Raw genomic sequence first — 144,179 nt, forward strand, 5'->3', positions numbered from 1 at the left:
ACAGTGCGCGACCACATGTTGCTGCACGAACACGTGGCTTCTTGGTGTCACAGGATGTCGGCCTTTTACCCTGGACCGCCAGATCACCAGACTTGCCGCCAATCAAAAATATGTGAGATATGGGGAAACGACTCTTGCAGCTCTGTGATCCAATGCCAACCACCACAGATGAACTTTGGAACGAGGTGAACACAGCATGGATGGCTATACCATAGGACACCATTCGCGTCTTATACGCTTCGATGGCTCACACATGGAACAAGTTATCAGGGCCCACGGCGGACCATATGCCCGCTAAGCAACAGGACACATGCTGAAACGAGCTGACTGAAATGCCAATCATCACTGCTGAATACACTAATGCATAGGTCATGTGAATATGAACCTCCTATCTCTAGTGGTTCAAGGTTCTCTGTTTAAATTTGTAGATGACAAGCTACCAGTATACGATAAGCTACCAGTATACGATAATTTGCAGAGTCCTGCATAACCCTACCCAGCATACCCTATAACGTACAATTAAGGTTTAAAAGAAGAAAATCCACTTAGGATAGAACAAAAGTGCTGAAACATGTTTGGGTCTACAAGAAAAACCACTGTTTTGGATAATAGGCGAACCTGTTACCCAGCAATTTTTATCTGCAAACACGGGCAATACAAGAGCAGCAACGCGTAATCATTAACAGGATGTTTTGGTTCACCTAACAATATGTATAACAAAATGAAAAAGAAAACAATGGACTAGCACTGTATTACACACAACGTCAAGAACGAGGTTTCAGAAACTCATGTCGGTCGAAACTTCCTATGCGAAACGAAATTTGGAGCAATGAGAGAAAAAGGCAACAAGAACGCAGGTATTTTATGAATTATAGAGCGCAGCAATCAGTCGTCTTCTTTTTTTTTTGCTGGTTTTATTTGGCAAATCCAGATTTCGGCTAGCGCCTAGCCATTATCAATTAACTATTTACTAGTCTCAATGCATGGCAGTTCCCTGTTGTTCTGGCGTCAGTCCAAGTTCTTCGAATACTCAAATAATGAAATATATTGTGCGTCATTCCAACTTGGATCTGATGATCAGCGAATTTCGTGATGCAAATAGGTCTTATATGCAGATAAACGACCACAGTTCGCGTATTATTTGACTTACTGCCATTTCACTCACCAGGCTCGAGCGTCTTCAGATACTCCGCTCGGCACCACAGTTAACATAAAATAGCTATACACACTAGTATTTACGTAATTATACTGGTATTCAGTATTTAGAATAAAACAAAGAAGGAGTCCGTCTATTTGTTTATTCCATCTCGTTTGGAAGTTCTATTGCCGATTTAACATTCTTCTATGATGTGTAACTGTGAATATTTTATAAAGAGAAACAGCTACTCAGAAAGTTAGTGTTCATGTATTATTTAAACATCCGACAAATCACTTATAACGACCACACGACATAACGTGAAGACGAAAGTATGTTACTATTGCTGAAATGAAATGATCGTATGGGCCGCGCGGGATTAGCCGAGCGGTCTAGGGCGCTGCAGTCATGGACTGTGCGGCTGGTCCTGGCGGAGGGGCGAGTCCTCCCTTGAGCGCGTGTGTGTGTGTGTGTGTGTGTGTGTGTGTGTGTGTGTGTGTGTGTGTGTGTGTGTGTGTGTGTGTGTCCTTAGGATAATTTAGGTTAAGTAGTGTGTAAGCCTAGGGACTGATGACCTCAGCAGTTAAGTCCCATAAGATTTCACACACATTTGAACATTTGAAATGATCGTATCGCATTTATTGGCCGGGATATCCCCTTCAGGATTCGGCCGCCGTATTGCAAGTCTTTTTACTTGACGCCACTTCGGCGACTTGCGTGTCAGTGATGATGAAAATAATGGACACACAGCACCCAGTCTCCTGCCGGGCCCCCTTGCGTGGTAAGCGGTAACGCTACCGCTGTGCTATGGAGGCGGACATTAGTATTATTATTATTATTGTATCATCATCATCATCATCATCATCATCATCATCATCATCATCTTTGAGATATGATCCATTTATGCAACTAAATAAAAGGCTGTTTTTGTGCAATACGCGTTTCGCTACCTTTTGCTTATGATGTATGGTTCAAAATGGCTCGAAGCACTATGCGCCTAATATCTGAGGTCATCAGTCCCCTAAACTTAAAACTGCTTAAACCTAACTAACCTAAGGGCATCACACACATCCATGTCCGAGGCAGGATACGAACCTGCGACCGTAGCAGCAGTGCGGTTTCGGACTGAAGCGCCTACAACCGCTTGGTCACAGCGGCCGGCTATGATGTATGGTCAGTGGTGATTTTGTCATCGTATGTGAGATGATTATTCCGTATGTGTCGCCCAGGAATCATGCCTAGTTGTCCTCACTTCCAAAAATATAATATAGAGGCAACTAAGGAACAACCAAAAAGATAAAAAATGATGGAAGTATGACAGTTGTCAAGGTTTACAATGACTAACGTAACTTCTTTAGAGCAAAGAGCTATACGCGAAAGACAGCTTGCTTTCTTGTTATTTAAAGGCCACCTGTTTCCGTCGCGTGACACGTCCTGCCTGTACACGCCAGCAGCTGCGAGGCGGTTCGTGAGCCGCTTTATGCAACACAGAACTTAGCAAACAAGCAAACATTCCGCTTCAGCAGCAAGAACTCTTCGCACATACAGACGTGTCAGCATTTCGTGGCTACTCCTAACCAAACAGAAATAACGATTACTGCTTCTCCGCTTCACACATTAGGCTAAGCAGTCTGTTGCTAACTTCTGCTTCTACTGATGGTGATGAACTTTCCGTTTCTTCTTTGACAATTGTAGTGATTTTCGACTTGTTTGCTGGTAGATGTATACCATTTACGGAATAGGAGTAAACTCTATAAGATTTACTGATTTATCCGTTTTGTTCTGTAATTATACTTTGTGATTCTAACTCCGCTATTACTTTTGTGTTCCTTTCCTGTCTCTTCTTGTGCAATCAGCCGCCCCTCTTCAAAATGTCGTTCACGCTGTCTGCAGTCTACTTTCTTTTAGTAATCCATACTCTCCTGTCTTACAGTAAAGCACGAATGACCACAGTTTTATTTAATTTCATCACAATCCCACTTCTTTATTTTTTTAAACTTCTCTGGTGCGATTTGGCTTCCTATGTAATTTGTAGTATCTAAATGAATTGATATATCCTTTGAAATTAAATTAATAAACGCTTTCTACTGGTTTATTGTCAATGATAAATGTAAATGTCGTGTGACTAGGGCCTTCCGTCCGGTAGACCGTTCGCCGGGTACAAGTCTTCCGATTTGACACCACTTCGGCGATATGCGCGTCGATGGGGTTGAAATGATGATGATGATTAGGGTAACACAACACCCAGTCCCTGAGAGGAGAAACTCTCCGACCCAGCCGGGAATCGAACCCGGGCCCTTAGGGTTGCTTGACATTCTGTCGCGCTGACCACTCAGCTATCGGGGGGGGGGGGGAGAGGGAGGGGGGGGGGGCGGACATTGTCAATGATTATATTAAAACTCATAAGCTGTACTCCTGAAATCTCTATGCTTTTAGTATCGTAAGCCGAGATACGAATATTATGTAATGATGTAACTCATAAACGGGTCTTTGTAAAGAAAACACACTGTCAGATATTTTCATAATTTTATAAGCGAATAAAACAGTGATCACATATTTATAATGATATAAGTTTTGCATGTAGTAGTTGTGTTTTCTATATATTGTCCTAATAGTCCAATATTCAAATTAAAATGTTTTGGGGACATAGTGCACGGTTGTTCTATGCCTGAACCTAATTCCTTCTAGGAATATTCGTTTCCATCCAAAGGCTAGATAGGATTTTCTGTACGTGGTTTCAGACCAAATTTTTATCAGGTGTAACTGAAGGCATTTTTCTTTCAGAATGATCGATAATTTTCAGCCAACTACTGTAGCTTTAGCTTGATGATATTTTGTGTCCGTTGTCAGAGTATTTCCCTCTACGTGCGAAATTGAAACATTTTTCGTATTTGTGTAAATGAGTATTTTTTTTACAGAGAATATGTATTTGGTTTGCTGCGGCGTGTAATGTGCCAAATACTGAAACTTTCTTGCTGTTACAGCAGCTTCACTTGAGGGGAAGGAAGACGAGAGCTTAACGTCTTGTGCCGGCGACCTTATTAAGGGCGGAGCAGAAACTCGTATCTAGAGAAAAAAAACGGCCGTCCTATTTCAAAGGAACCATACGGTATTTTGCCTTTAACGGTTTAGGAAACCCACGGAAAACCTAAACGTCGTTACACGAAGAAATGCATCCCGGTCCTTCCAACTGCAAGTTATTTGTAATTGCCGCGCGTGGTAGCCGCACGATCTCAGGCGTCTTGTCACGGTCCGCGCGGCTTCCCCCGTCGGAGTTTCGAGTCCTCCCTCGGACGTGTGTGTGTGTGTGTGTGTGTGTGTGTGTGTGTGTGTGTGTGTGTCGTCCTTAGCGTAAGTTAGTTTAAGATAGGTTAAATAGCGTGATAGCTTAGGGACCGATGACCTCAGCAGTTTGGTCCCATAAGATCTTACGACAAATTTCCAAATTTATCTGTACTTGAGTTTAATCACAGTGAAGCAAAAAAACAATTTTTTATATTTATTATTGTACAGCTTTCCGGTAGGCTTATACTGAACAGGTCACTAACATTCTACGATTATTTCTTTGACTATTGGTTAATGTATAACTCATCTAGGTTGTGATCAAGTGTTCCAGAAAAAACGCATTCACCTTATAATGACAACTACGCGGAAAAGCCGCGACAGTATAAATAAACACCGTCAACGGGGTAGCGTATAAAAATATGATGGATGGTCTTTGTCGACAGACTCGAAGCGAAAATCACAGTTTCGTGGTTTGTAAACGTGAAAAGAACTTTTCGCTGGATCGAGGAAATAAGAATTTATAAAGGTGTAGATTACAAATGTATCCATGGGCGCGAAAGAGGCTCAGCCTAGAACGTGACACATCGGCATAATGCCATAGTTAAGACCTCGTACGTTTATGCAGTACCAGCCGAACCTGTGACATGGTTCTCTTTTTTCTCGTCCATTCTCTTAAACACTGAGCTGAAAGATGGGATGCTTCCTATATGAGGGCCACAGCCGACATCCTTCCACTTCCTTGTCTGAGATTCACCTCTAACGACTGTGACGTCCAAATTGCACTTCAGGAGAAAAAAGACCAGTACATACTTTTAGTGGATACCAGTTCACTCAAGATTTATTGTTGCAATAGTGCAAATGGAGTGCGTGAAATGATTATATGTACAAATAGTAGCACAAGCACTTATGAGGTAACAGTTATCGATCCATCCTGAAACACCCATTTTAGTTCATGGAGTAGCCTCCATGGGCGGCAACGCAGGCGCTGACTCTGGCATCCAGTCGATCGTACAGATGGCGAAAACTGTCGTGGGATGCGTTATGCAACGCCCGCTGGACCTGTTCACGTTGTTCTGTAAGAGCTGTTGGCTGACGAGTCGCCCGAGTCACTTCAAGTCGCATCATATCCCACAAGTACTCGATTGGAGACAGGGCGGGAGATGGTGTTCGCCAGGGAGGTTGCTGCACGTCTTGCAGAGCACTTTGAGTTTTAGGGGCAGTGAGAGGACGAGCACCATCCTGTAGGAACAACACATCACGTTGTTGTGGTAAGAACGGGAAAAGAACGGGTCTAACAATATTCTGCACATACCGGGTGCTGGCTAGCGTCCCCTGCAGAAACACATTAGATGTACGTGACTTATAGATTAATCGCACCATAAACGACCACCGCTTGCGTGGAGACAGAATCGTGTTTCATCGCTGTATACCACAGTGCGCCGTTCCATCTTCCGAGTGGTCCTCTGACGGCTCCAGTCGAGCAGTGCACGTGAACGATGTGGTACGTGGAAGTCAAGCTATAGCTGTGCGTGCCTATGTCCCACTGGTAATAGCCTGTTCGCAACAGTTCCTGTCGACACATCAGCGTTCATAAGCCCTCTTACCTGTGCTGCGGTAGCTGTACGATTTGCTACTGCTGCCCTTACAGTACACCGATCTTGGCGGTCGTTTGTGCTGTGTGGGCCTCCAGAATCTCTTCTACAGTTGAGAGAATGTTCACGTGACCACTGATACCAGCATCGTCTCTCAGGTGACGCAGCACGTCCAACCTGTGTGGCAGTTTGCCGGAAGGATCATTCCGCCCACACCAAGGCCACAATTTGATCCTTTTCAAACTCACTCTGTTGGCTGTAGGAAGCACTAATGCGACTCCGTGGCTTGCTTCACACGTTTGTACCACATTGATCTTTCAGGCCGTGAACATTCCCTATTAAAGGGTAGGCACAGATGGCACGCTATCTGTTGGCAGATGACGTTGAGACCATTACCAGCACATCTACTATCTCCCGGGTGTCACGCGTCGTCACCGGATCAAAATCGACGTCGTCTTTCCAGGTGTACTAATTTTTTCCAGCTGTCCATTTTTTATGAGATCTATTCCATACTTAATTGCCTTTCCTGGGCCACACGCTGCGTAAATTGTACCCTACCCAACAAAAAAATTGAAGCAGGCTGAAGGAGATGGAGGAACTACGAAACTTCACTATTCAGAAGGTACGTGATTTTATGCAACTGATTACCAACTCGGACGAAATTTACAAAGAACTTGGCAGTATGAGCCTGCTTATCAGTACGACGTTGCACCCCCCCTGACCAGGATGTATGCACTGACTAGGTTGGGAGGGTGTCAAAGCTGCTGTATGCTCTCCTGAGACAAGCTGACCCACAACTGTTGTAGTTAGTTATTTAGTTAGTTTTTTACGTGTCCCATAGACGATTTGAACGAATATTTTATTGAAATATGTCGAACGAGTCCTAGATATCATGGATACTGTGACGAAGACGACACTGGGGCTGCTTCCACACATCTTATATCGGTACAGATATGGGGATCTTGTAGATCACAGGAGTACAACATTAAGTAGGCAGTTCATAGGCACACGTGCCATCTGTGGACGAGCAGTGTCTTGTTGAAAAATAGCACCGTCGCATATAGGACGCAGGATGTTCGTGACGTATCTCTGCACAATCGACGTTCGTGATCTGAAGCCATAGCCGATGGCTTCTCTCACCATGACGTCAGAAGTAACACCGCTGTGCTTAACCAAAACATTGCAAAAAATGGTTCAAATGGCTCTGAGCACTATGGGACTTGACATCAGAGGTCATCAGTCCCCTAGAACTGAGAAGTACCTAAACCTAACTAACCTAAGGACATCACACACATCCATGCCCGAGGCAGGATTCGAACTTGCGACCGTAGCGGTCGCGAGGTTCCAGACTGAAGCGCCTACAACCGCTCTGTCACACCGGCCGGCCCAAACATTGCAAGAATGGGGTCTTTCCCCAGTTGGCCACCATACTCGCCAACAATGATCAGCCGGGGTTGATCAGAACTTCGATTCATCGCAGAATACAATGTGAAGCCATTCATAAGCAAAGAAAATTTTCGACTATAATAATAATGTAGCCTTCTCCAGAAATGTCACAATATGAAATTAAAATTAAAACATGCCAAATATTGGCCTTGTCAAACTTAAAATGTTTGTACTACAGTACATAGTCATAACACTGGGTCACTTCTACTAATGCTTTGCTGATAGGCCACACAAGCAGGCCAGACAGATGGGCAGCGGGTGCTGAGTCGTAACTCAGCGGCTCACCTGTCTGGCCTATTTGTGTGGCCTATCATCAAAACATTAGTAGAAGTGCCGCAGTCTTATGACTATGTACTGTAGTACTAACATTTTAAGTTTGACAAGGCCAATATCTGGCGTGTTTTAATTTTAATTGCATATTGTGACATTTCTGAAGATGGCTACATTATTATAGCCGAAACCTAGGTAACGTTTCTTTGCTTTTGCAACTGGAGGCTGAAAGTTAACATAATCACATTTTACAGTTGCTGACTCTGCTGCACCATGCTAAAAATATTCCATTCATAAGCAGTCCATGCTTTGTGGTTACGTCACCGCTCCAAGTGCAGCGGTTTGTGTTGTGGTGTTAATGGCGGCCTACATATAGAACGGGAATTTCCTTAGACCGGTTGTTGGTGTTCCCCCACCAATGGTGCGAGATGAAGCAGAATGCTACAGGGAGTCCACTTCTTGCATTCGGGTAGCAGGCGCAGATGTGAAGTAGTTACGATGTGCTCGGTACACAGTGCGGCGATCATCGCTTGCTCTGGTCAGCTGTGGTCCAACAGACCCTTGACGACGAGTATGCTTGCTCTCACATTCCCGTGCAGTGCAACGTCGTGCCTTTGTTACATCGGAATGCGCTACAAATCCGGATATCACTCGGTTCGACCTGTTGGCCAAACGGAGACCCACGATGAAGCCCTCCGTCAAGTACTGATAAAAGTGTCTCACAAGAGTCAGTGGCATCTTCATGACCTACACAGTGATCGCTCAACGTCTGATGCTGTTGAGACCCCTCATAAACGCTGAAGAAAAAAATGCCACACTTGGAGGTCAGAATGCGATTCGAGGATCTAGATTCAAGACAAAAGTTTATCTAGCAAAATTAGATCCGGCTCATTTTGAAAAATTTACGAAAACGGGGATCTGGCAACAGTGTCACTTCGTGCAGCGTATCAGAATGTACAGAGGAAAGTATGTGCCCGCACTAACTTACCAGCTGTCGTAGCTCCCTGAGCAGACTATGAGGACCTCAGACCAACTCTACCATTGAGTTATGGTTCGAATACTTGTCAGATTCCTTTTTTATTTTTTAGATGTCCATTCTGTAGTTCTCGTCGTTTATATGCAGGACATCAGTTTGTCACATGTCAATAGCCTATTACGTGGCATTGGGATTTATTAAACTGCATGTACGTGTCTACTAATCGCGCTGTGCACATCAGTAACTGGTCCTGTCACGTTCATGTTGGGTGGCTTCCGATGGAGTACGCAAACGATGAATACATCGATCAGCTTTTGCTGCTGGGTGCTTCCGATAACCAAGCTGCTGCTGCTGCTGCTGCTGCTGCTGCTGCTGTTCGTGTGTACCCTCAAAAGCTCCATCACGATAAGATTGGTTTCCTCTGCCTGGTGCAACGCCTTAGGACAACAGGTAATCTTCGTCTACAAGTAATAGATGGAGGTCGTCCATGGACTAGACGTACTCCACAAACAGAGGATGCAATTGTTGAAACCATTCATCAGTCACTTCGGCGAAGTATCTGTGATATTGCAAGGCAGTTGCAGATATATCCAGACTGGTTGTTGAAGCGTTGCATGATTAAGAACTGCATCCTTTTCATTACATGTTAGTTAAACACCAGCGGCCAGATTCACATTCGACGAGTTCTGTTTTGTGAATGGCTTTTGCATCATGTAGAACATAACGAATATTTTATAAATAACATGATGTGGACTGGCGAATCGAGCTTCACTCGTGAAGCTATCTTCAACCTACACAACAGCCATCATTGGTCGGAACGCAACCCACATGTCACCGGTGAACGTGGCTTTCAGGCAAGCTTTTGCCGAAACTTGTGACCTGGAATCGTGGGAGGAGTGCTTTTGGGTGCTTAACTACTGCTGGATAAGTTGAATGAGCCCCTGTATCGTACGTTTCTTTGCAGTTCTTTGCCTGACGTATTAGAAAATGTTCCACTTGGTGTTCGGCGACAGCTATGTTTTCTGCATTATGTTTCACCGTCACCCTTTTGTATGAATGTGTGTAACTATTTAAATGAAGCGCTTCCAGGAAAACGGATCGGTCATGGAGATCCAATGTCCTAGCCTCCACATACCCCGGACCTTAATCCACTAGACGTATTTGCGGGGACACTTAAACAATCAAGTTTATAGTACTCTACCCATGGATGTACACAACCTAACACTTCGCGTGCATGCTGCTTCGGCAATGGTGGAGGCAGGTGTGTTCCGTAGGGTTCAGCAAAATATAATCCAGCGGGTGGAGAAGTATTTGCAAATAAGAGGTGGTCGCTTTGAACATCTTCACAAAAGTGAACGTTGCTCGTACGAGTACGCACCGGTTCTGTAAAGACTACCTTACACGTCTTTCTTTTCTTTTCCGTGTCCAGATCAAATTTTATTTTTCCAGTAGTTAGCCACCGCTACGGCTTTGTCGTTGGCTTGTAGCAGGTCACTAAAACTGCAGGGCTCCGGCAGTAGTCGGCACATGAGCAGATGTGCCTCGTCTTGTACCTCTCCGCATCCGCAAAGAACGTCGTCGTCGTTAGTCAGCAGTCCCCACTTGCAGAGATTAGTTTTGCATCTGGGTACACCAGCCCTCAGCCTATTTAGTGTTCTACACACTGTGTAAGGAAGTTTGTTTCCAGGTGCCATTTGCTCTTTTGGTATTATCTGCAGTGCGGTTTGTTCATTCTCCCATTTACGGACTCTATTATCTTCCTGTGAACCGTCAAGGATCTTGGTTCTTGCAATAAAGCTATTTCTAGACTTAAGCCTCCGAGCCTGAGTGACGTGCCCATTCAGTGGGTGTCGAGAATCTGTTTCTTTCTTTGTTCTCTCAGCGTCTGCTGCCACCTGCCTTCTGATCTTGGGTGGGGCAATTCCAGCAAGTAGGTACAAATTACCCGTTGGTGTGGGTCTGAGGCAGCCTGTAACAATTCGCATTGTCTCATTTACACTTACATCAACCTGTTTAGCATGTGCAGATTCTTCCCACACTGGCGCTGCATAGTCTGCTGCAGAAACACACAGAGCAAGTGCTGATGTTCTCAGTACTGGTGGTTGAGCTCCCCATTCATAGTTTGTCAGCCTGCGGATGATGTTATTCCTGGAGCAGACTTTAGCCTTGGTGTTTTAGCAATGCTGCTTGAAGGAAAGCGTTCTGTCAAGTACAACCCCAAGGTATTTAGGTGTTGGACAGTGGTTTAGCTTCTTACCTTGCCATGTAACGTCGAGCTCAACTCCAGCATCTCTATTGCGCAGATGGAAAGCACATACTTGGGTTTTGTCGGGGTTTGGCTTGAGGTGATTGGTGTCGTAGTATTGAGCCAGTTCTTCAAGCGCTCTAGAGAGATTTCCAGATGTTGCATCAAAATTGGACCCCTGGACCACCACAGCTGTGTCATCAGCATATACGAACAGTCTTGCATCTTGAGGTATAGGTTGGTCATTAGTGTACACATTATAAAGGATGGGAGAAAGTACACTTCCTTGTGGTAAGCCATTCTTCTGCAGTCGCCATCTACTGTTCTTACAATTTATGGAGACATAAAATCTTCGATTCTGCAGAAGACTACCAATAACCATCGTCAACCTACAGTCCCCTGTGAGGTGATATAATTTGCGCAATAGCTTTCTGTGGTTTACCGTGTCGTATGCAGCAGTAAGATCTATGAAAGCTGCTCCAGTTATTAATTTTTTTTCAAACCCATCTTCTATATGTTGCGTCAGATTAGGTATTTGCCCACAACAAGATCTTCCTGGTCTGAAACCGGCTTGTTCCTTTATGAGCTTTCCATCTATAGTTTCTGCCACCCGGTTGAGAATCATCCGCTCCAGTATCTTATAGAGATGGTATGGTATAGGGGTACAAAGAAGGAGCCTCCTAGAAGATTGTGAGCCTAAAGACTGAAGACAGGCACAATCGGGCGTACCCTGGAAACGGTGAAAAATTTCACCAGCTTATCCTTCTAACACCAGATCAAGTTAAAGTCCAGAACCAAATTAACATCAAGATGCAACGGCTTTTATCAAGACCACCCCTTGTGACGATCTCGATAAATATTGAGGGATTCTCTAGTCATAAGAGTGTTTTATTAGCAGACATGTGCCATAAGCATATATGCGACGTATTGTTGGTGCAGGAAACACACCGGGGAGCCACCAGCCACAGACCTAACATAGCAGGAATGGATTTGGCCATTGAAAGACCTCACGACAAGTATGGGAGTGCGATTTTCATCAGACCCGGGCTCAACGTAACATCAGCCGCAATGACAGAAGTAAACAACATTGAAGTACTTACCATTCGCGCTCAGAAGTTCTCTGTGACGTCTGTGTACAAACCACCAGATATGGACTTTGTTTTCCATGAACCAAACAATTTTACATATGACCATAATAATTTTGTCATGGGCGATTTCAACTGCCGTGGTGAAGCATGGGGATATAATGAGACTGACGAGAATGGTGTACAGCTTGAATCCTGGGCTGACACTAATGACCTACAACTCATTCATGACCCAAAACAGCCAGCATCGTTTAACAGCAGAAGATGGAGAAGGGGATATAATCCTGACAACATCTTTGTGAGTAGAAAGTTGGCAGCACAGTGCATGAAGCTTGTTGAAGAACATATCCCAAGTACACAACACAGACCCGTCATTTGTGTTGTGAATGCCATGGTTAAACCAGAGCAGGTGCCTTTCCGAAGACGGTTTAATTTCAAAAAGGCAGACTGGCAGAAATTTAAAGAGCAATTGGATGAAGAGATTGAGAAAATCCCTCCTCGACCAGATGAGTATGGTAGATTTATCGATCTTGTGAAAAGGATCAAGGAAAAACATCCCAAGGGGTTGCCGTACCCAGTAAATCCAGGGTCTGACCGGGAGCAGCAAGGTCTTACTTGACAGGTACAAAAAGCTTTTCACTCAGGACCCCTTCAGCGAAGATACGATGGAGGCTGGGGAGGAACTAATGCAGGCTATTGCTGAGGACAAGAGATCGCGGTGGTGCAAACTAGTCGAGAATCTTGACATGAAACAAAACAGCAGACGTGCATGGAAATTACTGAAAACCTTAAGTGGAGATCTAACTGACCACCAGCAGAAGAACAATGGGGTAACAGCAAATCAGATTGCTAGCCAACTTCTGAAGAATGGGAAAACCAAAGGGAAAAGAGAAAGGGAAAGAGTTATACCCCAAGAACAAAAAGATTACGGACTCCTGAATGCTTCATTCACAGCAACCGAACTGGAAGATGCCATTCAGAGTATGAAACTGAATAAGGCCGCTGGAACTGATGACCTTAGAACGGAGCAGATAAAACAGTTTGGGCCCAGAGTTCGAAACTGGGTACTACAAATGATGAACACCTGTATTAAAGAGCTGAATATTCCAATACTATGGCGACAGGCGAGAGTGGTGGCTTTACTAAAACCTGGCAAAGAGATAAAGGACCCCAAAAGTTACAGACCTTACACGTCAAACAAACATGATGGAATTATTGTGTGTAGCACGATGTGCAGTCTAGTGAAGCCTACCTATTGTGTTTTCTGTACCTCATGGGATACAGACGATGTTATTGTGAAAGTTTACCTCTTATCTCCTTGCCTAGGGACGCCAGATGAAAGTTGATGTCGTCAAGCCCTGAATCAAAATAGCGCAACTGATAACTGGGGAGAGGAGCTTGAGAGCGCTACCTAGAGAGCGTGTCTTTTCTGTACGATACTAGGCAAGGGACTGGAGGGCTCACACGCTGATGTGTGGGTTCCTGCATTCTATAGCTTTTATTTTGAATAAATTCCTTAAACTTGACTTCTTTGTGATTTTTAAGATATGTTAAAGATTGATGACAGTTGATTTTCTATTTATTTTAAACATTATCACTCGACTTTACAGCGATAGCAGCAATTGTTTCAGTTTACAGATATTACAATTTTACAACTTACAGCTCGGGTATATTATATACTAATCTGCACGCACATTTCTACGAGTAAGACGGAATTGCGTTGGCAAAATGTATACCACCAAAGTCTCCCAATATTTTACATAGGACATTCACAATGTGAGGAGGATAACGGGCAAACTGGGGACCAGATACATTCACACGGAGTCAAATTTCCGGAATTAAACAAGCACATTCATTACCTTACACAATCAGAAGCTTGAAATAAAAGAATTAGTACAAATATTCAAATACCTCTCTTCCATGCGTGAACATTGAGACAGACGCACTGAGGACATGTCTGCTCACTTACCCGTCTTCTGTAACACTCCTAGAATATGGCGGGCACCCGGAGGTCTTCCTGGGCCCCGGTGGAGGGGGTGGTCGAACCACTTGGCCGTGACCAACCTCTCCACCCCAAATCTTGTGACACTGGAAAGTCTTTGACTTTTACCTGCCTGTGCTGTCTCTCTGATCCCCTAGCCAGGAGTAAGGTTGGCACTACTATACTACAGAACTACTTCCCAACAAAGATTTGGCTACGCTTTACGGAAAGGTGTGAGGAGGATTAGGAAAGGTCATGTGCAGATTCACATCCACGTACAAGAAATGCATAATACACGACACGTATAAATACGTATTATGAAGCCTGACACATTTCTTTCCACCCGTCCACATGGGTTCTGTTGCGCCCGCGGCAGGCCGCGTCGTGTAATAAAATTGGCTGCGGAGCCGCCTCTGTTTCTATTTCCCGGTGCGAGCGAGCAGCGAAACGTGCTGCTTATAGAACGGAAACTACTGTACCGTTTCAATTGTATCAATTATTATTTCCTGTCGGCTTTATCTGTCTCATGGACGAAACAAACTGGTCGTTTACGTCTGTAAGATGTTTGTGTTATGCCTTAATGGACAGAAAGAAATACACAAGTTACCGCACTTTGAAGATGTAAATTGGATACAATTTGAAGCCTTAACTGAAAAAAAAATTGCCCCGAACACGACTCGAACATAGGCAAGTTTGCATGTCAGTTCTCCATGGTGCTGCCTCGTCTCACTTTTTCTTCTCATTTTGTTCGTTATTGTTCGTGGTATTTCGGTTTACCGGACGTCAGATGACATCCGTTGGAGTTTGTTGGTGATGCCTTCACTGGGTTTATTTTATTTATTTATTTTAATTACAGACAGCTGCCAGTTCTCTGACCGAACACGCTGAGCTACCGTGCCGGCGCCTCAGTTAGCTGATGGGACAGCTCCAGCGTAATGTAGAGTTCATGCTACCTGTTCTTGGCCACGTTGCACGCAGTTACAGTGTTGCCAGAGCCACGTTTTTTAAATAGCATTTCTATTAAACATATTGGTGGTACTATGTTCTGCTAGATACACATTTACCTAGAATTTGGATGAGGAGTCGCATGTCGACCGCCAAGTGCGTCATTTTTTCTTCATCCTGTATACATAACCAGGCATGATAACAACTGTAAACATGAATAACACTAATGTACTGCGGTGCCCACTGTACCAGTCCCACAGAATTAGAACTCTAAATTATTTGCATATTTGCCAATAGCGCGTGTGTGCGTGTGTACGAAGTTTCAGTAACATTCGACCGTGTTCCCTGGTTGCTTTACTTTTTCTGTCCAGCTGTATATGTCCCAAAAACCAGGAGTGGATGTTATAGAACATGTTATGTGTTACCTATGTTAGAAGGGAAGAAAGCTTAAAATAAAACTACATCTGCACTCTGCAATTAAAAAAATTGCGCACCGGAAAATGATTACCAACAGTAATTCATATTAAGACACACAGGAATTTCAGAAATTGGCTGCGAGTGTGCAGTGATTAAATCAATGGGGAAAGTTGGAAAAAATGTACCATACCGGGATTCGAACCCTGGTCTCCTACTTAATAGGCAGATGGGGTGATCACTGCTCCATCCCGACACAGAGGTCATCGCAGTCGCACGGACTACTCTAGCGCGCCTCCCGTCAGACCCGAATTCTCAATATATCCATACACTATTGTTGTAGTGCTCCTGCCCACTATTCTCGTTACTCGCGGCATTTCGCCGATTCCCGTAAGAGTTCGAATTTTGTTTGCATCTGCACTGAAGATGTCATTGACCGTCCACGCCTTAATTATATATGTGTAGTGTCTGTTCTTACCGTCATACCTGAAAGGACACCATATATACTGTATATACTATGTAATTCATATCTTTGACGAAGGCAGTCCCTAATATTTGAAAAAGTTCTGTAGTGTTTAAAGTCTGACACAGAACAGCGTCAACTTACAAGTTGTGCTATTAGAGCAGAGCGCCTATCTGTCTACATCTGCGTCCAAATCCTTCAAACAACTGTGGAGGTATAGCATAAAATATTTCCCATCGTACTTGTTTTTGTAGCCTTCCCCATTCCATTCACGTGTCGTACAATTAGTGATGAAACGCCTCTGTGAGAGCTGCAATTAGCGTAATCTTGTCTTAGTGATCATTTTGGGATCATACTTTCGATAACAAGCACAGTTGTGGGATGAGACAATTGTTTTTCGGAAGTCAAGCACCGACCTGACTGCCTTGATACATGACTTTCAGTATTTCATGCGAGGAAAGTGCGAGTTCGGTTTCACATGATCGATGTTCTCGGACTTCATGCTGGTTGGCATGAATGTCATTGTTCGTGGAGGTATGCACCGTCTACGCAACTAATTGAAGGCAGTTTGTTTATTTCCATACGCGTTTCGCTTCTTTTATTTGGGAAGCATCGATTTCCAGCGCTGGTAACTCATGTGTGTGGTCCTGGAGATACATTCGTTAGTTTCTATACTCCAGCTGACCGATTTCTGGCGTTCTTACACGCACATTCGTCACATCACATATATCACTTGCAGTTTCCATTTTGTGATCATCATATGTTTACAGTCCTGGAAATTGCCACTGATGATGCTTCTCAAATAAAATAAGCGAAACGCGTATGGAATAGACAAACTGCCTTCAATTAGTTGCATAGACGGTACATACCTACACGAATTTAGAGCAACTAACGGAAAGACGAGAAAAAAAAGTCATAGTGTAGGATATATCTCACTACGCTTGAATTCATAATATTTTCTAAGATTCTACAATAAATATGTCAGAGGCATTGCACGGTAGTTTTGAGAATCACTTTTGCTACCCTTCCTATAGACGGGTGTGTCGTTCTCCCAATTAGTGGACGCCGTTTTCAGTTCGAGAGACCTTTGGTTTTGCCAATTGAAGTGTACCGGCTATAAAATTTCATCTTGTCCACAGGCAGTAGAGAGTGTCATTATTTTATGTTTTTCGTTACTGATAATGTTCCGCATCTGTTAGGCATCAACTTCTCCACACATTCTGTTTCTGCTAGGATGGACCACTCTTCTGTATCTACGCAACTGTGTCACTGTATAATTATGGGTCCTCAGGGACCACCGTCATCACATACATATGGAGATTCTCAGAATATAGGACAGCACATGCATACCACCAGCGCTAATAATAGGAACCATTTATTATAAAAATTTTTCATATATAAATTGATTTTTATAATAAATGGTTCCTATTGGTTAGGTTAGGTTAGGTTAGGTTAGGTTAGGTTAAATTTTTGAATTAGTTGTCTGCGCGAGTTGACAAAGCATCAGCTGTTTGTCGATTTACTATTTCGTCCTCTGAGGCATATAACACTCTGATGAGAACGAAATGAAATTAAAAGGCGTCCGGCTGCTGTGGCCTATAATTATGTTGACACCCTTTACAGAGTTCTATAGATTGGTATAATGTGGACTAATTAGATGTGTCTTCTAATTAGAGGCAGCCCGAAGCGTAAAGAGGAGCTCCACGTTTCAAAATGCAATGCTAGTTTCACATTGATAAGGTCAGATTCATTTTGTCTGAAACTTAAACGACAGAAAAAAAGTTTAATTTTAAGTCCTGTTGAAGTATGTGGATGGTGTGCATAGCGCCGGAAGGAGTTTCTGACAAGGAAAGATTGCTAGAGAAAACCGAGTAAAAACGGCGTGAGCGTAAAGGCTCTGTGGCACTTTCGAAACTAAAAGCAAACGTAATAGCTCTGTATACACAATTGTTACAGAGTTTTTCAATTTAGTGGGCATGCTATTCTCATAGTGCACAAAACAAGAGAGACGTCTTCCTGCTAGAAATATTTTTTTTAGATTTTTAGGTGCTCAAGGACATCGACATACATAGATGTGATGCTGCACAGTTGGTGCTGAAACCGCACCAACCAACAGGCGATATGTGCAGTGTCCAACTTTGGCAGCACATTACGAACGAACACTGGGATGCAGTCGAACGAGACGGAAGGAAATAAGGTCCTAATAAATGACCTCATGCACTTGCACCCAAAAAGTTGACAAAGAATCGTCGCTGATGAGCAAAAAATGTAGGTAGTGAAAGGATTTTTACCAGTACGTATGTAATTATCGCCGTCTTTGAAAACGCTATGTGGGAGAGAGTGCCACATCCGAAAAAACACAAACTTCAGGAAACTGGGTAAAGTATTACAACGCCGATGCCTGTATGTATCGTCTGAGGTGAGACCTAACATCATCATCACGCATTATCCTTAGAGAATACTTCTCAATGTAAAATTTACCAACACTTATTGATACGGTTTTTCCCACACAATCCAACACCTGTGAATTTTTAGGATTTCTGGGTATTAAATATTGTTACATCTTTCATTAAATGTAATGCAAAATCTTCGCTAACCAGTCTTAAACAGTAAACAGTGATACCATGAACTCACCAAAGGAGATTATGTACTGCTTTGCGAGCTAACGGCGCTAAATACGATGAAGTAGGGGGGGGGGGGCTATTTTCTGTGACAAAAAAAGAAATTTGCATACATATTCCCTATACATATTAGTCATTCGAGTAATCGTGGTAGCTTAGACATGCAATCAGATTTCAAAATACTCAATTTAGAGTCATTTGCTACCTGTTTAATTTCGGCCCTCGTGCTATTGAAGAGACACTCCATACGAAACGGTTTTATAACAGTATGTGGCCTTCACATCTGAAAACTTTAAAAGTCTCCGATCTATTTTGCTAACTAACTGAATGAACTAACATGAAAATCGCATTATGACGTTCTTTCTGAACGTGGCCAGTCGTTGTGTCAGCTGAGCAACAGTATTACAGAGGATGCTATAGGCTGTCGTAATCCTTTTACTAATTTCTTTCTTTGTTTTGAAATACATTCGAGTCAGTATGTTTAAGGATCTCCGACATTCATGAAAAAACATTACACCCTGCAGTACGGTCTGTTGTGGGACAACACACAAACACGTGACGTACGGGTGTCTCCAAACGTTCGTTGATAGGTTATGACGAGCACCAGGGAAAGTAGTTTCTTGTGGAACGCTTGAATATTTAGATGAGACTCCCTAGACAGCGTGTAAGGTTACATTTTGATAATATTATTAAAAATAAGTATTTCAGCCCGTCGGAACTGTTAACCAATACTCCTGCGTGAAAAGGCAGTAAAATTTCCTCAAACAACCGCTTTATGTTTTCGTAATCGTGATGGCAGCGAAAAGTGCTTCTGTTTCATCCGCTTAAATCCAGACATGTTATTATTAAAAGTTGACAGAAGTAGTAAGTGTACCGTTTCCTTTATACGAGGGCGTGCTAAACAGTAGTATCTCCGAATTTTTTGTGTGATAACTCTTTAAGCTTTTTAAATAAAAATGGTTCAAATGGCTCTGAGCACTATGGGACTTAACATCTGAGGTCATCAGTCCCCCAGAACTTAGAACTACTTAAACCTAACTAACCTAAGGACATCACACACATCCATGCCCGAGGCAGGACTCGAACCTGCGACCGTAGCGGTCGCGCGGTTCCAGACTGTAACGCCTATAACCGCTCGGCCACTCCGGCCAGCTTTAAATAAAACAAACATAATTAATATCCTACATCTTTATTCTTCGTGTCTTCATATTTGCAGCCTTTGGGCGCTAGAGGGCTCCGAATTGTAGCGTGTAACATGGCGGAGTGTAATGCAACTGTTCCTGAGCTTGAGAAACAGCGTGCTGTAATCCAGTTTCGCATCCGAAGAGTTCGCCAACACATAGAGAACCCTCTACTTAAGTATGTGAACTACACTCCTGGAAATGGAAAAAAGAACACATTGACACCGGTGTGCCAGACCCACCATACTTGCTCCGGACACTGCGAGAGGGCTGTACAAGCAATGATCACACGCACGGCACAGCGGACACACCAGGAACCGCGGTGTTGGCCGTCGAATGGCGCTAGCTGCGCAGCATTTGTGCACCGCCGCCGTCAGTGTCAGCCAGTTTGCCGTGGCATACGGAGCTCCATCGCAGTCTTTAACACTGGTAGCATGCCGCGACAGCGTGGACGTGAACCGTATGTGCAGTTGACGGACTTTGAGCGAGGGCGTATAGTGGGCATGAGGGAGGCCGGGTGGACGTACCGCCGAATTGCTCAACACGTGGGGCACGAGGTCTCCACAGTACATCGATGTTGTCGCCAGTGGTCGGCGGAAGGTGCATGTGCCCGTCGACCTGGGACCGGACCGCAGCGACGCACGGATGCACGCCAAGACCGTAGGATCCTACGCAGTGCCGTAGGGGACCGCACCGCCACTTCCCAGCAAATTAGGGACACTGTTGCTCCTGGGGTATCGGCGAGGACCATTCGCAACCGTCTCCATGAAGCTGGGCTACGGTCCCGCACACCGTTAGGTCGTCTTCCGCTCACGCCCCAACATCGTGCAGCCCGCCTCCAGTGGTGTTGCGACAGGCGTGAATGGAGGGACGAATGGAGACGTGTCGTCTTCAGCGATGAGAGTCGCTTCTGCCTTGGTGCCAATGATTGTCGTATGCGTGTTTGGCGCCGTGCAGGTGAGCGCCACAATCAGGACTGCATACGACCGAGGCACACAGGGCCAACACCCGGCATCATGGTGTGGGGAGCGATCTCCTACACTGGCCGTACACCACTGGTGATCGTCGAGGGGACACTGAATAGTGCACGGTACATCCAAACCGTCATCGAACCCATCGTTCTACCATTCCTAGACCGGCAAGGGAACTTGCTGTTCCAACAGGACAATGCACGTCCGCATGTATCCCGTGCCACCCAACGTGCTCTAGAAGGTGTAAGTCAACTACCCTGGCCAGCAAGATCTCCGGATCTGTCCCCCATTGAGCATGTTTGGGACTGGATGAAGCGTCGTCTCACGTGGTCTGCACGTCCAGCACGAACGCTGGTCCAACTGAGGCGCCAGGTGGAAATGGCATGGCAAGCCGTTCCACAGGACTACATCCAGCATCTCTACGATCGTCTCCATGGGAGAATAGCAGCCTGCATTGCTGCGAAAGGTGGATATACACTGTATTAGTGCCGACATTGTGCATGCTCTGTTGCCTGTGTCTATGTGCCTGTGGTTCTGTCAGTGTGATCATGTGATGTATCTGACCCCAGGAATGTGTCAATAAAGTTTCCCCTTCCTGGGACAATGAATTCACGGTGTTCTTATTTCAATTTCCAGGAGTGTATATGATCTTGCAGTTCTCCAGTTCTCGATGAATGAAATTACAATGAAATCCAGACCGTTAGCTGCTTACAGGCGTTGATAAATATCAACGGGTACAGTAATGAGTATAGTGGACAGAGACACTACAAATGTAGTGTGTGGACAGTAAGTTGGAAATGTGGGTCTCACGGGGATCGTACCAGAAATAAGTCCCTGCAGTCACACTATCCTCTGTGTCCCCGATGGCTCAGTAGGATAGTGTGTCTGCCATGTAAGCAGCAGATCCCGGGTTCGAGTTCTGGTCGAGGCACACATTTTCAACTGTCACACCGAGCGAGGTGGCGCAGTGGTTAGCACACTGGACTCGCATTCGGGAGGACGACGGTTCAATCCCGTCTCCGGCCATCCTGATTTAGGTTTTCCGTGATTTCCCTAAATCGCTTCAGGCAAATGCCGGGATGGTTCCTTTGAAAGGGCACGGCCGATTTCCTTCCCCATCCTTACCTCACCTGAGCTTGTGCTCCGTCTCTAATGACCTCGTTGTCGACGGGACGTTAAACACTGATCTCCTCCTCCTCCTCTCAACTGTCACCGTTGATATTTATTAACGCCTGTAAGCAGCTGATGGTCTGCACTTCATTGTAATTTCCTTCCTCTACTTAAGCATGACAATGCCAGGCCACAGACAAGCACTGCGTCATCTGCATCAATCCATCGCCTTGGATTCACTGTCATCAATCATTCTCCATTCTGTCCCAACTTGGCACCATACGATTTTCATCTGTTTCCAGAACTAAAAGAACATCTTCGAGGGCTTCACTTTGATAGTGATTGAGCCGTGTCGGCTCGGCTCGTTGCGATTTCTCTTCCAGGCAATTTAACTCTGCTTGGTTCACTCTTCTGGTCGTCCGGTGGCGCTGCATCCGCGCCGTGGCCGGTGGGCTGAATTTTCGCCGCGTGCGAGGCTCGTTTGGACAGCGCTGGAAGATGGGACTCCGAGCTGAAGCGGTCGGGACGACTGTTGGCCGAATATACGGGTGGGGGGGGGGGGGGGGGGGGGGAAGGTGACGAAAGGGTCCGTCCCACAAGCGGCTGACGGTTGTCGGTTTTCCATCGAAAGTGTGTTGTCGCCGCCACCCATTGTGTTGCCGTCCGTCAAAGTGACCTCTTGGTAACAAATCGTCAATTGGCGATTCACTGGCAAACTTGTCTCTTTTCTGTGATTTCATCGGGAACAATCACTGGTGGATCGGGCAGTCATCTCAGCAGACGACGTGTATTGGGTCTTTTGGCCACTTCTGGTTTCTGTGTGTCTCTGATTACTTGCAGTTCGTCCCTGTTGCTTAGTATTGTTTGAGTGGCTTGTGTGTGTGTGTGTGTGTGTGTGTGTGTGTGTGTGTGTTACCTGTGAAGAGGTCCAACTAATAGCCAGGCCAATTACTGCGCCGATTTGTTAAACTCTTCTTAACTGTGTTTTCGAATTACACTGGCCATCCGATGGCGTGTCCATTAGCCCTAGCAACACAGGAAGACGGCTGTCATGTAGCGGACACTGTGGACTGTTGTAAGGTGCAGTATTTGTATCTAGCGAAATTTTTGAATGAGCAGTAAAACAGTCAATCTTAACGCTATCCGAGTACTGGATTTGCAGTTATTGTAGTTTCATTATCTCTTGGGCACTTAAATGCGCCATTTTTTAAAAAAAAGGAAACAAATTTGCAGAAGATTCAAGTGGTGAATTACTCTTGTGTTTTACGTGGTTGCTGTCTAAGTTGATCTAACACTAGTATTAAGTTGTCAGTTCGATGGGCTTGGGCTAGTTATAATATACACTGACCCAGCACCTGGTTGTCTGACCGGCCAATAAATTGTCCCGACGTCTCTCACCAGCCTGGAGATGTGTCACTTGACGACGGGGATGGAAGGGGGCGCGGTTCTGGGCGGAGACTGGTACGATAACCTCACTGGGACAGCTGCTCCGTGCCGAGTTGCGGTTGTGGGTCGTCGGTCTCTTAATTTCTCATGCTTTTTGCGACGCTATGTCCTCGTTAAATTTGCCCTTGCCTGTCTTCCCCTCCCGTAATCAAGCTTCACAATTGTGCAAATAGGAAGGTTTCAAGCCACCACACAGTTACTAAATTTCAAATGTCATCAAGTTAAACTCTATTGCAAGTTTAGTTCACCATATTATGTCAATTTACCAAACGTTTAAGCCCGTGCAGGCCTGCTTGCTGCCACTATTTTTACTTTTTACATTTATTGTATTCCTGGCAGTGAACAACGTGGCCTAGATGTTTTGAAGCAGGGCATTTACTCTTAAATTGTTTTGGAAGAATTGTAGAATGACTTGATCTATTTCCGTTGAATTTTTTTTTTTTAAAAAAAAGAAGGGAATATTTCTAAGTGTTCTGAGCCCCTGTATTGATCTTCATACTGCTGTAATACTCAAAACTTTCAAGGCATGGCACTTGGTGATTATTGATTTTGATCTTGTCGTAATTTTTTTTTTCAGGGAGAATTTTAAAGCAAAGCCTTCTGGCGCTCCGTGATTATTGATATTGATCATGTTTTAATTTTTTTTTAAATAGGAAGGGATAAATTTCGAAGCAAATTTTGGAGCCCTTCTGGAACTCTGATTATTTGATGTTGTTGACTAGCTTTTCGCTTCATTCCATTGTAAAGGAATACTTTTTTTTACGAAATAGATTTAGATGTTCTGAACCACAAGTGACGAACCTGGGGCTTGGCCGTTCCATGAATTCGTACCGCCACCAGTGAAACACCATTACAGTGATGAAGCAGCGCAAGCCGAGGTAAGGTTGTAGCCCCGTCAATAACATCGAATATTCTACAGCGACGATATCAACAAACTGGCCTCTAGTAGAGAGGAGTGGTTTTTCGCCAACTTAAACTGCGATGGGAAGTAAATATATAGACTTGAAGAATAAAGATGTAGAATGTTAATAATGTTTCTTTCATTTTAAAAGCTTTAGGAGTTTTTACGTAAGAAATTCGGAGGTATTACTTTTCAGCACGCCCTCGTAGCTTAAAGCTGTTTTCTTCATAGTAAGGAGCAACTGCTTGAACTAATTCTGGAAGTATTTCCTGAGAAAATGTTTCACAGGAATTCTCCACTCCCCCCCCCCCCCTCCCTCTCGCACGATATCATCTCTCTGTCTTTGTCTGCGTGCGTGCGTGTGCAGGTCCAAATAACGATCGATAAACTGAATCCACCTGCCATTAATACCTTATCAGTGACTTTAAAATGCAGCTGAAGTGCTTGCGTCTGAGCACCTGTTCAGAATTGCCGACTTAGTACAAGATCAGTTTCAAGAATGTGGAATTTTGGGGTTTGCGTTGCATATAGTAAACCGTTAATAGTAAATTTTAGCGTCACAGTGCATGATAATGTTGCGAATGGCTAATTGTATTATGAAACATATAGTGCAAAATTTCACTTTATATGTCAAGAAGAAACTACTGGAATACCTCTACATACGATTAGTAACACAGAACATTGAAAATAGTCATTTCTCAATTTATCTTTCTACGTTTTCTCAGCATTTAAAACTTGACTGACGATGGTAAGAAGTCGCACAGACTAAATTGTTCAAGATAAAAGTCTTTTGCATCAAGTTGGATCAACAAAGCTCATTTGTTTTCTGAGGAGTCGAACCTACCCACAGAACAGCAAGAGATTTCAGTAATCGGAACTTAATTAAAAATGAAAAGGGTCACCTTTTCTGTCCGTAGACAGTATTGCAAAATAAACGAAGGGATCTTGTACCTCTAAAAACAAGATAAAAGTGTTAGCCATTTCACTGATGATACAAGACAGGTCATACACAACAACGGCTTGTAATATTGTGATAGTAGAAAAAATGGGATATTTAGATTCACAGTGGAAGAAGCATTCAGTGAAATATAGCTTGTCTATTACTTTTATTTTCTGTGTAAAGGCTAAAGAACAGAAAAATACTGCAGTAAACTATCGTAATTCGTTACAAGCTAGTTTACTGTACGTGTACGGTCCTTGCCTCGTGGTTGCAGCGTCTTAAAGCGCTAGAGAGTCAATTGCCAAAGGAGGTGAATCACACTGTAATGTAAGCTGAGGGCAGCTGCACCCGACGCTCGTTAACAGGTCTGGCTGGAGTGAGCCGGCGCAGCGCTACGCACGCAGTCCAGTGGCCAGGTACATTCTATCTCACAAAATGACCCCATTTTAAAACTTTTAGTATGTTATATAGAGCCTCATGCTCATAAATTAAGAATAATCGCAGAATGTGGTGCCACACAACGTGGCACTGCACAAAACTGGCACTAATAGCATAGGCGCATAGGGAACACACACGACATAAACCCGTAAGTCCACGATATTGTTGATAAGTTGAGAAAACCATCCCGAAACACATGTGCTACAAAACGCCACTGTTTCCTGCGCATGTACCCTGACATCAATATGGGATATGATACCATGCACACGTACACAGGCCGCACAATGGGTTGGCCTACTCTGGATCAGATGGTCGAGCAGCTGCTGGGGTATAGCCTCCGAATCTTGAACCAGTGCCTGTCGGAGCTCCTGAAGTGTCGTAGGGGTTTGAAGACGTGCAGCGATACGTCGACCGAGAGCATTCCAGACCTGCTCGATGGGTTTTAGGTCTGGAGAACAGGCAGGCCACTCCATTCTCCTGATATCTTCTGTTTCAAGGTAGTCCTCCACGATGGCAGTTCGGTGGGGCCGTGCGTTATCATCCAGGAGGAGGAAGATGGGACCCACTGAACCCATGAAAACGTGGACATATTGGTGCAAAATGACGGCCCGATACATCTGACCTGCTACAGTTCCTCTGTCAAAGACATGCAGGAGTGTACGAGCACAAATCATAATCCCACCCCACACTATCAAACCACGACCTCCATACAGGTCCCTTTCAAGGACATCAAGAGGCTCCGGAACGCCCTATACTTGCAATGTTAAAATAACGCTTATAAATTACATCTTTCCTCACAAAGTATTTGAGGTAGGAAGTTGAACTTTTTACAGATTATTTATTGGAATATGGGCTACAACTTAACACAGGGATTTTACAAAATTATAGTTCAGTTATTAAAGATGATTTTTTTTCAATTGTAATGAAAATTCACAACATTTTATTGCAATTTTTTATTTATATATTCAAAAATATACAGTTTTTTGGAAAAAGGCTGTGTTAAATTATGCAGAAGGTACTGTGTAACATTTACTGAAAGTTTGAAACAAACATGTTTGGAAGATCCTTAGAAAACATGTAATTAGTATGAGAAAATAAAAGTTTTGGGAATCGAGCGACAAAGATTGGATTAACTTTTTAGTGCATTCCAGGTCCATAGGATGAATTATCTTCATCCTCTACAAACTCCTCCTCCAGCTTCCTCTTGTTCCTCCCCCTGTTTACTCTTGCTTGTATTTCTAGACTCTTTACAGCCCTGTCTGCAGCCCGAAGGCGTTCCTTGTCTAAAGCAATCATCGCTCGTACCATGTTAGAACCTATCTTCATTCCCATATTTCTAAATACCTTGCACCTTACAATGTTGCCATCATTGAAAGTCGCAACAGCATCATACACACCAAAGTGAAGTGTTTCTATTCCAACAAATACAGTCTTAGGGATTCTCGACCATATAACACTATTTACACTTTCATTGGGGTTTTGAGTTTTTCCGTGAATACACTTTTTCAACAGTTCAGGTGCTGCTAAGTCTCTGAAAATAGGTTAGCCACAACACATACTTTATCTCACATCACTAAAATGTACCTGATGAACACGGACGTTAATAATAACACCATTTGACAGCAGTTTAACAGCGCCACAGTGGGTCACGCCCATGTAGAACACATTTCAAAAAAAATTTAAAAATAGTTGTAGTCTTCGGAATTGAATAAATTATATATCTATTAAAAGGTAATAGTCTGCAGATTCAGAAAACGCAAAAAAGTAAAAATTGAACTTTTCATGATTTTGAGCCTTTCCGGAGCCCCTTAAAGAGTTGGTATCTGGTTCCTGGTTCACGCCAGATGAAAACCCGGCAAGAATCACTGTTCAGACTATACCTGGACTCTTCTGTGAACATAGCTTGGGACCACTGTCCCAATGACCATGTACTGTATTCTTGACACCAGGCTTTACAGGCTCTTCTGTGGCAAGGGGTCAGTGGAATGCATCTTGCAGGTCTCCGGGCGAATAAACCATGTGTGTTCAGTCATCTGTAGACTGTGTGTCTGGAGACAACTGTTCCTGTGGCTGCGGTAAGCTCCCGAGCAAGGCTACCTACAGTACTCCGTGGTCGTTTGCGGGCACTGATGGTGAGATATCGGTCTTCGTGTGGTGTTGTAAACTGTGGACGACCCGTACTGTAGCGCCTGGACACGTTTCTTGTCTGCTGCAATCGTTGCCATAATCTTGAGATCACACTTTGAGGCACACGGAGGGCCCGTGCAGTGCTTGACCAGCCTCCAGTCGCCCTAGTATTCTACTCCTCATAATGTCATCAATATGCGTTCTTTGAGCCATTTTCAACACAGTCACCATTGGCACGTCTGAAAACGTCTGCACACTTCCTCGCTGCTCCGTACTCTGACATGCACCAACACACCTCTGCGCCACCGTGCGACTACCGCAAGTCAAATGCACCGCATGGTCATACCCCGAGGTGATTTAAACCCGCAAACTGCCCACCAGAGCGTTGTTTCACCATGTATCAGCATTAGCCTTAATTTATGAGCATGAGTGTAGCTTGTATGTGTGTAGAGTGCCAGTTGTCGACCTCGAGAACACTGTGCCACCACAGGGACAGCAGAAAAAGCGTGAAATTTTCACTTTTTCAGTTTTTTCCCTACAACGCTTTTCTCTTGCGTCAATGCGTCAATACAGATCATTCTTGTAGAACTTCTATAGTTTGTACTGATTAAACGGATTTTTACTCCACACCGTTAGCGAGATGCAGGAAGCGTGAAAGCCCACAAATCATAAAACAAAACTACAAAAAGTGCAGCTTTAAGCATTTTAAGTCTTTTTAAAAGAATAATGATAGGTTCCTCTGACGGTCAACGCTTAACGTCAAGATACCCTCCCTTCTATCGTCAGTGCGATGCTCATTTCTGCTGAGGCTGCGTAAAAATAGCAAAAACGTATGTTTTTCGTGGCAGGTGCTTCTAACTGTCAGTGTTTAACAACGGCAAGAACCCCTCCCCTTCCTGTCATCAACAAGTAATTCATTCACTTAAAGTATATAATCGCATAGGAAAATTTTTTTATCTGTACAACGTATATTGTCAAAAACTTCCCATTTATACTAATGCAGTGTTATTTATTACAAACTATATGTATATTTAGGAAATTAAAATGACTACAAATGAAAAATATAAGTAACAGAACACAGAATAACGCAATAAAGTTAACCACTTGACCTCTTTAGTCGATATGGCAAAACAAATTATACTTCAGCTTCTTCTCCTCAACTACGACGTCTTCGGTTAGGGATTTATCGTCGATATCTCCCTTCGGTATTCTCCTCGCTGAAGTCCCGCTCGGGCGAATTTTCGCATGCTTGATGGTGACAATTTTTGCAAATGCCAGAGCTCCATAGTGCAGCCTGTTTTGAAGCTGCAGGCCCCTGTGTTACCCCATTTCGTGGATTTGTAAAAAAAAAATTGTGGTAAATTCCTATGGGACCAAACCGCTTAGGTCATGGGTCCCTAGGCTTACACACTACTTAACCTTAAACTAACTTGCGCTAAGGACAACACATACACCAATACCCAAGGGAGGACTCGAACCTCCGACGTGGGGAGCCACGCGAGTGGATTTGTAAGAAACAACTTTCAGTAAGTAGACAGGCGCTGTCTGTTTCGTTGTTGTTGTGGAATCACTCCTCGTGCCTGCAAACTTACGTAATCTGTTCACCAGCCAATCACGGTTATACTTGCAGGTACACACTAACAAAACGTCCCCTTAGAACAATTATACAGGACTGAGCTTAAACTGACACACAATATTTTTAGCGCAACGCAATCTGACTTTCAAAAATTCCTACAAAAGAATGGCCCTGACTAACATTAACCTATACCTGTCACAAATCACTTACCTCACAAAAATCTTCATTACTCGAACTACTGCAGTACAGCGAGCGCCACTACTGCCAGCTAAATAAAAGATTCAAACTGCGGAAGGCACTAACTACTGATAGGCATAGTTAGCAAATGAAAGATTTTAATAGAGAATAAACAATGTATTTACCTTAATAATCATAATATATATAGCAGTTCATGCCATCCAATATTACAAATTTCAAAACTCCGCCATCTCTCTCCCCACATCCACCAATGCTGGCGGCTCACCTCCAACTGCGCAACGCTACGCGCTGTTCACATCCAGCTGGCCAACACTACAATGGCAGACAACAATGCAAACTAGCCACAGACTGCACACAGCACAGCCAGTGATTTTCATACAGAGCGCTACGTGGCGTTACCAATATGAAAACCTAAGCAGCCTACTTACAGGTGGCGTCCCGACTAGGTGGCCGTTTCACAAGTTGCATTTGGGAACTCGTTGCCTCCGCTTTACAGCATTATCAGTGGCAAAGATGCCTGTTCGTGTCTCCAGCGCACAGTTTCACGCCAAAGCTTTTCTCTGCTGCAGAAATGTGGCATGATATTGCGTCAGCCTATATCAAAATATACAGAAGAATTTTTGTCGTAGATGGCGATGACTTTCTTTTTCCCTTGTCCGGGATTTGAAGTAGCGTCACACCTGCTTGCTGCGAGGACGGAGACAAGCCTGTGCACTGAATTTGTACGACGTTAATTACTTCAGAAAGCTTGCGAAATTATCTTTTCGAAATTTCAGGAAATGGGTGCTGCTTTGACAGGAAACTGATGCTTTCGACCACATGCATGATGAATTTGAGAACTCTTCCTTGGCAAAATATTGGTCCACGGGTGTGTATACAACAATGACCCCGCAAGGATGTTTCCAAACCAGAACAGAGCCCATATCTTATTGCGACATTCTCAGGATGCTAAAGGCAAACTCAGCGACCTGCATGCAAGAAAAGTTGGTCAATATACCGCAATCCAGTTTAGAAGAGCTCGTAGTAGTCGTTGATTTAATTGGTTCATTTCAGGATGGTGCAAAAGCCGGAATGAAAAATGTACGAAGATAGTCGACAGCTAGAAACAATAACCGCAACAGGTCACAGACTATTCGGACTTCAGCCGCAGCGCAATCCACGCGAGTGACGAGACAATGTGCTGGGTGAAGATCGCAACAATAACGAACGCAACAATTTTCGTAAGTGTAGACAGTCACGAGCTACGATACCAGATATACTCACATGAGCAATAACCAGACTCAATGGCAAACTAGACAACAAAACTCTGAAACCGACTAGAATAGGCGCAATCAAACCCCTGAGAGAATGTATAGGATGAAAATAATTCCCATTCACCTCTGGACAGGCAAACTAGTTGCGACTTCTCTCTGTCTCAAGATGACAGTCTCTGAGTGCAGCAGGGGCTGCGACAGACCATTTCATTTAATTCGCTACAATAACGGGATTGACGTTACAGATGAGCCTCATTATGACGCGAATCAGCGTAGCAATCGACATTCCACAGCATCACAATCGGCGATTACTGCACACGTACGCCGTATTCCGGTCGCCAGAATTTTAGATACTGGTTCTGCAGTAACGCGGTCTCCACTGATCTGTTCCACAGAGTGTGTGAAAATATGAAAATACCTGCCGTAGCCGTCACTAGCTGGCAGATTCTGTAAGTTTTAGGCATTAGATCTCGACATATATAAATACAGGTCCGCGTGCCTATCGAACTGTGAAATGCAGCTATAGAATGTACCTTTCTAGATATTGTCTGTTAAGTCGTGAACTGTGTACTATAAATGGAATTCCTACAGAAAAGAGACACAAATATGAATATTTCTTCCCGGAATGCAGATTTCTAGTTGACGTGTTGAAGTAGTTGTGGATTTGTTAAAAAAAATTTCCAGGGCAGAAAATTAAAGTTTATCATAAGTGATAGTGACAGGATAAATAAGCAGCAACCTAACTTAATTGCTGTTCCCTGTACTGAGGAACACATCATGAATAAAGTAACAGAGTCTTCGTACACTCCTGGAAATGGAAAAAAGAACACATTGACACCGGTGTGTCAGACCCACCATACTTGCTCCGGACACTGCGAGAGGGCTGTACAAGCAATGATCACACGCACGGCACAGCGGACACACCAGGAACCGCGGTGTTGGCCGTCGAATGGCGCTAGCTGCGCAGCATTTGTGCACCGCCGCCGTCAGTGTCAGCCAGTTTGCCGTGGCATACGGAGCTCCATCGCAGTCTTTAACACTGGTAGCATGCCGCGACAGCGTGGACGTGAACCGTATGTGCAGTTGACGGACTTTGAGCGAGGGCGTATAGTGGGCATGCGGGAGGCCGGGTGGACGTACCGCCGAATTGCTCAACACGTGGGGCGTGAGGTCTCCACAGTACATCGATGTTGTCGCCAGTGGTCGGCGGAAGGTGCACGTGCCCGTCGACCTGGGACCGGACCGCAGCGACGCACGGATGCACGCCAAGACCGTAGGATCCTACGCAGTGCCGTAGGGGACCGCACCGCCACTTCCCAGCAAATTAGGGACACTGTTGCTCCTGGGGTATCGGCGAGGACCATTCGCAACCGTCTCCATGAAGCTGGGCTACAGTCCCGCACACCGTTAGGCCGTCTTCCGCTCACGCCCCAACATCGTGCAGCCCGCCTCCAGTGGTGTCGCGACAGGCGTGAATGGAGGGACGAATGGAGACGTGTCGTCTTCAGCGATGAGAGTCGCTTCTGCCTTGGTGCCAATGATGGTCGTATGCGTGTTTGGCGCCGTGCAGGTGAGCGCCACAATCAGGACTGCATACGACCGAGGCACACAGGGCCAACACCCGGCATCATGGTGTGGGGAGCGATCTCCTACACTGGCCGTACACCACTGGTGATCGTCGAGGGGACACTGAATAGTGCACGGTACATCCAAACCGTCATCGAACCCATCGTTCTACCATTCCTAGACCGGCAAGGGAACTTGCTGTTCCAACAGGACAATGCACGTCCGCATGTATCCCGTGCCACCCAACGTGCTCTAGAAGGTGTAAGTCAACTACCCTGGCCAGCAAGATCTCCGGATCTGTCCCCCATTGAGCATGTTTGGGACTGGATGAAGCGTCGTCTCACGCGGTCTGCACGTCCAGCACGAACGCTGGTCCAACTGAGGCGCCAGGTGGAAATGGCATGGCAAGCCGTTCCACAGGACTACATCCAGCATCTCTACGATCGTCTCCATGGGAGAATAGCAGCCTGCATTGCTGCGAAAGGTGGATATACACTGTACTAGTGCCGACATTGTGCATGCTCTGTTGCCTGTGTCTATGTGCCTGTGGTTCTGTCAGTGTGATCATGTGATGTATCTGACCCCAGGAATGTGTCAATAAAGTTTCCCCTTCCTGGGACAATGAATTCACGGTGTTCTTATTTCAATTTCCAGGAGTGTATTTGATCCTTAACCGGGATTTTGTTAAAATATTCACACGATTTCAAAGAAAAATCGGTGTAGTCTGAGGCTTTGAGTGCTGACTTGATGTCATCCCTTGCAAAACTTACTGTTACAATTCTAACTTAGTTCCCTGTGAAAAAAGACCGGCAATCACCAAGAAAATTCATGAAATGCTGGACTGGAATATAATACTACCATGCAAGAGCCATTCTTGTAGTCCGATACTTGCAGTGGCAAAACCGGGATGAAACGTCAGACTTGTTTTAGATGCCGCAGCTATTAACAAAATCATTGTACCTGTCGAAACTAGACGAGAAAATACTGAAGAGGAGATTTAAAAAATCCATGATGTTAAATTTCTAACAAGTATAGATCTACAAGTCGCCCTGTGGCGGATACTTCTAGCTGAGGAGTCATGGAAATACACAGTTTTCATGTATGCAAGAAGAAACTATCAGTTTAAGTGTTGCTCTTCGATCTGAACGTTAGTTGGAGTGTGTTTATTGCAGCTTTCTGTTCTGTACTAGTATGTGAGTTGCTTGATAGGGTAACCCTGTTTGTGAATTACATTAATTGCGACACAAACATAGAAAAATCATATCAACCTCGAGATAGTGTTACCCAGACTTTTGGAAGCTGGCGTTACTGCCGACCTACAAAAATCAAAGTTTGGACACGAGCAGGTAAAATTCCTGGGACATTTGATTACATCTCATGGTACACGTCTGGACAGAGCAAAAAAAGAAAAAAATTACGGCTCCTTGGATAAATTACACGACAGTCCAAGACATGAATAATAATTTACAGCTTAAATCAGCCAACTGTACACTAAACGAATTACTGCTCAATATAATCTAAACACATAATCATAAAGCGTATGAAGTGTTCCTCATAAGAGTCATTAGGCGCATTTTTTCTGATGTTCCGGCAGATATCATCAATTTTTCTTCTGCAATGCGTGAATGGAGTTAGCCCGAACAACTACTGCTCATCAGGTCTCTCATGTGACGCTCATTGTCGTTTTTTTTCCATTACGAACAAAATTATATTTAAAGCGGAATTTTACGTCCACATTCGATAGCAACTGAAGACGAACTCTGTAAATGAGATGGCGATCATGTTGTGGGACTTTATTTGTTTAAGGTCCTTCCTGAGCATATAAATTTTTATAATCCACTATTACCGGTTACAATAAACGAAAGTGAAATTTGGATTTCAAACGAAAGATAGCACTTGTTCTAGGCTTCGCCACAAAGTTGGCAACAATAGCAACAAATATTTAGGATCTAGTGTGTAACAGTTGTGTTACTAAATGTGACACTTCTGTCACTCAATGTAACTGGGTTTTCTCTTTTGATGCTGTCAATTGCCAGGATGAGCATTCTAAAGCATTCTGTCAGGGTGAAAATATTAAATAAATTAACTTTTCTCTCTTAACAACATGTGGGCAGGGTGGGTTCTTTCTTGGCTCGGGTATGAGGTCGAATGAAACATTTTTACATAAGATAACTTTTATTGAAGATTTGTACAACTGTATCTTACGAGATGTTCTGGTTCGGAGAGCGGCAGCTGTGTCGTTTACGTAGCCTTCTGCTGCGGCAGCGGCGGCGGCGGCGGCGGCGGCGGCGTCTGATTACGCGTAGCGGTGTGTATCTCGTGTCGCCGTCTCGCCCAGCTGACCGGAGACGCGCAGCGCGAGGTGGCCCGTTTAATTATTGCGAGCGACGTCGTGCATCGGATGGTGATATTTGAATGTGGCGTCCCAGTGTTTCTCTTCTCTAAGCGGCCGCGTGTGTTGTGCGTCGGCCAGCAGAGCGGCGCGGCGGGGGAAGGCCAGTGTCCCGCACTCGAACCACGGACTCCCGCTTGCCAGTCTTCGGCTGTCAGGTCTTCATCCCAGCTCACAGGTGACTGCTGAAGTGAGGCCGTCTCCTTCCCGTCCTCACGAGTCACCCGGGTACGTAAAGATCAGACTTCAAATACCTTTTAACTTCTGTCTTCTGGCGCCGAGGCTGCTGCTTGCTATTCCATTACAGCGGCGGACTTGGTGCGTCTGTGCATGATGTAGTCTCTTCTTGCATGACGGTCTTCAGCACCGAAACTAACTTAAAACAACTGCTACGCTTCTTCACTTCTTCGTCTTCTTCGTCGCTCGTCTCCGTCTTCGTCTCCGTCTTCGCCTTCGTCTTCCTCTCGTCTTCATCTGTCGGGCCCACTGCGTCTCGCGTATTTATTCACTTCAGTTTACTGGAGGTGAACGACTTCACGGCCATTGCCTCTTCTGTCACGTTGAAAAGATTCTCGAAGGTTCTTCTTAACGTCGGTCATTGGCTCTTGGAATGTAGGCGAGGGCCTTTGCTCACATGCGACAACTGAGAAACACGTGAGCCGGTCGGGCGATGCCCTGACGGCTGAATCGACAGCGCCCGCTTATGTGGAACTTGCTGACTTCACGGTCATTGTCTCTGCTGTTCGGCCCGCTGAATGCCAGTATGTAACTCTCTAAACTAACCCAAGTTTTTCATTTATATTCTAATTTCTACTTCACTTTGATTTCACTAATTTATTTACTTAAATACCACTCAACATTCCTCCACCCTTCGGTGAAATTCGCCCTCGAATTTACCACTCAACATTCCTCCACTCTTCACACGGCAAAAGCACTAACACAAGTAATGAAAACTCTCGACTTAGAAGATCACACACGCTTCACATTAAGTATGCTGAAAATACTTGATCACTTTACAAAAACACTGTACGCTCATGAATCACGTAGTTCACACATAAATGGTTATAATAAGTGTAACAAATCTTGATGAGAATGAATAAACAGAAATAGATTTTTCACTTAGAAAATTACATAGCAACAGCTGTTTAATCTACCCTATACTACAATAAACAAAATTAATACACTAATGCTCAAAAGTAACTACTGAAGTACACCAGTTAAGAGTGTGGTATCCAGTTAACAGGGATTTGATGAAGAGGTATATTATTATTTGGCTTATTTTTTCGTCTTAAATAAAAGAGAACTGTACAAAGCAGAAACACCAACACAAAGGTTCCAGATATACCCGTTCCTAGCATTATAATTTTAGTTTTGTGTTCACCTTTTAATTTTAAGACATGTTGCATTATAACATTGGCATCAATTTTGCCTTGCTGCGAATTTATGAACATATCGAATGACTTCAGAAGGGAACTGTCAAGGGAGTCATTGAGGTAGGATAGGTTTCGTGTAGGAAATGCTTTGCATGGCGTTTTCTGAAAAAAGCAAACAACATGGTTATGGACGTACGAACCTAGTAAAAACAAAAATAAAGAAAAGAGGAAATACATTGTTAACTACAAGATCTACATCAATCTACATTCAACCTTTTTTGTCTAAAAAAATAAACCATTATCATTTATTAATTATTTACTTTTGTATATTATCCACAGTCTACTGAGATTCCACTAGGACATTCGCACTCTTGGTCGAAGATTGTATGGTGCCATGTCTGTATGTTGTGCTGGCGTGGCCACTCTTTTTCCTTTGCGGGTACTTCCTCCACCCTTCGGAAAAGCAGACACTATTGTTGAAGGAATTACATCTGGAGCGCCCTTAAAAGGTTTTAAACGACTTGCATGCACAATGGTCGTTCGGGTGGGCAGTTGCAATTTAACGTTGACTGGTGACGTGATCTCAATTATTTGATAAGGACCTCTATAGTTTGTTACAAATTTCTTCGTTTTTCCTTTCGCTATGTAAGGAATTGAAAGCATAACCCACTGACCGATTTTGTAATTTGGATATTTAGCTTGGGTATTACCTAATCTTTCCTGTCGTTCCAAAGCCTTTGTATTAGATTTTTGAATCTTTTTCCATACATCCTTCATCATTCGACTGAAATCTCTTACTGTTTCTCCGACTTTTCTGTTTTTCTGCCTGATTACATCAAAAGGGGACGGCATTTTTCTCCCATAGACCACTTCATAAGGTGACATGCCAGTTGCTTCATGCGTTTTGGCGTTGTATACCGACACGATTATTGGTAAATACGTATCCCAATTAGAATGTTGTTCGTTAATATAATAACTAAGCATCTTGGCAATTGTCCGATGTACTCTTTCTGTGCGTCCGTTGCACTGAGGGTGTAACGGAGTGGTGCGTAATTTACGTATTTTTAGTAAGTGGCATAGCTGTTTCATTAGTTCAGACATAAAATTAGATCCCTGATCTGTGATAATAGCTTCAGGTACGCCAAATTTAAGTATCCAGTTGTTAACTAAAGCTTGGGCAACTGTATTTGCTTGCTGATCTGGGAGACTCACCATAGCTATATAGCGTGAAAAGTGATCTATAATCGTAAGAACATATTTATTACCAGCAGGTGTTTTATGAAATGGCCCGTAGAGATCCAGTCCACAGATTTGAAATGGACATGAAGCCTCGGGGAGCCTCTGTAAGGGTATTTTTGAACGAGAAAGTTCAGCTCGTTGTGCGCACGCAATGCAATTACGAACGTACTGCGCAACATCCTGCTTTCTGGTTTGCCACCAAAATCGCTCTGCTACACGTCTTTCGGTTGTCCACTGTCCACCGTGTCCTGCAAGGATATGATCGTGGGCCTCTGCCATTATTTCTTGTCTAAGGTGTTGGGGAACAACAATTCGCGGTCCAAGTTTTGTTTTACGGCATAATACACCATCTTCAAAGCAAAATTGTTTTTGAGTTGCGTATTTTTTGCATTCTGTATCCTCATTTTGTGCCTTTCTCCAGTCCTCAGTATCTCGGCCTGTTGCTTCCAAAAGTGCTATTTTCCGACTTAGACAATCTGCATTCGTGTGTTTTTTGCCTGGTTTATGGATAACTTCGAAATCCATTTCGGAAAGACATAGGGACCAACGGGTAAGACGACTAGATGGACCCTTTAACCCAAGCAACCATTTTAAAGCTGCGTGGTCTGTAATGACCTTGAATTTCCTACCATACAAGTAGCATTTAAAGTATTTGATGCCATAAAAAACACTTAACAATTCTTTCTCTGTTGTGGAATAATTTCTTTCTGCTGTTGTTAGTTGTCTCGAAGCGTAGGCTATGGGGTGTTCCGCGCCATTAATATTCTGACTCAAAATAACTCCTACTGAATGACCACTTGCGTCACAGGATAAAATAAATTCTTTATTATAATCTGGGTAGGCTAATACTGGACTGTGTGTTAACTTATCTTTAAGGGTTTGAAATGCTGATTCACAATCTTCAGACCAATGAAATTTTGCACCCTTTTTCAATAATTGGGTTAAGGGTCGGGCAATTTCAGCAAAATTTTGAACATATTTTCGGCAATACGATGCGAGACCAATGAAACTTTGTACTTCCTTAACGCGTTGTGGTGTTGGGAAGTCCTTAACTGCCGAAATTAATCGAGGATCTGTTCTAATTCCTTTTTCACTAATGACATGCCCTAGGTATGTAACCTCTGTCAATGCAAAACTACATTTTTCCATATTTAATGTTAATTTAGCTTTTCTAAGTCTCTGAAAAACATTACGCAGACGCACAGCATGTTCATTAATGTCTTTGGAGAATACAATAATATCGTCTAGATATACACAACATTGCTGAGTTTTTAGTCCTCGCAATACTCCATCGAGTAGTCTTTGAAAAGTTGCTGGTGCATTTTTCAAACCGAAAGGCATTCTTTTAAATTGCCAGTGGCTTCCAGGGGTAGAAAATGCTGTTTTATGTCTATCTTCTGGTGCAACTTCCAATTGATGATATCCGCTACGTAAATCGATTGTTGAAAAGTATTTACTGTTACCCAAACTGTCAATGATATCTGTAATGTTTGGAAGAGGATAAACATCTGAGATAGTTTGTTTGTTAAGGTGTCTGTAGTCACAACAAAATCTATATCGTTTCGTACCTTCGGGAGACTTCTTTGGAATAATTACAATATTTGAATTATAAGGCGAATCAGAATATTCTATGATTCCATCTTTTAGATGCTGTTCTAAAAATTCATCCAGTACTGGCTGTAAGTGATGCGCAACTCTATAAGGCTTTCTGTAAACTAGGGGGCTATTTCCTGTTGGGATCCTATGCTGTGTGATATCTGTTGCTGGCAGTGGACCTTCTGCATTAAATAAATCTTGGAACTCAACTAAAACTGCTTCTATCGTGTCTCTATCCTTTCCTTTCAAATGCTCAATCTTCTGGCGCAATGCGGTTTTATAGGCGTCTGGTTTCTGACCATCATTAATATCTGACCAAATAAAATCTTCTTCTTCAAAAGTACTGACTGTAGCTACTAATATTCCCTTATGCAACTCTTTGTCCTCCACTCCGAAATTGTCAATATGTACCGGTACTTTTCTTTCTCCCTCAACGTCTTGAACCCGTACAACACTTCTTCGTACAAAACAATGTGATACATCTAATTCCTCATTTTCCTCTAATGGCTCTATTAGACATACTGTATTTGTAGGTACCTCGGGGTCAACGGTCATCCAGAAAAGTTTTCCTGAGCCAGATGGTATCTGATCCCGCGAATCAACCTTCAAGGACGTTGCACGCAGTGTAGTTGATTTCGCCTTCCGGTTAGGGAAATCTTGCGGCAGAGGGCCCTTTGCAGCGGTGTCACCTAGCTGAAATACTATTCCGCTAAGTTCTACAGTTTGCTGTCTGAGGTCAATTTTAGCGTGATGTTTATTCAGGAAATCCAACCCTAGGATCGCGTCGTACCCGTCAGTTATCTTTGTTACCACTTCTACATCTTCTTGAAGTTGTACACCGTGAATATAGAAAATCAATGATGTACATCCTAATGACTTCACTGTACCTCCTCCTACTCCACTCAATCTATACCTTGGAGGGTCATATTTCTTTTCTCCAATACATTCATTACTCACTATTGATACGTTTGCGCCTGTATCCACCAGTATCCTTGCCTCTTTATCCCGTATGGTAGCAGATAACCAGCATTCCGCCTTCACATTCGCCTTAATGGCATGAAATTTTATTGGGAATGCCTGGCGGCGGCTCCGACATTCCCGTTTGAGTTTAACTGATTTCTATTTCCAAAAACTTTCTTAGACCTGCATTCCTTGAATGTGTGACCCATTCTTTGACAATTAGTGCATTGAGGTTGTCTGCAGTTTTTTGCTATATGGCCCTGTCGATCGCACCTAAAACATCGTACTCCTGCTGAAAATACATTTCGCTTCTCCTTGTATCTGGTGGCAATGTCTATTTCTTCGAAAGCCGTCGCCACAGATACAGCTTCTGCTAAATTTTTAGGAAACTCTGCCGTGACACGACGGGACGTTTCAGGAGGTAACCCACGTAAAAATGTATCCAGAGCTCTATTTTCTGCCTCTTGTAAAATAACTTTATTTGCTTCATCACTAGTTGTCAACTGATAGGTGTTAATATTAACTTTTCTAATCCTATCTACAAAGCTTTCTAATGACTCGTTCTGCCTCTGAGTGATAGTGTTTAACTGTTCCCTATAAAATCTACAGCTGTTCTCAGTAAACATAGGTCCGTAGAAGAATCGTTTACTAAATAAGTGTGAGTGCGATTGCCGTCCACTACTGGCTTGATTCTATGTAAGCGTCTTCCCAGCAACGCGAAGGTAAAACACTGTGCAACATTAATAATAAAAGTTGTTTGAGATACTTTGGTAGAAGTGCATACGTTTTGAACGACCACGAGAAGAGTTACATGACTGTACACGTGGTTAAAGGAGGTATTCAAAGTTCGTCCTTGTACCCGGATGCAGGCCTGTACTAGACGCTGCAATGAGTTTCGAACCTTTCAAATACGTCTGGATCATTTCAAAATTCTTGACTACTATTGACAAGCCTCTGCTCCAATTACTCAACCATGTTAACCGAAGTGGCATGCACTACACCTTTAAAGTGGCCCCAAACACAGGAGTCCTTTGGGTTCAGATTATGTGATCGTGGAGGCCACTGTGCAGACCCTCTTCGCCCAGTCCATCTCTGACCGTATCGGAGCGTTAACTGTCGTGTCACTGTAGCAGCAAAATGTCCAGTGTTCCATTATGCGTGTACCACATCCACTGGCGTTACTTTGAAGGAGTAATTATCCAAGATGATGCTGCAGAAACCGAAGGTAATTCTGTCCACTGATTTTGTTTGGTAACATGTACGGCTTAATAACACGATCGCCTGGTACCTCTAACCGTACATTGAGCGAGAAATGTCGCCGAGATGGAGACTCATGCACAGCATGTCGCTTTGAACATACATAACTCCAAAGGTGAGAACTGTGATAAACGCCCCATCACCATCTGTGATGGAATCCTGCTTCATCTGTAAATAAAATGTTGTTAAACGTAGGGCTGTCCACAGCTTGGTGTTGCATCCACTGACAGAACGTTTAGGACTAATGTCCGCCTCACTTACACACTAAACCCGTCCACTACGTGGGTCATTCCAGAATTTTTGCGGCAGGCCTCCTTGACGAGTTTCCTGGAGATGTTCGATTCTTCCAAGCAGCATATCTTCAATCACAAGCGTAATTCGTGCAGGCCTGCCTGCTTACTGCAACATGTGCGAAGCTCCCAGTTCCTTGGAGGCACTGATGCTGCTTGTCAACGTTTGACTCTCGTGGAGCCTTCTTTGTAAAAGCATGGTCTCCCGTGCAATGCTGTAAGGCCTACCATACATGAAACTCATATCCGCAGTCTCCTTGTTACTGTAATGTTCGACGTTACCTGAGACACTCGAACAAGATAGCTGACGCTCCGCAGACAGCTATCATAAACGGCACTCTCACCGTACACTGTACTGTTGTATCCATTTTGTTCACAACCCTCCGCCTCGAAAACAAAAAAGATTACACCACAGACCGCCATGCGGTGTTCACACAGAATCACGTCAGTAGTGCCTGTTAACAACAAAGTCGCAATTATCTTACAAACGGTTCGATTGCGGACCTGTGTTTACTCAGACTTTCAAAAATGGCTCTGAGCACTATTAAACTTAACTTCTGAGGTCATCAGTCCCCTAGAATTTAGAACTACTTAAACCTAACTAACCTAAGGACATCACACACATCCATGCCCGAGGCAGGATTCGAACCTGCGACCGTAGCGGTCGTGCGGTTCCAGACTAGCGCCAGAACCGCTCGGCCACCATGGCCGGCGTAGGCAGACTTTTTTGCTTCTAGTATCATGTACTTTTAATTAGTATGTATTTAACTGTATCCAATTACGTAATGAATTATGATGCGCCTTCTACATAAAATAGCCATTATTAATATTCTACATCTTTATTCTTCAAGTCGACAGATTTATATTCCAACAGAACCACCCAGAAGACGAACACATTTTTCCCAAAGAGAGACCTGTTCGTTGATACCATCACTGTAGAATGTCTGACACTTGACAGAGTCATAACCTCATCTCTGCTTGCAACTCTTACAATAAAAACGAATTCCTCAAAGGTATTCTTCAAGTTTTGGAAACAGATGAAAACCGAATGTGTCCAAGTTGGCGCTTTATGGAGGATGGTCGATGACAGTGAACCCAAAGCGACGGGTCGTTGCAGATGCCGCAGTACTCGTTTCTGGTTGGCTTTTCCGCGCTGAAGGAGAGGTATCTATCTTTCCCCTAGTGAAATATGCTTCTAAAGCCCTACATTTGTCCTTTAGCCATTCCTGCTTAGCCATTTTGCATTTTCTGTATTCCCTTTCGTCTACTTCATTTGCTGCACTTTAAAATGTTCTCCTTTCATCAGTTAAACTCAATCTCTCTTGTGTTTCCCAATTATTTCTAGTATGCCTCATCTTTTTACCTATTTGATCATCTGTTGCCTTCACAGCCTTCACTATTTCATTTCTTAAAGTTACCCATTTGCCTTCTACTGTATCCCTTCCCCTATTCTAGTCAACCGTTGCCTAATGCTCCGTCTGAAACCCTCAACAACCTCTGGGTCTTTGAATTTATCCTAGTCCCGTTCCCTTAATTTCCTGCCTTTTTCCAATTTTTTTCATCTTTAATCTACATTTCATAACCACTAAATTGTGGTCAGAAACCACATCTGCCCCTGGAAATATCTTACAATTCAAAATCTGGTTTCTGCCTAATCATTATATAAGCACTACTAAACCTTCCGGTGTCTCAAGGACTCTTCCACGTATAAAACCTTCTTTTATGATTCTTAAACCAAGTGTTAGCGATGATTAAATTTCCTCTGTGCAAACTTTTACCAGAAGGCTTCCTCTTTCATGCCTTTCCATCTACTATTTTCTCTCTTCCTTTGTCTTCTAATTCCAGTCCGCAATCATAATTATATTTTCGTCTCCTTTAACTATCTGAGTAATTTCTTTATCTCACCATACATTTCTTCAATCTCTTCATCATCTGCGGCACAAGTTGGCATGTAAACTTTTACTAATATGCTGGTGTGGGCTTCGTGACTATCTTGGCTATGATAATGCGTTCACTTTGCTGTTCATAATAGTTTTCCCGCATCCCTATTTTCTTATTCATTACTAAACCTACTCCTGCATTACCCTGATTTGACTTTGAATTTATAACTGTGTATTCACCTGACGAAAAGTCCTATTCCTCCTGCCAGCGAACTCCGCTAATTCCCAGTATATCCAGCTTCAACCTACCCACTTTCCTTTTTAAATTTTCTAGCCTACCTGCCCGACTAAGGTATGTAACATACCACTCTCAGATCTGTAGGGACCAGTTTTGTTTCTAATGATGACAACATCCTCGTGAGTTGTCCCTGTCCAGAGATCCGAATGGGGGACTATTTTATCTCCGGAATATTTTACCCATACAGTAGAGCTGCTTGTCCTCGAGAAAAATTACAGCTGCAGATTCCCCTTACTTTCAGCCATTAGCAGTACCAGTAAAGAAGACCGTTTTGGTCAATATTACAAAGCCAGATCTATCAACTATCCAGACTGTTACCCCTGCAACTACTGAAAAGGCTGCTGTCCTCTTCAGGAAACACACATGTGTCTGACCTCTTAGCAGATACCACTGATCCTACGATACAGCTATCTATATCGCCGAGAGGGCACGCAAACCACCCCTCCGATGGCAAGGTCCATGGTTCATGGTGGATAATGATAGTACAGACTGTAAATAAGTAATGATGTACAGTGCTCTCTGATAGAGAGCACTGATCTGAACACAAAAGTGTGTGTGTGTGTGTAACTGCCAGGCAAGTTTGCGTCTACGAAATTAAGTTTGCGGTGAAGAGGTGTGATTGACTAGTTAAGATTTAAAGGGTACATGGTTAAGGATTATTTGACGTATTAACAGTACCTAGTTGTCATGTATACTGATTCTGCTTGCTCACCAAGGAGACATTCTAAAAAACAAGCAATATAAACAGTCAAACATTGACTGAGTAAATCACTTGTGGACTGGAAGTAGAATGGAAGCGACAAATAATGAAGCTTCAGCTATGCATGCTTAGAGCCGTGAACAGCCACTTACCTTCTATCAATGAATCTGACAGTGTGTAAACAAAATCCCCATTTGTGTATTATGAGTGCAAAACTATCCACAAACACTAATTTAAATGTTTCATTAAGCACACACTTAAATAGCCCACGAGCGAACACAGGTAAATACCTGTCTCTACACTTTGTAAACGCATTGAAAGCGCCAGTCACACTTGTCGTGGAGGTTCTACTGGTGTAAGCTGTTGCCAGCACTCCAATTGGCAAAGAGGCTGCGAGATCGATAATAGGCACCGGAGCTAGCCTATCAGGAGAGGCCAAAGACAAACTCGCAAGAAAAGCGCTGCCAACGCTCGCTCGAGTGCCAGTATTTAGATCGCCGCCGCGGACCAGAGGGCCAGTCAGTCATCGAGTGAGTCAAACTAGTCGGGTCATCAGTTGCAGCCCAGTGGGAGTCGCAGTCGCAGCTAGTTCAGAGTCGGTCAGCACATAGCGACCAGAGTAGTGTGCGTAGCGGGACGTGTACTTCATCAACAGTGAGGCTAATGTTGACTATTACAGAAGAGCTTGTACCACATGGACTAGCTTGTTTAACTTCTTCTTCTGGTTAATAAAGAACCCTGTTAATATACACGTGCAGTTGCGTTACAGAAAGAGGATACCAGCCACCAAACATCTTCTCCTTTCTTCCCACAGTACAAGCCTACAGTGACAACGAGACGACACAAAAGAGATGAACACCTTCGCTTTGTAAATATGCAGGAGTAAATACATCGATTAATAAGTTGCAACGACGTCTATGGAAGTGCTGTGGGATGTTATGAACAATCCTGAATTATTGGTTACTGAAATTTGACAGCCATAATATGATGGACAGTGAACTGCTTCCAGCAAGATAAAAAATATCCTAGCCACTGTCGAATGAAATTTGATGCAGACTGCTTTTCCCAGATCCGCACGACTGAAGTTTACATTAGGATAAGATGGATTTGTGCCTCCAGCTAAAGAATTTTGAAATTACAGAGCTGACTCCTTTCAAGAAGATACTGCCTTTGGGGATTTCTTGACACTTGTATAAATGTTTCATATACTCCTACCATCTGATATGCTCGATGTTGATTACGAGAGCTGTGCATGCAACCATCCCGAGGGAACTATGTTGATCAAAGACATCACATCCTTGTCTAGGCGTTCAACATGATGTTCCATCGACAACCATATACATGCTGCTAAGTGTCTACACTACGATTTACCTCGTCAGTATCAACTTGTCATCAGAAAGATTTTTCTTGTTGCCATTTAAACAACGTAAATTCACGTCGTACAGTAACCAACTAAAAAGTCAATATTTAAAAAGAAAACATATGAATGAAAAACACTATAAAAATGCAGTTGCCTGCGACAAGAAAACGATAGGTGAACGAAAGACAGTAGTGTTGTAATAAAAACGAAATGTATTCAAAATGAAATGTCACATTAGGTTGTAGGCCGTGTATGTAGTTTTCCACAAGCCAAGACGAATTTTTAATCTAGAGTGAAAAAGTAATCCCACCTCAAATATAAATAAAAGAAAAATAGTATAATTTTACTCATTTCCGGTAAAAAAAATAAATTCTTTATACGAGCAAACCTATGTAATATTCAAGGAAATCTCCAATTATTGGATATCTCCAATTATTATTGTAAACGTATTTTCCTATGTTTTGTGTAGCCTTGCCACAATATGTATTGATTCTTTTTCTAAGCGAACAGTCTTCTGACAGGTTTGATGCGACTCTCCACAAATTCCTCTCCTGCGCTAATCTCTTCATCTCAGTGTATTACTTGTACTTCACGTCCTCTATTTATTGGAAGTATTCGAATCTGCCTTTCCCTACATTTTTTACCCTCTACACTTCCCTCTCTTTCCTTTCTTCCTGTAAGTGTTTTCCATACGTTCCTTCCTTCGCCGATTCACCTGATTATCAGCATTCTTCTGCAGGATCACTCCACAACGCTTCGACTCTTTTTGAGAAATTAAATTCCAGTGTATTCCTATTCATGTCCTATCCTGTCAATAAAAAATCAAAGAGAATGAAAATAATTAAAGGAATGATAAGAAATCAATTTAGCCTGCAGCCAAGATATATATTAATAATGAGGCAAGCAAAAAAAAAAAGACCATAGACATGCTTATTTAGTAAAAATGTCTTCCTCGTTGGCCCTTTGTAATATCACTTGAGCAGAATTCGGGATCTTAGACAGTAATAATAATCTCAGCCGTAGCGATCGAAAGAATCCAAAGGTGCTCTGTGCCCAAGTTTTGAATAATTGTCGTTCTTCTTTTTCCCATGATCTGTTGTGAAAATTATAAAAGAAATTACATTACTGTAAACAGCCTCAACTTGCTATTTCTGTTAGCGCTAGAGTGAATACTTGTATGTCAGTATGCATCGGGGCCCATTTGTGCCATATTGTAATTAATATTCTGATAATTATAACAAACCATTAAGTTTGGCTTGTGCTCTAGTTCATTACTTTACCACTTTTTTTATTTAACTGACCTGACTTAGATCATATTAATCTTTCATTTTTCATGTGAGAGTTAGAAGTATTCTTCTAATGTATAACGTTCGTGTGACTCTATAACATTCATTCCTATAACTATATTTTTGAACCTGAAACTTCGTGAATTTCTTTTTAAATGTGTTTCTTACAACTAACAACGTATTCATGTACACTTCGATTTTATAAGCAGTCGGTTAGTATAGGTTAATATTTATCACAGTACAAACGAATGGAAAGAAGTTATATACAAACGTTGAAACAAGAGGCAATATGTCGCGGTTTTTCGTTACCCCTCAAGCTCTCCATAGCATTCTCGTGGTTGAAAACGTGGTTCTACACTACAAAACACCTACATGCGACACACTAACAGTTCACAAAATTCGGGCCTTTCGTAAGGTACACCCCCCCTCCTCGCCCAATTTCCTGGGTATCAGCCGATTGGACTAATTGGGCTCATACTGGAGAGGAGCGGAGAAGATCGCTGCGCAGCCATACAGACTGGGCGTTTATGTTGTTTCCTAAAAACACATGCTGGAACGGTTCCATAAACAAGCCACAACCGATCAATTATCCCGTTTCTGACCAGTCAGTCATTCCATCTGCTCTAACTCTAATTACCTCGGCTTCACCAGCTGATTAGACTCTGGGAAAGAAGAGAGGAAGACGACGCCAACGACAACGATGTGATGACTATGACGTTATAGATGGAGCAAGAACAAGGATGTGATAGGAGTTTTCAAACAACCATCACTGCGTTCGCCTTAAACGATTTAGCGAAGCCAAGGAAAGTCTAAATCTGGATGGTCGGATGAGGATTTGAGCCGCAATCCTCCAGAATGCGTGTGCAAGAGATAATGACCGCTCACGTCACTCGATATTGTAAAGTAGCAACCGTCGTTCGTTAATACGTTCTTCGTCGGCATTCATGGCGCTTGACACTATTCCGAAGGTGGATTGATAAGTCTGGTAAATTTACATGAAATAATTAAACATTATTTTTGCGCCTTCATTGTTGGTAAACTTGATTATTCCAAAGATTGTATAAAGAATTTGAACGATTTACAGCGTACATTTCATTGTTGACAGTTGGCTGAATTGGTCAGTGTGTCCACCGCGACTGAAAATGGAGAAAACCGAGTTTTGTGCTGTCACTAACCATTTTCATTTCAAGGGGTGGACTGCCGCACAAATGAAAACAGAATTAGATGAAGCTTACTCGGACTATGCGCCATCATTGAAGAACATTTACTTTTGGATTAATGAATTTAAATTCTGTTGGACAAGCAAGGAAGACGAAGCGTGCTCCGGGTGTGCAATTGAGATCATAACAAACGAAAACATTGACAAAATCCATGATATGGTAATGCAAGACCGCCGAATAAAAATTGCTGAGATTTTACGCATCTCAACTGAGAGGGTGCGTTATGTACCGCACGGAGAATTGGTTATGAAGAAGCTGTGTGCAAGGTGGGTGCCGCGATTGCTCGCAATCAAATAAAAACGCATCCAACACAAAATTTCAACACGGTGTGTGGCGGTGTTGAACCGCAACCCGCAAACCTTGTTACGCCGACTCGTTGCAGTTAATGAAACCCGGATCAATCATTACACAGAAGGTCAAAATGACTGTCAAAGTAGTGGACAAAAGCTGATGAAAGTACACCGAAGAAGGCAAAGACCATTTTGTCAGCTGGTAAGGTGATGGCCACTTTATTTGGGATTTTGAAGGCATACTCCTCATAAATCACCTGGAAAAAGGCAGAACCGCAAGTGGAGTCTATTATTATGCTCCATTGTTGGATAGTTTGAAACTTACACTGGCTGAAAAAGACCAACTTTGGCACGCAAAAAGTGTTCTTCATCACAACAATGCACGATCCCACACCTTAGCGATAAGTGGGCTTTGAATTGGTTCCTGATCCACCCTATTCGCCAGACTTGACGCTAAGTGACTTCTTCCTGTTTCCTTACTTGAAACTTTAGCTTTCTGGGAAGTAATTTTTATCAAATGAGGATGTGATAGTCAACGAGTCTTATGCAGAATTTGACAGAACATATTGTTCTCATGCGTTTAAGGAACTGGAGGATCGCTGAACCAAGTGTATATCCTTCAAAAGAGACTAGGCCGAGAAGTAAGGTGAATTATTTACGAAGGAATAATTTTTTCTTTGCTTTTTTACCAGACTTATCAAACCACCCTCGTATCACGGAAAGGGAAACTCCCCATCGTATCCCATCAAATTTAATGGTAAAATGGCCCAGTGGATAGCCCATGAAAAGGTGTACCGAACCGTAGAAAAAGAAGCAAAATAGAAACAGAGGACGGTACAAGGTCTAGATATGCAACAACTAGCGAACTGCCAGAATCACGACGTCGTGGCTGTGTGTTCAGGGTTTTGGACTGCAAAGCAGGAGATCCGTGTTCAGATCTCCCTCGCGCCCCGGTTTACTTTTTCACAAAACTGTGAACTTTCCGTACGGTCATTGACGTGTCAGTTCTCCTTCTATAGTCTTGGCAACTGTCATGCTGTACATTGATTAAACAATATGAATGAGGTAAAAATATACGACCGTCGCAAGTAAATGTGATGAATAGTGAGAGCAGGTGAGAAGTCTCATAGACCTCTCACAGAAATGAAAACAACAAATAAACGGACGCGAACTATGTTACAACGAGGGAATTCAAGAGTCAAAACGTCCAAAACGGAATGCAAGAGTCATAACATGCAGTACATGTGTAGAACAAATAGTTGGTACATACGAAACTTCCTGGCACATTAAAATTGTGTGCCGGACTGAAATTCGAAAGCGGGACTTTCGCCTTTCTCAGGCAAGTGCTCTACCGACTGAGCTACCCAAGCACGAGTCACGACGTGTCCTCACAGCCTTACTTCCTCCAGGACCTCGTCTCCTACCTTCGAAACTTCACAGAAGCTCTCCTACGAAACTTGCTGAACTAGCACTCCTGGAAGAAAGGATATTTCATTCCAGTTGGTACGTGTGTCTGGAGATCTCATTCTTACACCTCGCGCCGGCCGTTGTGACCGAGCGGTTCTAGGCGCATCAGTCCGGTACCGCGCTGCTTCTACGGTCGCAGGTTTGTCGGGCATGGATGTGTGTGATGTCCTTATGCTAGTGAGGTTTAAGTAGTTCTTAGGGGACTGATGACCTCCCATAGTGCCTAGAGCCATTTGAACTTTACACCTCGCTGTTGCGGACGGACGTTACACCACGACACAGACACAAATTTTAATACAGCAAACGGACACATCAATGACCGAACGACCAGTTCATAATTTTGTGAAAAAAAAAATGGGCACGATGGAGGTTCGAACACTGATCTCCCCCTTTGTATTCCAACACCGTGACCATACGACCACGACTCCTTTTTTGTTCACTTCTGCTTAATGTTGTAATTCTTGAGCTTGGACCGTTCACAGTTTCTATTTTCGTTTTTTTCCACTTTTCATTACACCTTCTTCCCGTTTTCATATTTGATATGTGTTCAGTTTTTGACGGGTTATCCACCGGAAAATCTCATCACTAAATCTGAAGGGGGTGCGCTGGAGAGTTTGCCTTGTGAGATAACAACGGCGTCGAGAGATGTGTTGTTCAAGTCACCCTAAGTTTTTGAACGTTGTGCTTGGCAGAATGAAGTGCTCCCATGCTACGAGTAACATCGGATTCGACCTTAACCAGCAGATGCCTCTACAACTGTATGGTGAGCTGGGAGTCAAGGGTACATTTCATCCAATAGGATCACACCTAGTGAAGCACTAGCTGGCCGTGGTGACCGACCGGTTCTAGGCGCTTCAGTCCGGAACCACGCGACTGTTATGGTTCGTATAGTGCCTCGGGCATGGATGTGTGTGATGTCCTTAGGTTAGTTATGTTTAAGTAGTTCTAAGTTCTAGAGGACTGATGGCCTCCGATGCTAAGTCCCATAGTGCTCAGAGCCATTTTTGAAGTACTATGATGGAAAATCTAGGCTCCATGTTTCGGATCCAGTTTTAATTAAATGAATTACCTCCGTACACGATGCAGTTATTCGTGCTAGGGCGGAGTCACTTTCCCCGAAGGCAGCCACTTCGAATCCAACCTGTGAAAGAAATCACCATCTTAAATTTTTAGCCAGCGAGGGCAGGAGCGGTGGTCGAGAAACTGTTCCTAATCACTGTACGCCTGTGTCGTGATTTAAATTCCAGTCCTCTCCGCAGGGTCTTCCGAAGTACGTCCATCAAGCAGAGTGGATATTGATACGGCTGTCGGGAGCGGACGTTAATCTCAGCCGGCGCCCCGATGCTTCTCGAGAGTAGCGGCTACCAGCCAAGATCTGGTATCACGCCTCTCAGTTCTCGCATCTCTGTCGACAGCAACACGCTTTACATGGCGCAGGGAACCAGGGCAGTCGCTGACACTGTACAGTTACGCTTCTGGTAGAGAGCTCACAGACTACCTGAATTTGTTGAACCTAAAGCCTTGCACCAGGTGGCGGCCCACACTGAAGGGTGTGAAACGTCAAAGGACGAAGCTGGAAGCCCTTATAATTGTACCACGTGTTTAGATCTTTTTCCGTTCCACATACACATCATGGGTACTTCAAGACTCCCTGTTCAAAACCACTTTTTCTAAACTTTGCAATTTGACACGAAAACGATGTGTTCCTCCTAGCCCCTAGCAATTCAGATTTCCCAACATTTGTCTAAGATCATACAACCCTTCGACTTTTCGTACCAGTTTTTTTTCTGTACACAAATTACTCCAATCAAATGTATGTCCTGGAAACTCAAGCATTATTCCGCAGTAGTCCTTACAAACGCTTTGTTGACGATTCCTATGAATGAATTCTGCTATTTTCGTTGTCAACCAATGAATCTTTGCTAGCGTTGCTCTTCGACATCTCTGCATTTGCGATATCACTTATTCATGTAGGACTGGCTACAGTAGTGAATCATTGACCTTACAGTCCCAGGTCTCCATTATTTTTATACCTTACTGAAGAATTATTTCTTTAAAGTCGAAGATGTATTAGTAAAACCTTCAAAGTATTGGACAAATCACATAATTCATGCCACTAATTCTTATCGTTTGTACTTCTGTAAGTCACGAAGATATATCTTCCACTTGCACATTTTACATTACATGCTGAACCTAGGAAGACTCAAGATGTTTCATATTTTTGTTTTTTATTATAAAAAATTGGTAAATGAGCTTCTGTTTACAAACGTGAAACTGAACTACATATCGCGTTAACAAAATGTGGAAGGGGTGGAATAGTTAACTCTTGTAAGTTCAAACAATAATATTTAAAGCGTAAACAACGTCTTCGTATTTTTCCCAGTCTGTCGTTGTTGTGGTCTTCAGTCCTGAGACTAGTTTGATGCAGCTCTCCTGTGCAAGCTTCTTCATCTCCCAGTACCTACTGCAGCCTACATCCTTCTGAATCTGCTTAGTGTATTCGCCTCCTGGTGTTCCCCTACGATTTTTACCCTCCACGCTGCCCTCCAGTACTAAATTGGTGATCCCTTGATGCCTCAGAACATGTCCTACCAACCGATCCCTTCTTCTAGTTAAGTTGTTTTCCAAGTCTAAAGGGACAAAATATCGGTACGGCTCATACGATCTGTACATTTTTCGAACACATCACCTTTCGTAGAGGCACAAACGCAGTTAGCATTCCGTTTCCTGATGACTCCTTTAAAGATGACGATCTATAATGTGTGTGTCAATCAGATCTCCGATTAGTAATAAAATCTGCCATGATGTCCTATAAGTAAGTATTTTATCTGTGAGTACTCACGAGTAATTGACTCCCAGAGCTCTTCAAAAGACAGGAAATACTGAATGTACTTTACGTCTTATTTGACTGTCAGACAATCAAGCGCGAAGGTCACACATAAGGTTTCACATATCGTACAATATTTTTCGCGTTCTTCAAAAGGTTAGTGTGGAGAAGACTGTTTTGCTCAAGATAAGAATTAAGAAATTGGAACTAGATTCTTCTACAGAGACATTAGCAGTGCTTGTCAGCAGATCACTGAACTGCCTTAACCCCCTTCTAGTTCCCTGCTTTCTCTCCCCCCCACCCCACCCCCACCCCCCGCACTTCTGAAACTTGTGTTCACATCCATTCATGGTCTACAGATTTCTAAGAGTATATCTATCATTTACCATAACATTGGGATCCAACTAAAATCAGTATTGTCGTTGTCGTTGTCTTCAATCCTAAAATTGATTTGATACAGTTCTCCATCTCCGTAAATCCAGTGAGTAAACTTTGCAACTTACATCTCAAAGCTGCTTGTTTAATCCCCCCTCATCATCCTCCTACAATTATTCTCCCCGCTTCCCCCCTCCCGCTCACACTTCTCCTCGTTTGCAAATTTACTGTTCTTTGATGCCTTTGTACATGTTTTATCAATCGTTCCCTAAGTTGGGTGAAATTGTGACGTAAATCTGGTACAGAACGTAAAAGATTTTCATCAGGCCCATGGGCTTTGATGATTAATTGTATTGGCGCTGATGGTACTGTCGTCACTAATACTTTCAACGGCGTAACTGTTCATCCTATGGTTGAGAGAGATCTCACATTTACAACAATCAACTTCCAATCGCACGGTTTTCTTGACAGTAGCATGCATCTTGTTGGAGCTTCAGAATCTTCAGTAAAGGAACAAAGTGATATTAGCACACACAAAGAGTCCACAAATTAAGTTGATAATATGTTACATACAATAAATTTAGAACACATCCTGATATAAACCACATGTTGTGATCTTCCGTCCAAAGACTGGTTTGATGCAACTCTCCATGCTACTCTGTCCTGTACAAGTCCTGTCATCTCCAAGTAACTACTGCAACTTACATCCTTCTTAATCTGCTTAGTGTATTCACCTCTTGGCCTCCCTCAACAATTTCTTCCCTCCACGCTTCCCTCCAATATGAAATTAGTGAGCCCTTGTTGCCTCAGAATCTCCTACCAACCGATCCCTTCTTCTACTCAAGTTGTGCCACAATTCCTCTTCTCCCCGATTCTTAGTTACGTAATCTACCCACTTAATCCTCAGCATTCTTCTGTAACACCACATTTAAAAAGCTACTATTCGCTTCTTGTCTAAACTATTTATCGTCCATGTTTCACATCCATACCTGGCTACACTCCATACAAATACTTTCAGAAAAGACTTCCTGACACTTAAATCTATACTCGATGTTAACAAATTTCTCTTCTTCAGAAACACTTTCCTTGCCATTCGACTATCATCAGTTATTTTGCTCCCCAAATAGCAAAACTCCTTTACTACTTTAAAAGTCTCATTTCCCAATCAAATTCCCCAGCATCACCTGATTTAATTCGACCACATTCCATTATCCTCGTTTTGCTTTTGTTGATGTTCATCTTATATCCTCCTTTGAAGACACTGCCCATTCCGTTCGTCTGCTCTTCCAAATCCTTTGCTTTCTCTGACAGAATTACAAAGCCATAGGCAAACCTCAAAGTTTCTATTTCTTCTCGCTGGGCTTTAATTCCTACTCCAAAGTTTTCTTTGGTTTCCTTTACTGCTTGGCGAATACAAAGACTGAATAACATCGAGGATAGGGTACAACTCTGTCTCACTTCCTTCAAACCACTGCTTCCCTTTCGAGACCCTCGACTATTATAACTGCCACCTGGTATCTGTACGCATTGTAAATAGTCTTTCACTCCCTGTATTTTATCCCTACCACCTTCAGAATTTGAAAGAGCATACCAGTCAGTATTGTCAAAAACTTTCTCTAAGTCTACAAATGCTATAAACGTAGGTTTGCCTTTCCTTTACCTATCTTCTGTAAGAAGTCGTAGGGTTAGTATTGCCTCGCGTGTTCCTACATTTCTCCGGAATCCAAACTGATCTTTCCCAAGGTCAGCTTCTACCAGTTTTTCCATTCGTCTGTAAAGAGTTCGTGTTAGTATTTTACAACCGTAACTTATTAAAGTGATAATTTGTTAATTTTCACACCCGTCAGCAAATTACTTGTTTTGAAGTGAATAATTATATTCTTATTGATATCTGAGGGTATTTCGACTGTCTCATACATTTTGCTCAACAGATGGAAGAGTTTCGTCATGGCTGGCTCTGCAAGGGTATCAGTAGTTCTAACGGAATGTTGTCCACTCCGGGAGCCTTGTTTCGACTTTAGTCATTCTGTGCTCTGTCAAATTCTCTCTCTCCCATCTCCTCTTCATTTACATCCTCTCCCATTTCCGTATATATTGCCCTCAAGTACAGCGCCCTTGCAAGACTCTCTATGTACACCTCCCACCTTTCTGCTTCCCTTCTTTGCTTAGGACTGGTTTTGCAACTGAGCTCTTTATATTCATACCTTCATTAACAACATATGTACAGTAAATGTTCAAAGCGTTTAAATTGTTTCCGTAGTGAAACCCACTGTTGTGGAGCGGTGATAAATCAGTTACGAGTGTTATTGACAAATTGGCCAATGGTCAACGGCATGTTGCTTGAATAAACAGCGCCGATAATAAATCACGTAGCGATATTCTCATTGTGTTCCGATACGCGTATGTGTAATTTGAAATGTAACATACTCGCAGGAGAGACAGATATTAGGGAATTTTTATCTATGCAAAGGCTGTGAGCCACGATTCAACTGAAACAGAAGAACTACGTTCCGTTTCTTATGTGCAAACTTATTTGCAGTTTCCATTTTAAGGTAAATGCAGCAAGAAATAAGATGCGTCATGGTGAAATTGTGGAAAATACTACAGTGAAGCGCCGCCATTTCAGAACACAAGCAGAGAACGCCTTTTCAACGACAAATTTGTCATTTCAGTACTAATTAAATGAAGTATAACATAACAAGAAGTCAAGGATTGAGTAGGAAGGAATGAAATTATGGACCACATAATAAATTTTACACACATATATCGAGCAGTCCATTAACTATTGCGTGATGGCAAATATTGAATAGTTCCCGTGCTATTCCATTTGTGCAAGGAGCGAGGCAAAATGATTGTATGCCCCCATACGTGTCCTACTCGTTCTTATCTTCTTCTTCACTCGTGCTGCTCTAAAAATGACCCAACATGCGAGAGCAATGTGATCTCCCGTCCAGTGTTTCCCTTTTCAATTTCCTGGACAGACCTGTTCCCCTTTCGTGTTGACTGGACCGTTATACTCCCAGCACCACCTTTCTGAATTCTATCGGTGATTTCCTTCAGGCCTAATTGGTATCTTAAAACAAAATAAAGAAAAAAAGATAATGGAGCATTACTCAAGAGCAGGTAGCATTAGGGTATTGTGTGCAATTTTAACATCTACTGGGCCGCGCGTTATTAGCCGAGCGGTCTTAGGCGCTGCAGTCACGGACTGTGCGGCTGGTCCTGGCGGAGGTTCGAGTCCTCCCTCGGGCATGGATGTGTGTGTTTGTCCTTAGGATTATTTAGGTTAAGTAGGATGTAAGCTTAGGGACTGATGACCTTAGCAGTTAAGTCCCATAAGATTTCACACACATTTGAACATTTTTGAACAGCTGTTGGTGAATCTTCCGGGTCGTATGGTTGTGCCAAACCTCAAGACTCATCGGAAACAGGACTACCTATGAAGATGGCTAGCGGAGATCTGACGAAACGCTAGAAACGGAAGAGTTTCATGGACCACGGCCATACAACCCGGATAATTCACCACTATCTAAGACGTCCGGTCGTGAAAGCCTTCATGTATTTCCCAGAATTCTCCCAACAAATCTAAATGTTCGAGTTACTTTCCCCAGTACTAATTCCAAGGGTTTCCCATTTTACATGCTTAGCAGTAGTATTCCCTGGTATTTACAGGACATTACAATTATACTACTCTTTCTACAGTCAACCAGAAATGCTGTTTCTCTAAATTTTCTCATAAGTATTTCGCAGAAAGAACGTTGACTTGCCCGCAGGGATTCTCATTCGGGTTCACGAAGCATCTCCTTCATACTCGAGCGTTGATCGAACCTACCGGTAATAAATCTGTCAACACCCGCTTCTGAATTGCTTCTCGAAGTCGATAATTATTCGCCTTCATTGGTACCGACCTTACGTCCTTGTTTCATTTCGTATCACTTTTGAACGTTACACCTACATATTTGACCATCGTGACTGCCTCAGACAGCACATTAATTTCATTTCACTTCGTTTAGTTCATATTTAACGACCTGTTAACTGGTGTTTTAAATTACAGTACATTTTGCAGTAGATGTTGTGGTCTTCAGTCCTGAGACTGGTTTGATGCAGCTCTCCACACTACTCTATCCTGTGCAAGCTTCTTCATCTCCCAGTACCTACTGCAACCTACATCCTTCTGAATCTGCTTAGTGTATTCATCTCTTTGTCTCCATCTACGATTTTTACCCTCCACGCTGCCCTCCAATACTAAACTGGTGATCCCTTGATGCCTCAGAACATGTCCTACCAACCAATCCCTTATTCTAGTCAAATTGTGCCACAAACTTCTCTTCTCCCCAATCCCAGTCCTATTCGATACTTCCTCATTAGTTATGTGATCTACCCATCTAATCTTCAGAATTCTTCCGTAGCACTACATTTCGAAAGCTTCTATTCTGTTCTTGTCCAAACTATTTATCGTCCATGTTTCACTTCCATACATGGCTACACTCCATACAAATACTTTCAGAAGCGACTTCCTGACACTTAAACCTATACTCGATGTTAAAAAATTTCTCTTCTTCAGAAATGCTTTCCTTGCCAATGCCAGTCCACATTTTACATCCTCTCTACTTCGACCATCATCAGTTATTTTGCTCCCCACATAGCAAAACTCCTTTACTACTTTAAGTGTCTGATTTCCTAATCTAATTCCCTCAGCATCACCCGACTTAATTCGACTACATTCCATTATCCTTGTTTTGCTTTTGTTGATGTTCATCTTATATGCTCTTTTCAAGACATTTTACAGTTATCATCGCATAATAATATATTTTTCCATTATACAAGCAAATATTGTTTTAAGCAAAGAAAAATCAAATTAATAATAATGAGTTACAAAGAAAATTAAACAAAATGAAATCTGCAAATTAGGTGAAGGAAACAGAGTGTTAAGTAAAAATATTAGTAATTTAGGAGTATAGATAGTATGGTTGCCTGCAACCGACAATGACCGGAAGGGAAAGATTCCTAATTGCAACTAGCGTTTTTAGTTCGATTTGACATTACAAGTTATACATACACTGAAGATCCAAAGAAATTGCTGCACCTGCCTAATATCGTGTAGGACCCCAGCGAGCACGCAGAAGGGCCATAACACGACTAATTTCTGAAGTGGTGCAGGAGGTGACCGACACCATGAATCCTACAGGGCTGTCCATAAATCCGTAAGACTGAGGGGTTAGAGATCTCTTCTGAATAGCACATTGCAAGGCATCCCAGATATGCTCAATAATGTTCATGTCTGGGGAGGTTGGTGGGCAGCGAAAGTGTTTAAACTCAGAAGAGTGTTTCTGCAGCCACTCTGGACCTGTTGGGTGTCGCAGTGTCCTGCTGGAATTGCCCAAGTTCATCGGAATGCACAATGGACATGAATGGATGCAGGTGATCAGACAGGATGCTTATGTGTACGTGTCACCTGTCAGAGTCGTATGTAGACGTATCAGGGGTCCCATACCGCTCCAACTGCACACGCCCCACACTATTACAGAACCTGCACCAGCTTGAAGAGTCCCTTGATGACATGCAGGGTCCATGGATTCATGAGGTTGTCTCCATACCCGTACACGTCCATCCAAGCGATACAATTTAAACGAGACTCGACCGACCAGGCAACATGTTTCCAGTCGTCAACAGTCCAATGTCGGTGTCGACGGCCCCAGGCGAGGCGTATAGCTTTGTGTCGTGCGGTCATCAATCAAGGGTACACGAGTGGGCCTTCAGCTCCGAAAGTCCACAGCGATGTTTTATTGAATGGTTCACACGATGACACTTGTTGATGACCTTGCATTGAAATATGCAGCAATTTGGGAAGATTGCACATCTGTCACGTTGAACGATTCCCTTCAATCGTCGTTGATTCCATTCTTGCAGGATCTTTTTCCGGCTGCAACGTTATCGGAGATTTGATGTTTTACCGGATTCCTGATATTCACGGTACACTCTTGAAACAGTCGTACGTGAAAATCCCCACTTCAACGCTACCTCGGAGATGCTGTGTTCCATCTCTCTTGCGCCGACTACAACACCACGTTCAAACTCACTTCAGTCTTGATAACCTGCCATTGTAGCAGGAGTAATCGATCTAACAACCGTATCAGACACTTGTTGCCTTATATACGCGTTGCCGACCGCAGCGCTGTATTCTGCCTGTTTACATGTCTTTGTATTTGTATACGCCTGCCTATAGCAGTGTCTTTGGCGCTTCAGTGAATTTTTTTTTTAAGTCTTCAATTTTTCTGTCCCTTTGGACAGACGTGCTGAGCGAGTGCACGAGAGATGCAACAGATGTGAACATCATTTCGTTGAGGGCTTTTTTTAATTTTTATTTAATTTTATTTATTTATTTGCAACGCTGGGCAGTGTTATAGATCTAAATCGAGTAATAGGAGGGTAGGAAAATATTAAGAAGTGTTCTTGCGTGAATAACTCATGGTCAACGAATGTCAGCCAGCCTGTATGCTGATTAAGTTTTCACATCGTGAATTTTTTGTATGGTAGCAGAGTAGACATAGCTATGTAATATTTGATTTTATTAAGCGTTTCAGCTTCTTCTCCTGGCAACTGTTTCGGTGTTTCATAGCCTCATAAAACAGAAATGTTTACGAGGTAAATCCAGGCGTTTGCTTACAAATGGCTCGTTCTTTTTACGACACGTAAGCCAACAAGCCAGAGTAGCTAATTCAGTCTCAAAAGGCTCATCCTCTAACAAAGGGCCTGTCGACCCTGACAAAATATTTACACGGGAACGATGCAAGCACGTGGCGGAAATACCGTCGGTAATACACAGTCTTTCCAGGTTTGACGTTGAATTCTCACCAGACAGCAGTGATTACCTAAGTTCCCGATTGATTAAGCGACGTAACTGCAACTGCACCCACCAAAGATGTGCATCCCTGGCCGAGGTTATTAGCACACCCACGTGCGACGATAAGTATGTAGGCAGCAAAAGGAGGAGGGGAGTTGTCAAACAGTTTGACATCGCCATACTATGAACAAATACTCTAGATTTAATCCCAAACTTCTCGTGTGGAATGACAAACATATCGGTCAGGCTCCATCCATTTGATTTAGAGAGTAAGCTGGACTGCCTCTTCATCAGTATTTGAGAGGAGTTGGCTGTGTGTCAGAAAGTGTTCTTGGCGTCTCCATTTCCTTCATTTCAATAATCTCAGTAACAACACAGACGCAGCATTACACTGCACAAGTCACAGACCACAAAGTGGTTGGCGAACCACGAGTGTGGCTGACGTACTACGCTGAGAAAAGAAGAAGTCCACACCTCTGTTTATCAGCTCGGATTTGGAAGGATAGGAAGGAAATCAGCTCTTTACGCTTCAGTGCTACCACACCGATTAAACGATTTAGGCAAATTAGAAAATGATGTACACAGCATTAATGTTCCACAATATTTATTTTATATTCGTTGTCAACCGTTGTGTGATGATGGCCTAGAAAGCTGAAAGCCAGTTCAAGTCGAAATATAAAATAAATACTGTGGAACATCAATCCTGTGCATTTCAGTATTTAATATGTCTATGTTCCTCGAAGTACTGACGGAATATTTCATAATAGATCCAGGAAACCTTAAAAAAAACATGAATTTGCCTGGGTGTACAGGGATCTGCCCTGCAGTCGTTCGCAACGTGATTCCAGAGAGTTGCCTAAATGGAAAAAAGAACACATTGACACCGGTGTGTCAGACCTACCATACTTGCTCCGGACACTGCGAGAGGGCTGTACAAGCAATGATCACACGCACGGCACAGCGGACACACCAGGAACCGCGGTGTTGGCCGTCGAATGGCGCTAGCTGCGCAGCATTTGTGCACCGCCGCCGTCAGTGTCAGCCAGTTTGCCGTGGCATACGGAGCTCCATCGCAGTCTTTAACACTGGTAGCATGCCGCGACAGCGTGGACGTGAACCGTATGTGCAGTTGACGGACTTTGAGCGAGGGCGTATAGTGGGCATGCGGGAGGCCGGGTGGACGTACCGCCGAATTGCTCAACACGTGGGGCGTGAGGTCTCCACAGTACATCGATGTTGTCGCCAGTGGTCGGCGGAAGGTGCACGTGCCCGTCGACCTGGGACCGGACCGCAGCGACGCACGGATGCACGCCAAGACCGTAGGATCCTACGCAGTGCCGTAGGGGACCGCACCGCCACTTCCCAACAGATTAGGGACACTGTTGCTCCTGGGGTATCGGCGAGGACCATTCGCAACCGTCTCCATGAAGCTGGGCTACGGTCCCGCACACCGTTAGGCCGTCTTCCGCTCACGCCCCAACATCGTGCAGCCCGCCTCCAGTGGTGTCGCGACAGGCGTGAATGGAGGGACGAATGGAGACGTGTCGTCTTCAGCGATGAGAGTCGCTTCTGCCTTGGTGCCAATGATGGTCGTATGCGTGTTTGGCGCCGTGCAGGTGAGCGCCACAATCAGGACTGCATACGACCGAGGCACACAGGGCCAACACCCGGCATCATGGTGTGGGGAGCGATCTCCTACACTGGCCGTACACCACTGGTGATCGTCGAGGGGACACTGAATAGTGCACGGTACATCCAAACCGTCATCGAACCCATCGTTCTACCATTCCTAGACCGGCAAGGGAACTTGCTGTTCCAACAGGACAATGCACGTCCGCATGTATCACGTGCCACCCAACGTGCTCTAGAAGGTGTAAGTCAACTACCCTGGCCAGCAAGATCTCCGGATCTGTCCCCCATTGAGCATGTTTGGGACTGGATGAAGCGTCGTCTCACGCGGTCTGCACGTCCAGTACGAACGCTGGTCCAACTGAGGCGCCAGGTGGAAATGGCATGGCAAGCCGTTCCACAGGACTACATCCAGCATCTCTACGATCGTCTCCATGGGAGAATAGCAGCCTGCATTGCTGCGAAAGGTGGATATACACTGTACTAGTGCCGACATTGTGCATGCTCTGTTGCCTGTGTCTATGTGCCTGTGGTTCTGTCAGTGTGATCATGTGATGTATCTGACCCCAGGAATGTGTCAATAAAGTTTCCCCTTCCTGGGACAATGAATTCACGGTGTTTTTATTTCAATTTCCAGGAGTGTATATGATAAAGTAAACAAACGTGTTTATTAATTTTCCAATTAGGTAACATTAAAACTCACCTGTGATGATTGAGGTTGCATCGGACGTAATAGAGAAAATATAATTACGGTGACTGGAAATAATGTGTTGTCAGCAATGGCTTAAATATAATAATTAAATGTCTCATTATGATCACTGCTGAATACATTTCTGAATTGTCCGAGTGTCCGAGTGAACAAAAGCGAAAAAGTGTCTGACTCGCATTTTCCTTCAGTTTACGGACTACTTCGTCGAAGCGAAAAATAAATCTTTATACCAGTAATGTGTCTGTGCAGGAGTAGCCTTGTCTTCAGCAAACACTGACAGTCCACGCGAGCATCTCTGAGCGTTTACGTAGTTACGGCTCCGAAGGACTAGACTTGTTCCGCTCTGCAAGTCGGCAGTGATACTGCGAAATCTAGGAAAGACTCCGAAGACCTTACAAACAACACAGCGCGATGGAACACAGTGTTTGCATGTTGTCGCAGCGATATCAGGAAACTCAGCCCGTAATGCTTTTAAAATGAACATTTTTGACACGTGTGGAGCTTTTTTTTTTTTTGTAGGGGAAAAAGGGCGTTAATCACAAGCAACTGAATCTGCTACAGCTTACAGCATATTTTTTCAGAACGCCAGGAAGGCGGGGGGGGGGGGGGGGTAGGAGACTTACATGCACTATATGATTAAAAGCATGTGAAGTGTGGAACTGATCACTAGATGTCACGAGAGACAGACTCGCCGGTATAAAAGGGGGCGGGGAGTACTGTGTTGAGGGCAGAGAAGCAGTAACAGCAGAGTGGGTCGGTCAGGAGAATTCAGTGAATTCGAACGTGTACCAGTCACTGGATGAAACCTGAGTAACAAATCCGTGACGACAGCACGGCCGCCCAAGTCGGTTGTGAAGTGTGGAAACGAGAAGTGACAACTATAGCTAATACCAGGCAGACCTCATGTACTAACGAACTGGGATCATCGAGCATTGCGGAAAGTGGTTATTAAAAAAAATCGCATGAAATCAGCGGAAAAAAATCACGTTATTTGGAGTGATGAATCGTGTGATACCGGGGGCAATCCGATGGAAAGGTTTGGATTTGGTGAATGCCTTGAGAACGTTACCTGCCGTCATGTGTAGCACCAAGAATGAAGTACGGAAGAGGTTATGTTATGGTACGGTACGGGAGTGATTTTCGCGATTAGGATGTGCTTCACTTCTTGGTCTTAAGAAAATGATAAATGCGGAGGGATTCGAACACATGTTACAGCATTGTGTATTGCGTACAGTACAGGAACAGTCCGGAGACGATGGCTGTATCAGAATGACAATGAACCCCGTCATTAAACAGCACCTTATCTACATCTACATCCATACTCCGCAAGCCACCTGACGGTGTGTGGCGGAGGGTACCTTGAGTACCTCTATCGGTTCTCCCTTCTATTCCAGTCTCGTATTGTTCGTGGAAAGAAGGATTGTCGGTATGCTTCTGTGTGGGCTCTAATCTCTCTGATTTTATCCTCATGGTCTCTTCGCGAGATATACGTAGGAGGGAGCAATATACTGCTTGACTCTTCGGTGAAGGTATGTTCTCGAAACTTCAACAAAAGCCCGTACCGAGCTACTGAGCGTCTCGCCTGCAGGGTCTTCCACTGGAGTTTATCTATCATCTCCGTAACGCTTTCGCGATTACTAAATGATCCTGTAACGAAGCGCGATGCTCTCCGTTGGATCTTCTCTATCTCTTCTATCAACCCTGTCTGGTACGGATCCCACACTGCTGAGCAGTATTCAAGCAGTGGGCGAACAAGGCAACTGTTCATGGAGAAATGGACTGGCCTGCCCAGGTCCCTACCTGAACTTCACTCCAGACCCCAGCGTCCAAGATCATTACCTGCTCTGGTTTCGGCTCCTCACTGGACGTGTGTCCAGCAGAGTTCAAGCCGTCATGAATTTGAGGGGTGGACACAACCCATTTTAATGTCCAAATAGGTTTTTCGGTACTTTTGATCGGGCAGTGTACCAGTATCCTTGTTGCTGGACACTTTGCTCCTACGCCTTATACGAGGCACTTGAATGTTGTTGAAAGATCGCTCAGGAGTTCAGTTAGAACAAGGGAAGACGGAAGATTGTGGTTTATCGTGCTGTGTCGACGATGAGGTCCCATGTCACGCACAGTATCAGGTTGGGGACGCATGGGGAAGGAAATCTGCCATTTACTTTTCAGAGAACCCGTCCTCTCATTTACGTTACGCGAATTACAGGAACCACAGAAAATTTACATCAGAATGATAATACTGGGCACCCAACTGCCGTCCTGGCGAATGTGAGACCCGTATCTTAATCACTGCGCCATTTGCCACCTTCAGTTAAAGTCAAAGCTGCTAACGCTTGGTCCGGTCCAGTTGTAGTAAAAACCACACATACAACAAGTTTTTTTATGTCCATGTTCCTGACTGATGGCCTCCCGGGACATTGGCCGTTCACTTACGTACTACCTGCTGCCGTCGTTTTGATCTTATTTTATGATATTGCAAGCACGTTCGGTGACTCAATACACCATATTCAGCCCTTAACTGACGCTGAAAGGGTGAACTCTAAGAGCATACATGACACCATCAGTGGGCAAGATTTATGAACTGGCTTCTGCAGAATACTGTAACATCGGTGTTGTGCCTGCAACGATCAACTACCAACTCAGTACAGTTGATAGTTGAAAATTAGGTGAACTGATAACGTAAGAAATGAGGTGGTTTTCTGCAGGACCGGCGAGGAAAAGAAGACTGGATGGGGCGGTTAAAACTGTTTTGGAAAATATATGGGAAACTACACATCGGACTGCAAAAAGGGCTATATTAACAGTTGTTCGTCTCGAAGGAGGGCATCATATGACACTACACTAACCCCCTACCTCACCCCCAGAGGATAGGATGCTGGTAAACTTTGAAATTTTCAGTAGGAACCACAATTTTTATTGTAGATTCCTGTTCAATATTTCGAAGTTAACACCCCTCTCAAACTCTGAGGAGGGGCAGGGGGTCGAGTTTAGTGTTACTGGACTTCCCCTTATACCGATGTCTTTTCTTTTCTTGTTTCTTGATCCAGGATTCTTGACATCTCTTCTGAAGAGTCACGATAAAAGTTTAGTGGTGGCGTGGGACAATCTGTTGTGGGTGAATTCGTTTCCGACTAATAATCTGTCCAATTAATGTGAAATAATGCTGTATGATAGAAGTGTTCATATAAACCTTATTACACTTCCACAAGATTTTAATCCTAGAATTGGAAGCTGATTGCTCTGTTTTAATGAAGTAATGCCCGTTCAGTTATATAGGCATTTATTATTGGTTGTGATATGAACTGCTGCTTGGTAGTGTTGATGACTATTCAAAATCTACTTGCAATTAATGTTCATTTATCAATAACAATAGTGTTCGTCAGTGAAATGCAATATCAATGAAGTTACACTACAGTTGGTAATTTAACTTTTGAAACCGCTGCTTTATTGGCATTTCTGGTTCGATTAGCAAATTCCGTGTAACAGTTTGTATTTGTAATGGGACTTATTACGTCGCAAATCGTTCTAATGAATGAATTGATTTGCATTACAGTGTTGCTAAGCAACGTGATCAACAAGGTGATGTGTGTCCTAATTAAAACAGAACCTCGATATTTTGAATAAATTTTCGGTTCGTTTTGATCAAAAATCAGCATTTGTCTCGAAAAGTAATTTCAGTCTTCGTGTATTAAGTCCAAGCACGTTTTCAATTATTATACGGGATTTAATGTGTTTCAAATCGAGCGCGCAGGTTTCAATTTCCCCTGATGGGCTAAACGACTTTTTGTAATAACGTGATGTGTCTATCTCACGTAAAGTCTAAATGAAACTGGATTTGTCTCTATTCGGCTCAAAATCACAAAATTAAATTCACGGCAGAGGTCAGCGAGCTGTACACGCGCACTTTTAGCACTCTAAGTGGTAAGTCGTCTAAGAGTAAAGGCCGCACATAAATTCACACTTTTTATATACGTACAAAACTCTAAACAATTTTATATTAAACAGATAAATTATGACATACAATAAATAATTAAACATTTCCTATTCTAAATAAACTTCAAGAACTTCTATTTCATAATCAATAAAATTTTATCCCGTGAAAGAAACGATTAGTCTGCTAAAGCGGATTCAGATTACTGTCAACTCATGTCTGGACGATGACGTTACGAACTGATACTTGCTTCGAATGAACGAAATACCTGTACTGAAAAATACTACAAGTTGAGTAATTTACGGACTTTTATGACAAACTTGGTGCCCGTTACACCGCTACACCCTTTCGAGAAGAACATCTTTTAATACAACCTTTTTTGATTCCGATTGTTGTGTCCCAGATATTTGCATAAGCAGTTTTAGCTGCCCACCTGGTATATGGAAAGCACTGACAGTAAGAAGGAGCAGGATGGTATGACATCTATTAAGACACCAGAGAATAACTTCCATTGTACCGGATGGAGATGTAGATGGTAAAAGCTGCAGAGGAAGACAGATTGGAATACCTCCAGCAAATAGCTGAGGACATAGATTGCAAACGCCACTGTTCGTTACCACATAATTACTGACTGACATCGTTGAGATAGAGAAAGAGTTTTGGTGGAGGGGCAACACCTTCAGGGAATGGCTAACACTGAAACAGTGATCACGTACATGACTGCAATGTGAGGTCACAGTCGAAATAGGATGCAGAGCCATCAGCTATTCCATCACCGTGACAGATGAGTTTAGATGTAGAGGTCATCAATCACCTTCGGACAGCAGTTTGGTAACTCTCACAACGCCGCCAAACTCTTCCAGTTTCCTTATGTTGTAACTGTCTTTTATTTAAAATCATCCAGTGTGTGTGGCGTGTTATGGTAGCAACAGTAGTAACATGAGTTGTACCATGCAAAATCTACTTTTCTGTGAAAAGCAATGGATCAGAATGTGTTAATGTCAGTTTAGAGCCCGACACAGACCTCGAACTCGTAGCAGAAAAAACAAAATGTATGGCAGTGTACAAAGTGTGTTACAGCAGAAAAAACAAAGTTTCAAACAACGACACAGCGTCATAGGGTGGGTCTCTTCGACTTATAGTATAGTTTGTGGGATACGGTCATCCTCCTACAGTACAAGCTATTCGATTTTACACTGGTCAGTGCAATGGATAAATAGCTGCATATTTAATAGAATCGTCAGATGTGCTCGATGCTGGCATGCAGACGTTAGTTGTTTTCGATATATCGGAGGAGAGAGGTGCAGTAAAAATCTTATCAAGTTCTCTGGCAGATGAAGTTAGAGGAGCTTTTATAGCTCGTAATTTTTCTCTGTTGGATGGTATAGAATAACGAAGATAGCATGTTGGGGTGATAGACGTGAATGGGTCCTGAGGGACACGGATCTGCTTCGGACAGCAGTACTTGCATGTAGTTTGGGGGCGTACCACAATGCAGTAGCAAAATCCTCGTCCGTCCCCCAGTTCCCGTACTGTCCTTTATACTACCTCGTGTTGCAGGGGCAGGCTTCGTTTGGCACTGACCTCACACATCGTACACTGTTGGCAGAGCTACGAGAACAAGTTCCCGTTTCCACCGAATGGTCAAAACACGGCCCTGTCGCACTAACTCAGGTCACTCTGTTTCTACAGGGGTTGCAGTTACGACTTAAATTGGAACGATCACATGCGCAAAGCTGCAGAAATGGTGGCAGTTGCAAGAGGCATAGCGACAATCTAAAATTTTACTGTAGCTGATGGGTTCGAAAAAGGCGACTCGTTTCAGGATATGAGAGTGCCATAAATATGATTCACTAGTGGCTGTAATCATTAAAGGACTTCTCCACAGGATCCAACGCAGGTACGTGGTTGAATGGAAAGACTTGATTCCAAATCATAGACATCATTTCTACCGGAAAGTGTAGCACTAGAGATCTGTAAGGCTAGTGTACATTTATTACGACCTCAATCGGCACACTGTCTACTGTTTCTCATCCTTCTCAATCAACTATCGCCTATAACCCAGTTGATATATCACCGAACCTCTGACGTGGCACCGAGACAGAATGCATTACAAATACTGGAGAAATATCTAATGGCGGCGTGAGAGAGTTGCAAATACCGGTTTCATGCCACGATCCTTAGCCAAATCATTTTCTAAATTTGGTAATTTTATTACGAGGTTGCACCGTGTGCGACGTGTAACCTCACTGTTGGTATGATAATATACACTCCGGCGATCTCCGTCTATATTCAGTGTCGCTGTATTTGTCTGGAAAATGCACTTCATTCGGAGGTAATGCCATAACTCGATTTATAAGGCTTTATAGCTTTTAACATGGATACTTGTATGCACCTGTAGAACCAAGACCGCTTGTGACAGTAATATGGTTGTGGCTTGTAAGACCGTTACACCTCTCTTTATAAGACACAGTGGCAAGAAAAACGTATGAGACATGTCCACCTATCGCTGATTTTCGGTCAGTATTATTTCGTAGCGCCAACAAACAGTTATTGGCGTAGTAATATACTTAGTAGCAGGGTATGCGTGATAGGTTCGCCTTGAGCATTGGGCTTATAAAGCATGTGTTTGTGTTCCGGCATGTACAAAGGAAATGACTATGTCCAGTTGTAAGGAAGGTATGGATTTGACGTGGAATACTGTGATAGCAAAGGGAAGGGTATGTCAAGTGATAAGAATGGTACAGATATTTCTATTTCCGGAGCCACAGCCGTCAGCAGAGTGTATTTCCGATACTTCGCTCATTGTCGAATGTCGTTCAACTGAGACCACAATCGTAGCATTTAATTGTAAGTATAGAGATCAAATATATATGCAGGACGATTCTGTCTGTGTGTGCTTGGCGCGGCGGCGGCGGTGGCCTGTGGCGGGAATGGTTCACATTTCCCACTAACGGCAGGAACCGTCCGAATGGAGAGGCCTGTTGGGATGCAGGAATGTAATTGACTTAACCGTGTCGTCCTCTAGACGGCCGAATAGCGGATTAGTACTTAGTATGTGTTGGACAGATTTCGTGATCGCGTGGAAATTTGACAAGATTCAATATAGACATGTGTTTGCGCTGGACCATTATTCCCTCCCATATAAATTCTTCAGTTGACTGCTTATTCACATTTCCCGTCTTTATTTGGTTGAGAGAAGATCGATTGTGGTGTGTGTTGAGTGCATCTAGCAGGTGAAAGACGGGTGGAGGACACATTTGCTGGTTCTCTAGACATGAGATGCACCTTAGTTGACTTTGTAAATTATAAGGATGATTTGGAATCTGTTATATCACCGACATCGGTATTCGCGAGTGGAAATATCAGTTTCCTCTATTTTTTCGAGTTTTCACGTAAAGGTATTCACAGATGGGTGAAGTTTCCAGTTATTCAATGGCTCACAATGATTTCTTAGTCAGGGGAAAATTGTGTGAACTGGGTGGTGGAAGCTATGCATGGAACGCACTGACACAAACCCCGACCTGGCGGTCTTTATATATAAATATATATAAATAAAGTATATAAGAGACACCACTATGGGTTGACTAGATTTGCAAGTATCGAAAATACCAAAAGGTTTCGTGGAAGTGGTGAAATCGATAAACCGAAAAGACTCTAGGGCTTTTTTTTTTTTTAATTGTAATTACGTCCTTCATTCATCGACAAGTATGTGATGGCGGAAGGTGTTTTTGCAGTGAGAAAACGAAACTCAGCTGGTGCAAGTGTGGACGTATCATAATTTTTTTATACACCTCTAATCGATAGTCAGAAATGTTATGCTGCTGCTTGAATGTAAAGGGATTGTGACTTATGTTCCGACGTATCACCAGACGTTTGTGGGACGTAGTCGAACTACTATTCACGTAAAAAAAGAAAATTATGTATGTCTAGTATTAAGGGAAGGATACATTTGACGTGGTGAATTGTGATTTCAACGCATTGAGGAATATATCCAAACGTAAGGGATGATAGATTCACTTCTTTATCAGCTGCGCAATATAGCAATGCTAGGGCTCAACTGTATCTGCTGTAGTGAACAAACAGGACGGGCAATACGGCTGAAAAAAAAGGTCCCCCCATCGGTATCCCCTAAGCGTATCCTCGCGTTTTCCTTGTCGCATTACCGGCAATGATGTTGCTTACAGTACACCAACCCGTACCGGTGAATTCTTTCCAACCCTTTCGACCGCGGGGGCGTTGCTGATTATCACATAGTGCCGGACGCCTGTGCTTTATAACACTTGTTTGAGAGAGTCTTGACAGGATGCAGCACCTTCCGGAAGTGCTGACTGGGAAACTTAGATGTCAAATAATTTCCTAGAACTGAAGAGAATCGAGACACATAGCTAGTGTGAATGTGGCCATGCAATAATTTTTTCAGGTGTTGTACACATATAAACGATAACTGCACTGTTTGTTCGAAATGTGTATATGTTGCAGTGGAAAGTTACTGTGGCTCATGTTTAGGCAAGCCCAGAGAAAATGACTGTGTGTCCTATCGTGAGGGAGGTATAGATTCAGCACATCAGTAGTCGTAATAGGATGAAAGACTTCTTTTATGTGGAAAATTATGCGCGCTACAGATACTGAGATTGGTTCCAGAAACACGGTCGTAAAGAGGACACACATCCATTACATAGCTGGTTGTCAGACTGCGGCAGCAATCCTAATATTTAATTGTAGTTAATCAAGGTGATTCCAATAAGATGGAGGCAAGATATCTACGGAAAGTTCTGAGAAAGCAAGTGTTCAAAGACAAGTTGAAGCAGACCATCCATCTCTGGTGGGGACGCCGTCACTCATCCGCCACTGTGGTATTAGGACATCTCCTGACCTGCAGCTCTGCAGGACAGTGCTTCGAATTCTGTTTGCGTAATTGTTCCGATTTTCCCGTCTGTGCTTAGATGGTTCTCTCTTTCCAAACAACAAGAATGCTTTTATGATTAACGGTGGTTTTGCGAGCGTGCACAGACATGTTGAGGGCTTTTAGCAGTGAGAACGTTTGCCGTTTCCGAGATGTACGTTGACAGCAGGACGTCACGATTTCGAGGAAGGGATCATTTTCTTTAACAGATCCTGTTATGGAAAGAATTTCCATGCAGGCAAGCTGAGACATCATGAAAGCTCCTCCAAAAGCAACGATTACTATTTATGCAGCACTTTACGAATTCAGCGAAGGAACTGATAAGTAATGGACGGGCTGTCCCGCTACATGTCTCTCAGCACTGGACCCACAGCTCTGCGTCATCGCGCCAGGAACGGTGCCTAGGTAAACACGTATTTCGATAGGTATTTCTCAGGTGTCATGTATCAAAGGGATGCCGCCGCCTGATCCTTGTAGCACACGAACTGACACCTTCATGTGGTTCGGCAGATGTCGACCACGTCGTCACTTCACGGGACCCGCCGGTGCATCCCGACTCCTGGGAGCGTGTGCGGTAGTCGCCTGTGCGGTTCAGGGGACAGGGGACGGCGGGGGGTGCGTGCTTCATGATAGATTTTTAACTGTGTGTAATTACGTGTGAGGTATGTTTCATGACCGTATTCCTTGCACAATCAGAATAAAAAAGGAAATTCGATCGATGTAATTACTTCCCACCAGACCTACATCTTTCCAAACAGCAGAGAATGATTAGAAAGTGAAATCCAAGCCCCGCAAACTGATTTTTTTTTCATAAAAGAACAATATACCCTTGAATTTCCCTTTTTGAGATCCTTTCTCTCCACCACAGAGCCGCCAATTTCCAGGTAGAGAGGGTGGGGGGGGGGGGGGGAGAGGGGGAGAGGTGAGGTTGTGAGGAGTGTGGCGATGGGGTGGCGGGGTTGGTGATCGATTTCCTGAAGAATTCTTTAAATAAATAAATAAACTATATTCCATACACTGCCTTGAATCACCTAAATTGTTTAAATAAACAATATACCACACATTGTCAAAATTGTTTAAACAATATTCCAAACACAGCATTCGATTTCCGAACAAATTCTTTAACTAAATAGATAAACGATATTTCATACACTGCCATAAATAGCTAAACAATATTCTGTAGATTGAGTAAATTTTCTAAACAATATTCCATACACTTCAATAGAATTCTCTCCAAATGACCGATCAACTGAGTCTTTTTCCCGCCAATTTCCGAGAAAAAGGGTGGGAGGGGGGGGGGGAAGGGGAAAGGTTAATTAATTGATCAATTTAATTAAGCAATCAATCAAATTGATAAGAGTGAGAGGGGCTATTGTAATAACTCAGACCTGTAGCAGTGAGGGGGGTGGTTTCCTTTGGGGGCGGAGGGGGGGGTGGGAGCAATAGGTCAAGTGCTTGTCAATCAAGAGGAAGGATCCTTTTAGCAGAACAGTAGGCTAAGTACCTGTCAGTCAAAGGAGAACGATAGGTTTGCCCCTGAGTGCATACCTGCCCCTGATGTAGGCAACCTGCACTAACAAAATGCCCTGGTGCCGCCCCTGTTCCACTACTGATGGGCTTTGTGTAAGATGACGCACAAATAACCAGTGGTTTGCGTCTTGCTTAGTGATGTGATTCAGACCAGGTCTTATTTGAAGGACTCCAGTTTACCAGTATGCAGACTCAGGTTACAGATCTCACTGTAAACTGAGCTGACGAGAGTCAAAAATTCAAATGGGTCAAATGGCTCTGAGCACTATGGGACTCAACATCTGTGGTCATCCATCCCCTAGAACTTAGAACTACTTAAACTTAACTAACCTAAGGACATCAGACATATCCATGCCCAAGGCAGGATTCTAACCTGTGCCGGTAGTGGTCGCGCAGTTCCAGACTGAAGCATCTAGTACTGCTCGGCCACACCGGCCGTGTGACAAGAGTCATCTGATAGTTCCTAATATCGTGTCGAACGTCTATCTGCCTGGCACAGAGCTGCAATTAGACGTGGCATGGACTCAGCAAGTGGCCGCAAGACCCCTGCAGAAATACTGCAGGATGTGCCAAACTAACCTTTCGATAACGTTTCATAAATGTTCGACAGAATTCACATTTAACAACCAGGGTGGCCGGTTCATTCGACCATAATATCCACAATGTTCTTCAGACCAATTGCGAAATACTGTGGTCTGGTGCATGGCGCATTGTCATCCATAAAAATTACATCATTGATTGGGAACATAAGTCCATGAACAGCTACAAATACTCTTGAAGCAGCCAAAGAGAAGCAAGGGACCCAGTCCATTCCATGCAAACACAGCCCACACTGTTATGGAGGCACCACTAGCTTGCACAGTGCCTTATTGCCATGCCACGGTTTTCCAATCGTCTAGGGTCCAACTGAATCAGTCCCGAGGCCAGAAGAGGTGCTGCAGACGATGCCGTACTGTTAGCGAAGGCACTTACGTCGGTCGTCTGCTGTCATAGCTCATTAACGCTAAATTTCGTCGCACTGTCCTAACGGATAAGTTCGTCATACGTCCCATACTGATTTCTGCAGTTATTTCACGGAGTGTTGCTTGTCTGTTAGCATTGTTAACTCTACGCAAACGCCGCTGCTCTCGGTCGTTAAGTGAGGGCGGTCGGCCACTGCGCTGTCCACGGTGGGAGGTAATTCCTTAAATTTGGTATTCTCCACACGCTCTTGACACTGCGGATCTCGGAATATTGAATTCCCTAACGATTTCCGAAACAGAATGTCCCATGCGTCTAGTTCCAACAATCAATCCGCGTTTAAGGTCTGCTATTTACCCTAGTGTGGCCATAATCACGTCCGAAACCTTTTTACAGGAATCACCTGGGTACAAATGGCAGCTCCGCCAATGCACTGTTCTTTTATACCTTGTGCACGCGATACTACCGCCATCTGTATACGTACAGACCGCTATCCCATGACTTTGGTCTCCTCAGTGTATTGGTTTATGTATTTACTGTGAAATATAGCAGAGACCGTTTCACTCAACAATAAGCACAAAGGGAAATACCCCTCACTAACATCTTAAATTTCTGTTTGGTAAACTACATCATGTGTGTAAATAGCATTAATTTCGTAGGGTTCTTCCTCAGCAATGAAGCTTGTTTGACATTGATATTAATAAGAAAAAGTAAGCGTAAGTCACCTGTAAAACATTTTAATTGACATCAGAAAGTTTTGAAAAGCTTTTTCAAGAATAGTTAGATAATTCGTATTACTGGCTGATGGTCTGAAATCCAGACACTTCGAATTTCTCTCAGTAAGTACTGTAGTAAGAAATATAACCAACAGAAAGTAGGGCATGTAATTGCTGTTTACGTTAGATGTGACCATGTTGATTGTTTTCTGCCATTCAGAGACATTTTCTTTTTGAGAAGCAAGTGGAAAACACACTGATCATTTTGTCTTGGAATGTTCTCATACTAGGAAATGTAATGTGAAAAAGCCGTAGGTGAACAGCTAGTCTTTTCAAAAGAAGACTCAACAGTGGTATGTTTCACTGCAACTTCTAGAGCGCTTAAATGAAATGCTATTGAATGAAATAGTAGGAAAATGTGTTAGGCTGTTTTGTCGTTTATAGCAACAGTCAGGAGGCGCAATATTTTTCAAAACGAAGGTTTGGATCGTCAGAACAAAACGACAAGTTAGCCAGTGAGAGCCACACGACCTCGGGAAGAGATGTATTGAAAATTGATGGAGACTAAGGTCATTCATGTGGTGGACCGCCAGGTCTCTACTGTATTTTGCGGTAGGTGTCCCACTCCGGCCACACATCTGATGAGGACTTGCTGTGCACGGATTCTCTCAAGCCGCCAGTGGACAGATTCTTTCAAGCCGCTGCAAGACGACGGGCAATCACAGCTTCGAGAGTACCACCGCTGTTCAACGCACGGTAATCACACCAACAGATGCAAATAAATAAATCTTCCATATTACGAAGAAGTGATTGAATAGTTCCCGGTCGTAATATTGATGCTGTCGTGCAAACTGTACAATATTTCAACGGTGGAGCTGCGGGTCATCGTTGTTTACCGTCAAACGTGAAAGTGACGATCATCTGCCTCGTTGAAATATTCTACAGTTTGCACGAGAGCATTCAACGTTACTACCGAGAACTATTCAAGCAATTACCAGGGAAAGCCTCAAATAGTATAGTATAGAACAGATAGGCAGAGCGACCCTGTGAAGTGTAAAAATATGAACAATTTATTCAAGCGTTGATTCAGTGGAAGTGTAATTTCATTTTTAGTTGAATGTTCGTTAAGTTTGCACTCCAAAATGTATCGTACTGGCCACTGATTTTCAGTTGGACGTAGTAACAAAATTTATTTAGCAGCGACGCAAATAGACCTTTCTGTAAGACAATAAAAACCTGTTGACGCATGTGCAACTGCACGTATCCCTTCCTTGCAGCTGTCGTTCATAATGTATTTTGTATTTAATTTCTGCTGCCTCATTCCAGCACAGATTTTAATTAATTCACTGATACTGAACAAAGCGCTCAACCATTATCAATATCGCTGTGATTGTACTGGAAAAGAGATTATTCGAAAGTGTTGCATAGACAGCAGCAGATATGGATGAGGCTGGGGGAAAGGAAAGGTTAAGGTAATTGAGTGGTCTGATAATTGCGTTTCTGGTAATGAGGAACTGGTGGGCGGTAGCAAGACACAATTCTCAGCACGAGTTCCCTTCAGCTACAACAGCAAGTAACAGCCCAAGTAATTTCAGCACCGACGGCTACGCGCCTACGAGGCAGTTACTAGTGCGAAGTAGCCCGCATGATGCTCCAGATACATTACTTTTATCTTTCCTGCAGGGAATCGGATCAGGAAATAGCTATAGCTTTCTTTGTTACAACAAAGCTATTCTCCTATATTCCTGTCATCGCCACAAAGGCTCAATTTTTCTGCCCAGTATTAGCCCGACACTGGATCGATAGATGTTCACGAGCTGGCTGCCGACGACGAGCACACGAAGCGGCACGCTCAAGCCCGTCTTCTTTGGTCCCAAATATGCTTCATCCTGGCGTTCATGTTTAAATCATCACCCCTGGACTGTAAATATTTTTACAAAGGTTTACCATCTACTGCTTGGCAGCTTTTGGTTAGTGAAATCGATGTGGTTCATCACGAACTAATCCGCTTACGTGGTTGCGTACGTACCATACTGTCGAGTGACGACTCGATATCGGCGCTCTCTAACTTAATGGTTGGGTTGCTCATCTTTACTTATCTCTAACACACGTTTATAGTATCTCTAACACAAATTTATAGTAAAATCGAAGCTTTTTCTCTGCGAGTCCTTTTGCGCACTTAAATTCAGAACAAACATTGCTCTTCCTTAGACATGGAAACACAACTTTGTATGTCCAAGAGCCTAATAATAAAAAATAAATTCTGTGTTTTTTTTAAAGAAGTTTTCACCGTTTGACTGTAAATTACTCTTCATTTACTTCACACAATCATAATTTCGGCTTTATAGTTCTCTAGTGCAAAGCGCACCGAAAATTAACCAAGATTTACAGCACAGAGCATAAAGCTAGGAATAAAATGTCATTACACATTTGACAACAGTACTTACATGAGACACATCCGACCCACCTAAATGATACGTTATCGTCGAAATAACATATACCGGGTCCCGCAAACCAGTCGTCGTATTATAGAATATGAGTACAGGTACATATCAAAGACATTTAATATGACCGACATTGAACACAGCGAATAAACATTAATAGTCAGTTCGACGCATTTCAGAGTCAATTCATTGCTGTGACCCGGATTCGTAATGTCCATATATCAACTGGCGTTAACATCTGTCAGAACTACGGCACCACGGTGTACTCCATATGATCGTGGAACAAAACGTTATTACATAAGTGAGAAATTTAATTTTCAGTGCAATTTGCACTTGAGAACGACTATAAATCCGATATCGTGATTGTGTAAAATAAATTTGTTGTAATTTACAGTCACATAGTAGAAATTTCTTTCAAAAAATTCTACAGGAATGTGATCCCTAAAACCGTACTTAGTATTTGAAGATAAAAAAAAGCTACACGATTGATTGTTTGCTCCTGAGCCCTCACGTGCGACTGCACAAATTATAAAATGAAACAGTTAAAAGCACTATTCGTGGCTTTCAGATAGCGTGGTTGTTTTTACGGTTTGGCTATGCTACTGTCCAGGAGCCAACCAAACGCATTAGTCGCTATTACTCTCGATAAGCTGTTGCAAATGCTCAAAAAATTATAATTTGTAGGCAGCATTAGTGGTGAAAAATAATTAATTTTGACAACTCACAATACTTTTGATTTAAATAAAACTCAGTTTATTGGTTGGTTGGTTGTTTGAGGTTTAAGGGTCCAAACAGCAAGGTCATCAGTCCCTTGTTTCAAATATGCTCCATTCCGCTAATGGGACATCTCAGTAAAGTCAGAACAATAAAACGGAAAACGGGAAAAACGTAATAGGGCAGTCATGTTGTCATTGGTAAAAAACAAAATGAGGGAAGTCGGCAAGAGAACGAACTCAACACTATGCTGAAGCAGCATAGGCAAGACCACCTGTGACTTAAAAGGTACAACTGCTATAATGTAGAAAGTACGTATGGTAATAGAAAGACTAACCAAGCCTTTAAAAAAGGGTAGAAACAGAGTAAAAGGGGAAGAAAAGAGGATTTCGGTCTGGAATCTCCGAACACTTACAGTGGGAGACACCCAAACACTCACCGCCCTGCCCCAACACCAGAGAGAGATTAAAAACCTTAAAACTGAGAATAAAAACCACTTTCCCGGAGGAAACCGAGAACCAGAGAGACCATCCGGGAATCGTCAGCCAACATCAAAGGTAAAGTGTGGGGGAGTCTGTACTTAGCACGCAGAGCCAAAAGAAGGTGGCATTCGATCAAAATGTGGGCTACTGACTGGAAGGCTCCACAACCACATAGTGGGGGTGGCTCATCACGCAAAAGAAAACCATGGGTCAGCCTGGTATGGCCAATGCGGAGACGACGCAGTGTGGTCGAGTCCTTTCGGGAGAGGCGAAAGGAAGAACGCCACGGGCCTGGTGTCACCTTAATTCCACCAAGTTTATTAGACAGGGGAGTAGCCTCCGAAGAATTGGCCCATGACTGTGCGAAGTGGGATTTGATGTGAAGCCGTAAATCCGCTGCAGGAGGGGTTACAGAAAACGGGGGGTACGTAACTGCTCCCCCAGCCAAACGATCAGCGAGCTCATTACCTGGGATACCCACATGGCCAGGGACCCAAAGGAAGTCAATGGAACAAGCAGCACGGCGAATATCAGCGAGATGGTCATGGATGGCAGAGACCAAGGGATAGCGCGAAAAACACCGGTCAATAGCAAGAAGGCCACTCATCGAGTCCGTACATAACAAAACGCGGTTGTGTTGGGACTGTTTAATAAAGGTAAGGGCCTGGGAAATTGCCATCAATTCCGCAGTAAACACCCCAGATGTAGGTGGCAGCAGATGACTTTCCGTTCCAACAGAGGACGTGAAGGCATACCCAACATGATCAGCAGATTTAGAGCCATCAGTGTAAAAAACAGCATCCCGAAACTCCCATAAAATTTGGCGGAAAAAGGAACGAAACACCACCGGGGGGATGGAATCTTTCGGACCTCGGCGGAGATCCATCCGAATTCGAGGCCAAGGAACTAACCAAGGAGGGGTGGAGGGGAGGGAGCGAGGAAGACAGGACAAAGAAGGAAGCTGAAAATCACGGCAAAGAGACGCAAGGTGCAGCCCAACTGGTAAACCCGCCCGAGGGCGGGAGTCGGGTGGGCGACGTCCATGGTCTGGGAACAGGATAGGATGAGTGGGAGAGGAACGGATAGTGAGTGCATAAGACACCAGAAGCTGGGACCGCCGAACAGAAAGGGGGGATCCCAGCTTCAACCAGGAGACTATCAACAGGGCTCGTGGGGAAGGCACTGGTGGCCAAACGGATACCATGATGGTGGACTGGATCCAGCACATGCAGTGTGGAAGAAGCAGCTGAACCATAAACTTGACAACCATAGTCCAAGCGAGACAGAACTAGAGCACGATAAAGACGGAGGAGGAGGGAACGGTCCGCACCCCAAGAGGAGTGGGCAAGGAAGTGAAGGACATTGAGTTTACGGAAACATCCTACCTTCAGGAGTCTGATATGGGGCAGCCAAGTGAGCTTGTTGTCGAAAAGAAGACCCAGGAAAAGAAACTGTGGGACTACAGGTAATCGTTGTGCAGCGAGATAGAGCTCTGGATCAGGGTGGATTGTAGTACGGCGACAGAAGTGGACCACTCGCGATTTTAAAGGAGAGAATTGAAACCCATGTGAGAGGGTCCATGCAGAGGCACGCCGTATAGCTACCTGGAGCTGCCGTTCTGCAGATGCCATCGAGGAGGAACTAACCCAAATGCAGAAATCATCCACATACAGGGCAGGGGTGACCAAGGGACCGACAGAGGCCACAAGTCCATCGATGGCAATGAGGAAAAGAAGGACACTCAAGACAGAACCCTGTGGGATGCCCGTCTCCTGAGTCTGTGGAGAACGAAAAACAGTACCAACCCGAACCCTGAATGACCGATGGATCAGGAACTGACGGATAAAAATCGGGAGTGGGCCCCCCGCCCCCCGAAGACCCCACTGATGAAGGGTAAGTAAGATGTGATGGCGCCAGGCCGTGTCATAGGCCTTGCGAAGGTCAAAAAACACTGCAACCAAATGGCGGCGCTGGGAAAAAGCCTGCCGAACTGCGGATTCCAAGCAAAGTAAATGATCGATTGGAGACCGTCCCTCTCGAAAGCCACACTGATAAGGGGACAATAGATCCCGAGATTCGAGGACCCAATTGAGCCGACGGGCTACCATCTGTTCAAGTAACTTACAAACAACATTGGTCAAACTAATTGGCCGATAGCTGTCAACAGATAGGGGGTTCTTACCAGGCTTAAGGTCAGGAACCACAATGCTATCCCTCCACTGAGAAGGGAAGTCACCCTGGAGCCAGATATGGTTAAACACCCGAAGAAGATGTTGCCGTTGTGGAGCACTGAGATGTTGAAGCAGTTGGTTATGAATGGAATCTGGGCCGGGGGCCGTATCATGAGAAGAAGATAGAGCAGAAAGAAATTCCCATTCAGTAAAAGGTTCGTTGTAAGATTCTGACTCACAAGGGGTGAAACATAAGGTGGAAGCTTCAGCCCGCTGTTTTTGATGAAGGAAAGCAGCTGGATAGGAGCTGACGCTGATGCCACTGCAAAATGGGTCGCAAAATGTTCTGCAAGAACTAATGGGTCCGTACAAATGCCATCTGGGAGGTGAAGGCCTGGGAGGGTGGACTGCCCATGGCAACCTTGGAGAGAGCGAAGTGTAGCCCATACCCGTGACAGAGGGACAGTAGAACCAAGGGAAGAAACGAATCGTTCCCAACATATCCGCTTGCTCTGTTTGATTAAATAACGGGCTTTAGCGCGAAGGCATTTAAATGTAGTAAGGCTGGCTACGGATGGGTGCCTCTTAAAGTGTTGCAAAGCTCGACGGCGATCACGGATGGCAATGGCAATGGCTGTACTCCACCACGGGACTTTCCGGCGACGAAATGGTCCAGATGAGCGCGGGACAGCAAGGCTAGCAGCGCGAACAATCGCGTCAGACACGTCACGTAGGACGTCATCAATACAACCCGACAAAGAGGGAGAAAACACGACCTGTGCAGTGTAAAGAGGCCAATCGGCGCGTTGGAAAGACCAACGAGGTAACCTGTCCATCGGGGAGCGGGAAGGGAGCGTGATAATAAACGGGAAATGGTCACTATCACAAAGGTCGTCGTGTGGCGACCAGTGTAATTAAGGGAGGAAAGGGGGAGAAGAAAGAGAAAGATCAATGGCAGGAAAGGTACCATGACCGGCACTGAAATGAGTAGGGGAGCCATCATTAAGAAGGCACAGGTCGTGGTCTGCAATAAATTGGTCTATAAAAAGACCTCATAGAGATGGAAAGGCACTGCCCCACAAAGGATGATGAGCATTAAAATCCCCAAAGAGGAGGAAGGTCGGAGGAAGTTGCTGAAGAAGGGCAGTTAAGGCAGCGGGTGTAAGAGTCCTGTCAGGAGGGAGATAAAGATTGCAAACCGTAACCTCAGAGTCCAGGTGGACCCTGACAACAACCGCTTCCAATGTAGTTTGAAGAGGAATCCACGTGCTAGCAATGTCTGTACGGACCAACGTACAAACGCCACCAGAAGCCCGCAGGGGTCCGACCCAATTTCGACAGAAAACACGTAACCCACGGAGGGTCGGTGAGTGAGCATCAGTAAAATGAGATTCCTGGAGAACCACACAAGCTGCAGAGTAGGACGAAAGAAGGGATTTCAATTCCGGAAGGTGACGATAGTATCCATTACAATTCCATTGGAGAACCACAGAACGATGGTTTAAATGGGGGCTGAACACGCTAAATCCAGTCATACCGCCGGGTCCCCACCCGTCACCGACAAGGAGGGGGCGACATCCATGAACGACAGGTCAGAATCCGGTTGTGAAGTCGGGGAAGGGACCTCCGGTGACACCAGAGGCTCTTTGCCCCGGGACTTATGTTTCTTCTTCTTTTCAGGCTGAGATCGAGGAGGGCTGTGTGGCATAAACGAGCCAGCTGCAGCAAGATCAGGAACAGAAAGAAACCGGGTGACCTGGGGGCCGACAGACCGCGGCTCTCGCGGTCGTCGCGCGGCAGCAGACCTTTGGCCTGGAAGGTGCTGGGAAGGGGCATCCCGGGAGAGGCGCCCTTGACCAGCAGACGCCGAAGGAGTGGGACACTTCTCCGGCTGGGGAGGGGGAGCAGCGCGCACAAGAGGGGGGAGGAGAGGGGTCTGGGATGGGGGTAAGCAAGGGGGAGGAAGGGGTGAAGATGTAACCAAGGCGTAACTAGATGTCATGGTCACAGGGTGAAGTCGTGCATATTTCTTACGGGCCTCTGTGTAGGTTAAACGATCGAGGGGCTCATACTCTTGTATCTTTTTTTCCTTCTTATATACTGGGCAATCTGGTGAACATGGAGAATGACTACCATGACAACTTACACATACAGGAGGGGGAACACAGGGACTCCCCTCATGGAGTGGATGTCCACAGTCACCACAGTGAGGGGCCTGGGAACAGCGGGAAGACATATGGCCAAAACACAAGCACTTAAAACACCTCATAGGAGGTGGGATGTACGGCTTCACATCACAGCGATAGACCATAATCTTAACTTTCTCAGGGAGGTTATCCCCTTCAAAGGCCAGGATAAAGGCACCAGTATCAATACGATTGTCTTTAGGACCCTTCTGAACACGCCGAACAAAGTGAACACCCCACCATCCGAGATTGTCCCAAAGTTCCTCATCAGTTTGAAGGATGAGGTCCCTGTGAAAAATCACACCTTGTACCATATTTAAAGACTGGTGGGGGGGTAATGGACACAGGAATTGTGCCAAGATGGGTACAGGCACGAAGGGCCGCAGATTGGGCAGCTGAAGCAGTTTTTATCAGCAACAAACCCGACCACAATTTGCTCAGGGAGTCCACTTCGCCAAACTTGTCTTCAATGTGTTCCACAAAGAATAAAGGTTTGACACTGGTGAAAGTATCTCCATCAGTCCTGGTGCAAACTCGATAACGGTGGAAAGTTTTTGCCCCTAGACGACGGGCCTGACCCTCTTCCCAGGGGGTAGCCATAGAAGGGAAGGCCGAAGAGGCAAGAGAAGCAGCACTTGAGGAATCAGTTCCACGCAGAGAGATGGCCGCAGAAGAACGGCCAGAGTTCTGGCCTCGTATGCGTTTCATTTGCATAGTGTCCGCCCTGATACCACCCACTCCGATCAGGGGCTCTCCTCACGAGCGCCACCCAGCCACAGCAAGGGCCGTCTGGCACGGCGGCCATTGCCGGGAGTTCCGATGCTCCAGGATGACGAGCAACCATTCCAAGGCATGCATGAGGAGGTCACAGCTCAGGTATCAGAAGTGTGATCCCTGTGTGTTCAGGGGGCTCAACCAAAAGGGTACATAGCGACCCCACCACATGGGCTGGCTACCGTGCTGGCTGTGCACCCTAGCATCAGACAACGACGTGAAAGAAAAGGTGGAATGTACTAGGAGGGCGCACATCGGAGACACTAGGTAAGGTGCTCTTCCCCAAATGGCTCACACTACGGAGGAGAAATTTTGTAATGGAGGTCAAACCCCAGAGGGGGACCAAGGAATGCCAAAAGGAGGAGATGATTATGCAACAAAGCCGAATTGGAAAACCAACAGAACCAGGAAGATAGCGGGGCCAACATAAGCAAGGACACCAAGAGAGGGAGAGGAGAGGGCGAGAGGAAAGGAGCAAGGAGGGGAAAGGAGGGGAAGGGAAAGGAAATGCAGCCCTGGAGAGAAAGAAGGCTGCAATGGCTCGGGGCCCCGTGCTTGCCACGCACGCCTATCTGCTTCAATTTCGCGACAAGATAAACTACTTCCAACAGCGACAACACGCCACCGATAACCGAGTTTACTTTATCCTTTCGGAACACCATATTTGCAAAAATTTCGGTTGAGGTTATCTCACGCTTTAGCCAGCTTTCTGTGCCTAAAACGATTTGAGCGCCAGTGCTTTTTATTAGCGCTTGGAGCTCTGGTACTTTTCCAACACAGCTACGACAATTTACAACTGTTACACCGATGGTTCCTTTATCTACGTTCTTTTTGTTTTCAGTCTGCACCCTTTGTGACTGAAGCCCTTTTCGTGTTTTCCTGAGACCCTCTAACCGTAAAAAAAGTCCAGTCCACGCCACAAAGCCCCTGCTACTCGTGTAGCCGTTTCCTGCTTGTGGTGGACTCCTGACCTATTAAGCGGAATCCGAAACCCAACCATCCTTTGGCGCAGGTCGAGGAATCTGCAGCCTACACGGTCGCAGAACCATCTGAGCGTCTTATTCAGACCCTGTACCAGAGATCCACAATCGGTCCTGTCGACTACACAGCAAATGGTCAGCTCTGCTTTCGTTTCGCAAGCAACACTGGCAGTCTTTACCACTTCTGTTAGCTGCTCGAAACCACAGAGAATCTCTGCTGATACCAAGTGACACACATCATTGGTACCGACGTGAGTCACCACCTGCAGTTGGCTGCACCCTGTGCTCTTCATGCCATCCACAAGAACCCGTTCCACATCTGGAATGACTCCACCCGGTATGCACATGGAATGCACATTGGTTTTCTTCCCTTTCTTAGCAGTCATGTCCCTAAGGGGCCCCATAATGCGCCCAAAGTTGGAGCTCCCAAGTATCAGTAATCCCACCCTCTGTGATTGTCTGGATTTTGCAGGCTGAGAGGTTTTCTCTGAAACACGAAAGGCGATGGCATCTGGCTCAGCGACAGTGTCAGCCACAGACAGTACTTGGAACCTGTTTGCCAGACAAACCGGGGAGGCCTTTCGTGCGGCTGCCTGGAAAGCCTTTCGCCGCCTGCTATGGCCTGGGTGCCTATCTACTGTAGCCTCAAACTTTGTAACTGAAGCCATCACAGCCTGGAGCTGAGAGCGAAGTGTCAGCAACTCGGCTCGCATCCACACACAACAATCACAATCCCTGTCCATTCTAAAGATCGTGGAAAACAAAACTATCCAGATAAAAGGACTATTGGCACATGCTGCAGAACTCTACTATAGACACTGACAAAAGGGCAGGAACTGTGTCTAATAAATTAGATTAAAATGTAGAGATTCAAAAACCTAATTACTAGGTGAAACTAAATAACTTCCTTATTTTGATTAGACTCTCCTTAGAATTTATTGAGTTATCTTTCAAGTGCTGTGGTAATCACTTGCAAATTTCATCCTCATTCTAAGAAGCAGTCTTATGTTTCGATCTACCCTTTGCAAGTCAGAGTTTCGTAGGTACAGATTCTCCACTTAACCTTTCAATTATTAACAGCAGGAGACTGGTGCTTCGTCCTGTCTCTATCTCCCTTACACATATTACTGACAAACAGTAATTGTACTAGGCTAGTGTAACTGTCTTTATCGTTAGACAGACATTACCGATTTGAGCCTAATTTTTATGCAGATTAAATGACAGAAGATGCTTAGTATTAAGCTTAAAAATTCACCTACCGCGTTCTTAACACGGTACTCATGAAGTATATTCCCTAGTTTTACTCTATCCCTTGAGAATTTGGAGCAAGGTATGTGGGAAAAACGAGTCTTAAGACTAATCATATAATGAAGACTTTTAGAACTGGATGTCTTAACTGTCGGTGAGTTTTCGACCGTGTAATTTTTCTGTTCCTAACTTTCCGTCCAGAGCTTCGCTGATGCATCGGCAAGTGTCGGCAGGTCTTAGAACCAGGAGCGCCTCTGAAGATGTCCAGCGCAGCTCCGAACGAAACTTCCTGTCCATACATATTATTGAATTGAAGTCTTTCGCTGTGTTTTTTGGTCTGTATGTCGAGTTTAATCTCAGGAATCACAGTAGGAATTTTGATACGGTTTTCACTGATAGCCTGATTCAAGAGGAAGGTTTGTGTTCATAATTCATAGCTACAGTAATGACGTGAAATATATGTGTTTTCTATTCCGTATGTAACTGTCGTTTTAGAGTGACATTTCGTGACATTGATTCGAGCTACGAGCTGGTTAGCTACGGAGGAGGCGGTATCTAGCGAGAAAAGCAGTAAACCGCCGCCGCAACTCCAGAAAGCAGCGGGGCTTGAACAAAATCTGTACATACTATAAATTAAAATCGCCCATCGCATTTTTTTTCTGCATGTGAAGGCTAAACTACTAGGAACTACTGTATAAACTTCCCTACAGTTTTTACAAACCGATATTGACACGCAATCTTCGTGTATATGATTTACTATCCATTACCTGCGACTGTACTCATATATCAGAACTTTTTATTATGAGTGATGGTGAGTAATTAAACTTTTGACCGTGCAATAACGTCATCTGCCCTGAAATGTCTGCCTGGTCGGATAAGCATGTGCTGTACACAGTAGCTATACATTATACAACGTGTACATTATGCGCCAATGTAATATTTTTTATTATGGTTTATGTTCACTGATATTACAAAAGATGTTCCATTCTCTACTGTCACCTTTTAAGGGTCTTTTTTCTTTTCTAAAGTAGCCTATGTTCTTCCTCAGGTTTCAACCTATCTCCATACCAAATTTCACCGAAATCATTTCAGTGGTTTAGTTTCAAAACGTAATGGACATAGTTACTATCGCACTTTTTAGGCTATATTAGAGTGTGGGAATAAGAATTAAACACTTTGAGCATCATGTAAGGATTGTTGTCATTACCTTGAATCGTATTATGTAGGAAATATCAACCATTAAAAGAATTTGCAAAAATGTGACAAAGTTAAAAAGACGAAAAATAAATAGCTTTCGCAAACAGTAAATATTTTCCTTAATATTCTTCAAATCAATAAGTACCTTGTACTACACACTTTCAGAAGTAGCCTATGTCCTTCCTCAGCGTTCAAGCGGTTTTGTCACGGAAAGGTAACAGATTACGCCAAGGCCAGACAGCTCGTCTGGCCGTAGATACTTTGTGCAAACCGTTCGAAGCTTGGTCGGGTCGTTGGTGAAATAGAAACTAATTGAGATGTCTGTCGTCATACAGTATCACCTTAACATCAGGCATAAGTTTCAGACTTTTATTCTTCCTATTTTCATTTAGGTTACTCTTTTGTTCCCTCTTCACTCTGGTTGGCTCTGCGACCGCGTAGTGGTTACGAAATGTCATAAATTCGTCAGACGACTAGTGAATTTAATGTCCAATTTGTTTCAAAACTAGTCTTATGTCTAGCTGACTCCACAAAGAAGAAAAAGACTAGGATTTAAGGTCTCGCCGACGACGTGGTCATTACAGACGGAGCACAAAGTCGGATTGTGTTAGTAAAAGGAGGGAAGTCAGTCGTGCCCCTTCGAAGGGACTATCACAGCCCTCACCTTCGATTTTACGATTTTCTATAAACACGAAAAACCTAAATCTGGATGACCGTCCTTCTGGATACGAATAAAATGTGTTAAAAAGTACGACATTTCACCCGATTATTCCAGAAGCTCGCTAAAATATCCTTCCTTGCCTCTCTTTGCTGTCCGCTCTCTAAAATGTCCTTCCTTGCCCTCTCTTTGTTGTCCGTTCATTTCCGCACTCTTTCCACAGTAAACGTCCTATATTTTCTTCTTGTAGTCTGAAAAATGTCGTATTACCGCTCCTGGTAAAATACTTTGTGTATACAACCAAATTTAGTCGTCCGATCATCATCATCGCCGCGCGGAATTAGCCGAGCGGTCTAGGGCGCTGTACTCATGGACTGTGCGGCTGATCCTGGCGGAGGTTCGAGTCCTCCCTCGGGCATGGGTGTGTGTGTTTGTCCTTAGGATAATTTAGGTTAACTAGTGTGTAAGCTTAGGGACTGAAGACCTTAGCAGTTAAGTCCCTTAAGATTTCACACACATTTGAACATTTGATCATCTTCAGGTTCATAAAAGCATTCATAGCATCATGTCAGGTAAGAATATAAAATCGTTCCAATCATGTGATAAGAGGATGAATATTACACTGTTACTATGTAGTAATGTAAATTACTTCGTCAACCTAATTTATATTAGGTCAGTGTATTATTCATGGCTTTATCACCTGACAATAACTATTATATATACACTCCTGGAAATGGAAAAAAGAACACATTGAAACCGGTGTGTCAGACCCACCATACTTGCTCCGGACACTGCGAGAGGGCTGTACAAGCAATGATCACACGCACGGCACAGCGGACACACCAGGAACCGCGGTGTTGGCCGTCGAATGGCGCTAGCTGCGCAGCATTTGTGCACCGCAGCCGTCAGTGTCAGCCAGTTTGCCGTGGCATACGGAGCTCCATCGCAGTCTTTAACACTGGTAGCATGCCGCGACAGCGTGGACGTGAACCGTATGTGCAGTTGACGGACTTTGAGCGAGGGCGTATAGTGGGCATGCGGGAGGCCGGGTGGACGTACCGCCGAATTGCTCAACACGTGGGGCGTGAGGTCTCCACAGTACATCGATGTTGTCGCCAGTGGTCGGCGGAAGGTGCACGTGCCCGTCGACCTGGGACCGGACCGCAGCGACGCACGGATGCACGCCAAGACCGTAGGATCCTACGCAGTGCCGTAGGGGACCGCACCGCCACTTCCCAGCAAATTAGGGACACTGTTGCTCCTGGGGTATCGGCGAGGACCATTCGCAACCGTCTCCATGAAGCTGGGCTACGGTCCCGCACACCGTTAGGCCGTCTTCCGCTCACGCCCCAACATCGTGCAGCCCGCCTCCAGTGGTGTCGCGACAGGCGTGAATGGAGGGACGAATGGAGACGTGTCGTCTTCAGCGATGAGAGTCGCTTCTGCCTTGGTGCCAATGATGGTCGTATGCGTGTTTGGCGCCGTGCAGGTGAGCGCCACAATCAGGACTGCATACGACCGAGGCACACAGGGCAAACACCCGGCAACATGGTGTGGGGAGCGATCTCCTACACTGGCCGTACACCACTGGTGATCGTCGAGGGGACACTGAATAGTGCACGGTACATCCAAACCGTCATCGAACCCATCGTTCTACCATTCCTAGACCGGCAAGGGAACTTGCTGTTCCAACAGGACAATGCACGTCCGCATGTATCCCGTGCCAACCAACGTGCTCTAGAAGGTGTAAGTCAACTACCCTGGCCAGCAAGATCTCCGGATCTGTCCCCCATTGAGCATGTTTGGGACTGGATGAAGCGTCGTCTCACGCGGTCTGCACGTCCAGCACGAACGCTGGTCCAACTGAGGCGCCAGGTGGAAATGGCATGGCAAGCCGTTCCAAAGGACTACATCCAGCATCTCTACGATCGTCTCCATGGGAGAATAGCAGCCTGCATTGCTGCGAAAGGTGGATATACACTGTACTAGTGCCGACATTGTGCATGCTCTGTTGCCTGTGTCTATGTGCCTGTGGTTCTGTCAGTGTGATCATGTAATATATCTTACCCCAGGAATGTGTCAATAAAGTTTCCCCTTCCTGGGACAATGAATTCACGGTGTTCTTATTTCAATTTCCAGGAGTGTATATCACGTAACATGATACTACGAATACTTATCTGAGTCTGACGATGGCCAGGCGACTGAAACTAGGTTTATAATTTAAGTATTTTACCAGTAACTCAAGGCGTTAAAATGAAATTTTTCAAATATATAAGAGCTGTGCGCATCACCTCCTGAAAATTCTTGCGGTCTCTTATCTGTTCTTAATGTTCGCCATATCAACCTCTCTATGCTTTTGGTAATGTTGTTCGACAGACTGTTGTAGTCTCATATTCTTAATACTACCTCATTAGTTCGTATCCCACCTAAAAACTAAAACTACACTCCGCCCGAGCAGGCCATGAAGGCCCAAAGGTATCGACCGGCCGCCGTGTCATCCTCAGGCCAGCCCGACACCGCTTAACTTTGATGATCTGACGGGAACTATGTATCCCATCGCATCGGTTCACTAAATTTTGAACATCCTGCGTAGTAGAATATTTAATTTACTTATAGGTTGTACTTCTTCTTCTCCGTTTCCTCTTCTTCATTCTTCTTCGGTTTTCCCACTGTGGATGTTTCATCCAGTACAGTACTGTCGCCAAAACAAAGTTTTAGGAACAGCTTCCTAGTTGTTCGGGAATGTTTCGTCCTCTCTTCACTAGCGTGTATCTGTTTGTAATGCTTATATCATTCATCTTAGGCAATCTTATTGCATGATAATTTCCTAAAGTTCTTTTACAATATCTTCTTCATATTTCATGTTACCAAGTCATTACAGTTTCTTACTGCAGTTCATCATCTTTCTTATGGTGAGTATGAATTTACTCTTCTTTTAGCCGCAGACTGTAACTTGTCTGACACTTCTTTTCGATCCATTATTTTTTCAGCTATAAAGTGGTCGCTGAAAACATATGACTCTAAAAGCAGAGATTTCATTTGGAATAACATTCGCCAGTATGAGTCGCAATATTTATTTATTTATGTAAATAAATAAAGGTCGTAGTAGGCTCCAGTGAATGCTTAAAAAAGGAAACCAATATTTGTATTTCTCTTATGAATTTTGTATCATTTATTTCACTGCCCCTACTTCGTGCGAGCAAAAGAGCAACAGCCGGGGTGGCTACAACACAGCGACGCCGGGCAATTATTTCGTAATTTGAGAGGAGAGTTTAAATTTAATCGGCTAGAGTATGGGAAAATACGCAAGACACACAACACTGATCCGTGAATTAGGGAAATACGAAACTGCTGATGGCGATGTGTCGTGGAATGGGAACATTAAGTGCAACTGTCCCCAAGCTGCTATTCGATACGAGCAGGGCAATCAGACACCCCACATTCCACCAGCTGTGGCACTGAAAACTGTTCAGGAATAGAGTGTGTCTGGTCTGCAGTTGCTATGACTGCCACTAACTTTCAGCCACCTCTGTTTTCCTGAAGTTTCTTTTAATTGCTCAAACTGGAGACAGTAATAAACCTTTATCAAGAAAACAGTGATGTAACTCTGTTACCTTTTAAGACTAAACTGCTGAATCGATAGCTTGAACCCTGAGGAAGAACATAGGATACTTTAAAAAGAATATTACTCGAATTATGGAAAGATATTTACTCTTTGAAAAAGGTATTTGCCGTGTTTTACGGACTATAAAACGCACTTTTTTCTTCGAGAAATTGCCTCCAAAATTCGGGTTCGTCTTATACTCGAAATTAATATAAAAATGTCCAGTGTTTGATTTAAAATTCCCGAATGTCTTAAAAATGGCCATATATTCGATGCCGCAGGAAACCTATCTCTAACTGGCAACACTGGATTCAACTGGCAGCAGCAGTGCACCGACGCGACGAACATGAGCCGCGGGGATTCACAAGCTCGCTAACACTGTCTTCCTCCCGCCCCGCCATCACAAACCCAGAACACTGTCTAGCCTATGATGCGTCACTGCAGTCTACTGTACCAGTGAACTTTAACTGAAAGTGATTTGTGTTATTGGACACAGTACGATATATTTTTAGTAGCTAGTTTCGTAATGGAAAAAAAAATGGTTCAAATGGCTCTGAGCACTATGGGACTTAACATCTATGGTCATCAGTCCCCTAGAACTTAGAACTACTTAAACCTAACTAACCTAAGGACAGCACACAACACCCAGTCATCACGAGGCAGAGAAAATCCCTGACTCCGCCGGGAATCGAACCCGGGAACCCGGGCGTGGGAAGCGAGAACGCTACCGCACGAACACGAGCTGCGGACATGGAAAAAAATAAAAGATATTAATATGATGCGGGCTATAAATTGAAGGTTAGTTTCCTCAGACTGAGAATGAAGGAGGGGCGTGGGGGGGGGAGACAGTATTTACTTTCTTAGGAGAAGAAACTCTTGTTAGCCAAGATAGCAATAAGACACTTTATTGTGGATGACCAATTTCGGTAAAACTACGTTACAACCATAACCTATAATAAGCTGTACGAAGATCTGATGATGGTAACGTGGTTTTAACGAAACCCGTCATCCATAATACAGTGTTTTGTTGCGATCTTGACTAAGAATTTTTTCTTCTCCTAAGAAAATAGACTGAAAGTAATAGCATATGCAGAAGAACATGGAAGCAGAGCAGCATTTCGACTCTCCACTAACAGAAAAAACCATTCGCGATTGGCGGGCTAGTAAAGAATAACTGAAAAAATAGGGAAGACTAAATGTTCAAATGGAGGACTGGATGCAAAATGGCCAAAATTAGAACATGACGTATTGAAACTGATTCAAGGACAATGTCAAAATGACACTGGAATAATACAAAAATGAATCAAATACACGCTCGTAAGCTAGCGCTGCAGACTTTAACAGTAGAGTTGGTTCGTGCTACAGGTTTATGAAGCGTCATGTGCGTAGCCTGAGACCCAAAATGCAAATATCTTGCAAAATACCACAAGAGTATGAAGATAAAATATTATCTTTCTTTCGATTTATAATTCAGCATTGAAAGAAAACCAGAGTGGAACTAAGCCAATTACTGAATATGGACGAAACTCCTCTCACAACTGATTTGCCGTGCAACACAGCTGTTGCCAATAAAGGTGCTAGAACTAACTATAAAATAAGCGGACATGAAAAAAATGTACTGCACTGTTGTCCTTTGATGTTGTGTTAGTGCGCTAAACGTAATGCAATGACCATTTTCAAGCGCGTCACAATGCCAGAACCTTCTGAAGTAGCGCCATGTGTTGTAATTCAGGTACATGACAAGAGTTGGATGGACGAGGTTGGTATGAAATTGTGGATTAACAGAGCGTGGGAGAGAAGGAAAGGTGCCTTATTGAAGAAGAGTTCTCTTCTTGTTCAGGGTCAGTTTAGTAAGCATTTGAAAAATTCTGTGAAACAGAATCTGAGACAGGAAAAAAATACAAAGCTTGCTGTTAATCTGGGAGGACTTATTTCACAATGTTTAAATAAATAAACCATATAAAGCGTATATGAAAGCGGACTGGAACAAATGGGTGATGGATGAAACCCAACATGAATTCACGCCGAAGGGAGCTTTAAAACGACCTATAATCAAACATGTGAGTCAGTGGACGAAGCAGTCGTGCTCTAGAGTGAGAGAAGACGTTATTGTTAAATCTTCGAAGAAGTGTGGCATAAGTAACGTACTCAATGACAATGAAGACCATCGTATATATGAAGAGGACAACGATGACGACGAAGAGGAAGAGAAAGAAGAGGAGGAAGAAGAAAGTTCAGATGACGATTTTCAGGAATTTTGAAGGTCAGTTTGTTTTTATAAATTAAGATGCTTTTAGTCTGGCTTTGTAATCTAATAGTAATTTTTTTAAATGTTAGTTTTTACAAAATTGCTTTAAAATTAAGGTGCATCTAATAGTCCCTAGCGTCTTATAATCTGTAAAATACGGTACGTTTTTGCTTTTGAAGTTTTCCATATTTGTCGAAATGCTGTTATTGGTTGATATGTTGAATATAATGCGATTCAACGTACGAATACAATGCTTATACAATTCCGAACGTGCTTAATTCAATGGCCTTGCCGCAGTGGTAGCACCGGTCCCCGTCAGATCACCGAAGTTAAGCGCTGTCGGGCTGGGCTAGCGCTTGGATAGGTGACCGTGCGGCCTGCCGAGCGCTGTTAGCGAGGGGGCTGCACTCAGCCCTTGTGAGGCAAACTGAGGAGCTACTTGATTCAGAAGTAGCGGCCCCCGTCTCCTAAACTGACGTACGGCCGGGAGAGCGCATCATATCCGCATCTAGTGAGGCCTGTGAGCTAAGGATGAGACGGCGGCCGGTCGGTGCCGTTGGGCCTTCATGACCTGTTCGGATGGAATTTGCTTTTTTCTTTTTTTTTTTTAATCCATACTGATATCGTTGTATGGGATAGTTAGCAGCGCGTAGTGGCCGCGCGGTTTGAGGCGCCATGTCACGGACTGCGCGCCCCTCCCACCGAAAGTTCGAGTCCTCCCTCGGGCATGGGTGTGTGTGTTGTTCTTGTCATAAGTTAGTTTAAGTAGTATGTAAGTCTAGGGACCGATGACCTCAGCAATTTGGTCCCTTAGGACGCATTTGAGATAGTTACGTTTCCGTAACTAAACCACGGAATCGATTTCAATGAAGTTTGGTATGGAGATAGCTTGAACCCTGAGAAAGAACAGAAACTACTTTAAAGAGCCGCCCCCTCCCCCCCCCCCCCCCAAAAAAAGAAGTATCAACCCTTTGATGGGAGAAGCAATGAAGGGAACTTTTTTTTTGTTACATCAGTGAATATAAAACACGTTAAAATTATTAGATTTGTTGCATTATACAGTATAAGGGTTGTATAATCTATAGCTACTTCAATAGCGCGATGCATAGATGCGGGCTCCTGTTTGGCACCAATGCTGTACGTCCCGTTTCGTCGTGCATCGAGGTGACCGGAAGAGATTGAGGGGGGAGGGGGGGGGGGGGGAAGCGCATATCACGACCTATACTTACCTGCATAGGCAGACACGTGAGGTCAGCTGTGTTATTCCACGCACAATAGCATACTTACTCATCATCACAAAACCACCGATACGAGAGCGCTGCCGCGGGTAACAGCCGATCATAAAAAAATTAACAGCACACTTCGTGTGCGGTAGCGCCAGATTGGACCGTCCTAATATCAGGCTACAGTGACTGTTTTCAAGGTGAAGATTTCACACAGGAAAGAATGCAACTTTGATTGACAACTAAATAACAAGAGAATTCTAAAATACATCGCACCGATAATCTTAAAGTCAAAATGAACACAATAGGTAATGTAACATGAAAATTTACGAAGAAAGAGAAATAATAATCGATACCTCTGATATGCAGGATGAAAATGCACCTGTGGATGTGGTTGTAGAAGGAACTGCCTAGTAGGATTGTCATTGCTCATTAGAAAAATAATGGTTCTTAGTGCTCCCAAAATGGCACCACAATTATTGAATTATCGAACGAGGACGGTAAAAGACTCCTTTCTAGAATTATTGCCCGTAACCAAACTCTGCGACTGGCAGCAGACGTGATTTTCTCTTCGACATTCGGAAAAAAAATCATCAGTGACCAATATTATAGGTGAATAGCAATGTTAAGCTACGGAGCACTATTGTATTTTATTACAGAATTTTAAAAAAATAAATATCTTAACACACTGTGGACAGACGCCAAGCAGGACTCGAGCAGCGGGAGGCAGTGAGTCAGTCGGACGGCGGCCGAGTCCTGCTCGTGCTGTGCGCCACCGTTAGACTTCGTTGCTGACGTTGCGCCTCCTGCCCCTTCTCGGCAACCACGTACATTGCGCAAGGAAGTGTGTCTGCATTGTACTGCCACATACTTTTCGAGTTCTGAACCATCTCTACTAAAAAAAAAAAATGGGGGGGGGGGGCGATTTAAATGTTTCTACTCTGTGTTGAGCCCCATACTGTTTTCGTCTGCTACCTTGTTTTTGTTGTCTTTGTTGGCAAACTGTTCGCGCTGAACATAGTTTGACATTGGCAATTCCGTCGACAGCGGTATTTTCAACGTCGTGGAAAAAGAAATCTGCAGTTACATTTCATAAGGAGAAAAAGATAATTTTGATATTGATCCAGATTCCCATGTGGGTGAATACTCAGATAAGTAATAAATAAAAGAAAATAATGTGGTGAACCGTTTTCAATACTGTATCGCCTAAATGAACATTCGCAACACGACTCTAGTCGTACAAAGTGTCACGAAAAACCGCACTCAGCACGTGTGTACAGTGTGTTCCGATGTCAATAAGAGATAGAAGGGAAAAATATGCCGGAAAGTAACATCCTGATAGCGTCCACACTGGGATGCAGCTTTGTGTATGCCTGACTGTTTCAAAACATCCACACGCATTCAAATTATGTGTAAGTACGGTGTGTACAAGTTTTTCTTCAGTATGAAAATACGATTCAGTAAACCATTTGTGCTAATATTTCATAGTAAAATTTTTAAGATTAGGTAAACCAGGTTTCACCATCGTGCGTATTTATTGCATACGATTTTCCAAAAGTGCGTTAAAAGCAGCAGTCCATAAGCACCATCCATTTTGACTGAGGCCAGCATCCAACATGTTAAATAACTGACGGGATGATGGCAAAAAAATAAAGCAAACAAAGTATGAATAACAAGGTTGACTTACAAGTACTTTCATTCATTTTTAAGCTAACGTTAACGTTTAAGCTTTGTACGAAATACACTTCAGAAAGCGCATTCTGTCAATATCACCATTTTATCGTTGCATAATTTTGTTCTGCATGAATATTTGTCTCTATTTGGTTTTCTTCTGAACCGACGCTATTTAGCCGAATGCAAGAGTCTGTTGTATTCTTCTCAAGTTACTTAAAAAAACGTAAATGTTAGTATGTGCCAACTCAAACAAAAATCAAAACGAAGATGAAAGCTCTTGCGCACTTCATTCGTTGTCCAAAACGTCCGCCCAAATGCAGGGTTCCCATAATTAAAGTTCCACTCTCAAAACGCTGCAGAAAGAGAACCATCTCTCAGAATGACGTCAAATTTGAACAGTGGGAACGTCATGGAACAAAAAAATGATAAAAATCTGACCAATACATGGCGCTGTAAGCGTCAGAACATGCACACCAACGCACGCCACACGGCTGTTCCTCAGATCGTGTCCGAGACACCCAACGTGACTGTCTGCAGGAAGTATCGGGCGGTGCTGGTATTACAGGAACAGTGTGTGTACACCAGTAGCCCTGCAGGAGTTCCGGATAGTCAAGGATATAAGAAAAAGGTATGAGTTCGTTCACCACTAGGTTCCACAGTAGTGGGGACAAAACCCCTCCTTGTGAACACCACTTGGTAGTGTTGATCACCATTCTCTCATTCATCATGGTGGCTTCTACCTTTTTTCTACTTAGCGTGATCTTAATCCACTGGTCTCAGCCTATGCGCTTCTGTAGCTCAAACCGTGGATTCGAAGATCATATTGCTAAAGGCCTCCTCGATATTCAGAGAGATGCAGAGAGCTATTTCCTGAAAGTGTAGATCTTTTTCCACCTTCTCAACAAGCTGATGAAGCTTTGTTCCACATGATTTACCTGGTTGATACGCATGTTGGCTTATATGTAGAGGAACGTCAGTTAATGTTTTTTCCCTAAAGTGCACATAACCAGTTTTTTAATGTCTTTAAAAGAGAGGACATACCGATCAGTCTCATACCTTTTGCCTTGGTATGATCAGTTTCCCGTGGCTTCGGAATGAAAATAACTCTCACTGTCCTCCAGGCATTAGAAATAGTTCCTGCTGCTAGCCTGACCCTAAACAGTCTACACAGGAATCTACTTAAATCCTCCGGGCTTGTTGCAGTAGAGCTGGAAAGATACCATCTGGGCCTGGTAGCTTGAATAGTTGAAACGTTCCCACAGGCCAATGTACTTTTTTGAAATCAATCCCTGGCAGATCCCCAGATTTCCCTTTGATTAACTGTAAACCAGTGCCTCTCAGGGACTGATTCCTAGTCTATGTTGTCTGCCAGAGTGCACTGAGGGAAATGAGTACTGAGGAGCACATCCACCGTCTCATTCGTTGTGTCCTTGTATATCCAACATCTTCCGTTCTCAGAATGCCTCCTGGATTAGTTGGTATTGTAGTGAGGATTTTATCGTCTAGCGCTGTACCTTCCACTTCCTCACAGAACGCCTTGCAGGACGACAGCTTCATTTGATTGGTAGCAAGGTTGTATTTGACAAAGGTTATCTGGTACTTTGCCCATTGTCCTTTCTTCCTTGGAGGGTTGAACTCTTTTCTTACGTGCTTCCTTTTCACTTCCAGACTGTTGTTCCACCGCCATACTATTCAGTAGGTAGTACATCTGTAACTTCACTCTGAAATTCACTGTGAAGTGCGTGGTACTTGTGCAATAGTGTACGATAGGTCGCACTAACGAGTCACCTTTGTGGACTGAGTCCATTTTCCCAGAATTCTGCCAATCAACCGAAATCTGTTATCTGCTTTACCTGCGATTGAGCATATGTGATCATTCTACTTCATATCCCCACAAATTATATCTGTATGAGGTGACTGAATCCAATTGCAACTCTTCAGTATTATAATCACATGATACTACTGTCCTGCGGCTTGCCTGGTGCTCAGTTTCACTTTTCTTAACATATAGAGCATTTCCTTAACGTATAAAGCAAAATGTCAGGCATCTTTGCACAACATTAATAACTTTCTAGCATTTCTGACTGAATACTGACGCAACTTTTTGAGATAGTATGAGCCGCAGGTAGATGAAATAAGGCAATAAGTGAGTTGCACGTCTGCTGAGACTCCGCAGCCGGCGTCGGCAGGCAGATGCGACGCTGTGTGGCAGAGGGCGGCAGCAGCTGCCGAAAGAAGCGATGCGGGTGCCCCGCGGGGCCCAATAAAGGCGCCCGAGCCCGGCCCACGCAGACCTGCCTGCCTCGCCTCTATTGCACCCGCTGCGGCACCCACGGGGGTTGTCGCCAGAACTACTGTACTGCCGCCGTGTTTCCCGGCACAGCTAAATCCTGAGACGCTGTCACCGAGCGAGCTTGTCGCAGCAGCCGATTACTCTCAACACCACGAGGCGACACCTTTTCCTTTTTCTTTTTTACGAGCGCCCCTTCGTTGCTAATGTTAACGTTCGTACTGCCCACGATCTGCAGAACGTCCGAAACGGCAAAGCAAAATTGTTAGAGGAGAATGCAAAGCTGTAGAATCAAACATGCCCATGGGAGAGATAGATGTGGCTACAAGAAAACTAATTAGGGAGAAAAGAGAAGCACATGTATGGATTGGATATAAGGAGGTCAGATGACAAGTCGTCAGAACAAAAAAGAAGGAAAGGTAGAAGTCAGACGAAACTGAAGACAATGTTATGAAAGTGAAAGACAAACTAGTTGAAGATGTGATGGGAGATATGATACAGCAAGATGAATTTGAGAGGGAACTGAAATACCCAAGTCAAAAGAAGGCCACTGCAGTAGATGGTATTCCAACAGAATTATTCACAACCATAGGAGAACAAGCCATGAGGAAACTATTCCACCTGGTACGCTCGATATTTGAGTCTGCAGAGATAACCTCAGATTTGAAGAAGAATGTAATAATGCCACTTTCAAAGAAGGCAAGTGCTTAGAGTGTTGAATAATTCCAGACCATCAGTTTAACATCGCATTGTTGCAGAGCAGTGGCATCCATTGTTTACAGAAGGATGGAAAAACTGGTAGAAGCCAGATCTGGTAAGATCACTTTGGATTCTGGAGAAATGTAGGTACACACAAGGCAATAATGACACCATGACAGATCTTAGAAAATAGGTTAAAGAAAGTCAAACCCACGTTTACAGCATTTGTAGAGTTAGAGAACATAATATTGACTCATTACATTCTTTGACATTCTGAACGTACCAGGCATATAATACAGGGAGCAGAAGGTTATCTGTAACTTGTACAGAAACCAGACTGCAGTTATGAAAGCCGAAGGACATAAAGGGAAGCTATGTATGAGAAGAGAGACGGGTTGTATCCTATTCCCAGTGCTATTCACCTTCTATACTGAGTAAGCTGTGAATGAAACCAAGAAGAAACTTGGAATGGGGATTAAAAGGTCATGGAGAACAAAAAAAATAGAGGTTTGCCAAAGACAAGACGTAGTAGGCAACTCACTTATTTTAATAACACTGTGAGTCAGATTATTATTCATATTTTAGATCACCGTCTCAGTGTTCCCCAGTACTACATTTGTATGTGTGGTTTGTGACTTTCTTACTTGAGGGATGTTCATATAACTGCATGTGTAGCCTGCAGAGAGCTTGTGCCTGAGAGGCCGTAGTGGAGACGACTCTGAGTGCAGTGACCTGGCTGTGTGAGTGATTCTGGGAGTAGCACTCTGCGGGTTGTACCTGCAGAGGGACTTCTGTCCGTAGCACACCACTCTTTCCAGTTTGGAGTTCCGTTATTAATGAATCCGTGTAAATACGACAGTGAGTCTCTTATTAATCGAGACGGCGGATTTAAATTGAATTCGGCATGGAATCCAATTGTTGAAAAACTTCGTGACCTCCGTAGCCGGCGTAGCTCTGTGATGGAACCGCGGGAAGACGACCGAATTGATATCGATGCGGCGAGTTTTCACCACGGAGGGCGACGCAGCAGAATCGAACGCGCTCAAGTAGCGCACGCGCAACGCCAAGTGAATCCACCACGCATGTGCCGCAGGGGCCTTAAATACCAGAGCTCAATGCGTTTTCGCCAGTATCACCTGAAGATGGCCAGAAGACTCTGCGCCGAAATATTGTGGCAGGAAGTTACAAACATCCGGTAGTTCGCCCGAAATTTTGTGGAGCGAGTCTCAAAATGATTTCGTCATCGACAGAACGATGAACTCAAAATTTGTCCCTCCTCTGTTCCTTCTACAGACTATTGCAGGATTTTCAGTGATTACAAAATTCATGTCTGCCTCGTCAAATGTGCTACTGAACTGTCGTCTTCTAATAACGAATTCCACATACTTACCTCCTCACTAATGTTCACTATACCTTTTCGTTCTGTTTTTTGTCTGCCCTCATAGATATTTTAAATGCTTCCACAGTCCTTATTTAATTTCTTTGATGATCGTGCTCTTATTTCTTAAAACCATAACAAATGTTGATACCGGTAGACGTACACTGCCTGACAAGAAAGTGAAGCACCTTGAAGCGGAGGAAGAAATGAAGTGAAACTTCACATGCTAAGAAGGTATGTAACTTTGTTTCAGTGATTGCAAAATCGAATCACATCTGCAAAACATCTGAAAAGAAATTGCCAGTGTGATATTACACCCCTCTGCCCTCCCCCCCCCCCTCTGTCCCCCCCCCCTTCCCACCCCGTTCTGACCTGGATGCATGCTTGGGAAGGATATCATATAGCATTTGTATCCTCTCCTGAGGCATGTTGACCCACAAGTGTTGTAACTTATCCTTGATATCTTGGATATTGGCACCAGGATGGAATTGACATCTGAGCTGCACAGATACATGTTCTGTCAGGGACATATCCGGAAGTCCTTCTGGCCACAGAGTACTTCGACATGATGCAAAGAGTTCGCAGAGGCACGTACGATGTGTGGACGAGCGTTGTCCTGCCGAAAAACAGCACCGCGATACTGCCGCATAAGAGGTAACACATAAGGACGCAGAATGACAGTGGTTTACCGTTGTTCCGTCAGAGTTCCCTCAATCGCTTCCAGCACGACCTAAAGTTCCTGAAGCCGTGCCCGATGGCTGCCCACACCATGACCCCAGGTGCAGCACCGCTGTGTCTCACCAAAACATGCTAGGAAGAGGGCCTCTCACCAGGTCGCCGACGGTGGTCATCCACACTAGTGAAGAACACAGACTTATCGCTGAACACAACGGGACACTGTTCATGTCAGTCCATGCCTTCCAGGTCACGGCATCAAGCAAATACAGCTGTTTGTGATGTGGTGTTAACAGCAGCCTCCACATGGTACGGCAACTTTCTAGTCCAGCTGCTAGTGCAGCATTACACAGAATGTCGCAGGGGGTCTGGACTGGCAGGCGCAGGTGTCAAGGGGTTACGATGTGCTTGGCGCACAACATGGCGATCCTCCCTCGTGATCGTCAGACGCGTCAACCAGGACCGCGGTGGCAAGTATGCCTGCTCTCATGTTCCCATGCAATCCAACGTCTGACCACTGTCACACCCGAATGCTCCACAGATTTGTATACTGCATGATTCGAACAGCTGGCCGAATGAAGATCGACAATGATCACCCCTTTCGAACTGTGTCAGATGCTCATAACACACTTTCACGTACGTACATGACATCTCCGTATCCTCCACAGTGATGACAACACCTGATCCTGTTCACGGCCGTTATATACGCTACTAGTCATGTAAAAATACTAAGCATGAACAATACTAATGCACTCTGGTGGCATTTCTGCCAGTCAAAGAGAAATGCAACTCTGCACAAATACTCAGCGACAGTATGTAACTGTTCGAAGTTTCATTCGATTGCGACCACTCCTTCTGGGTACTTCATTATTTCTGTCACGCAGTGTATTTTACCAGAGCGTGCTGAAAACTGAAGCCTCCGAATCATTTATGTGAAAACCCTTAAAGCTTTTAAAATAAAACAAATATTTTTAACATTCGACATCTTTATTCCTCATGTCTACTTATTTATTTCCCAACATACTCATAGCGATGAGACCAGTTCTTTGATACCGACGCGGCAGAAGTTTGACTTTGTCGGCAGCGTCATTTCCGCTTGCAGCGCTTCATCACTGTCGAACAGAAGTCCCTGAAGGCGTCCTGTAAGTTTTGGAAACAGATGAAAATCGAATGGAGCCAATTCGGGACTGTACGGAGGATGTCAGATTACAGGGAAACCGAGGCGTCTGATTGTTGCAGATGTCGCAGGGTTCGTGTGTGGTCTGGCAATGCCATGCTGAAGCAGTGGTTGCTCTATGTGTGGACGAGCTCTTTGAATTCGAAGCTCGATTACAGCATACTGTTTCTCGCGCCCCGACGTCCACTGAGGTGATAAAAGTTATGCGAGTATACAGATGGCGGTAGTATCGCGTACATAAGCTTTAAAAGGGCAGTGCATTGACCGAGCTGTCACTTGTATTCAGTTTATTCATTGGAAAAGGTGTCCGAACCGACGTGATTATGGCCGCACGACGAAAATTAACAGACGAGTGTCTCCCCGAAGGTATGCACCGAATTTTTTTCTTCAACAATCCTTTATTGAGCATAATGAACAATTGACAGGAATGGGGAAAAGAAATACAGTAGAAGAAGAATGGGTAGCTTTGAGGGATGAAGTAGTGAAGGCAGCAGAGGATCAAGTAGGTAAAAAGATGAGGGCTGGTAAAACTCCATGGGTAACAGAAGAAATATTGAATTTAATTGATGAAAGGAGAAAATATAAAAATGCAGTAAATGAAGCAGGCAAAAAAGAATACAAACGTCTCAAAAATGAGATTGACAGGAAGTGCAAAATGGCTAAGCAGGGATGGTTAGAGGACAAATGTAAGGATGTAGAGGCTTATCTCACGAGGGGTAAGATAGATACAGCCTACAGGAAAATTAAAGAGACCTTTGGAGAGAAGAGAACCACCTGCATGAATATCAAGAGCTCAGATGGAAACCCAGTTCTAAGCAAAGAAGGGAAAGCAGAAAGGTGGAAGGAGTATATAGAGGGTCTATATAAGGGCTATGTAGTTGAGGACAATATTATGGAAATGGAAGAGGAGGTAGATGAAGATGAAATGGGTGATATGATACTGCATGAAGAGTTTGACAGAGCACTGAAAGACCTGAATCGCAAAAAGGCCGCGGGAGTAAACAACATTCCATTAGAACTACTGACAGCCTTGGGAGAGCCAGTCCTGACAAAACTCTACCATCTGGTGAGCAATATATATGAGACAGGCGAAATAACCTCAGACTTCAAGAAGAATATAATAATTCCAATCCCAAAGAAATCAGGTGTTGACAGATGTGAAAATTAGCGAACGATCAGTTTAATAAGCCACAGCTGCAAAATACTAACGCGAATTGTTTACAGACGAACGGAAAAACTAGTAGAAATACTGGAACACGTGAGGCAATACTGACCCTACGACTTATCTTAGAAGCTAGATTAAGGCAAGGCAAACCTACGTTTCTAGCATTTGTAGACTTAGAGAAAGCTTTTGACAATGTTGACTGGAATACTCTCTTTCAAATTCTGAAGGTGGCAGGGATAAAATACTGGGAGCGAAAGGCTATTTACAATTTGTACAGAAAGCAGATGGCAGTTACAAGAGTCGAGGGGCATGAAAGGGAAGCAGTGGTTGGGAAAGGAGTGAGACAGGGTTGTAGCCTCTCCCCGATGTTATTCAATCTGTATATTGAGCAAGCAGTAAAGGAAATGAAAGAAAAATTCAAAGTAAGTATTAAAATCCATGGAGAATAAACAAAAACTTTGAGGTTTGCCGATGACATTGTAATTCTGTCAGAGACAGCAAAGGATTTCGAAGAGCAGTTGAACGGAATGGACAGTGTCTTGAACGGAATGGACAGTGTCTTGAAAGGAGGATATAAGATGAACATCAACAAAAGCAAAACGAGGATAATGGAATGTAGTCGAATTAAGTCGGCTGATGCTGAGGGAATTAGAATAGGAAATGAGACACTTAAAGTAGTAAAGGAGTTTTGCTATTTGGGGAGCAAAATAACTGATGATGGTAGAAGTAGAGAGGACATAAAATGTAGACTGGCAATGGCAAGGAAAGCGTCTCTGAGTAAGAGAAATTTGTTAACATTAAGTATAGATTTAAGAGTCAGGAAGTCGTTTCTGAAAGTATTTTGTATGGAGTGTAGCCATGTATGGAAGTGAAACATGGACAATAAATAGTTTGGACAAGAACAGAATAGAAGCTTTCGAAATGTGGTGCTACAGAAGAATGATGAAGATTAGATGGGTAGATCACATAACTAATGAGGAAGTATTGAATAGGATTGGGGAGAAGAGAAGTTTGTGGCACAACTTGACTAGAAGAAGGGATCGGTTTGTAGGACATGTTCTGAGGCATTAAGGGATCACCAGTTTAGCATTGGAGGGCAGCGTGGAGGGTAAAAATCGTAGAGGGAGACCAAGAGGTGAATACACTAAGCAGATTCAGAAGGATGTAGGTTGCAGTAGGTACTGGGAGATGAAGAAGCTTGCACAGGATAGAGTAGTGTGGAGAGCTGCATCAAACCAGTCTCAGGACTGAAGACGACAACGACAACAATGAGAATTATACACACGAAAGATTGGTGTTTTATCAACACACCGTATTTTTCCACGTAATCTCCATCCCGTTCTATGGCCTTCCTCCAGCACAAAACAAGGGGGTGAATGCACTGTCGTTACCAATCCTTATCCTGGTAGTGGAGCCATTGCTTCACTGTCCTCAAAATGTCTTCCGCGAATGGCATCCTTTAATGGACCAAACAAGTGGAAGTTCGAGGGAGCTAGGCCAGGTGTGTCAGGCGTGACAGCCGTGGATGGTCTCCCCGACCACTGCAAATCGTGGAGCTCCACCGAACCGCCTTCTGATGACCTCATCCTCCATGCCCAGCGAGTAACTGTACTTCTGTCGATAGTAGATGCTACAAGCGTTTGTGAATATCCGCCACAGATTATTTCTCTGCAGTGGGAAATTCAATGACGGCACGTTGGTTGTAACGTAGATCACCTACAGACGCCATTTTGAGACTGTCCTGCAGCTACGATACCTGCGGAAGTGACGGAAACTTAACGCGCTCACTCAGGAAACTTCATATACTACATAAGTAACGTTTCGAGTTCGTAGCGTTGTTTTCGGCTCAAAAAACAAAGATGCTGTGCATTACTTTCTGGGCAACCCTCGTACTTTGAAAGTGGAATTGTAGTTGCACCTAGACGCATGGTTCACTCCAATATTCCGAGATACACAATGTCAAGAGTGCAGCGAAAATACCAAATTTCGGGCATTATATCTCACCATGGACAACACAGTGGCCGACGGCCTTCACATAACGACCGAGAGCAGCGGCGTTTGCGTAGAGTTTTCAGTGTCAACAGACGAGCAACACTGCGTCAAACAGCCACAGAAATCAATGTGGGACATACGACGAGTGTATCTGTTAGGACAGCGAGGCGAAGTTTTGGATGCCTTTGCTAACAGCACACATCGCCTGCAGCGCCTCTGCTGGAACTTAGGCGACTAGAAAACCGTGGCCTGGTCAGATGAGTCCAGATTTCAGTTGGTAAGAACTGACTGTAGGGTTCGAGTGTGCCACAGAGTCCACCAAACCATTGGTCGAAGTTGTCACTGAGACACTGTGTAAGCTGGTGGTGGATCCATAATGGTCTGGGCTATGTTTACATAGAATGCACTGGGTTCTCTGGTTCAACTGAACCTATCACTGACTGGAAATGATTATGTTCTGCTACAAGGAGACTATTTGCAGCCATTCATGGACTTCATGTTACCGATGACAGTACTCCATGTCACTGGGCCACAATCGTTCGCGTCTGGTTTGAAGAAACTCTGGACAATTTGGGTCGATGATCTGGGCGCCCAGATCGCTGACATGAACCCCGTCGAACATCTGTGGGACATAACTGAGAGATCATTTCGTGCACAGCGTTCTGCACCGGCAACGCCTTCGCAGTTATGGACGGCTATAGAGGCAGCAAGGCCCAGTATATCTGCAGGGGACTTTCAGTAACCTGTTGAGTCCACACCACGTCGACTTGCCGCACTACGCCTGGAAAAAGGAGTCCCGACACGATACTAGGAGGTATTCCATGACTTCTGCAACCTCAGTGTAGTTACGTCATACACTGATACGTTGCAAGCTACAGTTCGGAGCCCTCTAGTAGTAGAGGACTGCAAATAAGTAGACATGGAGAATAAAGATACAGAATGTAAATAATGTTCGTTTAATTTAAAAATTCGTAAGAGTTTTCACCTAAGGAACCCAGTGGCATTACTTATCAGCACGCCTTCGTATTGAAAAACAAATTTTCGTGTTAATTTTTCCGACTCGTTAAATATTTTGCAATCTGCATGTGACTGCGAGCACTGGATTTGTAAATCAGCATGTGACTGCGAGCACTGGATTTGTAATTTATCAATCGAATAATTAAGCACTCTTTCTTTGTAAGGCACAGGACGTCTTATCTGCAGTGGCTTCTCCACGTTTTGGTGATTCATCACGGAGAAGCCTCAAGTTTACAAGTAAAAGGAGTAACAGAAGAATGAAACTGCTCTAGCGTTCTTTTCGTGAACAAAACAGAGGTTTTTAAGCAAGACTACTAATGTATCTTATATGGGAAGTTCATAAATAGTACTGATTGTAGTAGTGAGGTATTTAATGCTAAAACAATTCAAAAACGCAATTTCTCGAACAACGGTGTTGGAAGACATGATATAAATCATTAAGACATGAAAGCAAATGAATGGGGCAATGCACAAACTGAATGGAGGCGAGTGGGCGATTTATTCGGGCAAATGAATGGTAGACATGCCAACCAAGTACTTCGCTGGATGCGAAGATCTACGAAAACACCGAGGCAACAACCTCATGTAATGTGGGAAACACATACAGTGGCAGCAGCATAGATGCGAGCACGTGAAGACCATAAGAAATGGAAGAGTCCGAAGGAGACATGTACCCTGCGGCGGATGTCATGTAGCTGTGCTGATATTATCGACACTAATAGAAAGTATTCACAATTACTACTTCCCAGCCAACAATAATTTCAATTTTTTTTCAGATTTTATGATTGTTGCGTTTATTTTTCAAGCAAAGCGAATAGTCTTTGTTCATTCATCTATTTGTTCAAATGACTTGCATCGCTATAGAGAAAAACTTAGATTATTCGTCCTCATATATGCTAAGAGCATTTCACAATACCATTCTCCAATATTTGGAAGACCTAAAAAGTTTGTCTTGAAATAGATGTACTGAAAATTATTTAGTAGGTTTAACTTCTGTGTGGAAGAATCAGTGAAGCAAGTGAAAGAAAGTATCGATAGAGCAGTAGGCACATAAGGGTAGCAGATGCAAATGCTTAATGTTTTCTGACTATTATCCTTCTGACCGATAGTAAGGAGGGATTAGAATGACTGTTGACTGGAACGAGCAACATACGTAGATTAAAATTTGTATTTTAATTAAGCGAATGTAAGATATACTCGATGATGAACAACAGAAAGAACCTGTTTAGAAAAGAATAGTGGAAGATTCTCCTGTGTAGGAAGTGAGGCGCACAGGAAATACAAGAAAAATTCTATTAAAGTAGAGTAAAACTTTCTTAAGTACAGGGCCGTGCCGTAAAGTGATGCCTCCATATCTCTAATGTGAAAACTATTTAAGCTTTTTAAATAAAACAAACTTTTTTTTTAAATTTCTACATCTTCATTCTTCATCCCATCAAATCTCCAGCTCCCTCCTGCTAGGGGGATCAGAAATGTGTTGTGTAACACGACGATGCGCAACGTAACTATGCGTGTGCGTGACAAACAGCGTGCTGTAATCGAGCTTCAAATGCGAGCAGTTCGTCCACGCGATGAGCACCCTCCTCTTCAGTATGACACTCCAGACCTTTCATGTGCTCTGCGACATCTGCAACAATCCGATGCCTTGGTTTTACTGTCATCGATCGTCCTCCATACAGTTCCGACTTCTTCCCATCTGATTTTCATCTCTTTCCAAAACTTAAAGAACTCCTTCGAGGATTCAGTTTGATAGTGATGGAGTGGTGCGAACAGAGGTGAGGTTGTGGCTCCTTCGATAAAGTCAGACATCCTACAGTGACTGTTTCAACAAACTGGTCTCTCGTTCGAAGAAATGTGTTCATCGCCAACGTAACTATGTTGAAAAATAAATATGGAAACATGAAGAATAAAGATGTGGAATCTTAAAAACGTTTTTTATTTAAAGAACTTAAAGAGTTCTTACATAAAAATTTTTGGAGGCATTATTTTTCAGCACGCACTCTTACTAAATTTTCTCGGTTTTCTGGACCCACCAATTTGCTGCCTAGGTACAGAACTACCGGATGGTGGAGACTAAGTAACTTTATATCGGCTGAGCATATAGTTTACGGAAGTCACAGTAAGGAAAAGAATGAATCCGTTGCATTGAAACTGGAGACGCAGCCGCAGGATAACAAACCCAGTCGCCACAGAGCTTTCCTCGCCGCTCTGGACGAAAAGCCACAGGTCCGTGGTGCCCTCCCCAGTAAGGGTAGCTACAGGAAGTTCTTTTTTTAGCAGCACACACTTCACCGTGTTTCCTCCGAGGCAATAAAACCCTCGAGAGACGCTCTCCTGAGCTCAGTCGGCTGCAGATTTCAGACGGAGCTCATTCAGTAGCCGGTTTGTGGCGGTGTTGTTAGATTGTTAGGATGGAAGTCGCTGCCATCTTTAGTTAACGCTGACTGTCTTCCATTACTCTGGAATCGCTAGAGTATAAAATGGCATCGGTATGGATCCGCCTGAATTGGGAGCGTTTGTGGGGCCTATGTCGATCACGGTAAATACGCTCGCACGCAGCTTGCTTTGCGAGGAGGACTGGTTGTTCGAGGAGAATCTTTAATTTTGGATTGGCGTCATACCATGTTGTAAGAAGTCTACCTCACAGCGAAATGTTTCTTTATGTTCAGTATATAATTATTCCTTTGATTTCCAGCTTATATGTTGCGTATTGATGGCCTTCCACCTCTTCCTTAGTATGTAATGCCTTCTGGCGGAAACATCTGCCGTAGGTTCCCCCGATGCTGCCATAGTCAGAGGACAGAAGATCTGCAGATAATGTATATTTTATCTACTGATAGTGATGTGGTAACAGAAAAGACAGCTAATTCAATTAATTATTGTCAGCAATCTCCTCCGTTAAGTAATTTTTTTACAGGCTCGACAAACTGCCCTCTCAGACGTTGTCTTTAATTGTATTAAATACTGAAACTCAAACACTTTCAATGACTTGAGTACCAATAAGCACACTTTTGTTTTTGTAATGTTGTTTATACGTTATTTTCGTCTCATTACAATCGTAGGGCGAAACGGTTCCAATTTTTTTATAAACTATTGTTATTACCAACGTCAAAGACTCTATTCCTAAAATGAAACAGGGTAACAGGACCACGTCTTTCCTTCTTCATAAAGGTAAAAAAAAAGCCTGCTCATTTTTCGTTCCTCTCTGAATATTTCTATTATTCGGTTTTCCCTGTCAGCCACTGTTCTCATGCGGAGGAAAAGTTAAATCGCCGATGTAAATGGCACACTTCATAGTACCGGTCTGCCGCGGCTGCATCAGTCCTGGGACCCTGGTAGTTACCACTTTCTCAGCAAACATAACGATCGAAACTTCCTTCCAGATGGATCGCTCAGCTATCTAGAGATGACTGGTGTTCTGTCATCAAAGTTTTACTTCGGCTACCTCCCTTTCTCCCGCCTTCGAAACTTCACAGAACTTCTCCCCCATACCTATCGGGACTAAGTCTCCTGGAAGAAAGGACAATGCGGAGATACGGCTTAGCCACAACCTTGGGATCCCCGTTTGGCACACAGTTTTAATCTGTAATGACGTTTGAAAACGCCACGCCCTCCACTGCAGACTGAAAATATATTTTAAAATGATATGTCGCCTCCGTAACCGAGAGCGATAATGCACGCCTCTTGGTGGTGCTCGACTCTGGGCTAAGCTGGTTCGAATACTGGTGCAGGAAAATTCCCACTGCCGGTATCTGGCCGGCAATGGGAGAGAGGTCTTGGTATAAAGTTTCTGAGCAGCACTCTTCGTGCCAATGTTGCGCTGTAGGATTCCTGCAACTGCTCATTTAGGAGTGTGGGACTACTTTGAATCATATGTATCACTTGTTTTTACTTTCGTAACTCGATAGGAACCGAGAGTCTTGCCACTGAACCTTTTTTGGTCCGATTTGAATACAATTTTTTCCTTACATAAATACGGATTACAGTGTAATCTGGTATTGTGCTTCGCCCTATTAATATATATCCTGATATATAATTCGAGCCGCGCGTGGTAGCCGCGCGGTCTTGGGCGTCTTGTCACGGCCCAGATGGCTCCCCCCTTCGGAGGTTCGAGTCCTCCTTGGGCATGGGTGTGTGTGTTGTCCTTAGATTAAGTTAGATTAAGTAGTGCGTAAGATTAGGGACCGATGACCTCAGCAGTTTGGTCCCATAAGACGTTGTAAGACGTCGTGGTCTTCTGACCTTCATTGCTTACATATTCCGCCCTCACAATCATATTCTCCACATCAAGACGCTTCATTGGAACCCAAACTCGATAAGATAAAGTCAATGTTGTATGAATTCATGTAAATGATATGCAAATAACAAGTAAGCGCAACGTGGTTGAAATACTCGAGGCTGGCGTACACACATACATTCCAGACGCGACGGTCACAGGAGCTTTTAGTTCGAGAGAGGAAGACCACACACCAGGAGGCTGGTCCCTTCAGAGGCGACCTAGCCTATGTCGGCCAGCGGCCGCCCGTGCAGTGGACAGCGTGGGGCCCTGAGTGAAAAGGGTGAATGACTACATGTTCGGCTTAAAAGCAAATTCCGCTACATTGTGTGGGAGTGGCCAGTCTACGCATTCTTTACACATAGCACGCAGTTTCAGAGATTTTCACAGGGAAACAGCAAACGCCAATGCTACAGGTTTCCGGATTGGTCGCCTTAAATGAAACGTCATTCTCCCGTTTTAGAAGAGCAATGCTGATTGGCAGACGATATTTCTGACGCCTTGAGCTGAGGGAGTAATGGAAGAAACTGAAAGATATACCCCTTCACGTATGACATGGAGAGGCGCCGTTCCGTTGTCGCTCTTGGAGCGAGGAACAAGTCTCTCCTCAGTACTTCACTGGAAGAGCACCTCTGCCGAGACCGAATCGAAGTGCAACTCTATATTGAGTCCTTGTGATTAAGCGTTGTTCACTGTGTTGGCCGACACACTTATTGTGCGGTGTGAACGGACAGAGTTATAGTTAAACGCCTGCGAGCGAATTTTTGAGTGGCATCGCAGTGGACTGGTTATCTGACCGGTGTACCACGCCGATAGTCAGACGAGGGGCTAACAGGAATCTTTGACTTCATCAAGGTGTAGGGAGAGTTTGATTGGCGAAGGTCAATCCAGATAGAACGAGAGTTATCTTATTTGTCAGCAGCGAGCGGCGCAGATAGCAGTCATCGCAGCTTACGGTATTGTGTGCTACAGCTATTGCGAGCCCCATATTTCCTCCACAACAGTACACTTCACTGTATTTCACACACGACAGCCTCGACTGTACCTAGCAACATTCTAAAGGATAATTATTCAAGTCGAGTAGGCGCGCCTCTCAGCCATTCTGCCAAGTCAACAACCATCTTAAACTCTGTATAGAAATTTCATTAGCGAATCCTATCCTCGAGAGGTAACTTCACATTCCGAAAAGAACCAGGATATAACTTATTCAATTCATAACTAAAAGTGCCATTGTGATTTCTCAGAATTTTTGCAAAATAAATAATAACTTTTGTTAGTTTCATGTTTTTCTTACACTAAGTAGCACTACTCCAGTACCCAAGTATCCTACTAGTTATGTAAGAAATTTTATGAATTTTTGTGTCATTTCCTTACAGCGGACGACTCCTGAAGATATTTATTGCCGAAAGTATTTCAGGCATTTCTCTTTAGAACGTTAGGAGCGTCTGACTGACTTCTGTAGTAGTGTGGGGGTGGAAATTGCATCTTGCAGGAGCCACAGGGTAAAGGGTACATCTCAGATTAATCTGTTGCGTAGAATAGCAGAGTAGCAGATCAACCCCACGCTCAAAACGTTACCACATATTTCCAAAAAATATAATTCGGGTGGTTTCCCACATTTTATAATTTTGATGCAGTTGTTGAATAGCATTGATCTGGATACAAATGGCCCCAAGCATGTCCTCTAATTAAGGTGATTCTTTACGTGTGATGATGGTCTGTTGTTTGACTGGAACGTGTAGTCTTCATTAGAGTGGCGTACAGCTGTTGTGTCAAAGCATGGTTAGTCGTCTGAACGCTAACCGTGCTGTGTCCAGTGGGGTACGTGAGGCGGCGTGCGTTGCCGTCCCACGCCCGCCGGCCGCCCCTTGACCGGACAATTAAAACCCATTTGCGGCAACGCGTAGGGCGCCGCCGCCACACGCCGCGAAACCGGCGACTAGCAGGCAGCCAGCCGTGTCCGTCTGTAAGCACAGCGATTACGAGCTACTGGCGACTCTACGAGGGCGGATTTCCTCCAGCACTGGACCCAACGGCTCGGGCACCTGTACCAAACCTAGATGCATTAGCCTCGCCACTCAGAAGTCTAATTGTGGGTGTTGTGGTTATGATAGTGGACACTTGATCAAGTGTTCTCAGGCTCGATCTCCGCAATTTTTCTGTGTTTAGATCTGGATGTTAAGTAAAAAACGCTTGCACCAGGCTAGACCCAGAAGGGGACTTCTAGCCAAATATGGCATATGCATATTTATATTTTTTTTATTGTAAATGTAACATTGAGTAACGTTACCTGAATTCTCTGTCGGTCTTGATATAACAAATCAGTATTGCTAAAAGGAAACTCTTTTATGATGTGGTGCATATATTTTTATTTGGTCTCGAACTGGTATACAGTTTTCTTCAGGTCTTCGGCATGCCTCTGTGTTCTAGACATTTATCTGCACACATCAAAAAAAGTTTTGCATCACCCCGGTTCCCAGAACTCCTGTGGATATTGTATCACAGACACCATCGCTCTGACTGTTCAGAGATGTCACTAAACCTACCCAAAGATGTAAACAACCATGCATGACGAGCGCCTATTAGAGGGAGGGGGTCCGACAGCCGATCAGTTCCAGTCATTCCACCAGGAGGTACGACGGCTCGTGTTGTCTGTAGTTCAACCATGCCTAGACGGTCAATAACGCGGTTCGATCGCGTCGGCATTGTTACTTTGTGCCAGGAAGGCCTCTCAACAAGGGAAGTGTCCAGGTGCCTCGGAGTGAACCAAAGCGATATTGTTCGGACATGGAGGAGATACAGAGAGATAGGAACTGTCGCTGGCATGAATCGCTCAGGTCTCCCAAGGGCCACTACTGCAGTGGATGACCGCTACCTCCGGATTATGGCTCGGAGGAACCCTCACAGCAACGCCACCGTGTTGAACAATGCTTTTCGTGCAGCCATACGACGTCGTGTTACGACTCAAACTGTGCGCAATAGGCTGCATGATGCTCAACTTCACTCCCGACGTCCATGGCGAGGTCCATCTTTGCAACCACGACACCACGCAGCACGGCAGAGATGGGCCCAACAACATACCGATGAGACTGCTCAGGATTTGCATCTTGTTTTCTTGACCGATAAGTGTCGCATATGCCTTCAATCAGACAATCGTCAGAGACGTGTTTGGAGGCAACCCGGTCAGGCTGAACGCCTTTGACACACTGTCCAGATAGTGCAGCAAGGTGGAGGTTCCATGGCGTTTTCGTGTGGCACTATGTGGGGCCGACGTACGCCGCTGGTGGTCATAGAAGGCGTCATAACGGCTGTGCGATACGTTTGTGCCATGCTGCGACCGACAGTGCAACCATATCGGCAGCATACTGGCGAGCATTCGTCTTCATGGACGACATTTCGCGCCCCCATCGTGCACATCTTGTGAATGACTTCCTTAAGGATAACGACATCGAGTTACTATGTCTCCATCAGCATGTCTTCTCACTGAGTTACCATCACGCGAATTTACTTGAAATCTGTATCAGGAAAACCTGATAAATACTAGCTAACGCCTGAATCTACCGGCTTAAACATGTCATTTTGAGCCCTGTGTTCTAGCCACTGAGATATCAGGCAACTGAGGAAAGCATGTTTCGCAAAGAATACCGGCCCAATAGCATTTCTGATCTCTTAGCAATGACGTCAACAACTGCATTCAACTCTTGACACATCTGAAGGTGGATGGCTAGGTCTGTAGTGCATCTTAAAAAAGACGTTTCAATTTGTAAAAAAAATGTCTTATCTAAGTGACATATACAGGGTGTCACATAAATGCTGCGAAAAACTTCGAGGGGCTATAGAGGGTGTATTGAGGTACGAATAGAACACACCAACCGATGTCAGGAAACGTCATACAATGGTACTGCAGAGCATTGAAATTATAGCACCAGCGCCTGCCACAAGCCCCCCCCCCCCCCCTTTCGCAGCAAATGTGACTTTACACGCTGACGGACCATAGGCGAAGCGTATCGCCATGTTGTTTGTTATTCAGTGATCGCGACCGATTGCCACGATCGCCAGAGTAGAAAGGCATTGTCTCCTATGAATGAATGCAATGCGCTGTTGCCTCGGTAGATGACGGTTTTGGGCTTGGGTATTCGTCCACAGTTTATTTTTCTCCTCTATACCGAAAAATTTTGAAGATTTTCTGCCGAAGGGATGGCCTAATGTCAAATGGCGGCGCCTATAGCTTCGACGATATCTAGCGTCGTTGGACGACTTTTCTGGACACGGGTTCCCATCCTTGATTTGTTCCTCAAGGAACTCTTTGCAACCGCTTTAAGTTTGTGGGAACATTTCTGGGGAACCCCATATAATGTCAATGATTAACTGACAAATGTTCTGGAAAATTCGAAGACACTCTAAGTATGAAACGGAAGAAGAAAACCTCTGTAAGTAAACTACGTTCATTTTTCTAAAGAAACAAATGATATTGAACGAAAGCGAAGACTTCCTCATCTTATGATTCACTTTTGTTTTGGCATTCGATGTACCAAGAAGTATGTTGTTGAAATATCTGTTACAGATTTTTTTATGGAATAACAGTATTTTCATTCATAATTATCAGTGTATGCAGTCATTGTAGCGAACCAGTTGATATCACCATGTTACATTTGTCTAACGAGCTTATATTTTTCTGGTAGATATGTCAGGAGGATGTGATCACGTTGTTTGAATGTAAAGCGACCGACTGCTTATCGCGTCGTGTCGTTTATATATTCTGTTCTCCATAAGTGGAACCTGGAGATGTATTTTTACGGAATCCTATCGAACATTCATTACCACTTCACAATAGTATTTTTGCGGTCAACGAACCTTCAAACAGAGATAACGCTCGGTGAATATCAGGGCCTGATATATCGAAAGACTGTAACAGCGATGGCCTAAAGGTTTAAAACTAATTATAGTTCAGTACACTTAAAGGATTAATTATATGTGGATGTATGTAAAATTACTAACCATTTCCTACCATAACTTTTGAAATGTCTTTCCCAAGCCAAACTCATACTCATGCACACTAATTTTTTTATTAATTTAAATAATACTTTCACTTTTATCTGCCAGTAAGAAAAGGTGCACTGTTCGAGGTTGTGTAGCCTCCCTGGCTATTGTTGAGTTTACACGCTTTCTACGTAACACTGTAGCACGTTTCGCATCGCGTCCTAGATCTTCGCCTAGCAGAGAATGTTTCGCAGCGTATACAGAATTCGCTTTTCCGAGACGATTACGTGAAAGATAAGACTTGGGTGGTCTCGCTCTTTCCAGAGGGAGTTTTGGTGGCGTAAGTATGCAGTTTATTTCCTTGCAGCTTGTATCCCTCCCTCTGAAATTTGCGGAAAATGCTTCTAGACGCTGATCTTCGTTCATATCGTTATCTTCGCACTTTGTTGGTACAGTCTGACCAGCCATATTGTACAAGGAAGTTAGCTAATAAATACATCCACACTTTTCGCTTCATAGCAATAGCAGTTATAGTTGGTTAAAGACTCAGTTTTTTGTAATATCTATGAGAACGCATTGAATTTCTTTAACAAACTGCATTAGGATTCAGCACGCCTGACTGGGACGGAATGGTGGACCCAATGGGGTAACAACAGCAGCATCATTTACAGTTCAAACAAATACAACACTGTTTAACAAAACGTTCAGCAAAATGTGGCAAGATATTAAAGCACTGTAGCTTGGTGAATCGGTGAGGCGACAGTGAGGAATTATTGCCAGAAAATCTTAATACAGTTGTTAGGATTATGTCTCATAAATGGTACAGGCTTCTACTTGAAGTACAAAATTATTTACTGCTGCTAAGTTAATGAAATTAACAAAATCAAACACAAACAGAGTTCAGAATCTTAAAACTGCACACATTTTAACGAGTGTACCATTCTTCTGGGAGAGAATGGCCTCAATCCACATTTCAGATTGAACCTAATAAGCTTACTTCCCGAGACAGCCCGACAGGCACAAAAAGCTGATGCAGCTCAGTCACCGTCGTGTTCCTCACATACAACTCCGCACGCTGTTCAAAACACCCGCCCGCCACATCAGGTTCACAGCTTCACCGAACACAGCACTCCGTGGCCCTTCACGCCGCGGTGCTTCCTCCGACCCCGTACTGCTAGGAGCCCACCTTAAGATTAGTGAATCTCCGCTGTCGATCTGCAGTAGCGCTCTCAAAGATGGCCACACAACGGGACAACCGACAACCAAGAGATCGAAGCGAGCTGCGTGGTTAGCCCTATGCACTAAAAGATACAAAATCTAGTATAATAATGTGTAAAGAAAGATCCTAGGAGGCTACATAAGCCCCCGTCAACGCACCGACAGGAGAGAATGAAGCTGACTATCGTGTGTCACTTCCGCTCGCTCCGCTTCCGTCGCTTGTTGCTGTCCACCCTCAGATGGACTGAGTGCAGAACATGGTTGCAGCCTGTCAGTTGCTGGCTTCGCTGCTAACGGATGACAAATTGCTTTCAGGCTTGTATTCCTTACACAGCGTGCCTTCCACAGTAACCTGATGGTTTAAAAGAAGCTTTATACACACATCAAAAAAAGTTTTGCAAAATCTCTGTTCCGAAAGTTCCGGAACTGGAATAGAGATCTGGAATAGAGATCAACATAAACATAATTTCCGCCCTTTTTATTGCTTATGAAAATCACAAGTTGCACGTTATACCAGCATACAGCGAGACCTTCAGAGGTGGTGGTCCAGATTGCCGTACACACCTGTACCTCTGATACCCAGTAGCACATCCTCTTGCATTCATGCATGCCTGTATTCGTCGTGGCTTACTATCCACAAGTTCATCAAGGACTGTTGGTCCAGATTGTCTCACTCCTCAACGGCGATTCGGCGTAGATCCCTCAGAATGGTTGGAGTGGTTGATTGGTCACGTCGTCCATAAACAGCCCTCTTCTATCTATCCCAGGAATATTCGATAGGGTTGATGTCTGGAGAACATGCTGCCCACTTTAGTCGATGTGTAGACAACATTCCATTACAACTACTGACAGCCTTGGGAGAGCCAGTCCTGACAAAACTCTACCATCTGGTGAGCAAGATGTATGAAACAGGCGAAATACCCTCAGACTTCAAGAAGAATATAATAATTCCAATCCCAAAGAAAGCGGGTGTTGACAGATGTGAAAATTACCTAACTATCAGTTTAATAAGTCACAGCTGCAAAATACTAACTCGAGTTCTTTACAGACGAATGGAAAAACTGGTAGAAGCCGACCTCGGGGAAGATCAGTTTGGATTCCGTAGAAATGTTGGAACACGTGAGGCAATACTGAACCTACGATTTATCTTAGAAGGAAGATTAAGGAAAGGCAACCCTACGTTTCTAGCATTTGTAGACTTAGAGAAAGCTTTTGATAATGTTGACTGGAATACTCTCTTTCAAATTCTGAGGGTGGCAGGGGTAAAATACAGGGAGCGAAAGGCTATTTACAATTTGTACAGAAACCAGATGGCAGTTATAAGAATCGAGGGACATGAAAGGGAAGCAGTGGTTGGGAAGGGAGTGAGACAGGGTTGTAGTCTCTCCCCGATGCTATTCAATCTGTATATTGAGCAAGCAGTAAAGGAAACGAAATAAAAGTTCGGAGTAGGTATTAAAATCCATGGAGAAGAAATAAAAACGTTGAGGTTCGCCGATGACATTGTAATTCTGTCAGAGACAGCAAAGGACTTGGAAGAGCAGTTGAACGGAGTGGACAGTGTCTTGAAAGGAGGATATAAGATGAACATCAACAAAAGCAAAACGAGGATAATGGAATGTAGTCGAATTAAGTCCAGTGATGCTGAGGGTATTAGATTAGGAAATGAGGCGCTTAAAGTAATAAAGGAGTTTTGATGTTTGGGGAGCAAAATAAGTGATGATGGTCGAAGTATAGAGGATATAAAATGTAGACTGGCAATAGCAAGGAAGGCGTTTCTGAAGAAGAGAAATTTCTTAACATCGAGTATAGATTTAAGCGTCAGGAAGTCTTTTCTGAAGGTATTTGTATGGAGTGTAGCCATGTATGGAAGTGAAACGTGGACAATAAATAGTTTAGAGAAAAAGAGAATAGAAGCTTGCGAAGTGTGGTGCTACAGAAGGATGCTGAGGATCAGATGGGTAGATCACACAACTAATGAGGAAGTATTGAATAGAATTGGGGAGAAATTTGTGGCACAACTTGACTAAAAGAAGGGATCGGTTGCTAGGTTATGTTCTGAGGCATCAAGGGATCACCAATTTAGTACTGGAGGGCAGCATGGAGGGTAAAAATCGTAGAGGGAGACGAAGAAATGAATACACTAAGCAGATTCAGAAGGATGTAGGCTGCAGCAGGTACTGGGAGATGAAGAGACTTGCACAGGATAGAGTAGCACGGAGAGCTGCATCAAACCAGTCTTAGGACTGAATACCACAACAACAACAACAACAACATTATTATTATTGATGGAATACCTGGAAGCTTAGTCAGTCTCGCTGGTATCCAGTTGCAGCTCTGCAAGAGCGATTAGCTGATTTGTAGTTTCGCTCGCCTCTGTTATTTGTTGAAGGAATTTTTTTAATTACTTGTCGTGTACTATGCAAGTAACTATGTGATTCTGTGTTTCAGACCCAGGTGGTTTTGTAATTGTGTTTTATCATGTTTCATGGAGCTTACTGAATCGGTGCTGGCAAGTCAGTGTAATGTATTGAGCTTAACAAATACGGCTCGTATTAGGACTAATTGGTCCATGCTCAGAAGGTATGGTCAGATTGGTGCATGACTCTTCGTAGATCTTGTCACTCTATCCTATGCTAAACTTACGCAAATTTTATAAACTTACTTTAGTAAAATAAAATAATATTGATTAATAATATTTGTGGCACACTAATTAAACTATCAAGTTACCCGAAGTGTCTGCTGTATTAAAATTTCTGGCCAAATCATAAATTTCAAGTTCAGTTTATCAAAAATTTTAAGGATTGCTTTAAGTCTCGCCTTGGCAATTGATCACATATACTCTTGGGTGTCAGTAAAGCTGCCTTAGAATATAAGAACGCATCTTTAAGAGTTTTAATAATTCTATATTTAATGTCATGTGTGGCTGCGTACAAATTTCGACGGTGGGATATGATTAGAAATTATTCAACCAAAAGATGGTTAGGCAAAAGATAATGAATATTTAAACAGTTGCTAAAATAATAATTGGGGCCGCTGCTGTTTTCTGTTAGACCAAAACTGTTGCTTTTTTTCTGTGAAATTTTGTAGTTGTGTATTAATTTCATTTACTAGAATAATGTTTTAAGATTTACTTTCTTTTTATTGCCTGTTCTGTTATATAGAGGTTGTTCTGGTACGTTCTTTCTATGTTTAGCGTCTTTGGTGAAAGTCTTAATACCGTTTCTTTGGTATATCCAAGGGGACTTCAACCACAATATAAACGACCTTGCTTGTTAAGAAATTTTCCGGGCTGTTTGCCGTTACTAAACATTTGTAGCATTTCTACCACAGAGTCTTTAGAAGAATACATGTAACATAAATTTAAAGCTATTCAGGCACCAGCCTCATGCTTACGGACATTACCGAAATTTAGTGAACTTTAAAGTACATGTATTACATTGTGAATATTTCTTAGTCGTATTTATTGCAGATGTTATAATGTTTTATTTGGGCAAGGATTACATTTATGAAAGTTTTTTCCTTTTGTCTGTTTTCTGACTGTGTCCGTGTTGCACACTAGATCTGAAAAATTATTAGATCAGCGTTATTTAATGGGAATTTTTCTTTTAATTTTCACTGTGTTTGGCTCAAAAGCATTTCCCAACCCGCTCCCTGCCGTTTCAGTGATGAGTTGCCGGGGATGTTTAAATTACATCATTGGACAGGAATGTGCCATTTAAGTATTACAGGGCACTTGTGTGCCGTTGTGCTGGTGTCCTGGCGTGGAAAATAACCCTTTGTTGACAGCCTCTGCTGCAGTTGTCGCGTTAGCAGTGTTCCATCATATCGAGATATGGTTTACTTGTCGTACTGCCACAGGTCTCTCGGCGAGGAAAAACTTAAGCCGTGACAGCGGCGACTTGCTCGGTTCCTCATACTCAGCTATGGAGATAAATAGAGTGCCGTTTCCCCGCGCCCGGGTTCGATTCCCGGCGGGGTCAGGGATTTTTTCTGCCTCGTGATGACTGGGTATTGTGTGTTGTACTTAGGTTAGTTAGATTTAAGTAGTTCTAAGTTCTAGGGGACTGATGACCATAGATGTTAAGTCCCATAGTGCTCAGAGCCATTTGAGAGTGCCGTTTCGTGGCTCACTATGATTGGTAAGTGCCATAAACGTCTCGTAGAACTCCTCCTGCTTTATGACTGCAGTTGGCACTTGATGTCCCATAATCTCTTTTTTATGTGGTTAGCTCTCTCTTTCAGTAGATCTCTGCGGCCCCTGTATAAATTTTTACGCTCCTTGTAGACTGTTCGTTTACACGTTCCACCTTGGGTTTCATAAATACGTTATCTGTCTCTAAATTGTTCGCGACAACCACAGTTAAGAGGAACATGCTGTGAAATTTGTCGTTTTAATTAATGACGTGCTTCTGGGTATAAAGGCGAATTATTGTGTTTCACTTTCTCCACAATATTTCGACGAGCGATCCAGCTATCTTTTCACTTCTGCTGTTACGTGTACTCGCCACCTGGACTGCAACCAGACATCATCGCACGTACGAACGGTCGGTGACACCTCTCTAAAGTATTCAAAAATCAGAACGACCAGCTCTAAACATCTTCCCAGACTCACAAGTTTGCCTTACTTTTTTATTTCAAAGCAGGCAAGTTATTCCTCACTTGAAGTAATAATAATTATTACTTTTAGTATACGTTTTGTTTCGAATGTTGCCGTTTAGAGCATTTCAGCAATGCAGGCAGCGTTATTCGTAAAAATTTTTGATGATTAGTATTTAATAATAGGTTTCGAAACGCTTGAGTTGTCTAAGGAAAGATTTCAGTTGTTGAGTTTCCTTCAAGAAAATTAGTTCTTAAGTTATCAGACCAGATATCGCAGAATGTTAACGAAACAGTTATGTAAAACAGAATTTATTCAATTGCTGGATACTCACGTGAGTTCAACGAGTGATGCTGTTGTACGATGAACACAGCTCAAATTCTGAAACGAAAGATTTAATTTTAAATTTCTTGTTTCATTTAGCTCATACCAAATATCATAAATTAACATACTGAGTACTACACTAACAAAAAAGGTAAAGGACATGGGACACATGCGACAAAAAACAATGGAATAAGTTTACATTGGATATTCTTTTAGTGAGCACCTTTGGTCCCTTAAAAATACGGTACTGTAAAACATTTCTGTCATTCATATCAGCCAATTATACGAAAACGATGGTTTCATGGAACTGTTGGGTTATCACCATAACACGGAATGCCACGGTCTTCTGTTTACTACGGGTAAGCTGCCTGGGTTTCGTCTCTCTCGTTTTCACTGACGACACACACTGACGACGAGTTGTCACCTGCGACAAAGTGTGCGTAGTGTTGTACAATTAACATAAGTTAGGAACATAATTAATGTTTTCCAAAGTGATTCGTGCACCAATAGTAATCCTATAGAATGAAATATCTCTACGAAACTACATACAGAAGGCTATGAAGGAGTACAAGAAACTGTACCATCTGATAATGGGTCACTAGACTATGTCAAACCAGTAATGGGAAAATAGAAATTCTGTGCTCACACTACCCGTCCGTTAATGGTACTTCTGAAAACATTTGTTCGTCGCAGTGTTCCACATCTATAACGGATAGACTTCGTTCCTAAAAAAAAATCGTGAGCAGCAACCAAAATTTTGTCGGTTCCCCCTGTCTGCTAAAAATACGAGTAACCTCATCTGCTTAAAGCTATATACATTCTTTACTCGTAAATACAATTATTGGAATTCCTTTGACAATGTGTCTTGATCGGTACTGTCTTTGCTAACACACTGCATTATAGAATACAAAGCACTGCAACTTCTTGTGTGAGAATCTCCTGCAAGTCGCGCGGCCTAGGGCGGCTTGTCACGGTTCGCGCGGCTCCCCCCGAAGGAGGATCGAGTGCTCCCTCGTGTGTGTGTGTGTGTGTGTGTGTGTGTGTGTGTGTGTGTGTGTGTGTGTGTGTGTCGTCCTTAGCGTAAGTTAGTTAAGTTAGATTAAGTAGTGTGTAAGCTTAGGGACTGATGACCTCCGCAGTTTGGGCCCATAAGACCTTACCACAAATTTTCAATTCCCTTAGCAGTTTGGTCGCATAGCACTTACCACAAATCTCCAATTTTTCCAATATCCTGCAAGTACACCGTGGTTCGGAGTTCACGAACAGCAGATCTCTCTCCACAACTGGTCGGCGGAGTAGCACGCCAGCCTTAGGAGGACCCTGCGTTTTCACGCACAGCAGCGTTCAACCTTCAGGCTGAGGACAGCTCTACCTTGTCCTATACGCACTGCTCAGCTCACAAAAGTAGCTGTTATTTGCAATACTGTTGCACAGATTGATGACAGTCCTGAATCACTGACAACTCACTGGCATTGAAAACAGCTTAATGTAAAACTCCCGTCGCAGACTCCATTCCCTCAGAATACTCGTTAGTTTCTGTAGTACAGCGGTTGGAGTTGGATGACGATAGGTGAAATTCTTTGTATGCCCATATTTGTAGAAAATGGTGGTTTCGAAGTCGACTGGTCAGTTTGAAGTAAACAGCAGTACATCTTCAGTTGCAAATATTAAACTCTTTACTACGCTAACGATTTCGATGTTACATTACATCGTCAACAGGCCTCTTGACAAAATTAGATAGGATGAAATCCATATGCGTGTACTCATTGTAGAAGCCACTATAAGACAACCAGTGTCTGCAGATCTGTGATATAAACGACGGTTCACGTCTACCGAAAACCACTTTCTCAGCGACAATCGTTATGTGACTCCAGCAGGGCCTACTAGTTCGCCGTATCAGTTGCTATTATATGAATACTTTGAATCTCGCTTGTTATCTCAAAGTAGTGCACAAGCGTCACAATCTCCATAACAGACTCGCACTTGCTGTGGGCGAGAACAAGGAACTGAACCTGGACTTACATACGAGGTCGTTCAATGCCCCATACTCTTTTTCTCAGAGTGTACTTATTCTTCAGAGTTAGAATTTGGCGACAACAGTCAACGTTTCTTTTATGTGTACTATTTTTCTACATAATCTCCGTCACGTTCTATGGCTTCATGCAGTCACTGTGTAAGAGCATATATTCTGCATGTATTCCCTATTGGTAAAAGCTGTTTTCCTCTGCTCGTATCCACTTATTCACTGTATGAATTAGCTCTGATCATCTTCAGATAGTGTCGCATGTAAAGAATTGTTAAACGGCCCAAACATGGAAGCCCCAGGGCGTCACTTCTGGGCTGCAGTGTAGATGAGGCAGTAATGTCCAGCTCATGTTCCCAGGTTCTGAGACAAGTGTGAGCGCGCACTGTCGTGTTGCAGCAAGATTTATTTTGAATGCCATCAGACCGAACACGCCGCAAAGGGTTGTTGAGTTTCTTCCGAGTTCTCTCATATGTCTCTGAATTAGCGTTTGACCGTTTTCTCAACACATCCACGAGAATCATTTCACCACAATTCCAAAAGATGTCATTATGACTTTACTAGCAGCTACCTTGAATTATTTTTCTTTTTAAGATTGTGGGTGGTTCCACTCTAGTGATTGATTTTTTGCTTCCGGCTCGTAGTGATGGACCCACATTTCGTCTCACCTAACGATCCGCTACAGAAAGACCTCTCCATTGGCCTCAAACTGCTACAATAATTCAGGTGAAGTGGATTTTCTTTGAATCTTGTGGTCTGCTGTGACCATTTGTGGCACCCTGCTGGAGCATACCTTTGAATATCTAAGAGGCCCATTCATTGCCCTTGTACTTCCAATGCTCACCGATAGCTGCAGAGCCAACTGTGGAGTCGCGATGCACGAAATATGGCATACGCGCGATACAACTCGTCGGGAGCTTCCCGAGCGTAGCCGATCATGGAACTCAGTTTCTGCACATCCTGGCGCAGTGACTCTACACATCACCCAGCAGTGCTATCAACTTCATTACCACACACTGTACACAAACGTTTATGGATGCACACCGCAGTTTTATTTCCACAAGCAATGACTCCGTTATAGCACATAGGTTGTAACGATTGCCTTTCATGGACGCCAGTTCACTATGGATAGTTACGAGGAAATAGGTTGTTTTTTACTCTTATGGTCTGCAACATTGTCCCAAATTCGTACAATGGCAGATAAAGTATCAAATCTGAAGCACCGAGAAGCACTTTTCGTATATATAACGGCTGTATAAAACGAACTACGTTTGGCACGCCCTGTACAGTCAGATTTAGTGCAACGATTATACTAAACATTTAGAATATTATTTTACGATTTTTGAACTTTTTGCCTGAATATGTAGCTGAATTATGTAATAAATGATAATTTTTGTATAAATCAATTGTATCATATACAGAGTGTCCCACCTAACCCTGCCACCTCATATACAGAATGTCCTAAACGAAACAAAATGTAAAAAATGCAATTGGCCAGGGATGCACCAGGGGCTCACACAATGGAGGAGGATATTGGTGTTTAACGTCCCGTCGACAACGAGGTCATTAGAGACGGAGCACACGCTCTGATTAGGGAAGGATGGGGAAGGAAGTCGGCCGTGCCCTTTCAAAGGAACCATCCCGGCATTTGCCTGGAGTGATCTAGGAAAATCACGGAAAACCTAAATCAGGATAGCCGGACGCGGGATTGAACCGTCGTCCTCCCGAATGCGAGTCCAGTGTGCTGACCACTGCGCCACCTCGCTCGGTGCTCACACAATGGGCAGGAATGTACAATTCATAAACGTAAACAAACGGCACTTTCAACACAAAGTTGCGTTTGTTTTTAAATGGCATGTGTGTGTCTTTTCTACGGGGATGAAAGCTAGAGGCACAGGCAGTAATGGCAGACTTGTTTTCACTGTTGTGAACCTCATACCTTCTGAAACAGGTAGACTCTAAATGATGGCAACGGCGCCACAGTTTTTGTCGTAATGTGCAGAGCTCGGGTTGCCTACAATGGTCTTCAGGACAGAGAAGGCAACCTGCATTACGGCATTAATGATTAATGGCAGAAACTGTGGCACCGTTTCCATTATTTAAAGTATTCCATATGACATATGGCATAGAGCACTAAAACCAAGTCTGTAATCATTAACTGTACCTTCAGCTTTTATTTTAGCGGAGAAAATATACATGTGTCATTTATTTTAGCTCTGTGATGAAAGTGATATTTGTTTACTTGTAGAGATAGTGCGTTCCTGCTCACTGTGTGAGCCACTGACAGTTTCATCCTTGAACAATTGCATTTTCACATTTGGTTTCATTTCTGAAATATAATATATGAGGTGGCAAAGTTTGGTGAAACACCCTGGATAGAGGCGATCAACACTAAAAAAGTGTGTAAAGTTATGTCTGATAAATTCGAAGGAAGTCCCTCTGAAATTGAAAGGTAGCAAATGCACCAAAGGCAAAGGCTATCTGAGCGAAAAACTGAGATAAGGCAGCTGGGAGGGGCTACCGTGGCGGGAATGCGAGCTACTTTGATGAGTACTTGCCATCCCAGTTCCGTTCCTCGGTTGGACAAGTGATAATGTTACGGTCATATTGAGGATGGTAAGCGTGGGATGTATAGTTACATTTCTGTTGGTAGGGGTATTACGTGTGGCACCCTGGTGACAGGACGGTTGAGTACTGTGCCCAGTGGTACAACAATGTCTACAACCGATATGAGGACGCTGCTGCTCTGCACCAACAGCAGGGTACACACTGTTAACTTCTTGTCGCCGATGAATTCCTGCGAGAGAGAGAGAGAGAGAGAGAGAGAGAGAGAGAAGCTTTGATAACAGCTAGATGTGGTCTTCAGTAAGAAACAGTCCTGATACTGGCCTGTTGTCGTTTAAAGAAATGGTGCAAATAAAGCAGATGGCTACACTGGAATTTGATCTCAGTTCCTGAATAATACAAATGTCTGTCACATCACACTGGCACTTTATGGTAGCAATAAATTGCCAACATCCATCTTTAATTGGGGTCGAGTCCAGAATTCAGTGAAATAAACGGATCTTCGATCGAAATATAATCCTCTGGACAAGTTTTCAACTGCCACACAGCATTTCACAGAATTACAATAGTACCATTTACGACAAATAGGTGGAAAAAACACTAGTTTCAGTAATGACACAGAACAAGCACTTATTATGACGAAAAGATTAAATATGTTTTATGGAGAGCTGCACATAGATACACAAAGATGTATGACACTGATATTTGGAAGACTGCTTCACACTAAAATCTAACATATGAACGACTTAAATCAAGACCACTGTGTCAGTACAGTAAGCTATAAATAAAAACACAAAGGCTGTGGGCTGTCGTATTCAAGTACAGTGTTTCTGCTGATGCTTATAATTCTGTATGACTTGCAGTAACGTGTTGTTTTCACTTGTAACCATAAAAATGTCAGCGGTTCATTGAAAGAAACGGTAAACGTAAATCAATTTTGGAGCGTCATTTTTTTTTCTACGTGTGTTATCTGACAGTGAGGTCGATACCCTATGATGTCAAGTATCAACGACTCCTCAAGCAACTGCTAAGAGGCTCCAGCAGACCATCACATGGCCTGGTCCCTAACGTCAAGTTGGCAGTGAAACCCGGACGCTCCGCCTCAACAAGACAGTTCCAAGTCATTCTGTGCTTAAGACTACCTCTTGTACAGCATACTTTTGTCGAATGGCTGTTTACTAAACTTCCACTGGACAAGGTTTGCATTGCTGCTCTTCGGACTATTGACAGATTTACATGTACAGGGTGGTAATTATTGAACTATATGAAATAAAACCGTCGTAACTCCTGAGCAGTGTGCGTTAGGACATTAAACTACACGGTTGGCCAAAGGGCGTGATGGGAATTTTATAGTTTGGTTTAGCGACGAAGTCCACTTTCATTTGGATGGATTCGTCAATAAGCAAAATTGACGCTTTTGGGGGACTAAGAATCTGCATTTCGCGATCGAGAAGTCTCTTCACCCACTTCACTTGGACCTTGTGGTGAGCAATGCCCAGTCATGGAATAATCAGTACGATATTTCTTGATAACACAGTGATTAATGAACAGTACGTAAAGTTTTTGGAAGATAATTCCATCCGCATTATCCAAAGTTACCCTGATTTCGACAAGATGTGGTTCATGACGGAGCTCGACTCCATCGAAACAAGAGAGTGAGGTCCTGGAGGAGCACTTTGGGAACCGCATTCTGGCTTGGGGGTACCCAGAGGCCACTGGCGTTGGCCTCTATTGGCCGCTATATTCTCCGGATCTGAACACATGCGACTGCTTTTTGTCAGGCTATATCAAAGACAAGGTGTACAGCAATAACCCCAAAACCATTGCTGAGCTGAAACAACCATTCAGGAGTGTGCTGTGGGCCCGCGTTTAATTTCGCGTAATTCCCGCGGATTTGGAATCCCTCTGGCCGCAAGAGCGCATGGAGTGTTACTGCCGCCGGTAGAGGGCAGGTCGGAGGAGAAGACGGTTAAGGGCTGCGGCGACCTGGAGTGGTGGAGAGTGTGACACGGGCGGCGAAGAGCGCAAGAGAGGCGGCGTGTTGTGGCCGAGCGTCTGCCGTGGCCTGTTGACAAGAGTGGTGCCATTGCTCAGAGCGGGTTTGGCGGGGCCAAGTGTTGGCCGCAGCCATCAACATTGCTCGTTAAAAGTTACTTCGACAGGGCGCAAAGTATTCGGCGTGTTCTCTGCTACTGAAGTTCCAAGCAGTTTGTGTCCATTGTGGTGCCAGGTTGGAGTCCGGTCTGACCTTTGCAAGTACTGGACGCGGTGGCGTCTGCTGGACGATACCCGTGGGTTTCCGACTACGAGTAATCTTCGTTACATCCTTCTCTCGGCTCTCTCAAAGCAAGCGTTTGCCAATGGGCGCTGGATTTAACGAGAAATCACGGTGAGCATCCAATTAGTGTGCACATCACTTGGTGTCACGTGATGGCTATTTTGACTCCGTATCCTAGTTACCCGTTGTTATGTATCGTAAATGTGTTATTTATAAAGGTTTTGCCTGGTACTACTTGAGTTCAGTTCTGTCAGTGTGTGTGTGTGTGTGTGTGTGTGTGTGTGTGTGTGTGTGTGTGGATGTGACTATTCCAAATTGATTTTAGAATCTGAGGATATAGAATGCAGATGTAATTCTTCTGATTTACGAATTGCACTTTACAGTTACTGAAAATTGTTTAATCTAGCTACCATATTTCTGAGGCATGCCTATAGTTACCTGTTGGCTAGTATCACGAGCTCAAGCTGTTTACTAAATAATCTGCACCTGCTTAGAAAAAAAAAACTAAAGTAAAATTGAATGCCTCAGGAGTCAAGCCAAAGTTTCCTGTATAACATTTGTACTTTTCTGCATTTCTAGTATGTTTAATTTTTACTAAATAAGTAACGAGTTTAGTCTGTCTTAAGGATAGGTGTATCTCTTGTTAACTGTGGTCTCGTTGAAGATGCCTGTGTACCGTAACCAACATTTTTAATGAAGGTTTCTAGTACTGTCGTAGCGGCGACCGCCGTCCTGTGTTAGTAGAGAAGAAGGAATTATTGCCACTGGCGATGCCTCTGCAACCACCTCTATCATAAATTTGAACCACCTTTGTCAGTCATTGTGGCTACTTCGAAGGCAATGGCGTTTTGATAATTACTGGCAGTAGCCCATGGTTGATATTTGTGACAAACTGATTTGATCATGCGTTTTGCTGTTTGTAATGTAAATGTATTTCTACTTCATTTAATATTCTTTACTAAAAGGAAGTGATTTTATAATGTTACCGTTTTGAGATGTTTGCTATAAGTTGTGTTATTGAAATATAGTCTTTCCAGTTCTGGAGGCAATTTATTGTTATTCTTAGCTTCTTGTTTTTAAAAAATCAATTCATTGGTGTTTTTAGCAACGTTAGTAAATTCATTATTGCTCAGTACATTACCATTCAACACCAGCTCCCTACCGCGTTTCAAGGAGATTATCGACAGCATCGATATTCCGACATTTCAACGGATCATGCAGAATTTCGCTATTCATCTGCGTCACATCGTCGACAACGATAACCTAAATCATAATATCTGCAGTGACGGTTACATGTTGAATAAAGTGTGTGCAACCCGTAGTTTGTAACTAATTTACGTTTATTATATATATATATATATATATATATATATATATATATATATATCAAAAAAAGTTTTGCATCACTCCGGTTCCCAGAACTCCTGAAGATAGACGTTGACTGTGGATATTGTACCACAGAGTCCCTCTGACTGTTCAGAGATGTCACTAAACCCGCCCAGAGAAATAAACAACCATGCATGAGCAGCGCCTGTTCGACGGAGGGGATAGTACAGCCGATCAGTTCTAGTCATTCCACCAGGAAGGAGGTACACGGCTCGTGTTGTCTGTAGTTCAACCATGCCTAGACAGTCAATACCGCGGTTCGATCGCGTCCGCATGTTTGTTTTGTGCCAGGAAGGGCTTTCAACAAGGTAAGGGTCCAGGCATCTTGGAGTGAAGCAAAGCGATGTTGTTCAGACATGAAGTAAATACAAGAGAGACAGAAACTGTCGATGATATGCCTCGCTCAGGCCATCCAAGGGCTACTTCTGCAGTGAATGACCGCTACCTACGGATTATGGCTCTGAGGAACCACGACAAAAAACATCAGCATGTTGAATAATGCTTTTCGTGCAGCCACAGGACGGCGTGGTCATGGAAGGCGCCGTAACGGCTGTACGATACATATATGCCATCCTCCGACCGATAGAGCAACCATATCGGCAGCATAGTGGCGAGGCATTCGTCTTCATGGACGAAAATTCGCTCCCCAATCGTGCACATCTTGTGAATGACTTCCTTCAGGATTACAACATCGCTCGACTAGAGTGGCCAGCATGTTCTCCAGACATGAACCCCATCGAACATGCTTGGGATAGATTGAAAACGGCTGTTTATGGACGACGTGACCCACCAACCACACTGAGGGATCTACGTCGAATCGCCGTTGAGTAGTGGGACAATCTGGAAACAGTGCCTTGATGAACTTGTGGATAGTATGCCACGACGAATATAGGCATGCATCAATGCAGGAGGAATTGGGTATTAGAGGTACCGGTGTATACAGCAATCTGGACCACCACGTCCGAAGTTCTCACTGTATGCTGATGTGACATGCAATGTTTGGTTTTCATGAGCAATAAAATGGGCGGAAATGGTGTTTATGTTGATCTCTTTTCCAGTCTTTTGTACATGTTTCGGAACTCTCGGAACCGAGGTGATGCAAAACTTTTTGATGTGTGTAGTTTAATAACTGCCACCCTTTACCTGGACTGTTTGGATTATTCTCTTGGTGTATTCTACAATTTATGAAGACCAGTACAATGTGGAATTGTGAACTATCAAGTGATTACAGTATATTCAAATTTTCTGTGTAATAATGTGTTGCACTGTAGCGGGAGCAATACTAGTGACGAGGACTCGAGCCTAGCGTGTGTCTGAGAAGAACAGACTAAGTTCAGCGATAATGGACTCTGAATTCATGAAACGTGGCATCAACCACTGCAGCTTCAAATGCAACAGCAGACACAACAAGAAGATTAACGAAACCAATAGCTATAATTTCAAATGCAATACCATGCATGACAAGATGAACTGCAAAAGCAATTTCCGGAACAATAACAACAGCAACAGGTTACAGTGCAGCAGTTCATCGAGCCAGAACAACATCCATTACAACCATTCCCGCAATTTTATCCACAAGTCGAAGAGTGTGACTAATATCATATCCGTCTGCAACTCTTCTTCCAGGTGTGTAGCATGGTCTATCGCTATCTACTACCCCCAAATATTACATCGTTAAAAAAAATCGTCCTGATAAGCCTGAGTTTTCAGATTTGTCCGAAATCCATTGTTTACTCTCTAAGCTTTAGAAGCACCAAACAGAAGTAGCGGCTATGCTCGCATTTTTTCACTGTCGCAAGTATTCACATCGATCATATGCTGCATAAGCAGCTGATTTCAAAGGGCTGACCCTTAAATCTCGATTTTTGTGTGGAAGTCAAATTTGTAAACACTCCTATGGATTGTTAGTGCATGATGTAGTAATTACATGTGCACTTCATAAATAGGTTTGCGCATATGTATCAAAATTAACAGAACCTATCGTCGAAGAAGTGTTAACAATGGCAAAAACTTTCGAAACATCGAAAGCAACACAGATGTATTTTGAGGAAAGCAGCACGTCTTCCGTAAAACCGCTTAAAATATCTAATGCAGCACGAAAAAATTTGGTGAAAGTGAGATAGTTTCCGTAAAACGGAATTCTCACTCAAGTGGCATTAAGAGTGATCTGAACTCAAAAGTCCATCTTCGTCGTCCGACTCAGGATTCAAACTATGACATCCATTTAGGGGCAAATATCCACCAATAAAATAGCAGCGAGACGTATTTGATGTTTTCCCAAACATCGATTTATCCTAAGCATAACGGCCGATATAGGTACAGTTAGGGAAATACGTAGCTATTAACACCCCATTTGTATTGTAGATATACCACAGGGTGTCGTTCAGAAGTGCTGGTGCACCATCAATTTTCCGATGTTTTTTCAAGCAGCTGATTAAAAAATATCGGAATTCATTACACTATCTGGACGATATACTAGTAAGTGCGACTACAAGAGAACAACATCTGGCGAACTTACGTCTACTATTTTTGACACTATGCCAAAATGAACTAAAATGCAATCTTCTTTCAAGATCAAGCGAAGTACTTAGACAAGATACTGAGTCATAAAAGGCTTCAACTGACTCAGAAACATGTGGAACCGACAGCAAAAATCCAGGTGGCCACGAACTCAAAATATTTTAAGTCATTTACTGTCATAATAAATTATAATGCAAAATTTGTAACACATGCCGCCCAGATCGCCAGAAACCTTAATAACCTCCACAAGAACGTTGCAAAATACATATCATCACCGCAGTGTCAGGAGAATGTTCACGAGTTAAAGCTTTATCTGAAGTCTTTGTCTGCGGACGTATGATCCATCAAAATGCCTTATCCAGGTCACTGACGCATCACAACGTATCATGGCGGCCGCTCTTTCTCAGAAGAGCAGCGAAGGGCGTGAACAACTCATCGCATACGACTCTAAAATTCTCACTTCATTCCCGATTAAATATTTCCAAATCGAAAAGCAAGCACTGGTATTCATGTTTGTCATCCAAAAATCCCACACATATCACAGTGGAACAAAATTTCTGCGCATAACAAACTGTGAAGCATTAATTTTCTTGCCAGAGCCTCAGAACAACCTTCCTGAAGAAATAGAACAAACTCTACAACGCAGGACGCTGTTCCTCAGCAATTGAAATTATTTAATTCACTATCAGCCGACAGCGTTGCTAAGGCAAATGCCTCATACAGACTACCAACGCGACGAGATCCCACATTTTATTCGTGGGAAACACTGAGCTTCCGGATAGACCATACTTTTCAGAACTACCTACAGTAGTTCCCTGTTACTGTATCCGTAATTGCAAAGGATAGAGCTGAGTACCTTATGGTCAAATAAGTTACTGAACGCACTCGTCAGTGTTACCTGGAACGCCTCCCATTCTTTCCTTTACAGAACTCTACACAAATGTTTTCCTACAAAATAGGATCCATATGGTACAGGGAGTGCTAACGCTAACATCAGACGACTATGGCGACTGATGGCTGGTGATCCCGCCGCCATTGTGGCAGCGTGTCATGAGATAGCCTGAACGTCGCCCATTGGGAGTTGACAGGCGTGAAGGCGTTCTCAAAGCGGCACGGATACTGACCCGGTGTCACACAGATGACTACAGCACGCTATGTCGATGACGCGCTTGTTCTGTTGAGCAGTTCCCTTCAAGAAGTGAGTATGATATTAACATTGATGAATGAAATGGAAATAAACATTTGGCGTCATTGGCCGGGAGGCCCCTTGCGGGGCGGGTCCGGCCCCCTTCGTGCAGGTCTTATTACATTCGACGCCACATTGGGCGGCCTGCGCGCCTAATGGCAATGAAATGATGATGAAGACGACAGAACACCCAGTTCCTGCACGGAGAAAATCTCCGACCCAGCCGGCAATCGAACCCGGGCCCGTAGGACGGTAATCCGTCACGCTGACGACTCAGCTATTGGGGCAGACAACATGAATGAATAATATTCACTATGCACCTCAACTTAATGTTTTCATGGATCTGGATTAGGTAAGTAGTACCAGTCTTTTAGACTTAAGAATAACGAATACTGACCGTAGAGTCCAGTTCAGCGGGTACCGGAAATCCCTAACAACAGACACAGCCGTCCAAAAAAACTTCATGCTACCTGAAATTACGTAAAATGTGTCTTCTTCAACTCCATTTTAGATTAATAATGATACCAGCGACTGAACAAGAAATAGATGAAAAGCTTGCTGTCATTCGAGATACAGCTACGAACAACTGGCGTGATACAGAAGTGGTCGGAAAACTGTATGCTAAGAAATGTTACCAAAATCAGTTTCAGGTGATGAAATCACACGACGGAATCCTAAATACCCGGTGCTACGATGCATAGAAACTATCTCAGACAAAGTTGCAAACAGATTTAAGGACACTAACATTTAGGTAGGCTTCCGGGCCGATAATTATTTGGAGAGAAATATTCAGCCTCCCATTTTCACTGTGGTACCTGTGGGAAATTATTACATAGGACAGATCCCATCGACTCGTTTGGGAAGGGTGTCGTAAAACCGTTGAATCCTCTCCTAGGGCAAGTTGCACCACAACTGTTGTAACTTGTCGTCGATATGCTGGGTATTGGCAGTGGGACTGAGTTATCCGAGTTGATCTCCTCGTGTTCTATCGGGAACAGATCTGGGACTCCTGCTGCCCACGGGAGTACCTCAACATCATGCAGACAGTTCATAAGAGACACGTGACTTCCGTGACGAGCATTGCGCTGTTGAAAAATACAGCACGATACTGTCGCATGAGAGTTATGACATGGGGGCTGAGGTTGTCGGTGAGCTGCTGTCGTAACGTAACAGTTCCCTCAGTCGTTACTAGCCGTGACCTGAAGTTATACTAGCTGGGTCCCCACACTATGAAGCCAGCAGATACACCGCTGTGCCTCCCCAAATCATTAGAAGAACGGGAACTCTCCGCAGGTCGCCGCCATATTTCCTGACGATGTTCCTCCGGGTACTGCAGAACCGGGATTCATCAGTGAATACAGATAGACGCAATTTAGCAACAGTTGATGCTTTCACCAACTGCGTCATGGTCGCATATACAAACAGTGATCAAATACTGTTAAATGTTTTTTTTTTATTTCAGTCTTTGATCACAATATCAATTCTTTAGACGATGAGCGGTTTCAATCCGTAATGACCATCCTCAGTTCTTTTTTACACCATGTCCTAAAGTGATAAGGCCATAATGGCATCGTCAAAACATATAAATGTAATCAGCATAGCATCGTCATATAGATCTATTCTACACCTTATTTTAGATCTATATGACGATGCTATGCTGATTACATTTATATGTTTTGACGATGCCATTATGGCCTTATCCCTTTAGGACATGGTGTAAAAAAGAACTGAGGATGGTCATTACGGACTGAAACCGGTCATCGTCTGAAGAATTCATATTGTGATCAAAGACTGAAATAAAAAACAGTTGATGCTTTCTGGTCGCCGCACACTTCAAACACAGCCGTCTGGGTAGTGGTGTTAACAGCCGTCTAAGCTTGAGGCGATAATTCCCTAGTCAGCCTGCTGCTAGTCTCCGACTGTTGGTGCGGAACGAAACAGAATGTTGCGGGGAGTCCATTACCCGTTCTCGGGTGGCAGGCGCATATTGTAAGTAGGCTGTTTATGTTTTCTTATTGGCAACGTTACGTAGCGCTATGTAAGTAGGCTGTTTAGGTTTTTTTTAATGGTAACGCCACGTAGCGCTCTGTATGAAAATCACTGGCTGTGCTGTGTGCAGTCTGTGGCTAGTTGGCATTGTTGTCTGACTTTTGAAGCTTTTGCTGTGTTTGTCTCTGATTTTGTTCCATTTATTGCATTAATTGCAATAATAATGTACACTCCTGCCGGCCGAAGTGGCCGTGCGGTTAAAGGCGCTGCAGTCTGGAACCGCAAGGCCGCTACGGTCGCAGGTTCGAATCCTGCCTCGGGCATGGATGTTTGTGATGTCCTTAGGTTAGTTAGGTTTAACTAGTTCTAAGTTCTAGGGGACTAATGACCTCAGCAGTTGAGTCCCATAGTGCTCAGAGCCATTTGAACCATTTGTACACTCCTGGAAATTGAAATAAGGACACCGTGAATTCATTGTCCCAGGAAGGGGAAACTTTATTGACACATTCCTGGGGTCAGATACATCACATGATCACACTGACAGAACCACAGGCACATAGACACAGGCAACAGAGCATGCACAATGTCGGCACTAGTACAGTGTATATCCACCTTTCGCAGCAATGCAGGCTGCTATTCTCCCATGGAGACGATCGTAGAGATGCTGGATGTAGTCCTGTGGAACGGCTTGCCATGCCATTTCCACCTGGCGCCTCAGTTGGACCAGCGTTCGTGCTGGACGTGCAGACCGCGTGAGACGACGCTTCATCCAGTCCCAAACATGCTCAATGGGGGACAGATCCGGAGATCTTGCTGGCCAGGGTAGTTGACTTACACCTTCTAGAGCACGTTGGGTGGCACGGGATACATGCGGACGTGCATTGTCCTGTTGGAACAGCAAGTTCCCTTGCCGGTCTAGGAATGGTAGAACGATGGGTTCGATGACATTTTGGATGTACCGTGCACTATTCAGTGTCCCCTCGACGATCACCAGTGGTGTACGGCCAGTGTAGGAGATCGCTCCCCACACCATGATGCCGGGTGTTGGCCCTGTGTGCCTCGGTCGTATGCAGTCCTGATTGTGGCGCTCACCTGCACGGCGCCAAACACGCATACGACCATCATTGGCACCAAGGCAGAAGCGACTCTCATCGCTGAAGACGACACGTCTCCATTCGTCCCTCCATTCACGCCTGTCGCGACACCACTGGAGGCGGGCTGCACGATATTGGGGCGTGAGCGGAAGACGGCCTAACGGTGTGCGGGACCGTAGCCCAGCTTCATGGAGACGGTTGCGAATGGTCCTCGCCGATACCCCAGGAGCAACAGTGTCCCTAATTTGCTGGGAAGTGGCGGTGCCGTCCCCTACGGCACTGCGTAGGATCCTACGGTCTTGGCGTGCATCCGTGCGTCGCTGCGGTCCGGTCCCAGGTCGACGGGCACGTGCACCTTCCGCCGACCACTGGCGACAACATCGATGTACTGTGGAGACCTCACGCCCCACGTGTTGAGCAATTCGGCGGTACGTCCACCCGGCCTCCCGCATGCCCACTATACGCCCTCGCTCAAAGTCCGTCAACTGCACATACGGTTCACGTCCACGCTGTCGCGGCATGCTACCAGTGTTAAAGACTGCGATGGAGCTCCGTATGCCACGGCAAACTGGCTGACACTGACGGCGGCGGTGCACAAATGCTGCGCAGCTAGCGCCATTCGACGGCCAACACCGCGGTTCCTGGTGTGTCCGCTGTGCCGTGCGTGTGATCATTGCTTGTACAGCCCTCTCGCAGTGTCCGGAGCAAGTATGGTGGGTCTGACACACCGGTGTCAATGTGTTCTTTTTTCCATTTCCAGGAGTGTATTAGTGTCTGGAATCTGTTTCTCTATGCTTTTTGGCAGTGCATTTTCACCGGCAACATTCACATTTTGACAAGCAGAAAATGTGTCTTGACTCATTTGAGAAAACGGTGAGGACCCAAAACCTAAGTCTACAGTATTTGCAATATTGTGTTCTGTCATTTCGGATTCCTGAGGCGAGCTGTTGCCGACCGATCGATCGATAATGCTTCCCTGTTCACTACCTGCTTCACTGTCTACACCATTATTTGCCGCCCGCTCCATTTCCCTATGCACAATTACCAAATTACTACTTCGAATGTCTGTTAATTCACTACACAGTGGTGCTGATAAGCTACGCTCGTCGTCACTATTATTTCTCAGTTTACTTTGGAGCCTAGTGTTACGTTTTTCACACGCCATTATTGTCACAATATTTCACACGATAACACAGAAAAGCACAATTTGAAGTGCAAAAATAAGAGAACACATTAACATAGCACTGAAAATAATATCTAGTTAATTGCAAGCGTAGCTGCGAAATACTTGGTGCAAATCTACATGCATCCCACAACAACAATGAAAGACTGCAACTACAAAGGAGATTCTCTCTACAATTACGCGCTAGCAATAAACAAAACCTACACTAATTACACAAACTACAAGAAAAAATCAGAATATTCCAGTGAGGTATCCACGGCTAAGGGTCGACATATGACACATCCCCTTAGAACAATTATACAAGACTGTCCTTTAACTGACACACAATATTTTTTAGCGCAACGCAATCTGACTTTCAGAAATCCCTACAAAGGAATGGCCCTGACTAACATTAACCTATGTGTTTCACAAATCGCTTACCTCACAAAAGTCTTGGTTGCTCGAACTACTGCAATACAGCGAGCGCCACTACTGCCAGCTAAATAAAAGATTCAAACTACGGAAGGCACTAACTACTGATAGGCATAGTTAGCAAATGAAAGATTTTGATAGAGAACAAACAATGTATTTACCTTAATAGTGTTGAAACATCATAATATACATAGCAGTTCATAATATCCAGTATTACAAATTTCAAAACTCCGCCATCTCTCTCCCCACACCCACCACTGCTGGCGGCTCACCTCCAACTGCGCAACGCTACGCGCTGTTCACGTCCAGCTGCCCAACACTACAATGGCGGACAACAATGCAAACTAGCCACAGACTGCACACAGCACAGCCAGTGATTTTCATACAGAGCGTAACGTGGCGTTACCATTAAAAAAACCTAAACAGCCTACTTACATAGCGCTACGTAACGTTGCCGATAAGAAAACATAAACAGCCTACTTACAATATGTGAAGGGGTTATGACGTGCTTGGTGCAAAACACGGCGGCGCTCTCTTGTGGTAGTAAGATGTGGTCAACCGAGACCTCGACAAAGAGTGTGCCTGCGTTCCTATTCCTGTGTAGTCAGACATCAGGCCTCTGTTAATTCCGAATGCCTCAAAACTCTGGAAATTGCACGATTCGATCAGCCAGCCAAATGTAGACCGACAAAGACCGCCCTTCCAAACTCTGTCAGGTGCTGACAGCTCTGTCATACGAATACACAGCACGTCCGTGTCGTTCACACCAATTATTCAACTTGTGATGCTGTTGACGCCCCTTATATACACTACCACGCCTGGTAACAGCTCTAAATACGAACAATGCTAATCCACTCTGGTAGCCGATCTACTTATAGAGAAATGCACCTCTAATCAGTATTATGAGAAGGAAAGTTGCTTCTCACCATATAGTTGAGATGCTGAGTCGCAGATAGGCACAACAAAAAGACTCTCACAATTATAGCTTTCGGCCGTTAACTGAAACCACACCTGAGATTGCAATCGTGTGTGTGAGTTGTTTTGCGTGTGTGTGTGTGTGTGTGTGTGTGTGTGTGTGTGTGTGTGTGTGTGTGTGTCTATTGTTGACAAAGGTCTTAACGGCCGAAAACTATAATTGTGCGAGTCTCTTTGTTGTGCCTATCTGCGACTCAGCATCTCCACTATAGTAACTTTCCTTCTAATAATATCGCACCTCTAATTATTTACGTACTCGTACATTTACGAAGTTGCACCGACACCCGACGATGTGCTATTTTTTCCAGGCAGTGTATTCATATTCTGTCTATGTAGTAAGTCCCGAAATTTGGGTAGAAAGTTTTCTGTGCGTTTCGTAAATATTAATATGATATGCTCTCCCATAATCTATGTAACTCTTCGTACACGACGAAACATGTAGCTTAACTTTTACGTCGAAAGTACTGTAAGGTCCCTGTCTGTACACTTTTTGCCAGCTGCAGTTTTACCTCCGCGCACTTGTATATATGAGACAGTACCACAACCAACTTTATGGGGGTGTGGTTTGTGGCAAAGAATCGCGAGGTTTCTCTTCCCGTGGCTACTGGTTAGGTGTGATTTTTTTTTATTTTGTATTAATGCTACAGTTATCACAAAGACCACCAATCCATACATTTTCTACTTTAGATAAGGCAATCTGGCTACCGTGCTATGCAACATTACGCATGGCACATCATTTTTAATTGACGAGGATTGTGTGTCCACGTCCGTTATAGGTTATTACTATGTCTGAGAAAAAAAAACTACATCCAATACAGTTGTATAGGTTTTTATACAATAAGTTTCATTTAATTTATTGCGTAGGCATATTTTCAGATGCACCTGAAAATGTAGTAGCTCTTAATAAAGTGCAGTTTTAATACATAGGCTGGTGTAATGGTGAGTTTCTTCATCTCTGTCACACCTCGTTCCCGCCTCCCCACCCCCTTCCCCCTCAGCTTCATTTGTTCACTTCTCTTTTCTTTCCTTTCTGTCAGCCGGAAGCAGCGCCGCAGTTTTAATGCCCTGCGCCCAGTCTCGCCTTCTGCAGTGCTAGAATAGCTGAAGAGTATTTCCCGGGGGCCACCTGCATACGGTCGTCGCGGACACGAGCGCAGGATCACCAACAGAACAGCCGAAAGGAGTTGGATCGTCTCACAGTTTTTCCGTCCACAAAGTTTGTAACGATGGGAAAAGTGGGCAAAGAACCACATCAGGCAGCTTTGTTTTAACTGTGACGTATAGGAGTAAATGCATATATAAGTCTTCATGACTACCATCTAACAATGTGTTGCCACACCTAAAAACAATTGAAATTCGTCGTGTCATGTATTACACAACTTCTTAATACGTGGCGGGACGTATGGAGAACCAGATGACCACACTGAGGTCGCAAAATCCCCATATATAATCAGAAGATAGTCGTCAGCAATGGGTGGCGTATGATGAGAACAGTAGCGTAGAGGGATCCATTATGGGGTGGTTCCCCAATATCAAATAGCAAGAGTTCCTTTCTTGTACTCTACCGCTGGATGCATCAAGAGCTTTGCTTTCTCCTCCTATGTGGCCATTTTGAGTTTCCTTGCAATAAGAATAGCACGTGCTTATTCAATGGGAAGTGTTGAGTAATATTTTGCAGCGTTTAGTGTATCTGAAGACATCAGATAAATGTGAGCATTTGTCATGTATTATTATGGTTAGTCTGAAAGTACATGTTTCGAAATAAGTATCTGAACTCCAGTTTATTTAATATATAATATGATTTCCATTCGAGGCGTGTTTGCTTCTTTGATGTGGAGGTCTGATTACCGGATAGTTAGTATGTTAGCGGTATAGGAGATCCATTGTTAGGCTTGGGTTAGTTATATCATACTGACAACTTTATTTTACAGCTTTAAAAAAATGAGAAACGGAAACAATGAAAGCAGCAGCCTATGATCGAAACTGTTAACGCAGTCAAGGAAAAAAGATGTGTTATTTAAAAGCTTCCAAAGTGTACAATGTGCCGAAATTAACTCTTGAAGACCAAGTGAAACATAAAACAAAGGACGTGAATCAATAAATAAATAAACACGAAGCATGGACGAAAGTGTACTCTAGGTGATGAACTGGAGGAAGAGTTAGGTGCTGCAAGGTCATGGAGAACAGGTATTCCAGATTAAGAAAATGAAATGTCGTGTGACTAGGGCCTCCCGTCGGGCAGAGCGCTCGCCTGGTGCAAGTCTTTCGATTTGACGCCACTTCGGCGACTTGCGCGTCGATGGGGATGAAATGATGATGATTAGGACAACACAACACCCAGTCCCTGAGCGGGAAAAATCTCCGACACAGCCGGGAATCGAACCCGGGCCCTTAGGATTGACAGTCTGTCGCGCTGACCACTCAGCTATCGGGGGCGGACTCCAGATTAAGATCTTCCGATATCAGGCAACAACCTTTCCAAATGGCAGTAACAATGCTGATCATCCGTTTCCAGTCTCAAAAGGAGGGAGGAGGAGGGGGGGGGGATGGTTAAAGAATTTTTTAAAGCGACAACCATGAATAACTTGAGAACACGGGAATCAGTGTCACTAGCTAGAGCGAAATGCTTTTAGAGCGAAAGGCTGAATTTGGCTTTCGACATACTAAAGCTGGAGCTAGAGAAAGTAAATTTCAATCCAGTGGAAGTGTTTTATGTGGACGTGACTGGATTAACTGTAGTAGCATGAAGCATCTACAGTCGTCCTTTCGGTGCTATTTATTATATAGCAACCAGTTTCTGTGTCTCAACACACCATCTTCAGGCGCTAACTGACGCTGACAGTGTGTTGAGTCACCGAAACTGGTTGCTACATAATAAATAACATCGAAAGGACGGGTGCAGGTGTTTCATTTTATTACAAAGGTGAACAGCAAAAGTCCCACAAACCTTTAACATAGGACATACAAAAACTGGATTAATTGTTGTTCAAAGTAGACGGTCGAAAATAATCAGTGTTAAAAGGAAGAAACAGTTTGGAAGTCTCTTCTCAAGAAAGAGGGGCTCTTACTACAGTTGTTTCCTGTACGAGTGCGGCCGATATGTTCGTTGCCCATTTGATAGCCTTCCCTCGAAATAACATGAAGGTTGAGTGGCTGGGTGGTTGTTCCCCAGGAACTACAGCTAGCTGTCACCCATTGGATGGATTCAGCTCAATATCTTCACGGTGTGGTTTAATGATTTCTTGGAGTATACAAAGCCGGCTCTGGAAGATGCAACTGTTTTCTTGGATGGGCATTTCCCCCACTCGAGCAACAACCATGTCATACTCGTAACACGAGAATATGGAGTTGTTTCTGTGTGTCTACCTCCGCATACGACTCACAAGTTGCAGCCTTTGCACTTGTCTTTCATGTGCCCGTTTAAGAGTTACTACAGCCAACCTGTGGAGTCTCGGACGTAGAGACATCCATTCAGAGTCTTAACTTCCTATCAGGTAGGCGAACTGACGGGAAAGGCTTATTCGAAATGAGCGATCTTGAAACTGCTGTGAAAGATTTTCAGTCACGTGTCATAGCTCCCTTCAACAGACATTTCTTTGCTAATCATGAATTTGTCTATTTAGTTCCTGTCATGAGAGGTCTCGAAATGAAATATAACAGTAAAACGACGAGAAAGGGATAGAGAAGAAAATGTGAGACAACTCTTTGAAGTCGAAAAATTAAGGTAGGCAACTTGCTAACATATATTGTTTATGCAAAGAAAGCAGCTGAATTCAGTTGTCTCTCGTAAACATAGAGAATCTACTTTTTCGGCAGATTTGTTGTACCTGAGAGTGATCCCCGTTATCTCAAGGATATTTTCGGTGGGAGTTATCGATCCACATGAGAATAAAAGAGGAATTGCTTGATGCAGCAGCTGTGGCTTTGAAAGGCAACGTTAATAGCAAGTGGAGATGGTGCTCGACCACCGCTTGCCTATCCAGCACTGCTGACATGCAGTGATACTTAGGTAGAGGACTAGATAATTTCCTGCTTGCATCGTAGCATCGCTTAGTTTAATGTAAAACATTTTTCGCCTGTTATGATTTATAATCCAATGTTATATTATTGTCTTTAATAATTTGAGGGCAACAGGCAGTGTAGCTTGATAGCTTTGGAAGGTCAAAGAAGGACCCTTTCCATAATTTCGACAGAGCGCAGGATCAAATACTTTGCAGAAAACATGTGTTGAGATAGTTTTAAAACAAATAAAATGATGAACCGTTAATTGTAGCCGTTAATACTTTGACCAAAATTATTAATTTTTGCCATCGCAAGAGACAACTGCTGCCACGTTCGCACGAAAAGCTGTAGTGTCAATACAGATAAACTTACAAACAGTAATAATACCGCAATAACCGTCCAATGTATGCAACATTTCATTTCTCTCTGTCTCCATTGTGCCAAAAGAAACAAAACTGTAACATATGTAGAAATTGCTGAAAACTATATCTTTTTCAACTTTTTCCTGTTTTTCCTCTCGTTCTGAAGTAAATCACTGGATAAAACTGCACGAGAATTTCAAGCTCCCTTCCAGAAGTAGTCCCAGTGTGAAGTGTAAGTAAAAAACTAAAAATCGTACTTATGGATAGCCGAAAAACTTTCAAGTGTTATAGCTCTTCTTACTTTCCGTGCTTGAATAAGGCATAATTTCTCTCTAACTACATACAGAAGCTAAAGTAACGCATATAACATCATAGCAGTTAACCACCATATTATTCTTCATTCTGAGGCACCTGCTATTCCTTTTTCTTGTCATGACTGATTACGTTTTCTGAAACATCTGTCTATAATTCGTCACTACATTAATTCTGCTTGTCGCTGGAACCCAAATGCCAAAACTTACACATACTTATTCCGAAAGAAAAGATTTTTGACACTTATTTCCAAATGATGTGCCTGAAACTTTAATTCGGGTTTTGTGTGCAAGACA

The sequence above is a fragment of the Schistocerca cancellata genome, chromosome 2 (genome assembly GCF_023864275.1).
Source record: "Schistocerca cancellata isolate TAMUIC-IGC-003103 chromosome 2, iqSchCanc2.1, whole genome shotgun sequence".
NCBI classification, from domain to species: domain Eukaryota; kingdom Metazoa; phylum Arthropoda; class Insecta; order Orthoptera; family Acrididae; genus Schistocerca; species Schistocerca cancellata.